The sequence below is a fragment of the Tachypleus tridentatus genome, chromosome 7 (assembly GCF_004210375.1).
Source record: "Tachypleus tridentatus isolate NWPU-2018 chromosome 7, ASM421037v1, whole genome shotgun sequence".
NCBI classification, from domain to species: Eukaryota; Metazoa; Arthropoda; class Merostomata; order Xiphosura; family Limulidae; genus Tachypleus; species Tachypleus tridentatus.
The window spans coordinates 59,183,117-59,305,012 of NC_134831.1; the positions used below are offsets into that span (position 1 = coordinate 59,183,117).

General features: G+C 33.6%; 1 protein-coding gene across 1 annotated transcript; it reads left to right on the forward strand.

Moving 5' to 3' along the window:
• Positions 1-29,156: 29,156 nt before the first annotated feature.
• On the forward strand, positions 29,157-117,551 carry LOC143255755 (uncharacterized). Its single transcript, XM_076511928.1, has 2 exons — positions 29,157-31,600; positions 115,312-117,551. Exon 1 carries the CDS (start codon positions 29,353-29,355, stop codon positions 31,162-31,164), a length of 1,812 nt encoding a protein of 603 aa, XP_076368043.1. The 5' UTR covers positions 29,157-29,352; the 3' UTR covers positions 31,165-31,600; positions 115,312-117,551.
• Positions 117,552-121,896: the final 4,345 nt, after the last annotated feature.

Below are 121,896 nucleotides of genomic sequence, written 5' to 3' on the forward strand. Positions count from 1 at the left end.
AGCGCTCTGTTCATACACTGCATCATACACGAGCAAGCACTCTGTAGAAAAGACTTAGATATTTCTTGCGTACTGAAACAAGTCATTTCTGCAGTGAATTTCATTCGGGGTCTTGCACTTAATCATCGCCAGTTCAAGGTGTTTCTTGAAGAAATTGATTCGGATTTATGTGACTTGCCTTATCACACGGCAGTGAGGTGGCTCAGCCGCGGTAAAGTCTTGTCTCGTTTTTATAAGCTGAAAAGAGAAATATATATTTTTTTATCGAGAAATATAGAGCCGATCCACTTCTGTCGGATCCAACTTGGTTGTCAATTTTGGTGACATCACATCCCACATGAATGAATTGAACTTGAAACTTCAGGAGGAGAATAACTTTGTCTGTGATCTCTATAGAATCATTAAAGGATTTCGGAGAAAGCTGTCATTGTTTGAAGCACATTTGGAAGGAGAAAACCTCTCTCATTTTCAGTGTTTCAATGAGTTTCATGCTGGAATCACAGAAGATGTTAACCTGAAGTTTCAGAAAAAGATTATTGGTGATTTAAATAAGCATTTTTAGAGAGATTTTCGGATCTCGACAGAATCGAAAGTGACATTCTCCTTTTTCAAAATCCTTTTGATTGTGTCATTGATGACGTGCCAATGGAACTTCAGCTGGAGGTCATCGATTTGCAAGGAAATGACGTGTTGAAAGCAAAGCACAGAGAGAGACAACTTTTTGTATTTTACATCTGCACACCTGAAGATGATTTTCCAAAGCTGAAGCAGTTCGAATCTGGTATGACATCAATGTGCGGAATAACTTATATCTGTGAACAAGCATTTTCAAAAATGAAGTGTGTGAAGTCGGTACTTGGATCAAGGTTGACTGATGAACATTTGAAAGCAATTCTAATGATTAGATATAGCAATTCAGAACCGAAAATTGAAGATATTTTGAAAGCCAAACGCCAATTTTATAAATCTCACTAACTTTTTTGCGGCTTAGTGAAATTCAGATGTGTACTCACTATGTGCGATGTGACAATTGCTTTTGCTAATGCCACCTTCTTTGACAACCTTTTGGCAAATAAAAATGTTGGTTGTATTTCTGTTTGTTTCTAGCTCAGGGGTCTCCAAACTTTTTTCACAGGGGAAAGATTTCTTGGGGAATAAGAAGCGCAAGCCGCATGATCATTATATTCAATACTCACAAACAAAAACGAAAACGCTCTGTAAAAGACTTAACACAAAGTTTAGGATACCACATTAACCACGTGGGAGTCGCATGCAATACACACATATAATAAATACAAACAGAAATACAACCAACATTTTTGACTCGAACAAAATAATTATGACACACCTACACTCCCGGCAACAGGCCTAGTTACAAGGCAATAAAAAGTTAAACGAAAGAGGTCGGAGAAGGCGTAGCTACACATTAATCAAAATATGTTGTTTTTAAAAACGAAATATTACATTTTCTCTTCTCTTTTAATCTTCGGTAAAACGTTCCTGATTTCCTTATGAAAAAACAGAGTTATACGGCAGTGATTATACTTTTAAAATTTATTGTAGAAATATTTGTATACACAAACTTGAGAGTACGCATACAATATTCACGTGCTTGAGTAAAACGTATATTTACAATAATACACATTACGACGTTTGCTCACGTTTGTTGTAAAAAGTTTCTAATACAAAACGCCCGTTAAAATCACCAGTAATTGTTCTGAAAGACACTACAATATGATTGTTTCTGCTATAACACAGGTTGAGCTCTAAAAGACACTCTTTTGTTGATATTATTTGTTGGAGTGTATTAAGAATAATTATACTGTTCTAGACGTTAAACTAAACAGTATTGAGTGTTGGTTCGTTTTTGAATTTCGCGTAAAGTTACTCGAAGATCCCTAATTTAGCAGTGTAAGACTAGAGGGAAGGCAGCTAGTCATCATCACCCACCGCCAACTCTTTTACCAACAAATACTGACCGTTACATTTTAACGCCCCCACGGCTGAAAGGGCGAGCATGTTTGGCGCGACGGGGATGCGAAACCGCGACCCTCAGATTACACGTCGCACGCCTTAACACGCTTGTTGAGTGTTACGAGAGTTAATTCAAGGGAGTGACATTGGTTATAAACCTGTGGGGCGTGGAGATCATAATTATTGCTGTAGTCTTCAACAAAACAACTTGTCCCAACCGAAAGTTAGTCTGGGTTTTTCTACACAATATCTTTTATGATCACGTTAAACTTCAACTTCTCATACAGAAATGAAACGGCGGTACGAAGCAGAAATCGTTGAGACAGTTTTAAATTTGACCTAATCTCGAAAAGGAAATCTTTACTGTGACGCCACCTTTCTCGAATGTCATGTTGACCTGATATAGTTTTATCTTTGACCCAATTTCTGATAGAAAATCTTTATTGTGGAGCCACTTTCTCGAATGTAGTGTTGACCCGAAATATTTTATCTTTGACCCAATCTCTAATAGGTAATCTGTATCACCGCACCACCTTTTTGGAATGTAGTGTTGACCTGAAACAGTTTGATCTTTGACCCAATTTCTGATAGAAAATCTTTATTGTGGCGCCACTTTCTCGAATGTAATGCTGTCCACATTAACTCCATTATAGAAATAAAGTACTCTGATTCTTATATTAGATTTCGCGATCGTGCCAAATGGTCAAGATGCGGTTAGATTTTTGATAAATGTTTCTAAAGTTCGTCAAAAAAACAACAAACAAACAAACCAAAAACGAATTATAGAAATAGCCGACTTTTCCCAGTGTTGTCAAATAAACATACACCTAAATTTCTTTAAGCTTTTGTAATTAAACAGAAGATAAACATCTTCTGCGAAATAAAATGCGCATGTCCGAGGTTGTGTCGTGCGTGTACAACCACTGTTATTGATATTGAAACTCTTTTGAGCTATCGTGGTTTCTCGGCAGACAATCAATTCACTTTTTCGGTCATTTTCTTCTTGACGAATAACTTTCTCCTGTACGTAACTAAACATCCTTTCTTGTCCTTTAGAGCAAGAACTGTGAATAACGTCATCCGTGACCGAAGCAATTTTCAATATAATTTCACATTCTAAATATTGCTCTTTAAACAGTAGCGTGAGACGTGTGAAACACACATATTGCACATAAACCATTAAAATAACGCCTCCACGACTGAAAGGGCGAGCATGTTTTGTTTGACGGGAATTCGAATCCACGACCCTCAGATTACGAGTCGAGTGCCTTAACCACCTGGATACTGAAAGGAAGTTGAATGACTCGTGTTTTTGAAAAGCTGTAAATTTTGTAAATGGAATATTTATTGTAATGAAAAACATTCATTCTGAGAAAAGTAAAATGTTTTAAAACCAAAGACCTTTAAATGATGATTCATTAACGTCTGCGCAATACTGTAAATTTGGTACAGCACTCTCTTCTGTTTGTTCTGTTTTAACTGTGACAAATGGATATATGCTTACTGTCCATATATTTATTTGTATATTCATATAAAAAGCAGTAACTACCCTGTTCACTTAATTATATATTTTTACAGGAGTTACTATGAAAGCGGATGAAGACATATTCTGTAAGTATAAGGTTAGTAAGGAGCAAGTTTTTCTAATTACATTCATCATGAATATGCACCATACTTCAGTTGAAGGTTCGTATGCTTACTTGTGAACTTTGTTATAGCTCTACAGGCTGCTACGCCTATGTTCCTATGTTGCTACTTGTATGTTCACATTGCCGTCCAATCCGCGTAAACTTCTATATATTGATTTAAATATAATTTCTGAATAGCAAAATTAAAGGCGTAAACAGTTATGTGTTATTGAAGTTTTAAGATTAAGTTAGGCACGTGGAAAAAAAGTCTTTTCTTACTACTAAATTCTGATGTGATAATAATTAATTGATTGAAGAAACAGACTACAGGTGGCAGTTTGAAGATCTTCGTTTTTTATATATAACAGTCAAACAGTTAAAAAAACGTGAACGGACCACTTAAAAACCCTTTAACAGATTTTTCTTGCTAGTCGCTAGACAATTTTATTCGACAGAGGGAATCTTCTTGATTTAATAACGTTTTTAATCAATATTCCAAAAGTATTTGAATAAAGAAAATTGACAAACAATTCATCCACGATATCTGTGTTTTATAGAAAAACGAACGATATTTTTGTACTTATATAACATTTTGTTACACAAAAAGTATTCATTAAAAAGCCTAAATGTTCATTTTTGAATTAAATAATTAAGTATACATATATATTTTTATGTTTTGTATAATGTTTTGATAGATCAGACTTTTTTGTTTGCTTTTGGCTATCTCTGAAATAATATATTTTATCTCATTTACCTTCTTTATTGTGTTTTTTTTAAACTAAATTGCTGTCCTTTAAGCACTTATGACATATTTATCCTTCGTTTGCCAAATATTCAACTACTCACAATACTTCGCAAAGTCACAAAAACTGGATCGATAAATCTGAAAGCAAATAATCACGTCCATCACCTCTTGATTTTCTTTAATTGCTATCTATGATGTTTACCGTGTAGATTGATGTTTAACATACTTGTTCAAGTTTTACTGGTTTCAAAACTTTCAAATAAAATAAGAAGCTCTTAATTTCTGGCACAATAAAAACGTGTGGTAAAAGACTTAATTTAAAAGATTTTTCTGATTTGTTCAGTTCTTTCGGGGATTTTTGTTAGTTAAATGAACAAAACGAATTACAAAAATATTTCCAAAATAAAATTTGTAACCCAATCATCATTCTGCATAAAATATATTGTAATTACACTTTTATTAAACGTTGTTGTTTTTAATCAAACAAAAAGATACAGAAAAGGCTATCTGTGGTCTGCCAATCACAGATAGTTTCTAGTGGTATAAGTCTGCAGACATACCGCTATGCAACTGAGGAGAAAGAGGTCGGTTTATTAAACATTTTTAATAAGAAAAAGTAGAAAAATGGCAACAACAAAAATCGATATAAAATAGAAGTAAAATTAATTTCAAGTCTATTTTATATTGGTCTTCGACTATTAAATTTATTACTATTGTTAACTAACTATGGAAAATGTCCATATATTTAACGGAATTCAGTTAAATGACATAAAATCTTCGTTGCATTCCTGAGTTTTTGAAAACAATCTTTTAGAACAATCAAAATATCAAAGGACAAAATACTAAAAGTGTCGATCTTTTGCTATTACATAAAAGAAAACAAAGTATCTATAAAGATAAATTATTTTCATATTAATTTAACTTTTAAATCAATATATGTATATATATGTGTATGTGTATTTTATATATTTTTTTAATGAAAAATATATATATTAATGTGAGGAAACTTGCCTGAACAATTTTTTTAAAAGTCAAAGTCCAACATGGTTGATTGACTGAATGAAATGGGAAACAAACTTAAGATGTTCGCGAAATACGATAACAATTTATGCTGAAAATCATAGTCAATGGAACAAAATGATGGGGCTGCTAAGTTATGTTATATCATAAAATTCTACTGATAAGTGAAGCTACCGTTGTCAGAATTTGTTCAGTTTAATTCTGGTCATTAAGTACACTCCGACAGAAAACTATATTATTAGCGTTTCCATTCTCACAATTTATGAAACTAGTTTTATCATTTGCAGTTTTGGTACAAGAAGTAAAGATAAAGTTTAGAAGTTACTGTGCAAACAAGAAATACTACATCGTTAAACGTTAAGTGCTAGTTTAATGCAGTTTTCGGTGAACACAATAACCATGTTAACTGCTTTAATGGCAGATGAGGCAATTTTTTTATTTTTTTATTACTTATGTCTTCGATCTGCTGTTACTTGGTTCGTCAGCAGAGTACTGAAATATCTAGGAGCTCCAGATAGTTGTTATATGAAAACAGTTAAGACTATTATCATCTTAAGTGGACTTGCAAAAGCCAAATGCTATACGAAGATTCATCAATTAAATTTTGCTCAAAGGTGAAATTTACTTTATTTTCAAACAGAAAACGAAACCAGAATAGACCAACGGTTTAAATAGTGGTTTCAGGATTGAAGAAATATCTTTATCTTGTAACTACCATCTTCCACGTTCTGTGTGGGATCTCACAGAGTGTTCGCTGTGGTACTCTCTACGGAGTTTGATTACTTTCGAACTAAGCTCCTCTCTTTGGACTAAAAATCTAGACAATTTGATTTATTACGTTTTCAATCGTAGTAAAAAAATTCTCAGTTTCGGTCGGTAATATATAATCTACATACAATAATCTTGGCGTTGATTTTCTTAAATAATATTAATATAAAATAGGGCATGCAATAACTTACATTATACCCTAATTACATTTCCAATATCACTATTGAATTATATTTTTATTGTAAACAACTTAAGGAGAAAAATGGTATAACTTACAACGTGCAACTGTGTTGTGTTTTATTGCAATAGTCTTCTAAACGGTGTATAATATATTGTAAACCAGTCGTGTTACAAATTAACACATACTGCTATAATATAACAACATAAAGTGTGTTCCCGAGCAGAGACATTTTAAAATTATATAAAACAACTGATTATTTTATTATAACAATATGAAACCACAAGTTTTTGTTTTTTCGTACTACTCTAATTATGTTTATCTAAATACAATGATGTAAAGTCACATTATTATGTTTATCTAAATACAATGATGTAAAGCCACATTATTATGATTATGTTTTGAGCCATTCAAGAGCACATCGTTCTTCATCTAATGTAAATTTTAAACATTTTTTACACAGCATTTGTGTTATAAAGCGTCTTAATTTATGTAGATGGTATAAAATTCAACGTAAAGTTCATGTCATCCAACACATTTTTGTTTTGTGTTGTTATCCCAAAATGACTGGGTTGTTTTTACCCAAACATGTGTTGTAGAAATTTAAACATCAGACGTGTATTTTACAGAAAGTAAATTACACTGATTTTAACGAGGTTTATTCGGTTGCATCAGGTCATCCCTTAAGTAATGTCCGATTTTAGGCACGGAAAAAGTAAAAGGATTTCAAATGCTTCTAATGTTATTTAATTAATAATATATGTTCCATTATTATTAATTAGTTCCTGCCAACGATTCACAAGCTTCTGAATGTCACTTCTATAAAATTCTTGGGGTTTGGTGGAAAGGAATGTAGAGAGGATAGTTTGAACATCCTCATGTGTTCCAAGCTCTTTTCCATCAAGATACTTCTGCAAACTTCGGAATAGATGATAATCTGATGGGGCAAGGTCTGGAAAATAAGGAAGATGTGGAAGTTTTTCCCAATCTAGCTCTTCAATCTTTACAGATGTGGTACTTGATGTATGGGGTCGTGCATTATCCTGGTGTAATACAACACCTTTACCATTGATCAAAACAGGCCACATTTTGTCAATGCAACTTTCAAGCGCTCTAACTGTTGACAATAGAAGCCTGATGAAATCGTTACATTGAATGGCAGCAACTCAAAGTGGATCACACCAACTATATCCCACCAAACGCTTAACAAGGCTTTCCTAGGGTGGAGGACAATTTTTGGCTTACTTTAGCCAGTTTACCTGCATTGAGTCATTGTCTGTGGAACTTAACATTTTTATAAGATACAACTTTTTCATCTCCTGTCCACAAAAGGTGAGTTACATTTACGAGAGCGCAGAGAAGTGCAATTGTCCACTCTTGCTTTAAGGTTGGCTTTCCAAGTTCTGACACCTTTCCAAGCTGTTGCAGATGAGAGGGAACTGTTGAATGGGTTGGATTAAGCTTCTGAGCTAGTCCTTCAACTGTTACAGCACAATCTTCATCAAGCGCAGCCAGCAGCAAGTCATCATTACACTCAACAGGACAACCTGTACGCGGCGCATCACTTTAACTGTATTCACCTGATCTGAACTTCTGAAACCACCTTCAACATTTTCTTTCATTGAGAGACTCCGCACCGTAAACACCTTGAATGTTTCGTGTAGTTTTTGCTGCACTATTGCCTTCTTTAGGCTCATAAAACATTATATGTTTAATGTGCTCCTCAGACACATCCAACTTCATAAGGGATTATCTGTAAAAGTGGAGTTGGGTTAGTTTCTGTTATTTTTCTGAACATTTTTATACACGTCCTATTACATATTTTAGTCATTAAAGCCTTCTATAAATACGGAAAAGATGATGTACTTTTTGTATTAAATTTTCGGATATTACTTATGGGATGACTTGACATATTAGGCCCGGCAGAGCCACGTGGCTAGAGCGCTCGACTCGTAATCTGAAGGTTGCAGGTTCGAATCCTCGCCACACGAAATATGATCGCCCTTTTAGCCGTGGGGCGTTATATTGTGAATGTCAATCCCACCATTAGTTGGTAAAAGAGCTAGCGGTGAGCTTTGATAACTACCTCCTTTTCTCTAGTCTTACAGTGCTAAATTATCGCAAATGGCCCTCGTGTAGCTTTGCGCAAAACTCGAAAAACAGACAAACTTGATGTTATATGTCACTTACAACATTAAGTTTACTGTATTATATATAATTATAATGTAAACTGATATAATATAATGTTGTTTCTAATACCAGGAAAATACACAAATATTTAATATTTTCGGATTATAGATAGGACAAATATCGTAAAATAACCAAAATCGTTCACTACTGAAATAACATTTAATAATAAAAGTTAATTGTGATTATTCTTTCAATTTGATGCCTTACATATGACGTGCACTTAATATTAACTTCATTTATAGGATTCTATGTGTTTATTCGTTTACAAATTCACCATCTCTTACAGAAGAATGTATACTCAGCGAAACGTAACATACAAAATCAGTTTGAAGCTCAAATTCTCAAAATTGGCAAACACAATCATTTTCTACAAATAAAATACATCTTTCAATGTGCTTATGAATATTATCACAACCATTAAAACTATCCCAGAAGTGCTTGAACATACTCTGTAGTTTTATGATTTGTTGTTTCACCTAAGAAATCAACGCGTTGTGACACGTTTTGTCATATGTTTGCTATTACTTTGTTCTTTTTTGAAACAGCACGTTTATATTCAGCTTATACTGAAACTTAATCAGTTATTTCTTAGATTTTAGAGAAAAACAATACGTGAACGAATAAATGAATAAATAATTCTGATAAGAATAAAGTTCGTTGAGGGAATTCTGTTTATGTTTGTTCAGTCTAGTGGTGTCTGAAGAAGTGGCAAACTAAGACTAAAGCTCATTGGTTCAAACTAGGCAGGCATATAAGGAGGTGTTTGTAATGTTTACATATAAGGAGGTGTTTGTAATGTTTACATATAAGGAGGTGTTTGTAATGTTTACATATAAGGAGGTGTTTGTAATGTTTACTTAAACACTTATCGTTTTTATTTGCATTTCAGTTAAATGTACCTTGTAGAAGAGTCCTTTCCTTACTAATTATGTAGCTTTAATCCTCCATTAAAGTCCTTAAGCTCCAACAAACAGACCGTTCTAAGGATGTTAAGCCTACAATTTACGAAACAAAAAAAAAAAAGTGAATTACTTCATTCATCTCATTAAGAACAAAAATCACAATAAATTTTATTACAGTAGAAGAAAACCTGGCAATGGATTTGAACATTAAAGTCAAGATTCCTTGTTCTTGCAGAAATAACTGACGGATTTACTTAATAACTTTAAATGTTATAACTTTTATATGACAAAGTTTGAACCTTCAAGACTCATTACATAAAATTCACATTCATCTATAACTCTAATATGGACATTAATATAAAGATGTAATACATTATGAGGTGCTGCTCAGATGTAATACATTATGAGGTGCTGCTCTAAAAGAAACAGTAACGAGTTTATTGAGCTGTAAAAAGATAAAAAATATACCGTGAAAGTTTGTTTAACGGGCAAAAGCAATCATTAATATTTGCATAGTGCTTAGGCATATTTTGCTTTTCTCAGCATATTTAAAGACTATGAATTATATCTTTGTTATTTAAATTTTAAGCTTATAAACCTATTGTTTGAGACAGTAACCAACGTGTTTAGTTTTATAATAATTAAAACTTAACCCCTATTCAGGTTTCTTCCCTCAAAGACATTAATTTTTTTTAATTATATGACTGGTTTTTCTTTTTTGCAATAAATGAATCTTATTAATAAATCTTATAATTTCTACTCTAGCATATCTTTACTTTTACACACTGTTTTAAATTAGTCACATTCTGACTTCTTCAAACAATACATTATCAGCTAATGGGATACCTCCGCTTTGATATCTGTTGGCTGCTAATTTCAATAAATTATAACTGGATAATGCACTCAGGTACTCTTTTACTGATGTCTAATTCTCAAGTTAATAGTATATTTTAATAACGTTTACAGATTTTTGTCTAATAATAAATTGTTATACGAATCTTTTTCAGGGATAAATATCTATAAAAAGAGAAATTTTCGCACAACGGTCAAATAAATCTTGATTTTAAAATAAAATCCAACTTAATAGGTACTATATTCTGATTTAAACTTCCTATAATTTTCTAGTGATTGGAACATTTAGCATTTTATTTTATAGCAAGAAGGTAGTTCATCGCTAGTAAGTTTAATGTTCCTGTTTCCTCATAAAGTTTCTACTAAATTAAGTCTATTTTCATTATTAGTGCAATGCAAAAATAGTTTGACGACACAAGTTTTCTCTCCTTCTCTCTATATTTTTATTAACTAATTCTTATCAGACGAAATTTGTATCCAGAATAAAACAACCAGCTTAAAAAGATTCAATGGCGCAAATCCACTGAGAACTAAAATATTATTTACGTGACGGTAAAACTACTGGTTTCGAATAACATACGTTCGCATTGTTTTAGTTTGATGAACTCCATTACATACATAATTTGATATATTTCATGTTTTGTGACCATAATAAACTCTGGTTGTCTTGCACTAGATAAAGATGTATGATACAAACGACGCACTAAATTTTATACGACACACCCAGACACTGACAGAGATTGTACAAACTGGATATTCTGACTTACTATGTTCATTTCCAAAAGTGTAAGCGTGTCTTGTCAAAAAAAGAAATGCACATTGAATTCCACAGAATGTTTTAATGTTATTGCTTTCAGCGACAGAAGGTTTGCTCATGGGTCACAGTCTCAAAGTGCGCAAAGATTTTGTAAAATTATATAGTGAACCATGCTCTAGTTTAAATAACCAACATATTTCATGGGTTTGTTTAACAGTTTATGATTATATGAAAATCTTACCCTTATGAGTTACAATACAGATTGTGTCTTGTAATATTTTATTACCTGGAACTAACTGTATGAGAAAATGTTGGTAAGTTTGTAACTAACTAACTAAATACTTGAGAAAAAGAATTCAAAGCTTCTATTCAAGCGCTTTACTGTTAATCTTAGTCATAATATTGTTTCTATAGTAAATAGTTATTGATTTTATTTTGGAATATTTAAACGGTGTGAATTTCTTAAGCTCAGTTATTTGATATTACATATGTTTTAACTACCAGGCAGTTCTCGCAATACATGGATTTACAGGGATAAAACAAGAGGTTCGATTCCCCTCAATGGACACAACAGATGGCCTGATGTGGCTTTGCTATAAGTAAAATACACAGTTCCTTTGAACACATTTGTTCAGTAGAATAATAATATTCTGAACCCAATAAGAGCATGTATGTATATTTACGAATGTATAGATTATTAATAGTCAACAGTCAAGTAAAACAAAATAAAGTCAGAAGGAAGGATTTCGTTAAAAAATTAGGAGAGCGAGATGTGGGTGCTCATGCCCCAACGTTTCACATCTATATCACCACTCACTGCCTGTAGACAGTTGTTGAAGGTGACTGTTCTCCAAAGTAAAAAAAACAAGAAAAAGAAAGAGAAGAAAATAATAACATACTTCCACTTGGGAGTCACTTGGGAGTAAGTTACTTCCTGAGGTTGACACTCCAGATTTTCAAACCTGCTTTTGTGTTAATTACTTAATAGTTTAATTATTAAAGTGCACAGTTTTTAAGTTGTTTATTTTTATCCAAAATAGGTTTGAACAAAAATTGGGTTGATTCGTTTGGAATTTCGCGCAAAACTAGACAAAGACTATCTGCGCTAGCCATCCCCAATTTAGTAGTGTAAGACTAGAGGGAAGGTATCTCCAACTATTGGGCTACTCTTTGATCAACGAACAGTGGGATTGACCGTCCAATTACAACGTCCCACAGCTGAAATGGAGAGCATGTTTCGAACCCGCGACCCTCAGATTGCGAGTCAAATGTTCTAACCACCTGGGCATGTCTGACACGCTAAAAACTGCTTCCTAAAAACGATTCTAATTATTAAACTGTTATTACAATTTTTACGATAGTAATTACTCCCACAGTGGCACATAGACATGTCTGAGGACTAGTATTGCTAGAAACCGGGTTTCGATACCTATGGTAGGAAGAGCACATGTAAACTATTGTGCTACTTGGTGCCTAATTTCCTTCAAACGATAGTACTTGACAATGTTATTTTAACATCACTTGTAATATCCAAGGGTTAGTATTTAATGTGGAGGCGATAAAAATGATAGTTCAGATGCCTCTGTTTCTAAACAAAAATATTTAGTTATTGTCTAGTGTGTACCTCATATATTTAGACATACGCACCGTATTTTACCACTTGTTTTGTTTTCTGTAGCTGTTAGCCTGTTTTATTCACAGGCTAGTGTATAGCAATCAACAGTTTGATTCAATATTTCTTAGAATATTTTAACACATAATATTTATCCTATAACTCGTGTATGCATTTTACAAACTGAAACTATAATTCGGGCCTTGCTCTACGAGTCAGACTCAATTTAGGTTTCCCAATCTGTAGTTGTGTGCTAAAACAAACATTTAAGTAAGTTGTTAGTTAGTAATGCAATGGGAACAATGTAAATAAATTTTCACTATGTGCAAATGAAACCTGTGGTGAAAAGAAAACTGATTTCTTTAATTAGCTATTAGTTAAAAGAATTTTAAAACATACAACTCTATCATCTTGAAAAAAAATTGTTTATTTGTAGAGAATATTACGTCATGGCTACGTCAGAAATACAAAACAAAATTATCAATAGATTTTCTTTTTTGTTTTTAACTTTTTTTAACCAAGAACGATCAGTTAACAGCCTTGGTTAACGGGTTCGGATGTTGATCTTTTACTATAATCGAAGCTGGGTGTTCATGAACAATGTAACCAAAACAGGTCAGAGACATTTTCAAACAAAATTTTCACATTTCTCTTTTTTTAAAGCCAATAGTGTCTGAATCTTTACTTACTTCGCATTGTATTTTCTGAAACTCTATCTAGAAAAACAAATAGATTAGCACTACTTAAGTTCCGGTAATATAATATATTATCTTTCTAACTAAAGAAATCTTTTAACGCCTTGTTTTTCAAAACCATAGATAATTCAAGGAAAACGTCAGAAATTAGATTTCGCATCATTGGAAGTATCACTTAATCCAATTTTAAGCCATTTTAGAAGTCAGAATTTTAATGAAAAAGATTTATTAAACAACCGTTTATAAGCTTGATTACAAACAAATGACATTATTACTGTTTGGCAGAATTTTATATTTTGGATGAATCACGTTTTGTCAAATTACTGATTCTCGAGTTTCAAGTTATATTTTATTAAAAAGCTTGAGTATCTTTTTTTAGGCTTGGTATTTGTTTTTATTTTCTCTCAACTATTCAAGTTTTTCATTTGTGAAGTTTAATTATTAAAACAGTAACAGCAAAGCTGTTTAAGCTAAAACAACGTTTGATATTTTACTTTAAAACTTGTCGTCTAAAAATATCACTTTTATCTTAATTCAAAATAATTTTTCTCTGTTATAAGCTAACTGATGAATACACTTAGACCCAGCATACCAGGGTGATTAGGATCTTCAATTCGCAAGCTGCGGGTCGCGAGTTGGAATCCTTATCGCACCAAACATGTTTGCTCTTTCAGCCGTGAAGGCGTTATAATGAGACGGTCAATTCCACTATTCTTTGGTAAAAGAATAGTCCAAGAATTGGCAGTGACTGGTGTTGACTAGTTGCTTTCCCTCTAGTCTTACACTAATAAATTAGGGACGGCTAGCGCAGATAGTCTCCGTATAGCTTTGTGCAAAATTCAAAAGAAACAAACAAATCAAAGGACAAACAAACAATACACTTATTTAAAATTAGTCAAAAATTTATCAATATTTATTGCCCTCTAACTTTCGTATTTTGATCATTTACGTGTACAGATTAGTTAATGATACATTATCAATTGATACAAGATAAGTGATATTTTGCTGATACTTTAAATGAATTTTAATTGTGCAAGTAAGAAAATCCTTTATCTGTTAATATTGTATAAAGAGTTGTTAGATGAACAATACCCTAATAATATTTGACGTACAGAACACTTTGGTTACTGTAACTTGTCTTGTTTTTTTAGAACACTATGATCTATAGAGTAAAACGTGTTTTAGATAAAACGAAAAAAACCCTCCTTTCCCCAAAACATTATCATACGTTTAATACATCTCAGGAGAGATGTATTCAAATTATCTTATATTTTAGGCTATGTATTCAAAGTATCTTATGTTGTAAGCTATTTGTGACGTATTCATATGTATATAACATCTGGTACATACATAAATTGTATTTAATATCTAGTGCATATATATGTATCTTTATATTGTTTGATTACTTTAAATGAAAGATACTCTATAACTATGTCAAACCATATTAGGTTGGCATTTCAAAAACTAGTAAACACATTTATTTATAATTCCATCTCAAAATATGAGAGAATTCTAGAAATTTACAACAATTTTCTCCAGCGGTGTTTTTACGTAATGTGATTTGTAAAACTTTCAAGTACATGTGATAAAATTACGAAGCAAATATGTTTATTGTACTTTAAATTGCTACCTACTTGGAAGATCCTGACGTCTGAGTAGAAATATTAGAGCGGAATACATTATAGCTTTTATGTCTTTAGAGTAAGATATATGAAGTTAAATGTTTCACATATTCTGTATATACGGTTTTATAAAATAAGGCAAGATGATTAATTAAATTAAATACATTTTCCAATATTTTAATATTTTTTTAAATTTCAGTCACATTTCAAAACTGTTGCACGTTCTTTTGCTGACATTTTACGAAAGATTACTTAAGCGTTTTTATGTTTTTATGTTCCTTTTTTATTAATATAACAAATAAATGTAAATTACGTTTGCAAAATGTTTCAGTAGTTTCTAACAATATATCACCTTATAGAATTGTACTCATTTCATTTTATCAATCTCATAAAATTTCCCTGTTTTTACAGAACTGTTAGCATAACCTAACTTCTGATAATACGTTACTGGAATTTCACTTTCTGCAATAAAATATATTGTTTATTATGTAACACATTCTGTAATAATTTACAAAAAAAAAAGGTTTACTTGTTTGTTTATTTCGAATATTTATGCATAGTTATCCAAGAACTAACAGCTCCAGCAGTCCGTAATTTTGAACTGATAGACTAGAGGGATGGCAGCTAGTCAACAACACATACTGGTAACACTTAAGGTACTTTACTTGGATAGTGGGATTTAGCCATCACTGTTATAACTCACCACTTCCCCAAAATCCGAAGTACGTTTTGGTGGCAACAGTACGAGAACCATAGATCCTCGGAAATACGATTCGGTACACTAACCAATAGGCCATGACCACGCCTAAAACTCAGGGGTAGAGTGCTTGAGCAAAGGCCTCTCTTTATGCTCAAAGATCGCTACCGAAGTTTCACACTAAAGAATACAAAACACTTTATGTTTTTGTTATTACCATAACGTGATAAAGATATCATTCTCAGAAAGAATTAATTAATTTTACTCAGTCTTCACTTACAGGTAACTCAGAAATCTAAAAAAATTACATAAAAAGGCTACGGCATAACAAAATACATTATTAAACAAATTGAGAGATTTGTTGTTTGTATTAGAGAAAAACCACGTTAAGCCATCTGCCGTGTTCACTGAAGGGAATCGAACTGCGGATTTTGATAACAAATTCGTCTTAAGGGTATTGTAAAAACATGTTAGTTGTTACTTTCTCTTGTGCTAGATAAATCACATTTGGAACCTTTTGGGAAAAAAAATCGAAAGGAAGGTTGTATAACGAAATAGTGTTACAACGACTTTATTTTTAAAATAAAATATATAATTGAAATTCAGGAAAAGTTCTGAAAGAGAAAAAATAATTTTAAATTAATATATTATGAAAGTACAATGATTAAAATAGAAGATAAATGATAATTTATTTTATTTACTTTTTTCACCTTCCTTTATCTTACATATAATATGCATCAAAATGCATCCTTGTATACGATACTATGAAGAATCTAGGAAAATATTAGAAATTAGACTCATAAAGTTTAACGCTCTGTTATGGATGTATCTCTATAAAGTTTTGTTTTTTGTTTTGTTTTTTAAATTTCGCACAAAGCTACTCGAAGGCTATCTGTGCTAGCCATCCCTAATTTAGTAGTGTAAGACTAGAGGGAAGGCAGCTAGTTATCCCCACCCACTGCCAACTCTTGGGCTACTTTTTTACCAATGAATAATGGGATTGACCGTCACATTATAACGCCCCCACGGCTGAAAGGGCGAGCATGTTTGACGTGATGGGGATGCGAACCCGCAACCCTCACATTACAAGTCGCACGCCTTAACACGCTTGGCTATGCCGAGCCATCCGTATAAAGAAGGATAGATCATGAAGTATACACTGTTTAGAAATAAGTAAAGACATGATAACGTCAATTCACTACATATACACACATTATATATGTATATACACATATTAGGAAGTCTGAAAATAAATGAAACCAAAATTTGTAGTGTATTAAAAAACACATAAAAAACAATCATTTTGATGTTGAATTTGGGTTTTAGCAAGCAAGTTTAGGCCAAAATGAAAATAATAAAGAAATACGATAAACAAAATAGTAGGATGGAAGAGAAAAACATGTCACAGAGAATTGGTTTAAATAAATCAACAAGTATTTACAAGGGAACTTTAATAACACTAAAACTGATAAAGCAGTGTGAGACAGCAATAAACTTAGTTTTAAGTCGTATACGGGTGTTTATTTTTAACTCAACATGTCTAGGTGACAAATGATTATAGTAATTAAGAAACGACGTAATATAACTAAAGTGAGGCTAGTTTTCTAATTTTCTTAAAACCTAAAGCAGCGGGAACTAAGAACGTAACAAGTGCTCTAAATCATATGATGTGAATGGCGATATTATGTATCACTTTTGATCTTTCTTTAATACTGTCCTGAACAAACATTGTCTCTTAGGTTATCAAGTAGTCTAGCGATAAACAAATTAATGCCTCAGTGAACCCTTGCGATAGTAACTTACTTCAAGTCAACAATACAGTAAAACAAAAAAATTATAAACAGTAAGGAGAGAATTGTAACTGTTCCCCAACAGATGAAACTAGAGTAAACAACTAACAAGAAAACAGAAAAATTGCGAACTTCGACAGAACATAAACCTTGAATATTAGAGATTTTCAAACCTCTGGTTGTAAGAGGCAATTAGCAAAAAATCGGCGAATTCTCTGCTTATTTTATTCACACATAATATCTTTATTTGTACAAACTCAAAACAGTTGAAGTTTATGGTGACATCAATTACTAAATGTTAAATAATGGGTAAAAATATTTGAGGTGAAAGATTATAATGTGATCTTGAGATGTAGATTTATCTAATAAAGAATAAATCGTAAGCTTTTAAAATGAATACTGAGTACGGCATTGTCAGAATAAGTACAAACTCTGAAGAAGTTATAACCGTTATGACAAATAATGGTAGATAATATTACATGTTCAAGAGTAACAGACGAAATGTTCAGGTTAGACCAACAATTACAGGTGTTCTACAAAGTATTTAACTTTCAGAACTGTCATTCATGAACAGATAGTTACTATTAAAACTTTAAAACTGTTAGGATTTTTAGGTCTGTTCTGCAAAATTAATGTTGTTGTTTTTGTGGCAGAACAATTCTCAAAGTTGTTTATATGAAAGCCTAGTTATAAAAACGTTTCCAGAGTTATTTTCCCTAAATTAAGCACGTCTTAGTAATCTTCCATGTTTATAAAAAGTAGGCTACGGATATATTATTAGAAATCGATACAAGTGATGTTAAGAGTTTTAACTTGGTAAATACAGTTTTGAAAAGAATTGGTTTATTCGTGAGATAAAGAATGTTGCAACTCAGTTTTCCAGAAGGCTACAATTCCCAATTCTTGAAAGAACACAACTTTTCATCAGAAGAGTATTAACATTTGCATCTCTAAGGAAGAAGTCACAAATGAAACTATAAAGAAATGTCAAAAGGATTGTTAAACATTTTATAAAAACTGCACGTTCTTGGAGTTTAAGGTCATGTAAACTCACTTATATTGTGAGACTGTGTTTGAGTATACGAAAAGGTTAAATGAATTTCTCCGCCAAGTTCTCTATATCATCTCACGGTAAGTCGATTCTGTTAAAAATTGTAGTTTTCAACTTATAAAAACACGATTTTTAATCTTTAATGAAATGTTCTTTGGTCAGTCAACAAATGTTAAAATAAGATACTCTATTCTCCGTGGCGTATGGCGCTCGCATAGCATGTTCCTTTTTGGCCTTGAGTTAAAGCAAATCACTTACAGACTATACTTCTAATATAATGTTGTATTTTTTAATAACTAAAATGGAAAAAATACTGTCCATTAAACAAATGAAAAATACGTTAGTGATAGCGTAACCTCAGTGTATAGAAGTAAAATGTGTGATAAGAGTGTTTATTTTTTTTACAAACAATATGTGAAATCAGGTCCGGATTAAGGGAGGGCAAATCAGTTCTATTCCCCTTCCCCGATAGAAGAGCTCACTAACTGAGAAAAAATATGAAAATATAATAAATAATTGGATGTTTCATGACGAAGAGAAACCCACTTGAAGTAAAAATGTATTTTCAAGACGGCTGGCATTGTTATAAAACTTTAACTAAAATAAAGAAGAGAACACCATTTCGATCCTCTTAGATCACCTTCAGGCTGTAAATTCTCTTTGTTAACTTGAAGATGATCAAAGATGATCAAAACGTTGTTCTGCACTTTATTTTAATTAAAGTACTAATACTCATACCAGTCGTCTTAATAATTAGTTGTTTCGTTTGTGTCACTATTGCAACAACTATTTTATTCATTCCATACAAACCTATTGTTTTATAATTGTTCATTCGTCTGTTTCTTTGTTTGAAGTTAAGCACAAAGCAACACAATGGGCTACCTTTACTCTGCACACCACGAGTATCGAAACCCGATTTCTAGCAGTATAAGTACACGGACATATCGTTGAGCTACTGGGGGAGCTTATTAACATAAATATTTCGTTAACTAGTTACCAAAATAAAATCGTCGTTGTTACTTCACATTTATTCTGAATAATATAATTAACATTTTTTGTGTTATCTATTTGTCGCCTATGTTTGTGTTATGCTCAAACTGTAGTTAATAAATAATATTAAATTGTATTTCACTGATTTATTTACTTTAGGACTTCCACAAAATTTGTCGCGGGCCCCTTAAGTTTTTAGTCTTGCTCTGTGTGTACGAGATAAAGTAACATCGTGATACATATTTTCATATACATGTGAAATAAGGTAATATTAACGTGTTACAAGTGTATTTTATCTTCTACGTATAACACGTAAGATAAAGTAGTTTAATATACTATTCTTATTTATAACAATTATAATACATTGTTTCATCAGTGAGGCACCCTTATTGTTAACTATCTTTTTGGCCGTAAACCCAATAATATTTCAAATGGTTAAGCTAGCTTAAGAACTTTGGCTTAGTCCTGAATCAACTTTCTAAGCTTTCTCTATTAAAGAAAATAGTCCAACAATAACAAAATAAAAAAGAATAATAATATACGATTTATTAAACATTCTAGCCAATAATGTTAATGAAAGTAGCACTAAAGAAAGAACAAGTATACCTTACTTACCTGAATTATTTATCATGGGATGAATGAATTTCTTTCAAACAAACTTCCTACAGCTTGGACTCAGAGAATGAGTAAAAATGCTTTCTTAGTTTCAAGAATTCTATAAGATTATTTAGAAATTCACTGAACAAGTAATTAGTAGATCACTAAATAAGGTTTTACCTAAAGGTGGTAAAAAGAAATCTTACATGCAATCTTACTTAGAAAATAATTAAGCAGAGACCAAGACAAAATGCGTTCACATCTAACGCATTTAAAACAATTAAATGTTAACAACACCGAGCATAATGAGTGTCAAAGAAGTTACTGAGCGTGTAGATGACTTGTATTATACATACGTCACCACTCCTTCTGATAGCGTATCTAATGGCTTTTTTTTTCTATTTGTAAAATTTTAAAACAATTATTTTTGTTTGTTTTGAATTTTCACGCAAAGCTACACGAGGGCTATCTGCGCTAACCGTCCTTAATTTAGCGGTGTAAGACTAGAGGAAAGGCAGCTAGTCATCACCACCCACCGCCAATTCTTGGGCTACTCTTTTTACCAACAAGTAGTTGGACTGACCATTACTTTATAAAGCCCCCACGACTGAAAGGGCGAGCATGTTTGGTGCGACCGGGATTCGTACCCGCAACCCTCGGATTACGAGTCGAACGCCTTAACCCACCTCGTTGGTAAAAGAGTAGCCCAAGAGTTGGTGGTGATGACTAGCTGCCTTCCCTCTAGTCTTACACTGTTAAATTAGGGACGGCTAGCGCAGATAGCCCTCGAGTAGCTTTGCGCGAAATTCAAAAAACAACAACAAACAACATGTATCTGCATTTCCTTTCCACCTTGTAGTGTTGTTGCTCTAAATCAGCCATCTTTAATCCGAATGATAAAAACTAAAAACGATTTAATTTTATTCTTAGGTGAAGTTGAGTAAAAATGTTAAACTAACAGCTCATGTAATTTTTTTGCGTATGCGTGCCCAGACATTATTGTCAATTTTAGCGGTTTTTGTTGAATGCCTTTGCACACCAAGCGAGACTTCTAATTGTGAGTTAAAAAGATCTATCACAAAAGTTAAGTTTGTTTTTCTATCAAATCAAATTTCCAAACTTTTGGTGCAAAGAAAGAGAAAGAAACGTAATAAAAATTGGAGTAGTTATATCTCAGGTATCTCTTGATGGATTGCCTTAGAATTAGGTATTTGAAATAAAGGTCCAATAGAATACATCCACTAAAAATATGTGATAGCTTGGATTACCACAGTCCAAAAAACATATGGTATAAAATCCCTATATTATCCCACGTGTTAATAACACACAGTGTGTCCTGCATCAGGTGTCCCCCGATGGCACAGTAGTATGTCCGCAGACTTATACTAATAGAAATCAGGTTTTGTTGCTTGTAGTGGGCAGAACACACATAGCTCCTTGTGTAGCATTTTGTTTATTAACGAACAAACAAACTGCAGCTGATTTTTTTGGCCACATGACACATTACTATGTGTCTTGATCCACCCAAAAACGCCTGATTGAAAATAAGCAATTGACCAGGGATACAACTATGGTTTCTTTCTTATATTTCACAACAGGTATAAAAGTTCCTGTCGATCATAATACAACCCATTCAATTAACCTGACACTAAAAAGTGTGCAGCGAGGTGCACTAACGAAATGTTCTTAAATTAAAAAATGCAGTGTCGAGGCAGCCCTCTTCATAGTGCATGATATCCACACAGGGCCTTGTTTACAGTTGCTGTGTAAGCAACGTAGACACATAATCAACACCTGCTGAAACTATCACTGAGATCAGTCATTCAAAGATAGAACAAGTCAGTATAAGTACATATAGATGCATCATTGCACATTATATCATTCAATGACTGGATTTGCTCAATTATAGCGCTTGTAAGACTTTTTTGGTAAATTTTACGAATGTTTCCTTACAAGCTGTATCATGTTTCAGCACTGAAGGAGATAGGTTTAACCCTATATGTTGATTTTTCATTACAGGTCTTAACATGGTTTGTTAATATCTTATGGACTGATGAAGCACACTTTATCCTTTCTGGAAGTATTAACATGTACGACTAGATTATTTGGTCGAAAATTAATTTAAATTTAACATTTTCTACACGCTTCCGTTCCGTTTTACAGCTGACTATGTTATTGGACCACCGTTTTTTACAGAATCATTCAGCACATTGATTCGAAACTTACCTATCAAATACTGCATCATTCAGCACATTGATTCTAAACTTACCTATCGAATACTGCATCATTCAGCACATTGATTCTAAACTTACCTATCGAATACTGCATCATTCAGCACATTGATTCTAAACTTACCTATCGAATACTGCATCATTCAGCACATTGATTCTAAACTTACCTATCGAATACTGCATGGTGCCATGCAGTACTTACCAGCAAGGCTGCAGTAACAAAACGTGATAGACACTGCTGTGATCATGCAGGATGGTGTCTCTTATGAATATTTCTAACCAGGTGAAATACCCTTTGTTGGGGGCACTTTCAGGATAGTATCATTTCATGTCACTATCGTTGTGAATGGACACTTCGTTAATAAAACCTGATTTTTGGTCGTGGGGGGAAGTTGAAACCACACATATACTGTGGGAAGCCTCACTTAATTCCAAACCTCAAGATTGTAACTGTACAGAGAATGGCAAGCAATCTAGATAAGATATATTATGTTCTTAAAGTGTCCGGTGTCACACGGATGCAGTTCATTCTGGATGATGGCGGAGCACATTTTGAACAGCTTTTTGTGGCAAATGAAACATAAAACTACGGTGCCGCTCCTAGTGGCAACATTTGACAACTTTAGCATTTGCATCCAAATGAAATCTTTAACACCAACATCAATTGCAATTTCCTGTCTCATACTATTTTTGAGATATGACGCGCTAAGCTACAAAAATGTCTTCATAATAGCTCTGTACAACTAAAAAAAAAGTGTATCTAACTGCCTCAGCTAAAAAGACGCAGGTTAAATTCATTTATGCATGCCTGTAGCACTAGAATGAATACATATCATAAAATTTCCCAGTGAAAAAGTAAGGATCTGATGGCCGTGGTCGATAGGGATTGATGTTGGAAGTGTTCAGTTCAATATGTTTGTTTCCTCTTAGCCTTTTTTATTTTGGCTATACAATTACAGTTTTTTTATATTATCTATATATATCTGCGACATAGCATTACTTCATTGGTTAACGTTAGTTTTTGGCAAATTGCTTTGTGCTATTAGGTTTATTTTTCGGCTGTCAGAAAAGATTTCACTATTTATTACGTCATGTCGTCTGATTGATGTCATTTTTAAGTGACAGAACCTATTTTGATCCTAATCAGTTATGTTAGGTACATCTTGTTTAATATATTGCTTTTATTTTTCTTTCATTTATTATTTTTATACTTTAACTAACATAAACTAGTTATTTATTGTACAATAAATAAATTACTTTAATTTCTTATTCCTTGTTATTTAAATGTTTCGTATATTCATAAACATTAGTTTTTGGTCATACTATTTGACTTGTCCTACTACTTGACTCCACACACCTAAACGGTATCACGTCTCCTAGGAATTATTCTCAAATATCAATATCTTTTAAAGTTAAACTATGAAAGTTGTTCAATGAATTTTTAGTGACTACAGAATGCCTATTTGTAGAATTGTTTGAGTTTTGCTTATACACAGTCATACGGGTGTTACATTTTTTATTCTTTTAGTTTTGGTCGACGTAGTAAGTTGATTTGATCAGATATGAATATTAATGCAAAAAAAGGTACGAAGGTGTTACAACTGTGTTGAAAAAAGAATAAAAATAGGTTGTAGGTATAGTAGATTTATCAGTTTGATGTTATTAGTGCCAAAGCATACAGATTTTACCGCAAATAGACCTAAAACATAGATATGTTGTTGTGTTTAAACTGGTTAGTTGAGTGTGTTTAACCTAATTTCACAAGCAACCATAATGACGAATAAATATAGTATTACCTTACAGCATTAGGGGTGGAACGGCACGGACGATATGTCATATTTATAAACAGTTTATTAAAATCGAACACCCTTTGTCGGTTTCTAAAGATTACATTTGTCTCTCTCAACTGTTAAAATACAAAAATTTTGAATTCTTGACACGGATAAGATACACTAAATATTCGTACTTGTGTATCTTTAACGTTTAAATACAGTGTTTTTGAAATGAATGAATACATCTACTACTATATAAGTATTCCTGATGAAATTGTTAAGATTTATACACATTTAATATTGTTTTATGAAGTCAAAGTTGTATGTAATTTCAGTTTTCATATAGTTTATCAGGTTTCTGAAACACAGCTCTCAAAAACCATATAGAGTTTTTGTTTTTACTTTTTTTTGTTGATGTGTTAAACAAAGCACTGCATATGGGAGCTTTCTATTTGATTTTTAAGCACCAGCAGGAAACGAAAGAAAAACCTATTATTTTCAGAAATATTAATGAGTTGAAAAAGAAATCTTAACAGATACATATATAAGTTTTAGTAATTCATAACAACTTATTTCTTATGGAAATATGAGTGGAAAAGCTTAACACTGTTTCTTATAAGTGTTGATATAGGTCCATCAACAAAATTGCTTTGCTGACAGACTGGCATAGCTGTTTGGGAAGACAGATGATAAAGAAAGATTGTTGAATCAGCAAACAGTACGCCGACGACTGAAGGCTAACAGTTTTTATGTATTTTAAATATCTCAAGGAAATCAACATAAAATAATTAACACAATTTATAAAACTTTATTTTCATAAAATATAGTATCGTTATAATAGCATGTATTGTCATATTATTTTAATGCCGAATTTTATTATAATAAAAACACTGTATTTTATTTAACTAAAAAACACATATCAACGATGAATATGTTAGGCATCTTTATACAATACTATCAATATGTTACTTTTTAACATAGCACTGTTGGCAAAATATGAATTATATGAATTAAACTTAGTAGAAAAGCGCAATTACCATCTCTAGAAGTGGCTGCGAAGGCGATTTCTCAACGAAAATGTTTATAATCACCATGGAGTGATGACAATTCAACATGTTTCCATTATATAAAGAATGACTGTTACAATAACTATTGCTACAAAATATTGTTACCCAGTAGTGAGTGTGTTTTTACACATATGTCATATAATTGTGATTACTGAGGTAGAGAACCAATTATTAAAGTTAATGTTTATAAAATTATCACAATGATTATTACTACAAAATATTGTTACTTCTAGTGTGAGTGTTTTTATACATATGTCATATAATAGTGATTACTGAGGTAAAGAACCAACATGAAGTTGGTGTAAGTCTCTTCATTAAAAACATAATGGAAGGTTGATTATTATTAATAATAAGGGGTGTAATGGAATTATCGTCTCTAAGAATGCGCACAAGATCGACCGCTATCACCAGCAGGGGGTATACATAGGATTATCGCCGCTAACACTAGGCACACAGTTGAAATAGATATGACGGTCACGCTCTCATCACGAAGGAGTGAATGTTAGAGTATTTAACATTGTTAAAGAGTGTATATAACTCATTCCTCAACAAGGAGATAGTGGGTGATCGTTAAGCTTAAAGAATAGATATAAGGATAATTCTAATAACTAAAAGAGAATATAACATTGTTTAAAGGTTAGCGTCATTACAAAGGAACAGATATGGAGTAATCATTTGTGATTATGAACTCTAAAGAGTGTGTAATGGGAAATGTCGTTATTACTTGTTAGAATGGGGATTCTTGTCTTATTGATATGAATATAATATATTAACTACTTTAAGAATAAGAACCGGAGTCTTTTATTAAGAATAGAGAAAGGAACTGAGAATGCTGTTTATTATAAATAAAAATGAGTATTTGAAATAAAGAAACTTTTTTATATAAATTATAGCAATAATACTTTTAACAATTAGTAGGAGACTGGTTCTCATTATTAAGAACATGAAAAAAGTTTGAGAGTTGTTAAAGAGATTCAAAATGGTATGGAAACAATTCATCCTAGGAAAAATAATGTAAAAAAGGCTTAAAGGCTATAAAATACGTTCTATGTAATATAGTATATGTGAAGGGAAATATTTTATCATTGTTTAAAATAATATATACTTTCGTATGCTTGTTGTGTGTCGTTCATGATTATTTTTATTTGTTTTCAAGACTTATGATTTTAGACATATAAGATATTAATAATAATGAACATTAATACCAGTAACCAATGTTTCCTTTTTCTTTAATTTACAGCATCTCTCTCCAATCGGCCCGCCATGGCCAGGTGGGTTAAGGCACACGACTCGTAATCCGAGGATCGAGGGCTCGAATCCCCGTCACACCAAACATGCTCGCCCTTTCGCCCGTGGGGGCGTTAAAATGTGACGGTCAATCCCACTATTCGTTGGTAAAAGAGTAGCTCAAGAGTTGGCAATAGATAGTGATGAGTAGGTGCCTCCCTCTAGTCCTACACCACCAAATTAGGGTCAGGCAGCGCAGATAGCCCTTGTGTAGCTTTGCGCGAAATTCAAATAAAAAATAAACTTTGTGGTAAATGTATGTAAAGCTACTATATAATATTTAATTTTTCATATATTGTCTTCCTTAGTCTTTTGTTTTTAACAGTATTTAGTTAAAAAAAATTTTCACATATCACTTATACTCTCACTTCTCCTTAATAATGATGGTGATGACCGATCCCGTTTTTAATTACTGAAGGTGTTCATTACAATCAAAATATATGTTTAATAATAAGGACTACCAGCTCCGATCTTTATTAAATGTAATCTTTAATATTTTCAGTTATTGATGGTGATAAATACATTCATAATCCAGTCGCTGCTAATAATATTTACAATCATAATTCAACCGCTAATGATAAGGTTTACAATAAGTTCCAGTCTTTAATGATGGTGAATATGTAATATTCACGTTTTTTCTCATTAACGGCAAAACTTTCCATTCTCTGTAAACCTCATTGATAACAGCAAATACCAAAAAGAAAGTTGAATAACTTTTTATTATTTGAAATAACAACAAAATTTAAAACAGAATATCTTCTAAGGCGCGTGAGTTTAATTAAACCAATATACTTTTAGATGTTTTTCATTTGTTTGTTTTTTAATTTCGCGCAAAGATACATGAGGGATATCTGTGCTAGCCCTCCCTAATTTAGCTGTATACGACTGGAGGGAAGACAGCTAGTCATTACCACCCACTGCCAACTCCTTTACTAACGAATAGTGGGGTTGACCGTTACATTATAGTGCCCCACAGCTGAAATGTTTTGTTTGTTTGTTTGTTTGCTTTGGAATTTTGCACAAAGCTACTCGAGGGCTATCTGTGCTAGCCGTCCCTAATTTAGCAGTGTAAGACTAGAGGGAAGGCAGCTAGTCATCACCACCCACTGTCAACTCTTGGACTACTCTTTTACCAACGAATAGTGGGATTAACCGTCACATTATAACGCCCCCACGACTGAAAGGGCGAGCATGTTTGGCGCGATGGGGATGCGAACCCGCGACCCTCAGATTACGAGTCGCACGCCTTAACACGCTTGGCCATGCAGAGCCCGGCTGAAATGACAAGCATGTTTGGTATGACGAGGATTCGAACCCGCGACTCTCAGATTACGAGTCGAGCTCCTTAATCACTTGGACACGCCGGGCCATTTGGTTGTTGTTGTTTTTTCATTAGCTATAACCAACCTAATTCTGCATTCAAATCCTAAGAACACACTTTTAAACACAGTTTTAGGATTGAATAAGAAGTTTCCGTTTCTCAAGATTCCTTTTTTTATGGTCGATTTTTGCTTTCAGAAAGCTCCAAGGATAAAAATTCAGAAATGGTTAAATCGGAGAAACTCTTCGGGATTTGGCGTTTTACTCGAAAACAAATCAGTTTTAAAATCTGAAATAAAACACATTCGAAAAAAAAATAATAATCAACTTTAATAAAACTTATAAGCCTTTATAAGATGATTTACTTTGAGTTTTATTGTTTTCTCAAATAATAAATAGTTATTTAATTTTATTTATGATATGTTTATTTTGGGACACCCTGTATTAAATTGACACAACTTTTTTTCCTGTCTTTTAATATATTTTTATCAAATAGAATGTTACAAGAAATAAACGTAATCAAACTACCGTCTATTAAAACATTGTCTAAAAGAAAACTTTTATCAGATGCTTCAGCAGCTAGTTTTACAATGTCGTAAAATATTTTTAAAGTATTTTAATCAAAGCTTTAACAATAAGTTTTATAGTGTTTGTAAAATATTCTCGTAAAGTGCTCCTTTAGTTGATACTTTAACAATAAGTTTTACAGTACTATAAAATTTAAATGTCAAAGTAATTTGATTTTAAAATATAACATTATTTGACCAGCAGTGTTAAACCCTAAGCACTCTAGCAAACCTTCTGATGTCACAAGCGAAACTAAAATTGCGAAAAACCAAATAATTTTTAATAAGCACGTTTATGTCAAAAACAATAGATTTATGAGTGGGTGTCAATGATATTGTTAAGATGTAATGCACTATGTTCGTTAAGTTGCTGTATATACACATACAACACAAGTCCTTGTCAAATTTATCTAATTAATGGTCTACCTTTCCCTCAGTACCCTTATATATGGCACTAATTTAGAAACTAATAATTTCCGATTATAACAACGTCGAAAACTATAAGCACTAGGAATTGTTCCTATTTTCCTCTATGTCTTTATAAAATACTGTATCGACCAGCATTTTACACTTAGCGAAACAGATTGCAAGGTCTGAGAAGAAGTTGTACTCTGGGGTCTGATTCACAGTTTATAGACGCCATTTTTCATGTTCTCACTGCTCTTCTGTATAGCAAACAGCTGATCTGGTCATCTCCGCGTGGCTCTCTGTAGCTGTGTACGTGCTTCATTCTCGCCGTACACTGCAGATTTGAGGTTTCAACTTGCACGCATGCTCTCACTAAGCGAGCAAGTCTGACTGCAACGGTGTGTGAACACGGCGAGTCAGTCACTCTCGGGCGGGAGTATCTGGTCGAGCTCGTGCTACGAGATGACATGAATTGCGGAGTATGCTCTGACCGGTTGCCTCCACGTGAGAACCTCCATCATAACTGTACACGCCATTCAATCTTTTCTGTGAAGGTAAGGTAATGCTTGCCAGGGCTGCTTTCCAAGCTGCCCCTGGGCGAGCTCACTAAACCTACAACCCACAGTGGCGAGGATGAACAGCGCTGCAGTAATCGGACGTCAGCTACGTCAACATAACACCAACAGGATATCTGGGCCTGTTGTGCCCCCTACTCCATTAAACAGGACTCGAGCAAAGAATCAGTCTCACCAACCTCTTTACCCACTTCTCAATTATCCCCCTGGACAACAAGGTAAATCTTCCGAGGAAGAGAAGAAACCCAAGGGACTTGCTGCGTTAAAAAGCAAACTGTCTTGGGGGTGTTGTTGGAGGGCTGTTAAGTCCTTTAGTGGGGGAGTTTTGCTAATCATGGTGGGTATTGCCATGTCCGTCGTGGGATTCTATGCTGGCCCACTTTCCCTTCACGAGGAGCATCGAAGCAATGAGACAGTGAAAATAATTAATAAACAGCGTCAATTCCATTTGCACAACTTGACTTACGTAGGGCCCGCTATAATGGGAATTGGTGGCATTGTCTTAGTTGCTGCCTCTGTTATGTTTGAGAGTAAAGACACAAGTGCAAAAGTTGTCCCGTCTGACCAACGACCAGGCGACACTGAAGCTATGTTATCTGAATACGTGTTGGATGGACAGATTTCGTTAAAAGACTCTTCCACCATTACTACTCGATTCGGAAATTACTTAACTGTTCCAAACTCTTCTCCTTTCTTCCCTACACGAAAACAGTCGGTGATTTCTATTTTATCAGAACGAAAAATGTCTCACGTTCCTCAAGCACCTTCCAAGCCTCCAAGTCCTTTGAAAGTTCAGAAATGTCGGCCCACTCTTACCCTTCCTATGAAACCATGGCCACTTACACCCAGTATACAAAGTCCCCAAGTAGAAGATGAGTTTGTTCCATCTCCTCAAGATATTGAACTGCCTGATCCAGATGGTTGTGAAACCCCCATCCGCTGTTCTTTAGATTCAATGGATCTGGAGTTGTATGCCACAGACTGTCCTTTGACTGTAAGTGTCCAGTTGGAAACACAGTACTTGACGTCTCAGGAAAATGATGATCTTTTAGATAAAGAAGTGTCAGATTTAGATCAGTCAAGCTTTGATCACTTATCTGATTTAGATAAAGATGAAGCTAAAGAGCCACTTCTAAATAACAAACCATTTCCATCAAAAGGAGTAGAAGATCTCCTCTTAAGTACTAAATTAAAACTGTCAGAAGATCCTGGGCAAGCTTCAATAGGAGTTAAAATAAATTCATCTAAGAATTTGGAAGATAATTACTTAAGTAACAAAGAAAAAGGATCAGAGGATACAGAGGCTCAGTTTTTAGATACAGAGTCTTGGTCTTCCCAAGAATCAAAAAAAGGTCTCTTAGGTCTTCAGATGGCGTTATCCATAGATTTAGATAATCCTTACGTTTGTATTAATCCTCAGTCAGCAGGAATTTCAAATGATACTTTCGTACATCAAAGGCACAGTGTAAAAGGCTTTCCCAGTAACATGAGAGACGAACCTCCAGAACTTCTAGGAAATGATGAGGAGGAGGAGGAAAATGAAGATGAACAAGAAGAACAAATTCCTTTGATTAAGAATAATAAAATCGAAAGTATCTCATCGGGAGAACACAAAGGTCAAGCTCATCAGTTGGATGGCTTCATACAAATGGAAGACAGTACACCCATTGTGACTTCAAGGAAACCATTTTTATATTATCCTTCTTCCAATGATAACTTTGTGCAGATGAATGCAGGATCCAATCCTCAACAAGCTTTGACAGATTTCAAGGAAAAGGTTGTCGGCCCTATTTTTAAAATGGAAGACAGCTGTGCTGACAAGGTAAAACAGTCTCTAACAAATGGAAGGAAGTGTGGAATATCCAGTTAGCAATAACTCATTCCTTGTCTCTAAAAATCTCTTGAGAGCTTACGAATAGAGGAAAATAAGTATCCTCATCATCATCAAATTTACATAAGGATAACAAATAAAAGCTGCCATGGATCAGCATATTTATTATGTAACACGAGTAAAAGTCACGCTGCTTATTTCCCACTAAACCCTTTATGACTGACTCGAATGAGCAGGAGATGTTGTGCCTTGTGTGATGCTTCTAACCAGTGTCGTTTCCTGGTTGTATTTCGTCACATTTATCAGTATATGCTTGCTCATGCTTTTTGTCCTTGTAGTAGTCTCCTGATTCTCATTCTGAAGAAACTTAAACTTTTATATCTTGAACAGGTGACCAGAAATATATGAATGAACTACACAAGGAAATAACAGAAATCCATCTTGTTAATTCTACGAGAAAACTTGACTATGCCTGGTAAGTGAAACTAGACCATTTACATTTGAATTAATATGGTTTTGTATATTTTGATTTCGTAAAAAGTATTTTATTTCTATTTTAAATGTATACTCTTTAATATTAACTACATTCTTAGATATTTTTTTTATTTACATAATATTAAAAAAATGATTGGTAGATGTCGTTCCGAGAAAATAAGAGCAGATATGTTAAGTGGTAAGCGAAAATGAAATATAAAGTAAGCAATATAAATAACATAGAATTCTTATCATTCAGACAAAGTTTAATCAAGCAATAATTTGATTTGAAATATTACTAGTCGGAAGAATAAGTACTCCTTCCTTAAAGCTAACAAAATATTTTAAAAGAGCAAAATGAATCCAACACGTTAAAAAGCAAATAAAAATTAAAGATCTGATCATAAATAAAACAATGTATTCATTATAATTACCAACTTCGTACCGCATGAAATTATATTTATGACGGATGGAAGAAATGTTGATTCGTACAGAGGGCCTTCATTTGTAACTTCCCCACTGCCATTTGTTTCTTTATTTCCCAAAACTACGACTTAACACACCTTTGATTAATATTTTCGAATATGTTAGTTTTCTATAGCAAACGTTACCGAATGTTATTCACTTTCAGTGATAAAACAGTAACGTTGATAATACTGCACTTTCTCCTGTCATTCATGCTGTTTATCCAATGAAATGCATTTAGCCTATTTTTATTTTTCTCCCTCTATTGATCATATAAACATCTGTGAATCGTTTGATATTTAACACTTAAACTACTTCCTTCAAATGATTTTTCATTTTCATTCATCTTATAAATCTACTCCTATCGACACCTTTTTAATTACTTTGCAACTTACAAACTTGTTATCAGTTATTTTTCAATTTACCTGTGTTGGTTTTACTGTACCAATACACTCAGTACTGGTTTTCTTTGGGAATGACATAATATCCTTAATACCTGCTTGAGTCCAAAATCCAAATACGGTTCTTTGCTTTGCAGTTTCGTATAGTTATTTATTTGTTTTCAGACGTCGCTTATCTTCTAATAATTATAAGAACTATACGGAAGTACAGAAATATCCATACCAACGATCTTAAGATATTAAACACTTAAAAAGTATTTTACGAATTCATAGATAATGCGGATTCAACTTAGATAAATAATAAAGTCATTATGTAGATAAATATATGGCACTAAATTATCTATTAATATTAATTTTTACTACAAATCAATGAATTCAAAAGTTAAAGTTTGTTCGCTTGTCATTCTTATGATATTATACACTCTCAATTAGTCTGTTATGATAACACGTACTCCCACTTAGTCTGTTATGATATCATATACTCTAGCTAGTCTGTTATTATATCATATACTTCTAGTTCTGTTATGATATCATATACTTCTAGCTATTTAGTCTGTTATGACATCATAAACTCCTAGTTTATCCATTCTGCTAAGTTAGCTACATTATTTCTTAAGATATTTGTTTTAATTATGATCTGTATAGCTAAACCACTTTGACCAGACGTTAATGATAGCTTCTGTGACTCAATACAGCGAAGTAGAGCAATCGAGAAAAGTTTATCGTATATTCTGGATCTAAATCATTTGAATTTCAATTATAAAACCAGCCTTAAACAAAACATCGTTGTAGTGCTCATTAAATCAGATGTAACTATTTCTATGATACACAACTTGTTACAAGTTCAATATGTATTTTTACGTAGTTACAGTAATTTGAAAATGATTTATAATTCGGTGTAATATAGTTTTATTATATTAGTATGGGCTGTTCCTTAATATGACGTGTCTGAGGTATTTTCTGATATTTGCCAGTCAACTTAGACTCAAAACGTTCTAAAGATATTCTCAAACGACGACATTTATGGACTCATTTCTACGAACCTTACGCGTTTTGTGTTTCCTGTAGGAGTTGAAAAAAAATCACTGATTTTACAAAGACGTGACAGAATAACCCATATATCATCGATTCGTGTCTACAGAACTTGAATAAAGTGCATACTACTCTAGGCTAAAAGAATTATGTTGTATGTCTTTCGTACTATTGAAATAAGATTACAGCTAGACATTGTGATGTCGTCATTGGCACCACCCATCTAATCTCTCTTTACTTTGCCAAGAACTTACAAATTCCTAGAAAGAAACTTAAACGGACTGAAACTTTGGAGTTCCCATACATTTTAATTAAGTTTTGTAGAAAATATTTATACTTGTTCGCAGATTAAATTTCCTTGTATTTAATAATTTGTATCATTTCTCTTTAACCCTACTACTTTGTATGATTTATCTTTAACCCTACTACTTTGTATGATTTATCTTTAACCCTACTACTTTGTATAATTTATCTTTAACCCTACTGCTTTGTATGATTTATCTTTAACCCTACTGCTTTGTATCACTTATCTTTAACCCTACTACTTTGTATCATACATTTAATATTTTAATGATTTACACAATTTCCTTTCAATCATAATATTTGTTTTCTATTTTGTCCCATACAAATACATTTAATAAATCTATTACGTTATTGTAACTTACTAAAGGGTTTATTTTATAAATATATTCTCTGTAATTAGAGTTGTTGTTTCTCATTTTAATTTCCTTACCTCCGAACAGCATGTTTTATTTTGCTATCCTTCTGTTTATATATAAACTCTCATACATCTTTCTGTTCATACAAGATTTTTTTCACATCTTATTATACGTAAAAAACTTAGTATATATATGTATGTATGTATGTACATTCACTCACTTCTTCTATTGGTATGCACTTTCTTTCATGTCTTACTATTTGGTAAGTTCTTTCATCACATCCTACTGTTTGTACAGGATTTTCTTAAAATCTTATTGTTTGTACCAAACTTTTGTCACATCCTACTTAGTATATACATGTACATTCACTCACTTCTATTCGTATGTACTTTATCTCATGTTCTACTGTTTGGTTTGGTTTGTTTTGAATTTCCCGCAAAGCTACACGAGGTCTATCTGCGCTAGCCATCCCTAATTTAGCAATATAAGACTAGATAGAAGGCGGCTATTCATCACCATTCACTGCCAACTCTTGGGCTACTCTTTTACCAACAAATAGTGAGATTAACCATGAGATTATAATGCCCCCACGCTTGAAAGGTCGAGTATGTTTGGTGTTCCGGGGTAAGAATTTGCATTACATTTTACTGTTTGTGCGTTATTTCCACTTACATTTTAAAATGTGTACTCGACTTATCTCACGTGGTCTTATTTGTGTATTTTACTTTTATAACTTACTTGATTGCACATGGCATTCTTCAGGTAGTACTTATTATGTATCTCTATTCATTCTTTTGATGTGCGCTTTTTCTCGTATCGTGAATTTCTGTAGAACTTCCCTCACATTTCACAATTTCTGCACAATGATCTACACATCTTATTCCTTAAACATAAGTTCTCCAATATCTTATTTAGTATGTACTGCCACTCACAACTTTTTATTTGTGTGCGCTTTCCATTGCATCCAATTGTTTGCATAAATATTTCTTTACGTTTCACTGTTTTGCACTACTTTCTTTAATAATAATTATTATTTGGATAAAACATTCCTTTGTCACACTTTTACATAAATATTCATTGTATTCTCTTTTTTAGAGTATAGTTTCCTAAAATATTTATAGTTCAATATAAATCTTACACATCGTATATTTTGTGAATACTTTCCTTCACTCTTTCTATGTGACTCCTTCAATTTAAAATTAATGTATATTTCCTAAAGTTCATATGCACACTTAATGTTTCTGTGTGACTTCTACAATATCAAACTATATAAATTTCTTGATGTTTTTTGCGTAGTATACTCACATAATAATGCTTATACAATGGTTTTCTCACATCTTAGTTTGTATATGTGACTACTGTAATATTAAATTAATATATGTTTCTTAGCGTTCTTACGTAACGTTGTCACACACTTCTAATCGTATTTAATTATCCTCAGCTAATAATGTTCGTACGTAACTTCCCTCGCATCTTACCATTCCTCACTTGTATATTTCGACACACCTACCTTCACTTACTATTTTTTGGTATGTAATTTTCCTGACACATCTTACTGCTCGTATATAACTTCCCCCACATTTTATCTTTTCCTACGTCATAGTTTTTGTTTATTACCTCTCCCATATTTCACTGTTTTGTACGATGTTTATGCTCTGCTTTATGATGTAGACGCTATCTGTTTTATTCCCTACAACATCTGTGTTCATTCTTTTACACAAGCTCGTATTACTTCTTACTTGTATGCTATACGTTATTGCGCTTATAACATCCACTTTCACTGTTTAAGTAGCGATTTTCTTTTGAAGTCATTTCTTTTATAAGTGTGGTTTTATATGCGATATAAGGTAAGGTCACCTTAGCTACTACTTTGAGTACATACATAAGTAGAGTTTGGCATTACTTTGTTGTTAAAGATCTTGACAACCATCCTGCTTGTCGCGGGATCAAACCCCTGTCACCCCTCTGCTCTCCCTTTAAGCCGAGCGGTAGTTACAAAGTAACAGTCGATCCCACTATTCGTTGATAAAAATTAGTCCAAACATTTGCGGTGAGTGATGTTGACTAGTCATCTTCCATCTGGTCTATAATTTTAAACTGAAGGCGGCTGGTGCAGATATTATATATATAATAATGAGTATATATATATATTCATTCATTAAACATTTGGTCCGCTGTATAATTAGGTGTAATGTCATAATGTTATTCGCATACCTAAATTAATTTATGTTATTGTATGGAGGATATAAAAGGTCTCACAACTCCCATAAATTTCACTGTATTGTTCCTGTACTACTTTCCATCTATTACGTTCCTTCTCTGATGTTCACATTACTTACATTACACATTAGTATTTCAAGTGATTTTTTATTACATCACCTTATCCTGCTTAGAACATGTGGCTTTCTGACACGATGCTGTGGTTCTGTTGTTTTTTTCTAGATTGAGATACCATTTTATCTGTCGTTAAAACCTTCCATATGTCACTATTATCGTGAGAGTAAATACCGTGTAACTCTTTATTAACATGATTAAAGTTGGCTTCTCGAGATTCTAGTTTTGACTTTCTTCATAAAGTATTCATTATAGTTTTTGTTGTATACATATATATATTTGTATTATGTTCTAACATTTTTAAATATTTTTAATTGCCTTAAAATTTAAATGGTATTTACATAAATTGTTGTTAGATATTTCTTCTCGTAGGCTAAGGAAAGTACTAAAAAGATATAACGAAGATAAAGTTTCTAATATATAAGCGAAATTCTGTAGTTTATTTAGTGCTATATTGAATGGATAATTGAGAACTATTAACAAATGGATGATCTTATTATATTCGTTTGTTTATAATTGATTGTTAAAACTAGTTATATCAAACAACCTTTTTTATTGAGACAGACCAATCACTTGTATATTTGTTTAGAAAAAATGAAACTTTTAGCCTGTTTATATGATTGTTCATTTCCATACTGTCTTTCATATTTCCAAAATACATCATAAGTTCATGGCTCATTAACCAAGAGAATATATATGATATCTTAAATACACTAGTTTACGTTCTTACAACAGAAATAATTTAACTCAAATTGTAGTAATAACTGAGTCATTTGAAAAACACAGAATTAAACTTTTATAGCTGCTGAACGTGTGGATGATTTTCTCTTACGCCATTTTACGTTGATCTTAATCAAGTAACAATATTATTAAGAAATAATTTTGACATTAAAAGTTCATATTTAAAATGCACCATAACAGATTCATAGAAAATTCCTTATACACACCTGAAACAGGATTATAAAATTATTATGTTTTTGCAAAAATCACCTGATAAAGAATTATATATATTCATTTAATATTTAATAATTGTTTACATGCGAACAAAGGCTAGTCTAAGTTATTGAGTATTAATTACCTTTCACTATTTTTTTTTTATTATTATGTTAATTGAAGAAGCACTGATGGATTTATTCGGTCGTATTTACAATGTGATTGATGTAATCGTGACTAACGGTTAGGAAAAGCTACAACTACCAACGTTTATCACCCAAACAATTAATTTTAAACATTCAACCAAAATCTCTTTATCAAGTACACGGTGTATTTAATATACAATTGTAAAACAGTGTTGCATTGTATTATAGCGAAGAGAAAACATATTTTTATGAATCAAAAGTGAATATAAATTACCATGTTTCTTACAGCGAACAATGAATAATATCCTTTATCAATAACTTAAATATTATAAGTAATAATACATTCTGTAATTTTTAGAAATAAGTAGTCTAAGCTTTGTAAATGTAAATAACTATTACTTAAATTTTTTCCTAAGTAGTTATTTTAATGGATGTTTAAGTAGTTTAGGATAAAACAAAGGGGGATTCTCAATAACTGAGACTTGAAATTCTCTTAAACAGGATTAGAATAAATAAATCTATCGGAACTTTTTTCCCTTTTTATTAGCATGGGGCGCGTTCACTCGATTCGATTTTATTACTCAATAGGATCTCTACCAGCTTAATCTCAAATTGAAATTATTTTAGGCAGTGTTAGAGTAAATTAATCTATGAGATCTAGAGAATGGTCAAATACTTCAATCGAAAGGGTTCTACCTCCTTAATACAGTATTATAATTAGATTTTAAATTGGTCAAGAGATGACGGAGTTATGAGCTTAATATTTATTCTAGAAAAAAAAAAAAAGTCTAAGAGCCGTTCTCTGAGCCGATATGCCGCCGCTGAAAATAGAAGAATAATCAACTGACAGATTTTTTTATATTATTCGTTAATTTTCGTAAAAGGTTTAAGAAGTAAGTTCATATACATTATGGCAAAATCATAATCAAGAGGAGTCTGTGTGTAATAAGTAGATATATCAAACTGCGCACAAAGAACATTATTAAAAGACAGTATAGTTTTACCTCTAGACATTGATACACACGAGTCGCAAAACTTAATATTGGCAGGCAATCGTATACAAAAAACGAGAAGTCATTTGTTGTTACTAATTATTAAAACATTGAAAATAATCTAAATATGCTTAGACTCCAAAATTACTTACAGTAAATACAGTTTCAAATAAGGTGATAAAAATACTACAAGTAAGAAGTCGTTTATTGCCATTTCTAAGGCGTGTAAACACATGAAGCGATAAATTATATACAATCAAGTTTATAGAACACAATTTGTAATAAACTCTACATTAGACTGTTGTTAAGAGCTATACTATATAAAAGGGTATTGAAATCCGGGCTGGAGCAGTATAAATTCTCAGACACACGACTGTGCCACTGCACTAGACTGATAATCACATCAAATGTAAAAAAGTGTATGAATTTAAAGTTTAAGATAGACATTATATGAACGTTTACTTACAACGAATTTAATGCCAAGTTATTCATTTAAAAAACCCGAAAGTAGAACATAATTAATGATATTTAGATAGTCTTAAACATTTTGACAGCATAATGAGCAATAAGCTTTATGAACGCATCCACTGACATAATTTCAAGTTCCACTCGTACTTAGTTAATAAGATTCAAATCTCGACGTAAGATGTAACTGGTTTCCATGTTTGTTTGTTTTTAATTTTGCGCAAAGCTGCACGAGGGCTATCTGCGCTAGGAGTTCATAATTTAGTAAAGAAAGACTATAGGGAAAGTAGGTAGTCGTCACCACAAACCGTTACATCTTTTACCAACGAATAATGGAATTGATCATGAATTATAATGCCCAACAGCTGAAAGGGTGAACATGTTTGATGGAATGGGGATTCGAACCCGCGACCGTCAGATTACAGTGTAACTGGACTTGTGAAATTCGATGACATTTTGAAAACACGTTTTGTAGTAAATGCTAAATAAAAAAATTGTTAACAAGTATCCTCAAAAGAATTTTCGCCAAAAATATCGCCTTTCTTTTTAAAACAGGCGAGGCCTTGTTGTTGGCGTGTTGTGTATAGATCCAATAGTCCAAGATCTCTCTTCGTAATTTGAAATTATACGTGTGGTGTAAGAATAATGGTCAAAGAGCTGAAACTGGGAGCTGTTGATAAACTGCCTTCCCTCAAATTTAGGAAATGCGAGCGCAAATAATCATCTTGTTTGACTTTTCGCGAATATCCGAATCACACTTTGAAAGCTTTCTAGTTCTGATTTAGCAGTTTAGGATGTCACATTTTTAACATATCCATTATGGTAAAGCCTTTGTCCAATTATTACCTTCTTGTGACTCAAAATGATGTTGCCCATCCACATTACTTTAAAACACGTAAGATGTATATCACTTGGCGAAACATGAGGAGTTATTAGATTTACAGTCAAAAATCACCATTAGCAGCGTATTTATTTAATTATTTACGAAAATAGGACTTATTAGATTTACAGTCAAATATCGCCATTAACAGCCAAACTATTAAACTATTTATAAACTTTGGGTTTTTTGAAATAGAAAGTGAGCTGTTAAATATTAATTATACACTAAATTGACAAGTGTTTCATACTGTTCTCATCTATAGTCACTATATTGTTAAGCAAACCAACCTACAGAAGTTGCAATATTTGTTTTGTTTAATGGCGCTAGGATATATTAAGGTTTGGTTTGTTTTGAATTTCGCGCAAAGCTACACAAGTACTATTTGCGCTAGCCGTCCCTAATTTAGCATTGTAAGACTAGAGGGAAGGCAGTTAATCATCATCACCCACCGCCAACTGTTGGGCTACTCTTTTTCCAAAGAATAGTGGGATTGACCGCACATTATAACTCCCCCAGCCTGGCTGAAAGGTCGAGCATGTTTGGTGTGACGGGAATTCGAATCTGCGACCCTCGGATTACGAGTCGAGTGCCTTATCTACCTTGCCTTGCCAGGCCTAATATATATTTAGGTTTAGTATATGATGAAACTTGTATTTGTGTAGTTTTTAATGCATAGTAACGATCAGCAGTTTGATTGTATTACACATTAGACAAACAATAGGCAATGCTATCTATTTCTTATGTATCCAATAAAAAGAAAACAAATTCACAAAGACTATTGGATTTTATAAGAATAACAAAAAAAATTACCTTAGCTAGAAGTAGTGAAGGGCTTCATGAATACCCTATAATATGTGTAGATTTGATACTGCTGGTAAAACTGGTGGTTTTTGTATTGCTAAGCCTTTCCCAGGATTACTGCTTGAACGACATGCTTGTATACATTATTAATCTTGAGTTATTAATTTGATTAAAAATACATTAATTTTGTTTCCTTTGGTTCGGAGTAGTTTAATAATTTCACGGTATGATTACTTATCTTAGAAAAGAGCAACTCGTATCAGCGTAGTCAATGATCAGGTTTTAGCTGGCATTTTACAAGCTCGGTTGGCGTAATTTTCGTTTTCGTATATGGGACAGATTCTTGTCTCTCACAGTATGTAGGTGGAGCATCAAACCAACATTCAATTCACCAAGAAACGATATGTAATTTATATGGGTTTCCAAAAATAAATGTAACCCAATAAAGTGAATTGACAATAAGACATTAAACGTCACTGTTTGGCTGACGTTATGGTTTGTTTGTTTTTTTTTTTTAATTTCGCGCAAAGCTACTCGAAGGCTATCTGCGATAGCCGTCCCTAATTTAGCAGTGGAAGACTAGAGGAAGGAAGCTAGTCATCGCCACCCACCGCCAACTCTTGGGCGACTCTTTTACCAACGAATCGTGGAATTGACCGTCACTTTATAACACCCCCATAGCTGAAAAGGCGAGTATGTTTGGTGCGACGAAGATGCGAACCCGCTACCCTCAGATTACGAGTTGATCGCCTTAACGCGCCTGGCCATGCCAAACCCGCTGATATTAACTGACTGGATGTAAAGAGCAGTGGTGTTATTAATTAAATGGAAAATGAAGGGTTAATTGAAGTATCATATTTATCGGTGAAGTAAAGTGAGGTGATTTTATTAACCTTAGGATTATCTACGGTAACCCAACGGTTTTTTTTCAACATATTTAAACTAGTTATGCACCATATAACAAAAACATCATCAGTGGTACAATAAATTATTAAAAATTAGTGGTTTTACACAATTTTTGTTCAATTCTTTGCACGTATTGCACCATCATGTAAAAACAAAATATTACATATTGCAATGTAAGATGTAAAACCCACCAGTAGTGAATGACACAAAACCAGGTTTAGAACTTTGAGAGTCGATTGGTTAAACATGAAATGAAGGTTACATGTATGGTTTCAAATTTTTTAACCAATCTCTACCCCACTATTTGTTGGTAAAAAGAGTAGCCCAAGAGTTGGCGGTGGGTGGTGATGACTAGCTGCTTTCCCTCTCGTCTTACACTGCTAAATTAGGGACGGCTAGCGCAGATAGTCTTCGTGTAGCTTTGCGTGAAATTCAAAACAAACTAAAAACAATCTCTACTACAAGCATAGCTACGTTACAGAATGCTAATACCTCTAGAAACTGGTAAACAAATGCGTATTAAACATGTAAATATATTACACGCTACGATGTAATATTTATTTTTTAACGATACGTTACCTAAGGTCTTCTAGTATATAACATGGTACAGTGAGGTAATTATTTTTCTTATTATACTTTACGTTAGCTAATGCCTACTAATGTATTAACAAGCTACAATTACTATGTACTTTTTCTATACGTTTTCTTACCTGATGTCTGCGAATATATCAGAAGCTACAATGTGGTATAGTTGTTTCTTATTTATATACTGTACACAACCAAACGTGTGCTTCTATATAACAAGCTACAGTAGTATTCACATTGCTTTCTATACTTTGCACTATCTCGTGTGTGCCATTATATTACCAGCTACAGTAATATTTATTTCTCTTTTTATACGTTAAGTTATTAATGTTTAAGTTAGCACAAGTTACAGTACATTATAAACTATTTGTGTCTATAATTATATCACCAAATATTTAACATATTGGAAGACAGTGTATTGTTATATTCATTTTGTCATTCTATACCTTGAGTGTCCTAATGTCGGCTAACATTTTACATATAACAGTGTAATACGTATGTTTTGTTTCGTTACATTACATTATTTAATATCTTATAATACATAACGAGGTAAAGTTTGGTAATTATTTTTCTTTGTTTTTGTTACGTTACCTAATTTCTGCTAAGTTATTACAGGCTGCAGTTGTTGTCTTTCTCTACCTTACGTTAACTAATTTCTATTAATTTATTACACGTTATGCGTACTATTTAATTTGTCTTTCTTTACGCTACGTTACTAATGTCTACTTAATATGTTGTAAGATATAATGTGGTATGTTACTTTTTGTTTCTACTCCTCATGTTTCGTAACGACTGCTAACATATAACAAGATATACTGCAGTGTATATGTTTTTCATTACGTTATCTCATACCTTCTAATACATTACAAGACACATTGTGATAATTATATTTCTTTACGTAACTCAGTCTTTCCTAATGTTTTACTAGTTATAGTGTAGCGTTTATTTTTCTTTCCATGCAAATGTATTAGAAGATATGGTGCATTATATATTTTTTCTTCCATTACACTGCGTTACTTAATGTCTACTACGTATCTCAGAACAGCTGGTATGGGTATTAACACCTACTAATAAATAGAGAACAACGTTTCGACCTTCTTAGGTCATCTTCAGGCTAAAAACCTTGTTAATACCCATACCAGCCGTTCTGAGATACATTTTTATTTCAAGTGGGTTTCTCGTCATCAAGAATTAATGTCTACTAATATATTAAAATCTACAATGTTGTAAATATTTCTCTTTTTATGCGTTACGTTACCTAACTTTTCAATTCAGTACAAGTTACAATATAGTAAATATTTTGTTTCTGTACTTACGTTATCTGATCTACGTTAATATATTACAATTTACAGTATGGTTACACCTATTTTCCCTTTCTTTGCGTTATGCTAGCTAATTTCTACTCATTTATTATAAGCTACAAATGTTATTTTTATTTGTCTACCTTATGTTACCTACTAGATATTTTAAAAGCTACCGCATTTTTTTTCTATACGTTATCTAGTGTTTCTTTATTTATCCCTAGTTTCAGTGTAGCGTTAAAGTAAAAGTAGCAAACATTAGGTCACATAAGTAGATGAAAAAACATATTACATTAGCTTGTAATAGATTAGAACCCACTAGGTAACATAAATTACAGAAAGAACAAAAAATGAAACACTGTGTTTTGTAAATATCAGGAGATATCAGGTATAATATATTATAAAACACACTGTGTTTCATTTCTTTGTAGGCCCGGGATAGCCAAGCGTGTTAAGGCGTGCGACTCGTTATCTGAGGGTCGCGGATTCGCATTTCCGTGGCGTCAAACATACTCGCCCTTCCAGCCGGGAGGGCGTTATAATGTTATGATCAATGCCACTATTCGTTGGTAAAAGAGTAGCCCAAGAGTTGGCGGTGGGTGGTGATGACTAGCTGCCTTCCCTTTAGTCTTACACTGCTAAATTAGGGACGGCTAGCACAGATAGCCCTCGTGTAGCTTTGTGCGAAATTCAAAAACAAACAATCATTTCTTTGTTCTTTCATCCATTTATGTGACCTAACGTTTGCTACAATCTGCTATATTTATCTTTCTACACCTCAGGCTTCTTTACAAGTGTTAACATATTTCAAGCTCCACTTTAGCATGTATTTTTTCTTTCATTACGTTGCGTTACCTAATTTTTAATGTCGTGTGGTACGTTTATTTTTTTATCTGTATATCGTATGTTATCTAATGTCTACTAAATGTATCACAAGCTACAGAATAGTATATATATATTTTTCTTTTATTATGTTACTTGATCTGTCTGCTACTATATTACCAGCTACAATACATTGTGTTTTTTTCTATTTCTCATGTCACCTAATGTTATACAAGATACAGTGTAGCGCATCTATTTTTTTGTTTTTTTCATTATGTTACGTTGCTTGGTTTTAGCTAGTATATTACAAGTTACCGTGAGGTATGCTAATTTTATTTTTATTTTTTATGTCACCTAATGTCTGTTAGTAGATTACAAGGTAGTAATATAGTAGTTATCATAATTACAGCAGTTCTTCTTGTAAAAATGGATTAGATGTAAAATATTTTAATAAATTAAAATCTCAAATACGCTGCAAATAGCGCGTAAACAAACATTTATATGTACTTTACACACAATGTCAGAAAAGTAAAAGTTAAAAAACGCACAAATTTGACAATATGACTATCTGACTGACTGAATAACATTGTTGGGAAGGCATAGCTCTCCTTCTTCACCTTATGCAAATCTAAATGTATATAATTGAATTACACTATCTCAACTAAAGGTGTTTTTTCTCTTAATTTTACTTTATAATTTTGGTAATAACAGTAACCATTTTACAACGATACTAAGGAGCTAACAATGCACTAGTAGTCATATTCTATTATTACGAGCACACTCTGTAAGTTGCCAAGTAACGACCCGTCTTCATATCATGTGTGGGTTCAGGATTACTTATGCTCACGCGCTTCGTGATCAACTTGCAACTATCAGCTAAATAAAAGAAAATCAAAAAAACATGGACAATGTAGGTTCTAACTATAATATAATATTTGAAAACAAAGTTCTCAGTTCTATACATCTCATGGTTCTTTATTGGACAAAGAAATTCAGTCTTAGGTCGGTGCCTAAGACATGAATTTCTTACTTGAGGATAAACACTGTCACTGCCGAAGCCTGACACAGCTTTGCTCGAGCACTCTGAACTAGAAAAAGGAAAGATATGTCGTATAATTTACCTTTGCATTGTTTTCTAACTGAGTGTGACCTTTTAGCGTATAAGGTTGTACTTGAAACAGTGCGATTGTTAAAATGCCTTTCAAGGAAACAAACAGAGAAAAAGAAGGAAACGTTATGTTGATTACTTTGAAAAACTTTGTCCTAGGAAAGAGAACATTACTGCAAGAATAGAGATAAGATTAGAAGCAGTAACGGTAAATACGTGAAACAAGCCTTAGCCATTAATCCAACCAAAGAAAAGTCAGCCACCCTTCCTGAGATGAAAAAATAAACACTATTGCAAAGATATCAGTAAAAGCTGATATAGTTCTATAGGGATAGTTCTAAGAAAAGCTAAGAGAAGGCTTAAAGCCCAGCCACTTTTGAGATTTTGTATTAAAAAACTTTGAGACAAATGTAAAAACATTTTAAGTAAAAAATCAGGAAGTAGGAATGGAAGTACTAAAAAGTAAGGAAATAAAATAGGAAGAGGTGGGGTCTCATTACAACACTTGGTGTTTTTTGACTTGGTACAACCTTAAAATGGGTGTGGCTATCATTCCACTCATTCTCATTGGAAATATTTTTGGTTGTCTCCTTTGATGGTCGTTGGCAAGGTTACAGGATTACAACGCTAAAATTTAAGGTCTGTTCCCCGCGATAGACAGAGTCTGTTACGTTGCTTTACGCTTGAAAAACAGACTAACAATATGCATACATCAGTAAAAGTAAGCAGGCGTATTATTTGGCTAGAAGATGATGTTTCTAGGTTTATTTCTCAATTAAATTAGCTAGATTCCTAAATAAGAATGTATTAACGATATATACAAGTCAACAGCTGTATACGAATGTTTTGTTAATTAGCTGGAAAGTAATGGTTCGAAAGGAATAGTTTACACCAGAATGAAAGGTCTGAAGAATTGTGTCTTAAAAGAAAAAAAAACACAGTAGGGTTTTGAAGATTATAGTGTCTGTGTTATATTAAGGTTTTGTCGCACATTCTTTTCTCCTTTGAAAGTACTCTGGTCTTGACAGTTTCTTGGTGTTGGGTCAGCCTTCGCTGCGGTACGGTACCGCCTAACACTTGTCTGAATAGATGTGAGACCTGCGAGACCACATGCAGGCAGAACAACATCGCATCTTTAAATGAGATGTCGAGAGACAGCGTCCAATGGTTGTCTATTTCTCAGTTATCTTGCTCAGTCACAGAAAACGTTTTCAAATAAAAACATCTAAAAATTACACATTGCAAAGTTATGTCTTTTGTTGCTACAACAGATGTAATCATGATCATAAAACAGGTTTCAAATGAGTTGTATAATCTGAAAATTTATAACAAGTTAATTTTGTGTACGAATTTAAGTATTATATTTGTTCTAATAGAAAATAAGGTAAGAACTCCATTTAAAAGCTACAAACCTATTAGGAGACTACAGAGATAAGAATAAGCAATATTAAAACTTGACAAAAATAATTACGAGATATGCTGTAAGTTCACTAATTTGCATAATTTATAATCACCTTATAATTTCTGAAACTATTTACCATATTTCAAGACTTCAAGATCTTGATATGAATGTAGAACGCAAATAATTAATATACAACGGCCCAGCATGGCCAGGTGGTTAAGGCACTTGACTTATAATCTGAGGGTCACGGGTTCGAATCCCACTCACACCAAACATGCTCGCCTTTTTAGCCTTGGAAGCGTTATAATGTGACAGTCAGTCCCACTATTCGTTGGTAAAAGAGTAGCCCAAGGGTTGGCAGTAGGTGGTGATGACAAGCTGTCTTCCTTCGAGTCTTACATTGTTAAATTAGGAACAGTGAGCCCGGTTTGACCTCGTGTACCGTTGCGCGAAAATAAAAACAAACGAATAAACAAATTTTTTTCTCGTTTTCAAACAACTTTTGTTTTATGATTTGACATTTTTTATCTTTTTTTTTTGGCGGAGGGTAATCAATATGCTTATTTCTTGGAGAATGTGCTGTGTGGTGAGATTATGTTTTCTTCGGAAAAGCTCCCAAGGATGTTGTTGTTGTTTTGAAGTTAAAGACAAAGCTACACAATGGACTACCTGGGCTTTGCCCGTCACGGATATCGAAACCCAGATTTTAGCGTTGTAAGTTCACAGACATACAGCTGTGCAACTAGGGGGCGTCCCAAAGGATCAAACGTTTGTGCGAACTAGAACTTATTAAAGGTTGTTTTCTTATATGGAAGTAAGAACCCACCTGTCTGTTTTTATTTTAAGCATAATAAAATTTTTATGTTTTCTGTCAGAGATATCAAAACCCGACCACAAATTGACTCTCAAAACAACACCTCTAAATGACACTTTAAATCATAAATATAACTTGGTAGTACGAAGCTGCTGACTTACTTCATTTATTGTCATTAACTAACCTGTATACTAACATCACTAACAATAAGCATAGCTTAGGAAGACATAAAAATCTTACTTTTAAAACCGGCATTAGAAATTGTGAGAAAAACAAATGGCGACCATGTAGTACTTACACTACCCTTCTCGTTGTTCATGAATGTTTTTTGCGCATTTATAACGAACTATTATTTCTTGCACGAATAAATGATTAACCTTAAAGCTAGCTTCTGTCTTAAATACTGGTTTTTCTTTCACTATAAAACGGTATAATTTGTCTCTATAGGAAGTAGAATGACATAAAGCATTCCATGCTGTCTCAAATTTAAAAATTAAACTGACTTTATATTCTCTGTGTCCTAGTTTCCTTAAATCTTTAAGACTTCGGAATAAATTGAAACGACGTTGATTAAATAAAAACGGAAAACATTGACGGCAAGATAAAATGAAGAAAAACCCAAGCGTCGAGCAAGATTTTAAATCCTTCATTAAATCACAAAATCATTTATAAGGTTCTTAACTGGAATGCCTTAACTATAAGCACGAAGTTCTCATTTGTATATATTTTTTTGTAAAAAACAAAGAGTAAAATCAGCTAGAAAACCAATCAGAAAAAATACCAATCATATAAAGTTAATTATACTTCAATGTAAGAATTATTGAAAACGCCAAATAAACATTTTTCTCTGCAAAACAATGTTATATAGAAATACGTAATAAAATATGATAATTACTTAATTGTGCTTTTTCGGCTCTTTGATATCATTGAAAATTAATTCAAGGTTTCTCACGACATCGAAATACCAATAATCACATTCGTGTAATGCATGTTAAACTGTTTACTTTTCCATTTGATTCCCATAATATTCGTATTTATTTAAGCTACAAATATATCTTAAAGTTATCAAAGACACCAAGTGTATCTCATTAAAGCTCTGTCAATGCGTGGGAAACTCCATATGTATGTGCAACTGTTGGTAAAACGTTAAACTTGAGGTAAAACGTAATCAATATTGAAACAAATGTGCGTCAGTAAAATATAGGGTAAAAGTTAGAAACCCACTTAGCTGTATGCTGTTAGAATTTTAACACCTCAATTAAAATTTTGTGTAAGCACGTTTATTTCATCATCAAATGAAACGACTTCGGTATATAGTATTAAAAATGTGCGATTACAAAAAAAAATCGCCTAATATTTGTTATAAAAATAATTTTAAACTGTAAATGTTGTTATATATGTTTTTTCTAACATTTTTTCTTAACTTGTCTATTACATATTTTGGCCCGGCATGGCCAAGTGTGTTAAGACGTTCGACTCGTAATCCGAGGGTCGCGGGTTCGAATCCCGATCGCACCAAACATGCTCGCCCTTCCAGCCATGTGGGCGTTATAATGTGACGGTTAATCCAACTATTCGTTGGTAAAAGAGTAGCCCAAGAGTTGGCGGTGGGTAGTGATGACTAGCTGCCTTACCTCTAGTCTTACACTGCTAAATTAGGGACGGCTAGTGCAGATAGCCATTGAGTAGCTTTGCCCGAAATTCAAAAATTCAAAAGAAACTACTACATATTTCAAATTACAGATACGTAAAAATTAAGTTTAAGGTTTCTCTTTTGCTTCCTATCATATCATAAACTGTTAAATTGGTCAAAGTTTACTTGAAACGCTACATATAAAAACAAAAAAGAATTACAATTGCAATTTTTAGCGTCTGAATCTGGTTAAGCCTATTCCAGCCAATCAACCGTCCTTACACGTTTTAGTATAAATCAGATTTGGCTACATATTTTCTTTTTTTACATTGATCTTAAACTTGTTCCTCACGGTTTTCAAACGCAGATATATGCAAATTATGCCTATTGTATTACAATAGAAATTACACATTTTTTATTTAGAATCAAACCATTAATCATAATTATTTTTATTCCGTGCAGTTTTGCGGTTTAAAAATATTATATGTTATTGGAAGGACTTATCCAGATTAAATAAAACTATCGCTAGAATCAGTAAAGAGTGCGTGTGCAAATATCTGGAGTAGATTGAACCTTTTTTTGGTTGTATTTTTGTTCAGGAATTTGCAGCAAAATTCAATAAGAAATATTTCTACATTACTTTCTGTAATTTTAAACTATAAGACTAGAGGAAAGCGTCTAGTTTATGACACCCAGAGACGATTGTTGGGCTAATTCTTATCTGACTGGGCCAGGCATGGCTAAGTGGGTTAAGGCGTTCGACTCGTAATCTGAGGGTCGAGGGTTCGAATCCCGGTCGCACCAAACATGCTCGCCCTTTCAGCCGTGAGGGCGTTATAAAGTTGCGGTCAATCCCACTATTCGTTGGTAAAAGAGTAGCCCAAGAGTGGGTGGTGATGGCTAGCTGCCTTCCCTTCCTTACGCGAAATTCAACAAACAAAAAAACAAACTTACCTGACTGAATAGTGGAACTGACAGTCACCAATATAGAACATCAAGGCATGAAAGTAAAAAAACATATGTTGTGGAAACAGAGTGTGAACCATTAATCCTCAGATTCATAGTTTTATCAGATTGACCAGTGGGTCAAGCCGACAGCGTTTTTAGAATGGTTAAAGTATTGTTTGTTTATTTGTTTTTTGAATTTCGCACAAATCTACTCGAGGGCTATCTGTGCTAGCCGTCCCTAATTTAGTAGTGTAAGACTAGAGAGAAGGCTACTAGTCATCACCACCCACCGCCAACTCTTGGGCTACTCTTTTACCAACGAATAGTGAGATTGACCTCACATTATAACGCCACCATGGCTGAAAGGGCAAGCATGTTTGGCGCGACGAGGATGCGAACCCGCAACCCTCAGATTACGAGTCGCACGCCTTAACACGCTTGACCATGCCGGGCCCGTGGTTAAAGTAATTATAATGTTTTGTATATCACAAACGACATTATTATATGACTGACGAGGCACAGCAACAAAGTCATGTTTGATTCCTTATTCAAAAATATTCTCATATGATACAATGACTTTTAAAATCTATAATTTCCCTCTTAAGACGCTTGGAAGAGCCGAGGTTCGAATCTTTGTCCCATCAAATATGCTCACTCTTTTAGCTTGGCAAGTTTTTAATGTAACTGTTAATCGTTGGTAAAAGAGTAGCTCAAGAGTTGGTGGTATGTGATGACCAGCTGCCTTCGCTCTAGCCTTATGGTACTAAATTAGGGACGACTAACGCAGATAGCCCTCGCGTAGCTTTGCAAAAAATTCAAAATAAACCAAACTCTCTTAAGCCAAGAAGTTAGCAAGAAGAATATTCTGGTATTCGAAGATATCATTTTTATTTTACAGCTATTATCATTACACATTTTAGTCTTTAATTTACAATATATGACTCAAGCCACGCTTAGAATATAGACTTAATTTAAAAACTTAGGCCTTTCTTCTTCATTATAGTATATGTTATAAAACTAAAAACCAACTCATACGTTAGTAATTTAATTTTTTTCGTATACGTGATTCAGGTAAGTCATAATGGCGTACTTAGTAAATGACTAATAATTTCACTTTACAGTTGGCTGAATAGGTTCGTAGTGTTTACATGGACGCTAGAAACCTGTGTAAAATACTTACCAAAAAGTTTCACTGAAAATAGTATAACTCACGATTTTACTCTAAGTTTCCAATACAGTTATGCTGTTGGTAATCATTAATTTGATATATTTTAAGTTTCGTGATTGCGATACTATATATCATTAACAATTAGTTTTAATAAGAAACCATCCATTGAGGATAAACTAAGAAACCAGATAATCTTGGGAAGGCAGAAGTTCCTTTATATTTTTGTAACTATGAGGAAAATTTTTACATCAGCACACGAACCAAATAGTGATTTCATAACGATAATTTGTAACCTCCCAACAGTTCAAATTCTAATAGAAAATATTAATTTTATATCATCCCTTTAATCTCACAAAACTGAAGTAGATATGGATTAGACGTCTGGTAATCTACTTGAAGAAGATATGAACACAACTAATGTATTGCGTGGCAGGGAGGAACAGGAGAGCTTTCAGATTAAAGAGGCGGACAAGAGCTGAACGTGGTAGCACAACGATAAGTTACAGATACGCCCTCTAGAGGAGAAAAAGATAAATCAGAGTTATAGTTTCCAGAGTAAAACAACACTGTGTCTGTAATAAAATGTTGTTAATGATATACGAAATGATATATTCAACTTTGTGTAAATAGGTTTGTAACATAAGGAGAAACTTCCTCAAAGAGTTATTATATTCCTCAGTAGCACAGTGGTATGTCTGCGGACTCACAAACTGCGTTTCAATACCCGTAGGGGATAGAGCATAGATAGCTCAAAGTGTAGTTTGTTTACTTACAAAAAAAACTGGTCATACTAAAATTAATGTACATTAATTTTATGTAAGTAATACAACTGTAAACGGAGAAGAAAAATTTAACACGCCATAACAAAATGTGAAAAGACTTAAAGCCATTTCGTGCTGGAGTTTTGTTGTTGTTTTTTTTTTAATTTTCTACATATTACTCTGCGCATGCATTTTCTGCTTGCTAAACCAGTAGTAATAAGAAACTTTAACTTCTAGATATGCCCTATTTCAGATAATGTTCTACATAATCTATAACTTAAAAACTGAAACAACTTTTTAACTTAACAAACCACTATTTACAAAGCACGTCTTAAAAATTTTATTCTAAACGCTGACATCGGCCCGACATGGCAAAGCGCGTAAGGCGTGCAACTCGTAATCCGATGGTCGCGGGTTCGCGCCTGCGTCGCGCCAAACATGCTCGCCCTCCCAGCCGTGGAGGCGTTATAATGTGACGGTCAATCCCATTATTCGTTGGTAAAAGAGTAGCCCAAGAATTGGCGGTGGGTGGTGATGACTAGCTACCTTCCCTCTAGTCTAACACTACTAAATTAGGGACGGCTCGGTGCAGTGGGCTAACAACCTACTCACTTAAATACCTGTTGAAGAATCCGCAAGCGATTGCGGCCCTATGTTCCTTGATGGAATCGAGTGGTGAATGAATGAATGAAACGCTGACATACTGCATAATATTATTTATTTAAAACATAAGTATTATAATATTGTTTAAAGTGAAACAATAAAGAAATATTAATTAATATATTGTGTGGGAATTGATATTTTATGAACTAGGTGTTCAAATCATTCTCAGGTGCTTATATTTGTAAATCATTTATATATATATTAGAATCTTGTAAAATGTGTAAATACTTAACTATTTATTATTTATTTGTATGTTGTTGCACGATTCCTTTTTGGCTCAGAAGTAAAACTGATGACTTATAACGCTTCATTCGGGGTTCGATCCTGTGGTAGATAGAACTCATTCAACCCATTATGCAATATTGAGTTGAAACACACGAACTCATATGTATATCCTAATATCTGGAAGTGTAATTTTAATATTGGCTTCTGATATTTGTATTTTTGATACTTTTATATCCTAGAAATTTTTGCATATAAGAACTGGATTTTTTATTTGCTACTGAAGTATGATTTCATGTCACTGTAAGTTTCTAAGGCAAGATAGCTCACATAAATTACCGAGAAACGTATTATAACTTACTATTTTTATTTACCAAAAACGTAGCTTTGTAATTAAAAATGTTTTGTTTAAAAGAGGCACACACACACACATTAGCACAGGCCCGGCACGGCCAGGTGGTTAGGGCTCTCGAATCGTAATCTGAAGGTCGCGGGTTCGAACCTCCGTCACACGAAACGTGCTCGCCATTTCAGCTGTGGGGTGTGAAAGTGTGACAGTAAATTCCCCTATTCGCTGGTAAAAGAGTAGCTCAAGAGTTGGCTGTGGGTGGTGATGACTAGCTGTCTTCCCTCTAGTCTTATACAGCTAAATCAGGGATGGCTAGCGCAGAAAACCCTCGTGTAGCTTTACGAAAAAATTGAAAACAAACAAACATAATATCACTCCATTCTTTGCTGCAGAAAATATAATAGATATTTAAAATGTTATAATTTAAAGACTATTTTGACTGTATAATTATATGACAAATAATATGGACAATTATATAGTAAATACCAATAGTTGCTTTATTATATGTTGCAGAATATAATTAAATAATTGTAATTACTATATTCAGAACCCTCACTCGTTTGATTTCTAGACGCAAAATAAATTCTGTTCACATTGTCACGCAAGCAAAAAAGATTCAGTGATTTACAAAGTTCACTTTTTAAACCAACTACTATATTGATCTGTCTATTTGTTTGTACTAGAGCAAAGCACATTGGGTTACTTGATGTGTTTATCCCGGGGAATCGAACCCAAAATTTTGATGTTTCAAATCCGTAAAGGTACTGCTGTCCCTTTGAGAGATCGGGACTAGTACAGCGGTAAGTTAGTCTAGGGATTTACAACGCTCAAATCAGGGCTTCGGTTCCTCTCGGTGGGCTCACATACAACCACTGGAAGATTATTATATTGATAAAGGGATTAAGAAACTAATAAGCATTATAGCTACAGTTTCTTATATATATATATATATACTCTTCAAAAAAATAAACGCAAAAGGCAAAATATGAGACAAATTGTTAACAAGTTTATTCCAGGTAGTTCTGTATGACATGTGTGAACATTGCACGTTCACTGCTGAACATCCAAAGTCTGCAAAGGCAAAGTCCACGCTCACTAGTTGAAGTTTAACGTCACTCAACGTCAATAACGAGTATGCCCCCCGTGAACATCAATAACTGCTTGGCATCTCCTGCCCATGGAAGCAATAAGATGACGAATCACATCCTGTGGAATGGCTGTCCACTCAGCCTGCAAAGCTGCTGCAAGCTGAGGTAGAGTCTACGGTTGAGGTTGTCGCCGTCGCAGACGTCGGTCCAACTCGTCCCAAAGATGTTCGATGGGGTTTAAATCTGGTGATCTGGAGGGCCAGGGAAGAATGTTGATGTTGTGGTGTCTCAAGAAGACAGTGGTGAGTCGGGCTATGTGAGGACGGGCGTTGTCATGTTGAGAAACGTCGTTGACGTTCACCATGATGGGTTGCACATGAGGCCTAAGAATCTCGTCGATGTATCGTTGAGCCGTAAGATTCCCTCGAATGTGCAAAAGGTCTGTTCTGGCATTGTAGGCGATGGCAGCCCACATCATGACGCTTCCACCACCAAATCTGTCAACATCCTGCACACAGTTTGTTGCAAAACGTTCACCTCGGCGACGGTAAACACGGGTCCTTCCATCCTGCCTACGAAGCATAAGACGTGATTCATCGCTGAATCAAACATGTCTCCATCGTCGATGAGGCCATACCCGATGTGCTCGAGTTCACTGCAGCCGTGCTTGACGATGTTGCTGGGTGAGAATGACGCCTCTGACTGGACGTCGAGGTCGGATTCCTGCATCTCGTAGACGGTTGCGTACGGTCTGATCGAAAATCCTACGCAGCCCTGGTATGGTTGAGGCAGTAGACGTCGCAGTGGTGGTCCTATCCCAAAGGTTACGTAACCGGATGTTGCGACCTTGTGCGGGCGTGGTCACACGAGGTCTGCCAGATCGTGGACGGTCACGAGTTGATCCATGTTGTTGGTGACGATTCCATAGCCTTGTGATGGTACTTGGGTGGACATTCACAGCTCTGGCAACATCTGATCGAGATTCGCCTGCTTCCATGCGACCAATGGCGTTGTTGCACTGTGCTTCAGTCAGTCTTGCCGTAACTGTATTGCGTGTCGGTGGCTTAACACTGAGCTATAGAAACCGAGAACCCGTCACTTTTATAGGGATTTTGCACATGCTGCACTTGCAGAACATGCAGATCTCTCAAACAAATTTATTGAACACGCATGCGTTTTGGCGAAAAATCCGATGTTTTACTCCGTTTTCAAAGTGCACAACTTTTATTGTCATTTTGGTCTGACAATCAGTGCCTTAACACGTGTAACATCACATACTCTGAGCTTGTAACGTTATTACATATATTTCTCTTTAAAATAACAAATATATTCCTTTTGCGTTTCTTGTTTTGAAGAGTATATTTGACCTAGTTGCATTTTGACCATTTCTCAGTGCTGACTACGTACAAAACGAATGAAGTGGGTTTAGAGCATTACAGGTTCTGTAAAGTTTTTATAGCATGACCAGCATGTCGTTGATATATCTGACGCTGAAAGTAACACGACCAGAATATCATTGAATATATTTCACATTTAATGTAAGAAAAAAAAACAATTTTATTAGTTGTTACAAGTCTTATATTAGTTGAAAGCCAGTTTGATAATTTGATAAAGTCACATTAATCTAAGCAATGTGTTATTACCTGGATACAATTATCATAGAGTAAGTTTTACACTAGTATAATTTATCTAACACATGCTCATATATATACAGTATAGGTATTAATTACGGCAACATCGAATAAAATGGGTATAAGCACAGGCTTTATGAATTTTCCTCTTGTTATATAAAAGCAACCCGCACCGGAATACAGTCACGTACTACTAGTCTACTTTATGATTGTTGTAACCGAATCAGTCAGAAAGTGCCAAACAAGCTCAATATACAGGCAGTCGTATTATGTCCAACACAAATGTGAAGAATGCATATATATATGGCTCCCGGAACAAAATCTCTCATGAGAAACGCATATAAAGTTTTAGTTTGGGAAGTTCACTCAATGTAACACATTGAGGTATAGTGTAACGTTTCAGTAGAAACTTTGTGGAAACTATGAAGAGGGTACGTGAAACTAGTACTGTAGGTAATAGGAAAGGTCAGAGTAGTATCTCAATCCGGTGTTAATAGTATGTTTGTTCTTTTTACTATAAATAACGATTTAGTAGAAATATTACGGATGACATAGATTTAAATATTTATGTTAAGGTTACCTCCAAAGCCTACAGATGCACGAAACGGTCTCAATGGATGTGTAGCTAGCTACTCCAAAATCACTGCTTGAGAAAGAGAACCAAAACATAAGGTTGAGATGAGCATCAGGCTTCACAATAAAACATGCTAGAGAACAATACAAGTGCAAGCTCGTTTCAGCTATTGTTGTTGACAACAACCTAACAGCTGACAGGTAAAACAGTTTCTTATCCGTCATGGAAATTTTCTTAGTAACAACAGAGACTGACGACACACTCGCAACCGTGATTTGGTATACACAAAAATTCATAAAGAAGTATTTTATGAGCTGTATAAGCTGATACAGAAATTGAGAAATTACTAAACGGTAAACAAATAATTTACTGTATTATGAGTTATTTGTTTTAGAGCAAAGTCACTTTGGTATATCTACTGTGTCCAACGTAAGGAATCAAACCCAGGAGTTTAGCGTTGTAAGCCCATCGACTTACCGCTGTCTCACCAGGGTACAATCACTTTAAGTTTTCTACTGCAGTTGCTGCAGGGATTCGAGCTCAGTATTTTAGCATTAGATAGGCGAAAATTTACCTCTCTCTTCTATCGGGGAATAATTTACTGTGTAAATCTAACCCCGTATCTTAGCGTTGTAGGCTCGTATACTTACTGCTGCTCCTGTTCCCCGCTGGTACAGCGGTAAGTCTTCGGATTTACAACACTTAAAAGAGGGGGGTCGATTACCCTCGGTGGACTCAGCAAATATCTCAAATGTAGCTTTGCTATAAGAAAAACACGCACATACATACTGCTGCACCAGCGGGGGACAACTACATCAAGATATCTACTGTGTCCATTGCAGGGAGTCGAACTCTGGATTTTAGCATTATAAGTGCGTAAAATTGCCCCTATCACCTCGAGGGACAATTGATAAAAACAGAGAGTACTGATATATTAAAATAAATACAAAATATTAGTGTATTGTGCAACTCACTTGCTTTGTTTTTCATTTTGTGTAACAATGTACTGTATTAAAAATGAGTTAATAATTTAGTTGCAATTAATCTTTAATGTGGCTCCTATGTGCCTGTCACTTGTGCATTTATTATTTCCTTTATATGTAAATATAAGCTTTTTTACCGCATTCAAACCTAGAATACTTCAATTCTTTAATGAAATAATGTAGTTTCGTTAACGCGAAGATGATTCAGTAAACGTTTTCAATTTATTTCCATGCAGTTTATTTCTTTATGCATTGTAATTGTTTTGTTGCAAAAACTAATGATCATAGACAATTGTGAGCTCTCATACAAGTGCTGTGAAAAAGCCTGTTAGATATAATTGTGATATTCATCGTTTAAATTGTAAGTAACTCATAATTTGAATCTAAGACAGAGTGAAAAATGAACAAGTAATAGTCTCTTTAAGCGGATCTTAAACACGTGTATACAGCGAGAACAGAAGGAGAAGCAATCTCTTTCTTAAAGAATATGTAATAACAAACAAACTGGTGTGAATAAAAACATCGATATAGTATAGCTCAGTGATGCTCTTGTCCCGAAATGGGACAGCAGTAAATTAATGGATTTAAAACACAAAAATCAGGATTTGATTCCTCACCGTTAGACATAACAGATAGTCCAGTGTTGGTTTATTTTAAAGAATAAACAAACGAATGAAACGTACTGTTTCAATTATATGACTCAATACTTCGAACATTTTTTTATAAAATTATCTAGTTTTTTAAGTTAAACTGTATTTATGCATTGATTTAATAATATTTTTCTTTTTTGGAGGAGCAAAGTTAATTTGTGAATTAACTTATCTTCTAGGATGGTGTCCTTAGATAACACTTTTCTTCTTAAAGAACGTCCTTTCAAGAAATTGTTCTTCGAGTATTTTCTCCATTTGAGATTCATGTAGGATGTCTCTTTTTTAATCATTTTTCAAGAGAACATCCTTGCAGGACACTGTCCTCCTGGAGTTTGAAGAACTCTAGATGAAACTATTGGCCAGAGAGATATATGTTTTTCAATTACCTTCTAAAAGGAAATATTTTGAGAACACTGCCCTCCTGGAGTTTGAAGAACTCTAGATGACACTATTGGCCTGAAGGATGATTTCTTTTAAATTATCTTACAAGAAAAAGTCCCTTAAGAACACTGTCCTACTAGAGGTTGAAAAGCTCTAGATGAAAATGTTAGCTTCTAAGACATCTTATTTTAATTATCTTCTAATTTCTTGAATAAAAAATATATTATTAATGAGCAACTGTTTGCTATTATTATTTTAGCGATATCTTCAAATATACTTTACTGAAATATCCAACTTCTTATGGTCAATCAAATGTTTCGTTGTATTTATATTTTTAAAAAAATGCAAAACTGCTTTGTGTATATAAACTCTTTCTTTCTCATTTTTTAACTTGGAAACTGTCAAAGGATTTTTTTTTTGTTTTGGAATTTCGCACAAAGCTACTCAAGGGCTATCTGTGCTAGCCGTCCCTAATTAAGCAGTGTAAGACTAGAGGGAAGGCAGCTAGTCATCACCACCCACCGCCAACTCTTGGGCTACTCTTTTACCATCGAATAGTGGGATTGACCGTCACATTATAACGCCCCCACGGCTGAAAGGGCCATCATATTTGGCGCGACCGGGATGCGAACCCGCGACCCTCAGATTACGAGTCGCACGCCTTAACACGCTTGGCTATGCCGGGCCAACTGTCAAAGGACTCTCTTTTCAACGCCATTATCCAAATGCTAATATGTCATGGTTCGAGGGTGCTTCCTGTTCATATGAAATCATATGCCGATTGATTTAAATTTGAAGTAAACATATGTAAACACGATTTTAGCAGTAGCATAATTTAATCACATTACCTTATAAATATTTTCAAAAATAGCTATGCATATTCTGAAATAAGAAGTTGTACTCTTAAAATACAATATATCTAGATTTTCTATGATTTACATAATATAAGGTGAACCTGTTTTTTAATGATTTATGCAGAAACCCTAAATCAGAATTGATGTAACGTGTTAATTTTCATATTAACAAGTTAATATGTAAACGTTTGTTGTCTTTCAATTATGTCAACTAGGCAAGATTCATCATGATGCCAACAGTTTCTACGAGTTTTAGATTTTGCTTTTTGTATTGTTGAGAGGTTGCCATTGTTCAGCAATAAATTGTGTATTTTACTTTAAAAAATATTTTTAAGTGTTTTAAAAAATATTAACATAATTTAAATGTACGTTTAAAGGATCATTCGTGAGATTAAGTGAGAGTTCCGAGAATCTTTACAGCTCATTATGCATAATGGAAATCTTTAATTCAAAGACTAAACAGAAATGGCATGATCTGCTGGTAATGTGTTTTCTAAGTTTTGTAACTAAAACATGTAAAATACAACGAAATTTACAAACACTAGTTTAATATTCAGGCTTTGGCTGAAAAACTGTATACTTCTCACTGAACCTATGGCTGTATTGATAGTTATTTAATATAGGTAAACTTGAATATAATTAATATTTTTGTTTCTTTTGTGTTTTGGCCCGGCATGGCCGAGCGCGTAAGGCGTGCGACTCGTAATCCGAGGGTCGCGGGTTCGCGCACGCGTCGCGCTAAACATGCTCGCCCTCCCAGCCGTGGGGGTGTATAATGTGACGGTCAATCCCACTATTCGTTGGTAAAAGAGTAGCCCAAGAGTTGGCGGTGGGTGGTGATGACTAGCTGCCTTCCCTCTAGTCTTACACTGCTAAATTAGGGACGGCTAGCACAGATAGCCCTCGAGTAGCTTTGTGCGAAATTCCAAAAAACAAACAAACAATCTTTTGTGTTTTAGTATTTAAATAAACCAAACACTTGTCGTGACCTCCAGATGTAATCCTCCAGTGACTTATAATTCTAAAAACCTGGTTTCGATGCCTGTGGTGGGTACAGCACAAATAACCCACTGTGTACCATTTTGAGCTTAATAACAAATAAAGCAAACCTTTAAATCATACTGTAATAGAACTCTTGCTTGAATGATATTGGAAAAACGGTTTTATTATGTGATGTCCAACACCAAACTTCGCAAAATTTTTGTCTTATGTACACGTAGATTTGCAATAGAAGTCACGATTTGCCCTTTCACCTCCGTTTCCTGTCACAGAGAACTTTATTTTCTCCATTCTCAGGGTGCAGATATAACGTTGTGAATGCATTGCATGCAGATCTAATGCATTGGTGCTATCTGTATAAATATAATGATACTGCCTATTGTATGTCCATGTAAATACTTCGCAGGGTGAGGATGGATCTTCATCAAAATTGGTATAAAGGTTCATTAGGTCCACGTGAAAATACACACATATTTTTAACTTTGTATTTTGCAGTTTTTATAAGTGTTTTTGCGGGTTTTTTTAGCACTACTTTACCCCTGTTGATGGATCTTCACTAAATTTGGTCTGAAAGTTTATTGGATCCGTGAGAAGATACATGAAATTTATGGCTTCACGTTTTTTGTTTTGCTGTATTTATGAACATTTTGATTGTTGTTGTTTTTTAATTATATATAAAGAAAACAAATTTTCATGTCCTAAGATAACCTTTCATTAATCAAGAATTTACATAACTTCCGCACCGGGTACGGGTTTCACAGCTAGTGTAAGTAATGATCAAATATCAGTTCTTTCCTTTTGATAAATTATGGTCAGTTATCAATTATTTTAATATAAGTGATTAGTTTCTTAAAGGATATAACAGAAAAGTTGAATTATTTGTTAAGTGTTGTAGCGGAATCACTTTATAAGAAAAACTGGTTTGGTTTGTTTTGAATTTCGCGTAAAGCTACACGAGGGCTATCTGCGCTAGCCGTCCCTAATTTAGCAGTGTAAGACTAGACGTAAGGCAGCTAGCTATCACCATCCGCCGCCAACTCTTGTGCTACTCTTTTATAAACAAATAGTGGGATTGACCGTCGCATTATAACGCCCCCACTCCTGAAAGGACAAGCATGTTTGGTGTGATAGAGATTCGAACCCGTGACTCTTGGATTATTCGTCGAGTGTCTTAACCACTTGGCTATGCCGAGTTAAGAAAAACTGACTTCATAAAATTGAGATATGTTGTACTCTCTTTAAGACTTGTAGTTAGTTTCTATAATCCCCATGCTGTGTAAGTTAAAAGCTTAAAATGTGTGGTATTTTGTTTAGTAGGTAAGCTGTACGTCTATGGTCTTCTAACACTAGTATATGGGGGATCGATTCTCCATGGTGGACAAAACACAAGTAATTGTGTTTTTGTTACACTCTATTCTTGTAACGGAAAAGAGCCAATCCTAAAGACAGTCAGTTGAGATAATTTAGGCCCGGCATGACCAGGTAATTAAGGCACTAGACTCGTAATTTTATGGTCGTGGGCTCGAATCCCCTTTGCACCAAACATGCTCGCTCTTTCAGCCATGGGAACGTTATAATGTTACAGTCAATCCCACTATTAGTTGATAAGAGAGTACCCCAAGAGTTGGTGGTGGGTGGTGATGACTAGCTGCCTTCCATCTGGTCTTACACTGCTAAATTAGGGACGGTTAGCGCAGATAGCCCTCGTGTAGCTTTGCGCAAAATTCAAACACACAAAAAGATATTTTTTTGTTAAATACTCAGAAGAAGTCAGGTTAATAAAAATAAACTCAAAACCTGGAGATTCAAAGAAGTGATGAAATATAGAAGTTGCAAGAATGAATAGTTCAGAAAAAATGAAAAATAATTTCTTGTAATCTAACGTATTTTACTGAGTAGTCCAGACTCTATTCACGAAAACAACAAATACATTTAAATTTAATATTAACGTTTTTTTTCGTCTGCTTATTGTGTGAAAATTCGTGATAAGGTTGATTAATAGGAATTAACCACAAAGCTACAAAATGGGCTATCATTACTCTGCCCATCATGGGTATCGAAAGCTGGTTTCTAACGGTGTGAATCCGCAGATATACCGCTGTGCCGATAGAGGGGGGGGAGGCTCGTGATAAGGATAACATGTTTAGGTATAAAAAATAATTTTACATCAAGTCGTCTACTTAAAGAATGGAATGATTAATTTTTTCATATTATTCTTATTCTTAACGTTAGAAAAGGCTTATGTGTATTTTTACCATTGGTACAATATTTAAGAAATTCTAATTTCAAATATAAGTTATCAATAATAATTTCATTAATAACAATATAATTCATCGTCATTTCTTTGAAGGTGTAATTAAAACTTAAATTATTATAAGCTTGTGTAAAAGCCTTAAATGGTGCGAATGTTGACCGCATGTGCAAAGTATTTACATCTTTTATTCACATGAAATTTAATGTAATGTTCTACAGTTTAAAGTATGTCGATTAAGGACTATTTAATAATAAAGATTCTTCCTTCATTTTTTTTTTCATGCCAGCAATGTGATATATCATTTACGGCACAGCTCTAATTCAAAACTTTAGATCTCAGAATCTATATTCTAGTTAATCTTTCATAGATTATTAGATATAGAAAGAGAAATAAATTGATTTACACTCTGGGCTGTGCCATTGCATATTTAAAAAGCTATAGAACATTTTACTCATTTTATACGGTAATGTCAGCATTAAAAGACATTTAAGACATTATACTTTTCAATGAACCAGAATGTGGTGCTTCTTCTGCTCTGACATCTTCGCTATGAATTCATACCATTTTAAACAATTCACACATACAGTCAGTTTTTTGTTTGTTTGTTCGTTACTTAAGCCTATATCCTTTCTTCGTCCAGTGGCTTGGAAAGCTTCATAAGAACTACAAAGTGCTTTTGGTGCATCCAATGTTCGCCTTCACGTGGAATAATCGAGAAATTGGATATCACATGGTGAAAAAAATTAATCAGTTATAAAGGTTCTGGCGTGTAATCTTATTCATTTGTAAAAATAAAATAAAAGAAAAAGCTATATCTTCTTTTCTCCTGATAACCAATGTTTGTAGCACATGAGTTTCCTACACATTCTGGCATTGGATCACTTTATGTCACTTACTTAATGCCTACAATCATTAAGGCGTATTTATTCTAGGAATACTATTGAAACAAAACTTCTGTCCATTAATACGCAAACATTTGTAAAAGTCACTTCAGTACGCGTCTTGCACTTTAACTGGATCTTTCATCACATCAGTCATGACTAGCGTCCAGTTTTTCTTTCTCGTTTCTTATAAATTTATATTAGCGCGTTACATTAAATTAAAATTGTGTGTTTCTGTTTAATGAGTTGATCTAATTTTAAAAACTAGTGAACTAATGGGCAACTCCAATCATAAAAATTCCACACTTTTTTTTCCGATCTGACGTTTCTAAAACATGTAATTATTATCACATGAATGTCGAAACGCGAAAAACTTGATATTAAATGATTTTGTTGAATCAATGCTATAAATAGTGCAGTTGAATATTTTCATAACGATCGTAACATTCAGACAAACGAATGTTGGTGACTACGCTTAGGAAGATTATTCTAAAATACTATTATAATTAAATATGTCTGTAAGAAGTCTGGATGTCGAATCAAAACTGTGTTCTATAGTTTTTAAGTTAAAAATAAGACCGTACTTTTGTCGACGTTAAAATGTATCCGTAAATAACATTTTATCGTCAGAATTTCTTTACCATGTCTATATATTATGTTATATCTCAAAGAATGTTGATATAGTCTTTGTGTGTTGCGACTTAAGCTAATTTCGCTGTAAAAGAACTCAAGTGTATTATAGATAAAAATACGTCATCAAACATTTTATGAATATAGATTCATTTACTAATACGTAACTTCCAGTATAATTGTGTTTTTGTACTACCATCACGATTTTCATTTGTTAAAGTTATATCTACATACACTGCTCATCTGTATATTTTAGAACCTGTTTCTTTCTCGCTCTGATAACTTAAACTAATTTTTTCCAAAGTCCTCCTAGACTTGTTTATATGATATCGCAAGTTGTTATGATTCGGTAACATATAAATCACAAACAAATTCTTTGTATTTTCCTGAATACACAGCATATGGCATTTTGATAAACAATAAAAAAGTAGTAAAACTTACTAGATTTCTGCATGTTATGGAATACTATCCCGAAATCAGTCAAACCCAGTTTCCAAATTCTCATAAAACTTATTTGGCTTTTTGACTAACAATTCATGAAATTATATACAAATATTTTGTTCATATAAGTGCATATGTTAATACAAACCTTGTAAGCATTATTGTCATTTTGTAATCTGAACAGATAGATATTATATTGACTGGAATGGCAACCTCAAGATATTTAAAAGTAAAAATAAGTAAAAACTTATCATCACTCTCGCACGACTGCAGCAACCTGTTTTAGTTTTATAATCCTGTTTCATTAGGGTCAAATAGCTGCAGATTATGAGTGAAATTTTAAGTATGTGACGTATAGATTTTAACATACGTATTTACTCATTTTTTTACATCTGAAGCTTACGAAACGGCGTTTCTCTACCGCTATGTGCGTCCTACGTCGTGAGATACTTTTCTTACGAAGGTATCTCGTTTTTACTCTTCAAAGTTTGTAGTTTTATTTGTGATGTTTTTTTTCTTCTGTTTGGACAAATTGTCTACTAGTTTTTTTTAAATGCACGCTCTTTTACCATTTTTTTCTTCTTGGATATTAACATCAATTTCTTGTTATGTAACCTTTTCAAATTTTAATAGCTACTGTACAACCATAACCAATGGGAGCTTTAACAAAATCTGACTCTTCTTTTTCGTGCTTTCCTCTGTCACCCTACCGCCCCCCCCCAAAAAAAAGAAATAACAATAACAAGAAAAAAAACTAGTAAAATAATAAATAAAAGTTTTTACATATTGTTCTATACTAGAAACTTGTCTGTTCGTTTGTTTTTTGAATTTTGCACAAAGCTACTCGAGGGCTATCTGTGCCAGCCGTCCCTAATTTTGCAGTGTAAGACTAGAGGGAAGGCAACTAGTCATCACCACCCACCGCCAACTCTTGGGCTATTCTTTTAACCAACGAATAGTGGGATTGACCGTCACATTATAACGCCCCCACGGCTGAAAGGGCGAGCATGTTTGACGCGATGGGGATGCGAACCCGCGACCCTTAGATTACGAGTCGCACGCCTTAACACGCTTGGCTATGCCGGGCCCGCAACTCGTCCTTTGGTTTTATATCTGATATTTCCAACATAATTTAGGATTTCAGCAACGTTTCAAAGACAAACGAGACATTAAAATTTACTCTTCAGCTTATCTTACTGATAAATATTACACCTTATTTCCTGAGAACGTATTGCAATAAATCTTATGCGAACGTCTGTTATTTGAGCTGGTATTTATCAGTAACTTCCACAAATGTAGGACACCATTAACGTCTTTGCGAGTTGTCGAGCTGGATAAAAACTGTCTGAAGGCAAATATCGATTTTCATCTGACATTTTGTACAATACTACGAAATTCCACTTAAGAAAAGTTTAGATTTTTATTGATAAAAGCCTAGCTATTACATCCAGTCTTTCGGCAGCTAGAAGAAACTGCATCGCTAAAATTACGATGAATAGCGGTTCCATAAGGCCAAAGAGTCTTATCAACATGGTTGAGAAGTGTAATAAATAAATCAAACAGAAGAAAATTAATTTTCGTTTTAGATTGAGTTATGAGACTTTACAAACAAATGATAATCTATAACCTTTTTTAAGCACATAATTTACAATGATTAGAAGTTTATCAAGACGTTTCTGCCTAAAATAAACTTATCAACAAATGTTAGAAGCCAACTAAATTACCACAATGCTCACATAAATAGACGAAGAGTGCATAGTATAGATAGAGATAAATTGACGTGCGTGCTGTTATCAGTCATTTGTATGTAATGGTAATCTATAAATTATAAGCTATCTTAACTTCGTCAACGCTGCTCTCAAGAGCAAACTCAGCGCATACTTTGCAATTTAATATTTTTACACCTAACATTATGCTGTTTGTGTCCTTTTAAAACTTGAAAAGCTTAAACCATTACAAAGAAATATAGCAAGTTATGGAAGTTTATCAAATTAACTGTTTCTTAGTTTATTTAATAATAGTGTTAAATGTTAATCTCGTAAAGTAGATTCTAAATAAATGAAAATTGGTAGATGTATTTTATCAATTTTAATTTACTACTACTTTCTATACGAATTTCCTTTTTATTTTTCATTAAGTAAGCTTATAATGAACTTGACTTTATATTTCCTAATAATCTTTATCGCACAAAAAGAAATCCATCTCAGGCTGTCTTCATTCGAAAACCTCACATATATTATTTATTATCTTCTACAGACTAGAAACATATTTTAAATTAAAAAAATTAATAATGCAAACAGCAAATGAACGTTAATTTTGAGAAAATGTGTAATATATAAATAATATATATCTAATAGTTGTTTTTAATACAATAAGTTGAATTACATTATTGTATTATTAATTAAATTTGTTGTTCACAGTGTGGTGTCAATCATAAAATACAAGTATTTACGTAGGTTTTTTTATCTTAAGACCAGAATAATTGAATTAAATTACGTTGACTTGGTGTATATAGAGAACTGAGTATGTTATGCAAAAATTATTTTGAATATGCAAATCTTTAAGATACGTGACAACTAACTACAGCCGAAATAAAGTCGAAGTTCAATGGATTGTATCACATATACATTTTGGCATTTCTTGTTTTTCATACGTGAAAACTGATCGCTTTTAGAAAGGCTAAGTAACACCCTTTACGACGCCAATTATCCATGTAATACTATCGCAAGAAATCGTTCAGCTCAGAAACTTGCTATTTCTCAAACGGAGACATCCCTTGTAATTAATGGCATTTGAAAACTAAGAAATTTGGATCAGCCTGAAGTACCAACATCATCTAGAAAGAGACTTGCATTAAGTCGTGCCTAAACAATGGTAAGTGAAATGCAAAGTTTTATAACAAATAAGAAACTACAACCACAGAGGTCAGTTGTAAATATTACCCCCGTACCAAAGCAACAATACGTAACATAATAAAGAAGAATCTCTGCTTGGAAAAGTAACAAATTATGTGCATACAAGTTGCTTCCACATATAACCGTTCAAACTTTCCATACCTCAAGAAGCTATATTTAAAATAGATATTCATATATTTAACACGAAAATTACTAGACAAGTCGTCATACTCAGCTTATTCTTATGAATCATTCTGAAACCAATTGTTGAAACTGATGCTGGGAAACCGTCGTCCTCGTCCACTAGGCATATTATGGAAAACCAAAAAAGTGAAAAAGTAAGCTTTGGGTGTGACAACCTTATGAAAGAGCCTTTTTTGATGGAAAATACGCTGCAGAGTTATTGTTAGGAAGCACGGTCGTCAGATGGAGAAAGACCGGACTTGGTAAGCCTCTTTAATCGTTTTAGTATAACGTTCTCAACCTTTGTGTTAGTCTCCAGAAATAAAAAAAAAAAATGTATACGTTCGGGGTAAGTTCTAATATTCTGGAAATGTGTATATTAATCTTACACTAATAATACTTAGAGAAATCTTTATGTAGCTGTCAAATACGGAGTACCAACCTCCTCTCCAATTTCCTATTAAGTGAGATCATGCATTATCGGTAATTGAAAAAATAGAGCTACAATAATTTATTATTATATTAAATAACTGAGTTATTTTTAAGTTGTTGTTAATATATTATTGTGATTTATTATATTATATGGCATAAGACTTTGCTGCTCTTTGTTTTGTTTCTTCCAATTTATTACTGACTTTTGAAAGGTAAGATAGATTTTATACGTAAAATGCTGAGGCCTTCAACAGCATAATAAATCATTCCCTATAAATAGAAAAAAAAATATTCAAACTAGAAGGTTTTATTTGTTTTTTCTTGAGTTTTCGTACAAATCTACTCGCGATTCTCTGCAACTCCCCCAGTGGCACAGCGACATGTCTGCAGATTCACATCGCGAAAAACCGAGTTTCTATGACCGTGGTGGGCAGAGCACTGATAGCCCATTATGTAGTTTCGTGTTTAATTACAAACAAACATTCTCTGCAACTATTTATCTCACTTTTGAAGCGAAAGACTAAAGGAAAGGTTGTTAGTCAATACCATCCATCACCAACTCTTGGGTGATTCTTTATCAACGGTTAGCAAAATTAACCATCTCGTAAAACTCCCATAGCTGAAAGGACAAGGATTTTCGACGAAGGATTTCGAACGCAGATTTGAAGGCAAATGCGCTAAAACAAGAAAGAATGTGGAAAAAGTCCTTTTAAATATACTTAAATTGCTTCTCAGAACTTTGTAGCTGAAATGTAATTAATTTTTATTGCTTTTAATTTCGGAGACTGGCGTTTTTATTTTCCAAGAGTAAGGAAGTTTGGAGAACATAAACAGCGAAATCTGCTGTTACAGATGACATATAGTCACAATTATAGCTACTACTTTGGAAACCGCTGACAAAGTTTCCAATAAGGTTTCGACAATATAATGCCAGTTTGTTCCTGAGTATAAGTTAAAACAAACCTTAAAATACTTTAACATTAATTTTACTGCAGAAAGAAAGAAATTAAATACTTCTATTCAGTAGCTTTCACAAGCTTACAATAAAGTATTATAAAATCTATAAAGGTACGCTTTATTGTTTTTACATTAAGAAAATACTTTCATACTAACTACTTCGTCTTTTTAAAAATGTTAATGATTCTTTCTGAAGTGGTGAATATCGAGAAGTTGAGTAAAGATAAATAATTTATCGTATCTGTCATATTAGTATTAGGCCTTGTATATTTTTAAACACAACATTATTTAGGTAGTTCTTTGAGGATTGTCAAAAATTAAAAGGATATATTTTCATATATTTCATATCCATTTTCAACGACACATTTCGCTCAATCCAGAGCTTTTGAGGCAGGCTGGAGTACATCAAACACATTCGTGGTTGGAACATTATTTATAGAAGTCATTTGTTACAAAGACAACTGTTACAGGGTGAATGTCTTTTTTTTTAATTTTGAAAATTCCTAAGACACTAGATAAAGAAAGTAGTGCTTAAAAATCTAATATGCCTAGTATTTATGTTTCACGTCAAATATACTAAATAACACACATACTTCACCAGTTTGTAAAAGGGCTTCAGGTCATAATAGCTTTGTAACAAATGTTTTAGACCCGTAATGGCCAAGCGTGTTAAGGCGTTCGACTCGTAATCCGAGGGTTGAGGGTTCGAATCCCGGTCGCAACAAACATGCTCGTCCTTTCAGCCGTGGGAGCGTATAATGTGACGGTCAATTCCACTATTCGTTGGTAAAAGAGCAGCCCAAGAGTTGGCGGTGGGTGGTGATGAGTAGCTGCTTTCCCTCTAGTCTTACACTGCTAAATAAGGGACGGCTAGCGCAGATAGTCGTCGAGTAGCTTTGCGCGAAATTTAAAACAAACAAAGAAATATTTTACGTTTTTGTGTTCCAACCAAGTTTAAGAGCTCTGAATTTAACGAAATGCGTTATAGGCAATGGAGATGGCAAGTACAGTTTGGTTGAAATATTATTATTAAACACTTTTGCAATTCTTAAAAACCTCAATAAATAAAAAATGCAGTTTAAAAGAATGCTAGGCCTAACACTAATGTTTTATGATAAGTGTAAGTGATTATAATAATGCTTCTTCACCTCACAAAATTAGATTGCACCATAAAAGATAATTTTTTCTACAGATATTAATTTCATTATATCACTTCTTAGCATAATCACAGCTTTAATTATTAAAAAGTATTACGTGAGTACTGTTACAATAGTTTGCAGTTTATATGGTAGATTAAGTTTAATTATTAATTAGTATTTTTAATGCTTACTTAGTAATTACCGGGCCCGGCATGGCCAAGCGTGTTAAGTCTTACACTGCTAAATTAGGGACGGCTAGCACAGATAGCCCTCGTGTAGCTTTGTGCGAAATTCAAAAACAAAACAAACAGTAATTACTGATTATTTTTATCTTAAATTTAGTTTGCGAATCTGCTACCATTTTCAGAAACATCCTAAAAAGGATAATTGTATGTGTTGGTAATGACTGGGATTCGATGCGTTGTCTCCATTTTAGAAATTCTAAATCGCCAACTTCAATACATCTTCATGACCTCATCAACTGAATATATGACATTAAAAACTGTCTTCCTTTGATTTTGCCAGAAAAATAAAATTAATTTTCAATATCATCACATTACCTATACAGTCCCCGCTAGTACAGCGGCAAGTTTACGGATTTACAACGCTAAAATCAGGGATTCGATTTCCCTTGGTGGACTTAGCAGATAGCCCGATATGGCTTTGCTATAAGAAAACACATACGCACACGTACCTATAAAGTCAAACAATGCAAAATGTAACTACTGTACAAGTCATACCATTGTGACTTTATAGCGGCTGTGGCTGTCACGTAAGTTGCTGATTTTTCATGTGAAAAGTCGTTTTAATAAAACTTAATCTTCTGTAGAAAACAATATGAAAAACAAAAATTGATAGCTTAATATCTTGCATTTTAATTAGTATTTTGTGTATAATAATTTACGCTAATATTTTCAGTTATACTTATATTTTACCTCAGCTCTCAAAGAAGTAAAAATTTATTAATTTATAATGTTAACTTAGCTTTTTCATTACGGTGTCTCCTACATGTGATTGTTGATTCTTCTCGGGCCCCCCAGTGGCTCAGCGGTATGTCTGCGGACTTGCACACTAAAATCCGGGTTTCGATACCCGTGGTGGGCAGAGTACAGATAGCCCATTGTGTAGCTTTGTGCTTAATTCTAAACAACAACAACAAACAACAATGATTCCTCTCGGTGTCTCTCAAAGGTAAATAACTAGCGTTAAGCAATAGCCTCCATTAGTCACAAACTGTCCGTTAATTAGCTTTTATTTCTTCCGTACGATACATTGATATTTTGTACTTAACAAACAACCAGAAACTATAGTCTAAATAAAACATAAATTTTTTCAGGTAATTGTAAATCGAGGGTCTCGTGATACCAATAGTTTTATTCTAAATTTAAAATATAAAATCGATTCCGCCTGATATTTTATTCTAAATTTAAACTAGAAGTTACTGTTTACAGAACCGATTTTACTTGACGTAACTGTGATCGTATGACATTAAAAGGCATTTAGAACTAGTTGTAGGCCTTCTTGCTCATTCATGCTCTTGGTAAAAGGCATTTTCTTATCTTCTTTTTCAGCTTCAAATACTAAGTTGTTTTCTGTCATAGTTTATCGGTCAAGTCAACCATCTATCGATCGATATTTTCTATCTGGAGACAAAATAATTTTCTGTAACATAAATAAAAGATATATCGTTTGTTTTAAAAAATAATTTTATTCCATAACTTATATTCCACTTTTTATGTGTATAGATCGTTACTTTTGTTATGTATTTCAGGATTTTATTTACAACATGCAAAGATCTGCCGTCCTTAATTAAGATCTGATAAATTGGAGGCAAGGTAGTTACTCAAAAAACACACACAAACAACTGTTTCAGACCAAGTATTGGAATTTGGCCATCAGTATTATAATACTTCCACCGACCCAGTCTGAGTACGGTTACTACTATACCACGCCCGGTTTTTTCTGTATAAAACTCCTCAAATTTCTGAATAGGTTAAAAGCCATTCTTATATTTCTGGTATAACAAAATTGCAGAAAACTGGATTTTTTTAACTTTTATAATCTTCAAAGACTAAAATGTGCGTTTTTTTTTACATCTAAATGCGTGTAGGCCAAAGAATTTCAGGTTATTTTAACTGAAATATTTTGACATTTAGTGTTCTTGTATTCTGTGTCTTTAGTCTCTTTTGTCTTTCGAAGAGATCTAATTTCACTAGACGTGGACTCCAGTAATCTCTCATATTGCATGTAATATGGTTTGTTTCGTCCTTTCAGGTTAAAATCAGAGTTCTTGTTTTGTGTTTTCGTCCATCAATCAATTGCTTCTTTCACTCCATGAAATTTTTTCTACGTGTAATTCGAAAATAAAATCCTTCAACAAAGCATTATTATTACTTTTTGTTAAATCTCTTTCTTCACTACCGGAAATGCTCCCAAAGGATGAATAGAAAATGAAATCATTTAATAAATAATAGGCTTAACATTTGTATTAATAATGACTTAAATGTCTGTTTTTCTTGCATTCCTCTTAATTTATCAATTTCAGTCAAGTTCTGGTTTCGTACAAATTGTTGTATGGTTCCATTCAAGATTTGCTGCCTGATTATGCTATCTAGTATTTTATTTTAAAAAATTGTAAAAGCATTTATTGTTTATCTGTAATAAACGTTATTTAGTTTGAAAAGTTCTTCTTATAATTTACCCAAATGGCCCGGCATGGCCAAGCGGGTTAAGGCGTTCGACTCGTAATCCGAGAGTCGAGGGTTCAAATCCCGGTCGCACCAAACATGCTCGCCCTTTCAGCCGTGGGAGCGTTATAATGTGACGATCAATCCCACTATTCGTTGGTAAAAGAGTAGCCCAAGAGTTGGCGGTGGGTGGTAATGATGAGCTGCCTTCCATCTAGTCTTACACTGTTAAATTAAGGACGGTTAGCACAGATAGCTCTCGAGCAGCTTTGTGCGAAATTCAAAACAAACAAACAATTTATCTAAAAAACAGTTACAAATAAATATGTCACTTTTCTTGAGAGACAATGACAATGGAAATTATAATGGACATCAGATTCTTTTACAAGAATAGAAAGTTTTTCAACACTTTAAGAAAATATGTTCATTTTGAACGCACGAAAAATCATCGCAGTACAAATAATCTGAGAAAGAATAAAAAAACATTAAAATGCAGTAAAACCATCAGAAACTGTCTTTTGATCATCATGCTAGAATTATCCAATGCATATTAAGATAGGTTCTTATTTTCAGTAATATACTTAAATTTACGAATCGAAATAAACAAATATATTCAGTTCGTAATAAGACCCAAGAAACGCTAGGATTAAACGTCATTAAATTTTTTAACATTGCTTCTTATGACCTTGTTTATTTGTTGTTATGCACAAAGAAACATACTAAACTATCTGTGTTCTGAACCCACGAGGGTATCGAACCCTTATTTTTAGTATTAAAAGCCCACAGACTCATCACTGAGCAGCTACACCTCTTAGTTGCGTAGTGATGAAAACAAGTTATTTCAATAAACCTGCTCAGGCTCCCAAGTTTAATTATTCTATGTTCATTTTTCAATGTTAAGTTCATAGCTTTTCAGCAATAATTTTATAATGGTAGACACAAGAACAAAAAACAGCATTACAGACGTGTTTTCAAATAGCAATGTCACTAATATAAACTTGGCTTATCTATCCGTGGTTAACTAAGAGCACCTTCAAATATTCTTAAGGTCTTAGAGATAAAACACACAAAGTATATATATATATATATATTATAACAATATAAGATGTAAGAGCATTTTTATAGATATTTTTAGGACATATACTGTTAGTGTTCATGGTACACTGGTCTTTCCTCTCATGGTACATTAAAGTTTGTCTTTACCCATGTTTATTTCACTTTAAAAAAAGGTTACATTAATACTCGATTTTCGCAAACAGGTTCTATGGTTATGTTTTATATTTATATAAATCCCAGAGTTGTCAAATATAGTTATTTAATGTCTGTTGCAACAGCTCTGCCGAGCAAAGAATCTATATGAAATCTTGACATTGGCTTTTTTGCGAACTGAGACGCGAGTTACTAGGCACGTAAGACTTATCGACGTTTCTGCTAATGACTGATGTTTCGGTTTGAGAACTTTCAGTCGAAAGGTCCTTCAGGGAAATAAGAGATGTAGAGTGCAGCAGTTCTACAATCTATAAATGCGCATAAGTCACATTCAAAGTGAGGACCTGCCTACTTGAACATCCTTGTTAAGGCGGAGTTAGTGTGATCTGTCGCGACTGTCTGCGTGATTACAAACGTGTTTGACATATTTCAACTAGTATTTGCGTAATTATTGGAACGAATTTATTAGCACATTGTTTTAATAAATGAAACCTTGCACTTCTTTATGTAATACTCGTTCAGCATTTTGCGAGCTAATTATCACAGAAGTTCTCCCTCGTAAGTGTCGTTTTTCGTTTGGTCGATACTGTTTGAACAAATATAAGATAATATTTTCTATTTTTACATCGCAATAATTAAAATAATCAAGACGTGTATGATTCTCGTGCTGTCGTTTCGCAAACATGTTAAAATGTGTAAACTCCGTTGAAGTTTCGGTACGTCATGGAGACGTTAGAAGCAAGCAGACTTTATTAGCTAATCTCTTTATAAGGATATCTAAAATTTTTATATTGCATTAATATGTTTCAACACAATTAATATAATGAAAGCATGTAAATTCTTTGATTAGGAATGCTTTGTTCAAATGTTAGCTGCTATAAGATTTAATAGTACTTAAGACTTAAGTAGTGTTGGTTCATTAGGATAATGACATTATTTTAAGGTGTAACAATATTCAGGCTGTACATGGTATTGTTATATTATAATTTCCTAAGGATATTCGTAATGGATAAACCTCGTTAGTGTTATCAAACTCAATACCTATCTTAATAGTACACACATCCACAAATGCAGATGTGCATAACTTACCGTTCAACTGCACTCTATACACAATTCAATATAATAAAAACACAAGTTTCTCTCATAATAACAAATTTATGAATAACATCCTTGCACATTTGATGTCCACTACTACACAACATCTTTTAGTATTTAAAGCTTATTATAATAGTCACTGAAATTGCGCAAATTCTTTGAGTACTGTCATAATGGACAACCTTATTTTTCACACAGTCAAACGTTTACTACTAATTCTTGGTACACATAGGATGATTTTGTTTGTTTTGAATTTCGCGCAAACCTGCACGAGAGCTATCTGCGTTAGCCATTCCTAATTTAACAACGTAAAACTGGAGGGAAGGCAGTTAGATATCTTTTCCCAACGACAAGTAGGATTGACCGTCACATTATAACGCCCCACGCCTGAAAGGGTGAGTATATTGTGGACAATGGTGATTTGAACCTGCGCCCCTCAGATTACGAATCGAGTGCCTTAACCATCTGGCTAAAGATATTATGAAAGCTTGTCCACTTGAAATGTATGCCAATTTCTTAAGTACAGAGGGATTGCATTAACTTGTACTACATAAGAATTATTTACATTTTCAAATCAAAAAGTAAGTGACATTATTTAAAATGTTTTACTTGTATTTTATTCTTTAGTTTCGGAGTATGATTTTCACCATTTTTCGATTTTTAGAAGAATACTACTTTACAGCCTAAACTAACATTAGAGGCAAAGTTTGCGAGAAACAAAAGACTTATGTAACTAACAGAATTACGCATTTGTGATACCAGTCTCATAATATTATTTTGAAATGTTTGACTTCTATCGGTTTTTGTTTTGTTTTCTCGAATTTTGCGCAAAGCTACTCGAGGGCTATCTGCTCTAGCCGTCCCTAATTTAACAGTGTAAGACTAGAGGGAAGGCAGATAGTCATCACCACCCCCCGCCAACTCTTGGTCTACTCTTTTACCAACGAATAGTGGGATTGACCGTAACATTATAACGCTCCCACGGCTGGGAAAGAGAACATGTTTGGTGCGAGCGGGATTCGAACCCGCGACCCTCGGATTACGAGTCGAACGCCTTAACACGCTTAGCTGTTAATCGGATATCGATTAATATTTTACGATAGAGTTATTTTAAAATGGGTCGGTGAAATTAATAATGTATTTATATATTTTATCATAGTTTTCACTCTTTTTCGCTGTTTTGTTTATGGTCTAAATTGTTTAAGACTGAAATAAAAAAAATAAATAACTTAAAATAAATATGCAGTTACAAAAAATGTCAAATATGTTTTCAGTGTGTTTTTTAAATTAATTTAGGTAAATAGGGTAGCTTAAAAAATGAAATACCTAAGCCAACGCAGAATACATATTTATATGTTTTATTTGAAAGATTTCGACTTTTACAAATCTTCTCGTCAGGCCAGGTTGAGTGTTTATAAGGCAGACAGCTTTCTTGGGTGATCGGAACTCCAATATGGTCGATTGGTATGTGTGTCGCAAATGCTTCTTCGGAACTCCAATACTTGGCTGCTTGTGTCACGAGAGTTTTCATCGAGCTTCATTTACGAAGGTTCATGTCACGCTCTCTTGTCAGTTGCTTGCATTTGTTAGACTAACGTGAGAGTCGCGAAAGGCATTCGACGCAAACTCACAAGATATTAGCTTCCTCGACGAAATGCAAGGATTACATGGCGTACTTTGAAGAAAAACAACTCTGTTTGTATCTCCCTATAGCACACAAAGAGGAAGAAAATTAGTTTGCCTAGAGCTAAAGAAACATTTTTTCCTGAAGGAAAAAAACAATAACGTTTAACAATATTCTGTTCTGTTGATTTTAAGCAAAATTGTGAAGACTAAAAACCTTGAGTCTAATTTCCACTAATTTCGAGCAGGAAAAGGAATGAAATGTAGTCTAGTTTCTAACACTAATAAAAAATTTAGAACAATATTTTAATTTCACTATCCGCTATCTCTCCAAATCTAGAAAGTTTGTGTGATCTAGTTAGATATACTTAATACTTAGTTTTATTGAAGCACTTTTTATATATATTATATAAAAGTAGTGTAGATCAAAGTGGTTAGTTATGACTATGTCCCACCAAACTCTAATTTTAAATTACTATTTTAATTGATATAATTTACTACTGTAGCTGATATTGTTTAAAACTATATCCGCGTGCTAATTAAACTGGTTTTGTTTACCTACTAATTAAACAGCTATTGCTTACATACTAGTTAAATGACATTGTTTGCATATTAGTCGAGCTATTGTTGTGTTGCTTGAATGTGAGTTAAAGCAATGTTTTTCGCATTGTTACGTATTATGATTTATTTCTGATGAGTCTCCGATTTATTACGTTACTTTAAATAACCGGAATTTTATTTTGATGCTATTTACCAACAAGACTGATTCACACAAATCTATTTTAATACACAAACATGAAAACAATACAGTTTATAATAACGAGTTATTGCTAATAGGTATTACAAATGATGGTTTGTATACAACAGTTTTACAACTTACGAACTACATTGAGTATTATATACGATCTAGAGCTGAATATTTTATCGATAGTCTAGGTCCACGACGAGCAAATTAATTCTGAGTTGATATTGTCACGTCTCGCCTAAGCTAACGCTGTCTTTTTCTTGGCTGGTCTTACACTGGGTACAAGCTGACTCCTTCAAGCAAAAATATTTAATGTTCTCGTAGAAATAATAACGTGTAACTGAGGTTGAATGGTTTATAATATACGAAATCTATAAAGTTCCTGGCCTAATTCTATAGTTTACACGTTAATCACAATAATAGCTTCCTATGCTTTATAGCAAACTGACTGTAGTCGTCCAATAATATTCTCTTCCGTCTCTTGGCTAGCCGTTTTTTATAAGAATCACGCGAGTTTGTAGAAATTTCGACAATATTCTCTTGTGCTTTTGTCAAAAAAGTATTATTGATTTTTATACACACGAACGTTCTACAATTTTCGAAAACAAACAGTGTTGCGCAATTCACAGTTAAGAACATACGCCACATGCGAGAAAGAAAACTATATAGAAACAAGCCTAAGCACTAATATAAACGTACAACAATAAATCCCTTACGACATACTATATTTATATGTGTTGTTTATGAAATAGTGAAGCACGTGTTAGTTGGATGATAACAGATTTATATTGTTTTTTTCAAGCTAAGGTAATCCTTTTTACATACTAGTTAAACAAGCACTATTTACATGGTAATAAAATTAAGTTTGTTTACCTGTTAGACAAACAAGAATTGTTTACAAGATAATTAAAATAACATTATTCACATCCTAGTCAAGTTATTATTAGTTTATAATTTATAATTTATAATTTAGTTAAACTAAAATTGTATATGTATATATATATACATCCTAGTTAAATTGATAAACATCGCTAGCTAAACAGGTATTGTTTAAACGCTAGTTTAACAAATATTGTTTACCTACTAGTTAAGCTTATATTGTTTACATGCTAGCTAAACAAGTTTCGTTAACGTGACAGTTAAACTATTTTTGTTTATCTGGTAGTTAACCTCATATTGTACGTGTGCTAGTTAAACTGATACATGACACTTGATTACCCAGTATTGCTTAAACGCTACTTTAACAGACAATGTTTACATGCTAGTTAACCTGGTATTGTTTGTACGTTAACAAATCCGGTTTTGTGTAAATACTAGTTAATCCGATAATGTTTATAAGTTAACTAAGCCAGTATAGTTTATAACTTAATTAACCTGATATTGTGCATGCGCTATTCAAATTAGTAATGTATGTAATTCAGTTAAATCGTAATTTTTAATGCTTTTTAAAATGTTACATTCGTATTAAGAAAAGTATGCATTCTGCTTTAGTTTGTAACACAACTGGCATAGAAACAGTAATTAGAAACAAACACCTAGATTCCCATCGCTGTAACTTAAGGATTAATTTTATTGTATAAAATACGTTATATAAAACACAACTGAAACTAATACGCTACAGATACGGGTAATTTTAGCATATCCAACTAATAAAACAAACGTAAAATTAAATAACGTAAAGGGAGACTTAAAGTTGGCAAAAGATTTTAATCAGAAAACATCGGTTTATGTTTCTGCATTTCTTCAGATAGGAGTGAATATCTTTGACAGGACAAAGATTTAATTTTTTGCTATAGTTCTGAATGGTACTTGAGATTTTGTCGTTTTTTCTTGTATGTGATTAGTATCATGATTTAATGTAGGTTTTTAGCATAATTGTGTAATATGAATGATATAAGCCACTTGACACTAGATACTATATCCCGTTACACGTATTTTTTCTACTAGTTGTATTTTTCAATTTATAATTCATAAGTGTAGAACACTATAGATGTATATATAAGGTTCGTGCAAAGTTATTCAAACATCAAATGTAACTATGTTTGTGATTTATTTTTGTATAAAAAGCAAAAGAGGTAGAAATTTATACAGAGATATAAAAAAACTGTAGGTTTTAGAGAAAAGGTTTCAAAGAACAATTTTCGGAAGAACTTGAAATGTTTTCTAAATAATTAACAAATATCATAAATATATTTTATAATAACTTAACAACATTTCCTTTCGACAGCTTATGTTCCTATTATTCCTTCAAGATGTTTCTAATGTTTGATTTATATCTCAACTTATTTCTTCAGATTTGTTTGTTTCTTTTTTAATTTTGCGCAAAGCTACACGAGGCCTACTTGCGCTAGCCGTCCCTAATTTAGCAGTGTAAGGCTAGAGGGAAGGCAGCTAGTCATCATCACCCATTGCCAACTCTTGGGCTACTCTTTTACCAACGAATAGTGGGATTTACTGTCCCATTATAACGCCCCTACGGCTGAGAGGGCGAGAATGTTTGGTGCGATAGGAATTCCAACCCGAGACCCTCATATTACGAGTCGAACGCCCTGCGCCCTACCCACCTGGTCCTGCTGGGCCCATTTTTGAGAAAGTACGTTTATACACCGTATTCAAGTAAGCTCTCATCAACTACTGACCACTGAAGTACGCAAAGCTTTCAGTAGTCAGAACGTAAAATAAAATAATACTTTTAAGGTGATCCAGGAACAAAGTAAATAATTCATCAAACAGTCGTTCAAAGACAATTGGTTCTGAAGTCTCGAGGTGATATCGTATGTGCAGTTACGTCATTAAAGAATGGTAAAACTAAAATGATAACAACTATTTATTAATTATACATATATACAAAACTCAACTTGTATTCATCTAAATGTGCGAAAACTTTACGCAGGAATGGAAGTTAACCTTAACTATTACAATGTAAGAATTTCTTTGTCGTTGTGAGCACTTATGAACTTGATAACAAATTCAAAAATAACAATTGTGGTATTGTGTACATATACCGAAATAACATTTCAGTGAAACGTTTAATACGGATGTCAAATTACATGTCAAACTGAATTTTGTCGTGATGATCACTCAATTTGATCTTATTATTACTCATCATTACAATGAAACTATTGAATGATTAGCATATTACGATAAAGTTGTAGTTTAAAAAAGTGCACTGATTATTAAAATTTACGAAGAATGAACCTAATTGGTCCACAGTTCAGTATTGGGACTACTAAGACCCATAAGAAACTCTTTATAGATGCTACTAATAAATCTGGGACTTCTAAAAAACTGTGACTAGTTTTTAAATCTAAACTGAGCATTTAGATGTAGTATCACTGTGACTCCTCTGCTTAAAACAGTGCTCGTATAGTGACTAGTCTGTAGTGTGACAACCACGATAATTACTGTTTAGTTGTTAATAGATAATGCCAAGAGTCGATGGAGGTTATAAATAAGTTCAGCATAAGTTAAAGAAGATTTGTATTTCAATATTTTAAAGTTATTACTCAACGAAGAACGAAAACTGTGAGGTGTGTAATTCTGAGTATGTTGAGGCAGAGCTGTTAACAATGATATAGTTTCTTGTGTGGTGATAGTTCATCATTGTCTTAACCCCGGCTTTAATTTGATGCAATAAATTGTTTGAGCGTCACATGGATTTGGCTTTAGAGAAACGAGCTTTGGTTATTAGTAAAACTTCTTTATTTACTTAATGTTTAACTAAGTTATATAAAATATAGAAAGAGCATATGAATCATAGATCTCTATACTATTAACGAAAGAAAAGGAATGCAGTAACAATTATAATTATTATAATAACAATAAATTACACGTTGATCAATATAACTTCATTGTGGACAAACTCAATATGTGTTGGATCAAGGTAGGAATCCGAAAGGAGCTCACACATGTATAATAAGTTGATCGATAACTACCATGGTAACTTTAATACACTACTTTCTATAGCTTGTCTCTACTCAGATGATTTGAGGGCGTAACCAATCTTATGACAACCTCCTACGGAGCTATGGATTTTCTATGTGTATACCAATCAAATTAAAATGCTATCGTCTGGGATAAATACCAGGTTAACCCTACTTTATTCGTTAGTTTTCCTGGCCTGTTACCTTGGTTTCAACACATCTTCAGTTTTCGATTTCTAAGCAACCGATTGATATTTCTTCATACTTTCTTTCACCCGTGTTCTTAAGTACCTACATTATCCTGTTTCTTCCATAAAACTTGTTCTACAAGAAACAAAAGTGAATCTCCATGCTTATTTAATAATTTCATTCTTGCAGAGTGTGTGCTCCCTGTGGTTAATGTGACGAAGGTTAAATCTGGAGAATCATGTTTCGCGTTTTCATGTCGGAATAAAAAAATCGCGTTACTCATTTTAGGGCTGTGTGCGCGTTATAATAATGAACGGCCAGTGTCCGTTATTCGATTAGAGTAGCCCAGGAGTATATGGTGGTTTCTGTTGGCTATCAGCCTTTCCTTTAGCCTAGCGCTTCAAAATTAGGGACAGCTGGTGCAAACAGTTCTTGTGTGTCTTTGACAAAAATATTCAAAACAAACAAACCTTTATTATAAAAGAAATTTTGTGAGAAAATCATTTATCAATCTCTTTTCACCCTGCAATTTTAATACTTTTTTTTCCAGGTTTTGATCATTCTTTTATGATATTTCACTTACAAATATTAGCTTTTAAGATTTGGTTGATTTCTATGTCTTTGTTTAGAAATTATATAGCTTCCGCTTTTGGTGATCCTATGTAATGACTTAAAGATTAGCACTGGTTGTAAATTGTATAATGACTGTATTGGGATCCACAAACACACATGCTCTGAATATAATATATCCTTTTAAAAGGATCAAAGGCCTCAGCTGTACTTACACTAATGTATCCCACACCATTACACTTTCTTCAGTAGCAAACACTATCGAAAAGAATTCATACAGAATCAACTGCCTTATGGAATCTTCTTTGAAACCTTAACTTAAGGCCAGTACTGATAAGAGTGACATGTGATCATGGCCTATGCATTCAGTTAATTAAGAAAATATTTGACGTACAAGCCTACCCAATCGTATTTTTTCTTCAGTTTATCCTCTGTGGTTGGAAGCCACAACTTTCCTGTTGGTAGACGCATTCTCTAACGATTTTCATTCTTGGTACATTCTGATTTGGAACGTTCTTAAACAAGCAGTCAATGAAATAATTCTTATAACGACGTTTCGGATAGACCAGTTTCTTCTGTAAGGCGTTATTTAGTTTTAAGAAATAAATGCGTTTTGTTACGAATTTATGAAAGGAAAGCAATAGTATTTCTTCTTTGTAGAATAAATGCCATTGTTTATCGAACTTTGGAAAAGAAAGCAGTAGCTATTTTGTCTTAAGGGTAAATGCGATTGGTTATTGAACTGGAAAAAACGAAAGAGTGTCGATTTTTCTTATGATATGAATGTTTGGTTTAAAAACTTTTAAAAGGAAAATTATCTTTTTTTTGGGGGGGGAGTGGATAAATGCGCTTAGTTATCAACTTTTTGAAGAAAATAAAAGCATTGGCAATTTCCTCTTGGGGAATAATTACAATTGATCAGTGAACTTTTAAAGAGAAGTGATAACCCGTTTCTTATTTAGAAATGGATGAGACAGCTTAAAAATTCTAAGAGAAAAGTGACTGGCTATCACATTATTTATAAGAAGACAGTACAAAATATCTAATAGGACGAAAAACAACAAGTTTCTGGAAATATTCGTTAATCTTAATTAGTAAACTCTACAAAATAAATTCTTATCAGAATATATGTAATTTCAGTAATACTGATATTGGCTTCAGGTATCTTGTATTCAAAGCATCATTGATTTTCAAAACATTACAGTATCTAAAATAGTTATGCCAAAGACAGAAATGAATTGAATACGTTATTTGGTCTAAAAACGTACCAAGAACGTAAAAGTGATTTAAATATAAAAAGTATCAAATATGAAATTTCTGAACACACCGTAATCTGAGAGTCACGGATTCGATTTCCCGTCACACCAAACATGCTCTCCCTTTCAGCCGTGGGGGTGCTATAATGTGACGGTAAATTCCACTATTATTTGGGAAAAGAGTAACCCAAAGGGTGGTTATGGGTGGTGATGACTAGCTGCCTTCCCTCTAGTTTTACACTGATAAACTAGGGACGGCTAGCGCAGATGTCACTCTTGTAGTTTTGTGCAAAATTCAAAACAAACCAAATTAAACCTAAACACAGTTTTATACCATTCGTTTATCACCAAATCTCAAGTGAAGTTGGTAGAAGACGTGTTACAAAAACTGTAAAACGTTGGTACTTTATTGTTAACGTAAAAATGCTGGTATTACTAATCAAAGGAAAAAAGGAGCACGAAAGTGTATTTGAATTATTTGATTCTTGAACAGAAGCTGTACATATAACAGATTACTTCAATTTAAGAGGTTAAAAAAATGAAAAATACACAAAATTTAAAATGTTCATCGTTTTATGTTTAATTATATATCTAGTTTATACGAATATTCTCTATCAGTTAAAATTCCATATATTTTTGTTAGCTTAGCAATCAAGGATTTAGCTGAAGTTGCCCCAATGTAATCATAACATCTATATGAGTTCCTTCTGATAACGTAAATTATTGTATTTCATTGTTGTTGTTGTTTTTCAACGATAATCCAATGATGTGACGTTACTAATCATTATGTAAATTAATTTTGAGCCATATTTGTCTGTAATTGTGTGTTCGTTTATGCCTGGCGAATTGTAAAAGCGATTGTCATGAAACCAGACATGTTCCCTTAGGGACCCTTGGGAAGCGATACGTGGGGGAATGTTCGGCGTTCGAATCATTTGAACTCTCTTTCTGTTACTCTCTGGGAGCCCTCTGTCTTCCCATGCAGTGAACGGTTACGTGATAATAATTGTTGTAATATTCCTATATATTTAACTCGTTGTTTTATCGACATTGGTAATTCAGCGTCTAAGATTGGAGGCGTAGCCCCGCTAGTACAGCGGTATGTCTACGGATTTAGAACGCTAAAATCAGGGGTTCGATTCCCCTCGGTGGGCTATGCTGGACGAAAACACACACACATTAGAGGCGTAATGATTGCCATACTGTGTTAGCAAGAAGAAGAACATAGCTTGTATAACTCGTTGTTGTTTTTTGTTTTGAATATCGCGCAAAGCTACTCAAGGGCTATCTGCGCTAGCCATCCCTAATTTAGCAGTGTAAGACTAGAGGAAAGGCAGCTAGTCACCACCACCCATCGCCAACTCTTGGGCTACTTTTCACCAACAAATAATAGTATTGGCCGTAACATTATAGCGCCCCCACGGCTGAAAGGACGAGTATATTTGGTGTGACAGGGACACATTATATAAGAGATATTTTCAACGAGATATATTGGACAAAACTTCTGAACAATCTTATTTACACATGTGGTTCTGAAAAATCTGATAGATAACGTTTATATATTAGGTACGTCGAATTTGTTTATCATTCTAACACGATAACAACCAGACTAATCACTCTATGTACAGTAAACTCTGGAGGAACGAAGCATAAACGTTAGAGAAACCGTCTTGTTAAATGTTTTGACGATGAAAGTATAAATGGCCGGTGTCATGGAGAGGCACCATAAAGATATTTCATTTTTACTTTCAACACAAATTTTCATAAAAAGAATGTTATAAAGCTTAACTGTCTGATCTTACTCGAGTTTCAAACAGTAAGTATAACATACTAGAGATTCATTATCAAAATAATGTGTATCAGCGCAAAGATAATGAAACGTTAACACATTTTTTTAATTTAATATTGAAATATGATAAACATACTATAAGGTTTAACAACTATCACTGTCGTGTTATTAATACTAATATTATGCGAGTAGCATAACAAAAATACTTTGTCCCATGTAATTTATCATACGTGTGTTTTTCTTATAACAAAGCTTCTGTGTCTCCTGAGGGGAATCAGACCGTTGATTTTTGGCGTTGTAAATCGTAGACTTACTGCTGTCCCAGCAAGGGCAGTTTACTGTGAAATTTCTAATGTGTTTATTAATTAGAACTTGATTTCCCTAAATAATATTTTTACGTATTTTGCCTTTTCTTATCCTACAAACATAGAGATTATGTCTATTTTACCACTGTTTTCAAAAACAAATAGCATACGTGTGTTATTGTTAAAAAAATAAATGATGAAGAAGCTGAAATATGACGGGAATTCTAAACAATATTATATTACAACATGGAAGATATTATTAGGTTGTCCAGAAATAAACGTCGAGATTGCGATGACTTTTAGAAGCTGAATATTGAGTAGCTTATCGTTGGTTGGTTGCTTTAATCCAACGTTTGTCACTTACAAGGTGTCTTAATTGTCTTTATTTTTTAACTCTACTCAGAGTAAGTTTCAAAATCACCAAAGCAGCATGGACAAGGACTTTCGTCTTATTTTTCTCTACGACTTTAAACTTGGACGAAAAGCTACCAAAACCACACGGAACATCAACCAGACATTCGGCCATGAATCTGTTACTGAACGTACAGTTCAGCGTTGGTTCCAAAGAATTCGACGTGGAGATGAAAAACTTGAAGACCACGAAGTTCGTGGAAGGAAGCAGTTGAGACAGACTCTCACACAACAGTACGTGAGTTTGCAGAAAAGCTAGGCACAAGCAAATCAAGCATTGCCAACCACCTAAATGCGATTGGAAAGACGAAAAATTTGGATAAGTGGGTTCCGCATGAGCTATCAAAACAAAATTGGCGTTATGAGACCTGTCAAGGATGACGCTCCAAAAACTGAACAAATTGGAAATCGAGGTTCTGCTTCATCCAACTTATTTCCCCAAACGTTTCCCCTACGGATTTTCGATTTTTTTAAGCACTTTGACAATTTTTTGAACATTAAACGCTTTCAAAACCACGCAGCTGCAAAGGAAACTTTCAGAGAGTTCATTGACCTTATGAACTCTGATTTCTACAGAAAGGGCATAAACAGCTTCGTTACACGTTGCAAAAGTGTGTTGAAACAAATGGGGCTTATTTTGATTAAAGCATTTTTTTACAACACTGATTTATATTTTTCCAAACTCCGCAGTTCAAAAACGACATTTATTTCTGGACAACATAATAGAAATTTTGTTGATTTAATTTACAAGCTAAACACTAAGTAATTCAATCTGTTATATCGTTACAAAAACATCAACTAATCACATGAATGATGTAAGGTAGCGAAAACTGCCTCCTCATGTTGTACTCTTAAAATATACGCATATATAATTTTATGTGCATAAGCACTGAATTACCCAAAGTCTTAAGACAACACAGAGCTAAAAATTAAAACCACCCTAATTTGATGTTCTGAAAATGCTAAAATGCAATGCTGCCAGTTGTAGGAAAAATGCCAGAAGAAAAACGTCTCAGAGACATTCAAGAAGAAATATTATTTGTTGTCTGTCTGGTGTTTTTAATGTCCAAAACAATTCAGCTTACCAACTCATAGCGTAATTCACTGTGAGTAATGTGCTGAAGAACTGATTATTCACTAGAAATTATAGTTTGTAACACCAACTTCTCACTCGAAATTAATCCCTCCTGGATCCACGTACGCTTGAAAATTGTAATAAAACGAAATCAAACACCTGGTTTTAACTACAAGTGCAGTTGTTTTCCACAATGCATGACGGCCTACTTCATCAGACATTTACCAATCTGCCCCCCAGTGGCTCAGCGGTATGTCTGCGGACTTACTTACATTTATTAAATGTAAAAAGATGAAGCAATGAAATATGTTTGAAATGTTCTAGATGTATTTGTGAATGTGATGGTTTAAGTGTTGCGAATGAGGGAAGAAAGGCAGCATACCAGTTGAATCGGAGATTCGTCATTTGATTACTCCATTGAGAGTGAAACATAAAAAACGGACACAGTAGCATCGTTATCTTCAAAAGAGAGATTGAAGTTATATATAAGACATCATTAGTTTCAATATTTGCGAAACTAACGGGTCAGTAAAGTCCAAAGATGCAGTTGAAGTTGAAGCAGATGTACAATGCATTACGACGTGAATTTCCCCAGCAATTCTAAAACTTAAGATGTCATTTGTGCAACGAAGAGTAAATATAAGGATGGTATAATGTGTACTATGATACCATCATAATATAATCTATATAGATATCATTATATTATATTTTCATTGTTGTTTTGTTTGTTTTGTTTTAAAAGTTGTGCCGAGCTTAAAGCATCAAGATGTATTGAGATAACCCTAACTAACGGGCTTAGTATAGCCAAGTGGTTAAGGCACTCGACTCGTAATCCGACGGTCGCGGGTTCGAATCCCCATCACACCAAACATACTTGCCCTTTCAGTCGTGGGGGCGTTATATACTAAAGGTCAATCGCAGTATTCGTTGGTAAAAGAGTAGCCCAAGAGCTAGCGGTGGGTGGTAATGACTAGCTGTCTTCCCTCCAGTCTTACATCCCTAAATTAGGGACAGCCAGCGCAGATAGCCCTCAAGTAGCTTTGCGCGAAATTCAAAAGAAACCCAACTCTAAATCACCGTTTTTGGTAATGACACCCCTGTTGACCATGTTAGGCTCAGTACTCTGTTGGATCATGTGGCAGGTGTTAAATAAACAGAATAAGTCCATGCATTGTAAATCTAATAATTCGCTTTAATTAATACAGTTTAACAACTTACGTAACGTAACATAAATAGATTTTTTTATTATGCTCAATATGTTTGTGCATGAAAATAATTATATGAAATTATTAGCTTAATATAGTTTTGCTGTCACCCGTTATGGTAAAATATGTTCGATTCCCTATCAGTCTAATATAAAAAAACAGTGTTTTAAAACTAGTGTATACATATATATATATATTATTCACATTAACAGATCAGTAATGATTAAAGCCTTAATGAGTGTTTCTCTTACCATGAATGTTTTATGAGATTGCTGTATAAATAATTCAACGCAAGAATATGGCTGTAAGGCCCCATGTAAAAATGTCAGTATATATATGATTTAAGCATTATCTAACAAGAGCTTTCAATGCATTTTTCGTCAACGTAGTTTTAACTCTATTCTGCTTTCTCATTTGGCTTGTTGTTTCAAAATGACTAGTCATATATTTTCAAATCTCATTCTATATTTCGTCAGTCATATCTTCACAGACAGTCGGGTAATAATACTGCAGAAATGCATAGGAAGATAAACGTGAATAGACATATGACGACGTTTTTATTGATACATACAAATCAAAATACAGACTAAAGCTGTAGATATTATCGTATGAAGCAATTTTATAGTAGTCAGGCCATTGTTACAGCTAAACAACGTGAGACACGGTGAGGATAAGACAAGCCATTTCTAGTGAAATCTGAGATCATGCCCTCCAGAAAATGTTTAAAATTTTAATGTTATGAGATTGAATCTTAAACAATTTTAGTTACAACTACTGCATACACAGAACGTCATGTATTGAATTAAAAGAAGTAGGTTTTAATACGTAAGTTCCAGCTACATGTCATGAAAAAGTAGTCAGACCATGGCCTGATTGACCTTGCCGTTTCCTACGGCCTTGGTAAATAAATACAACGTGTCACAAAACTGAAGAAGACAGATAGTAAATATGCAGGAATTACAAAAACATTTGATTTACATGGTAAATGAGAAATAACAACATGTGTTCCTCTTGATAAACATAACTTCTTAACAAAGAAAGTTTTGTAAAACGTATTAATTTGCATGTGAATTTATACAAAAAAAAACAATTTATAGAGTTCGTGATAAGAACATAGACATCATCTACCTACGCCGTCTGGATGGTTAGAATTTCATCTTGATTTAAAAAATGAGATTTTATCTTTTAAACGTTATTCCCACTCAACTGAAGTAATGGTGTGATGTTTTCAATATATAACGTTGCAAATCGTGAATAGAGACAACAAGGACAATGAACTTCTTTAAAGACATGCTATTAACATTAATGGATATTATGCAAGAGAAAGCAGTGTGTTCTCTGCATAAGCCTAAATACGGAGCTTTTTCAACATGTCATTTCAGATCACAATGTCATAATGTATAGCAACTGAACTGCATTTGTAATATGTCATTCAAAAAAAATCTCTAGTTGGTCATTAGGTAATAACTATCATACATCATTCTTTAAGTTTCTGATTGGTCATTGGAGAACAACAACTGTTAATAGGATTAAGTATAATCTGTAGAGAAGAAAGCAAGGAATTTGGAAAACAGATTATCTGTACGTATAAGTTCAATCTTTAAACCGTAAGGGTATCAAATATCAACGACTCCTTCTGACCCTTTGATAATCTGAAGGGACTGTAGAATTTTGGAAGACTTAGATGGTCTATACACGCAGGTTCAATCTTTAAGGGTAAGAGTATCAAGTATTAATAATCCTTCTGATTCTTTGTTAATCTGAATATTATTAGCAAGTTAGTCATCAATTTTCATCAAACTCACTTCTTCATTTCAAAGGAAACTATCCTGAAACCGTTGAAAAACATCATTGATGGCACACTTACAACTCATTTATTCATACAGAGAACCACTACACTCGTTAATTGCAATAGTTTTAATTCATCCAGTAGAAACTGTGACAAGCGGTAACCCCTCAAAAAGGACATTAGATTACATATTAATACCCTTAGGTTAGTCTACTTCACAAGTCCTCTTAGTAAATTAACTTAGATTAACATTATCTTTGGTTGGTAAGCTCGTATAATAACAAGCTTCAAAAAATTCCACGCTAGATCTCTTACATTTGAATATATTTCTCAATTACCGCGAGAGATGTTTGAACTTAAGCAATGTTAAACAGAAATCACAAAAGTACAACTAGACCGGTATTTCATTAATATCCACGCGGTACATTAAATAAAAGCTGATATTTATAATTTATATACTCAACCATATTTGTATTCATGTCTATAAATATAAAACGCTGTTTTAACGATTGGTTGCCTATAGCAACTCTTACTACGGCAATTTTGCGATATATTTGATCATTGAGTTCGATATATCATTACACCTCGGTTTTGAGATTCATCAAGAAAAATTAGAAGTCGGTGACTTCTGCGATTATTTAGTTTAATAATAAATTATTCAGTTAATGTTCACCAGAATGGTTTATACAAGCTTATCGTCAGAGTCGAAATCTCCTTAAATTTAACCAGTTTAAGAGTATTTCATATCTATAAAAGTAATTATATCAGTAAAATATTTATGTGATTAACATTGGATACTTTTTAAAAACAGAAGTCAGAGAAACAAAAGGTAGAGATATCACCAGATACATTACCTTTAATGGTACTATAAGTATCACTGTGTGTAATAACTATAAGAAATCTTTCAAAAAAGACAAAAATAACAAAATATAGAATAAGTACAAAGGTGATAAATTCTACAGTATTAAAAAACACTGCAAAACAATAGCAGAAATATTATATGCAAAAAGTCCAAAACCCAGTGAAATGAAAGTCTAAGCATTCTCTGATAGTTCAAACCAGGCTTAGCCTAAAGTTTAATATGTTAAGCTACATATCTTAAAGCGACACTGTAGAACGAGCCTAATCTCTTTAGTTAGCCTGAAGATGACCTAAGAAGGTCAAAATGTTGTTCTCTGTTTTATTAATAAGTGTTAATACCCATACCAGCCGTCCTAAGATACACTTTTACTTCAAGTGGGTTTCTCGTCAACACGAATGCGTTAAAAAGGTGACAGTTATTCCATCATTCATTCAAAGCCAGACAAAGCCCTAGTGACGACGGATATATACTACTGATTAGTTTGTTGTTTTCATTTGTTCAGTAGTGAAAAAAGTAAAAAAATATATCTGGAACCTAAGAATCTTAAACCTGACCATTGGATCCACGTGCACATATAGTGCCGCTCAGGTGGAAAATTCCAGTCCTTTTAATAGTTCAACTTGTGGTGACTTTTCACAGGAGTGTTGATGCTTAATAAAACTACAAAATTTGAATCGTGTTTTTTAACAAAAATAAAAATCTATGTTATGGGTTTTGTTCTGATCTTTATGGCACATAAAAATACAAATCTTCCGTTTAATAACGACGAATGTTTTTCTTCTTTTTTCTTTGTTTATTTATATACACAGTGCAGTCAACAAATACAAGTATTCACGTTAGAAGCTAAATTTGTCTTAAATGTTATAGTTATTGTTACATATTTTTAATGGATAATGTATCCGCTTAAACCCCAACTAAAGTGTTCGATTAATATAACTCATAACATTGGAAACTGACATTATGTTGTTTGAAGAAAACAAGATCATTCACCATGTCCAACTCTGTTCAAACAACCATGTTGTACTTGTCATTTAATGAGTGACCAGTAAGCATTGCGCTGATTTCGGCTGATATGGTTTAATTCTTCCTGTTGTTATATATGTGTTCTGTCCTGCTAAAACAGTGCTCTGTGAATTATTTTCTGAGGATTACGATATGTTTTAAAAAGTTCTGTCATTCTAATTGTTGACCATGAAAAACCAAAGATCGTTACACATTGTGATGATATTAAATTTAAATCACTGTAATTTATCAATTTTTTGAACAGACAGATTTAAAGAAACTGGTACATCCCTGGGTTTGCAGGTTTATTTAATTTTTTTTCCACAGAAGTTTTACAACACTGTTTATTTCCTCTTTAGGAAGGAAATTCAAAGACGAATTTTATTTTTGTCATTTCTTAAGCTCATTTCTTTGTCTAATGCTTCGGAAAATTGCTTTGACACGTTTAATCAAGCTATGCATAACATATCTGGCGTTTACGAAAGTTATGTTTTACAGTGACTGCTAACCTAATCGCTCCCTGTCGACTTGCTGCGAAGGCAAGATAGGTTCGTTTCAACTGAATATTTTATACTGAAACCACAGAAGCTTTCTAAAATAGCCACTAGATGCTAGTAAAAACGCTAATAAACACGGAGCTCCTTCACGCAAAAGCCTTTAAAAAACACAACGATAGTTGCTCTTATTGAAGCCGTCACCGAAATAAACTTTATTGGCATATTAAGTCAGTAGAACAGCAACATGATGATCTGAGAGAGCTAAGGAAAGAATAACCGCTCATCACCTTGGACCTACATCAAAATGAAAACAGCGATATACGCTAATGTTATCCACTACTACTGCTTACAATAAACATTCTTATAGCCTTTTGTTCTTTGAGTGATGTATCTGTAGGTTTCTGATACTGTGGTTTTCCGAATAGTCGATTAGTGAGGCCTTATAATGTTACGGTCAATCGCACTATTCATTGGTAAAGGAGTAGCTCAAGAGTTGGCGGTGGGTGATGATAATTAGCTACCTTCTCTCTAGTTTTACACTACTAAGTTAGGGATGGTTAGCGCAGCAAGCCTTAGTGTAACTTTGCGCTAAATTCTAAAATAGACAAACATATTATCTTAACCCGCGTTCTGTGGTTTAGCTTTTGTTAAAGATTGTTGTTGTTTTGAATTAAGCACAAAGCTACACAATGAACTATCTGTGCTCTGCCCACCACGGGTATCGAAAACCGGTTTTTAGCGTTGTAAGTCCGCAGACATACCACTGAGCCTCTGGTGGGCTTTTTGTTAAGGAATATTTCAAACTCACAAGATAAATATTCAATTGCTGCTGTTGTTCATTTCAGTCTTAATATTTTTGTTTGTTTGGAAATTTCGCACAAAGCTACTCGAGGGCTATCTGTGCTAGCCGTCCCTAATTTAGCATTGTAAGACTAGAGGGAAGGCAGCTAGTCATCACCACCCACCGCCAACTCTTGGGCTACTCTTTACCAACGAGTAGTGGGATTGACCGTCACATTATACACCCCCCACGGCTGGGAGGGCGAGCATGTTTAGCGCGACGCGGGCGCGAACCCGCGACCCTCGGATTACGAGTCGCACGCCTTACGCGCTAGGCCATGCCGGGCCATTCCGTCTTAATAATTACAATATTCACATAAACTTTATATCTCTTAAGCAACAAATATTAATACAAAAAAACTAACCGATACAAATAAGTATGCTTCCCAGTCACTCAGCGGTAAGTTTGAAGACTTATTATGATACAAACCGGGGTTTGACAATCATGGTAGGCGTTATTGTATGGTTTTGTGCTTAAGGACAAACAAGTAAAACTAATCAATATGCTGGCATAAAGTTTCAGTCTTGTTCTTGTAATTACTATGGTTAGTTTTGAGATTTACCAACTCATTCAGCTATGTTTGTTTGTTTTTTGTTTTGTTTTTAATTTCGCGCAAAGCTACATGAGGATTATCTACATTAGCCGTCCCTAAGTTAGTAGTGTAAGACTAGAGGGAAGGCAGCCAGTCATCAGCACCACCCGCCAACTCTTGAGCTTCTATTTTACCAACGAATAGTGGGATTTACCGTGACATTATAACGCCAAATTGCGAGCTATTACGGGCCCATTAAGCTAAACCTTAATACTTTTCCTTTTTTTATGGAACAATATTGGTGTCATAAACATAATTATAAAGTTTTCATTATGAATATAAAAGAAAGAAAATTATATTCATCCTGTAGTATTAACTTGAGGACTATTCCTATGGCATAACAGTTAAAAACTGGTGTTGCAACGGGTTGATTATGCTTATAATATGATAGTTTGAGCTCGGTTATGCAACAGTATAATTACGCATTACACTGCTGGCCAAAATCTTAAGGCCAATGAACATGAAGAAAAATATGCATTTTGCATTGTTAGACTCAACCACTTGTTTGAGTGAACCTTTGAAAGATGAAAATAAGAAAAGGGAAAATAAAAAACAACTTTTTTAGCATTTAATAGGGAAAATGTAAACATTATGAATGTGGCCTAAATACTAGCTAGTTAAAAGTTTAAGACCATACTGAAACAAAACGTTAATCAGTGAACACGTAACGAAATTTAGTCATTTATATTCAAGCATTAGCGTTGTCAACATCTCCCACTGAAATCTCCTGTGTTACATTAGGTAAAAACTTGGCAAAGGCTAAAACGTTGACAAAGTTTAAACGTGGCAGAACTGTCGAGCTGCAAAAGGATGGTCTCTCTGTCATCACTAGTGAGATTGAACGTAGTAAAACTGTTGTTGCAAATTTCTTACAAGACCCTGAGAAATACGGAACGAGAACTTCAAGTTGTCGGCCCGAGAAAATATCGCTGGCGTTGAGCAGAAGGATTCGACGGGTTGTCCGGCAAGACACCAGCAGATCTTCGAACCAAATTAAGGCCCTTACGGACACAGAATGCAGCTCAAGAACAATAAGACATCTACGAGAGAAAGGCTTTAAAAACCGTAAACGTCTTCAAAAACCACGCCTCCTTCCACACCACGAAAGAGTTCTGTTAAACTTTGCTGAGAAGCACCAAACATGGGACGTAGAAAAGTGGAAGAAGTTTTCTTCTCTGATGAGAGAAAAATTAACCTGGATGGTCCAGGTGGCTTCCAACATTACTGGCATGATAAGGATATCTCACCAAAGACATTTTCCACACGACAGAGTGGAGGAGGTTCCATCGTGATTTGGGGTGCTTTCTCCTTCTAAGGAACAATGAAGCTTCAAGTTATAGAGGAGCGTCAAACAGCAGCTGGCCACATTGGCATGTTGGAGAGAGCATCCTTATTGACTGAGGGCTCTCACTTGTGTGGAAATGACTGGATCTTTCAGCAGGACAACGCTGTAATCCACGATGCCCACAGGACAAAGAACTTTTTCATGGCGAATAACGTGATTCTTTTGGACCATCCAGCGTGTTTGAACGAAATTTACCCCATTGAAAATGTTTGGGGGTGGATGGCAACGGAAGTCTATAGAAATTGACGTCAATTCCAAATAGTACATGATCTTCGTGAAGCCATCTTCACCACTTGGAATAACATTCTAGCCAGCCTTCTACAAACGCTCATGCCAAAGCAAATGTTTAAATTTATTCGCAATGACGGCAGTGCAACTCACTACTGAGACCTCTTGTTGGGCATTTCCTACCCTGTTAGGACCAGCTAGTATTTCGGCTAATTTCATAGTGTTCACATTTTACCTATTAAATGTTAAAAAAGTTTTTTATATTTATTTTACCTTTTCTCATTTTCATCTTTCAAAGCTCTACTCAAATAAGTGGTTGAGTCTAAGAACGCAACATGCATATTTTTTCTTTATGTTCATTGGCCTTAAGGTTTTGGCCAGCAGTGTAAACGTTACTGCAGTGGAATCATAATTATTACAGCTAGTGGATTGAAATCTGTATTACATCCAAACCAGACAAAATATCTGAAAATTTACCCTGAATGATAAATACTCAGAAATTTGTTTCTTCTTGATACTTAATTCAGTACTGTATCAAATGTAGTTTCATTAAAGTAATAAATAGATAGATAGAAGGTTTTAGTCTATTATAGTAAGACAATAGTAGAAAAAACCAAACATTTAATCTCATTAAAACTTTAAAATTGGCCCTGTACAATAAATTACGTCCAATATATCATCTATTCATCCAAACAGTAAGCATAAGAAAAAAAATACAAATTGGCAAAAATATCCATGTCAAGCTACGTAACAAACCAAACATCTGAATACGTCACTCATTAAAATCCAGGCCTAAAAGAATAAAAAAAACACACACACGCAATTCTTGCAAATAGAAGTAATCTTAAGTAATCATCTTGATGGCAGCGTGTGTGTTTATGCATGAGATTTAGTCTGTTTATTTGTATCAAAGGCTTCACCTATTTAATACACATCTTACGTAAAATACTGGTAATGTCATTCATCTACTACCGTTAGTAAGATGTTCCAATCCCTTTAACCATATTACAGAAATATAAAGCTTTGAAAATTGTTTTATTTTTTTTTGTAATTATGTTATGAGATCATACTTGAAATCAACAATTACATCCAATAAGCGTAAAAATAAAAACAAAAAAAATATGTAGCTATAGAGGACTACAGTTTGAAGCAATGTCATTTCTCAGCATACAGCCCATCCGACGATAAAGACAGCCACTCAGTAGAGCTTTATACGGTTTTAATGTGGGAAATAACGTAATGTAGATTTCACTTCTTTCAATTCCTATCCCAACATGGCCACGTGGTTAAGGCACTCGACTCGTAATCTGAGGGTCGCGGCTTGAATCCCCATCACACCAAACATGCTTGCATTTTCAGCAGTGTGATGCATTATAATGTTACGGTCAATCCCACTACTCGCTGGTAATATAGTAGCCCAAGGGTTGGCGGTGAGTGTTGATGACTGGCTGCCTTCGCCATAGCCTTACACTGCTAAATTATGGACGGCTAGCGCAGATAGCCTCGTGTAGCTTTGCGCGAAATTCAAAACTTTTAATTTCGATCTCTTTTCATACTGATCACTCATGTTTTCCTTACGGGAACAGAGGATAAAGAAACAGGAATTTGGGGCTTCAAAGAATTTTATAGAGATTAATCACACAGTTTTACTTCGTATACCAGCAGAGAGAACGGATAAATATTTGAGTCTGTTCAGAGCTCTACTCACATTGATCACTCAAGTTTGCTTCGTATATGGATAGAACGAATTGGCAACATTTTGAATATATTAGAATTTCCATCCAGATTAATAACTGAGGATTTTTTTTCGGATATTAACAAGCAGAACTTTAACAATTTGAGTCTGTTAGGAGCTATATCCAGATTAATCACTTGAGTTTACTTCGTATATTAGTCTACAGTAGTTTTGATCAGTTTTAGCTCTCTCTTCTATACAGCTGTTTCTGATAGTATTAACAGTCAAATTGAATTTAATACGATATGTAAAAATAAATCCATTCGTAAAGACTATAAACTTATAAATGTTTAATGTACCAACGAGAACAATTTACTGTCAGTTCTTTCAGAACCTACACTGTCATATCTCATTTTAATTTCTGGTATTTCAGTACCTACACTGTCATATCTCATTTTAATTTCTGGTATTTCAGTACCTACACTGTCATATCTCATTTTAATTTCTGGTATTTCAGTACCTACACTGTCATATCTCATTTTAATTTCTGGTATTTCAGTACCTACACTGTCATATCACATTTTACTTTCTGGTATTTCAGTACCTACACTGTCATATCTCATTTTACTTTCTGGTATTTCAGTACCTACACTGTCATATCACATTTTACTTTCTGGTATTTCAGTACCTACACTGTCATATCTCATTTTAATTTCTGGTATTTTAGTACCTACACTGTCATATCTCATTTTAATTTCTGGTATTTCAGTTTGTTCCGTTACACGTGTAGTTTGTTACTTATTCTATTTAACATAGCTGCTAAATGCAACTTACATCACAACCTTTCACATATTATAGCATTTGACCATTTGTTAGAACTACTTTTTTTTAATACAACAGCATTTTAACACACAGTAAAACAATTTTTGTTATATCTTCGTTTAACCTTTTATTTATCACATGAAGTGTAGTGTTGGCTATTTATATGTCACTTCTTTTATCCTTTCATGGCCGGGTGGTTATGGCGCTCGACCCCTAATTGGAGGGTCGTGGGTTCGAATCCCATTCCATCAAACATGCTCGTCCTTTCAGCAGTGGGGACATTATAATATGACAGTCTATCTCATTATTCGTTCGTAAAAGAGTAGCCCAAGAGTTGATTGTGGGTCGTGATAACTAGCTGCTTTTTCTGAAATCAATCAAAGCTCAGTTAGGGGCGGCTAGAGCAGATAGCCCTCGTGTAGCTTTGCACGAAATTCAAAACAAACAAATAAACTTTTCTCCTTTTTGATACATGCGATATCATTGGTAAATGTCTCTCTAGACACTTGTAGCTAAGTGTTTCATACTTGTACTTTAAGTATATATAAATACATACATTGTCGTGTCAATCATCATTGTGGTCTCTATCTCCTCCCATGGAAACACCAAAAGATGCGTTGTTGCTCTTACAATATCATCCTTTTTGTTTGTTTGTTTGGGAATTTCGCACAAAGCTACTCGAGGGCTATCTGTGCTAGCCGTCCCTAATTTAGCAGTGTAAGACTAGAGGGAAGGTAGCTAGTCATCACCACCCACCGCCAACTATTGGGCTACTCTTTACCAACGAATAGTGGGATTGACCGTCACATTATACACCCCCACGGCTGGGAGGGCGAGCATGTCTAGCGCGACGCGGGCGCGAACCCGCGACCCTTGGATTACGAGTCGCACGCCTTACGCGCTAGGCCATGCCGGGCCCAATATCATCCTATTATTTGTTTCTCCGTCTTCCGTTATTTGCAGTATTATTCAATTCTTTGTTATCACGGGCTTTGTTGCTTACAATATGGGTATGCCTTAGTTACTCCATTTCTTTCACATAGAAAGTAATACACATTAAAAACAAAACTACACACTTTACTAGACGCTTTTTGATCAAATGTGATTGTCTTGGCGGTTTGTGAAATTTTAAAAGCGTATTGTACTTTCAAGCAGTTTATAAAATTCTTAGTATTCCAGTACTAAGCTATACAATATCAGCTTGTAAATACACTCCGCTGTCCTCCTGCCAACCAAACTGACATCTATCTTCCACATTTTCTCTCTGGTATTGAGGTACTTATTCTAGACGCCACCAGATGTCAAGAAAAGTAATTAATGAGTCTAAAAGTAAGGGCGAACATAGTATAGTTTCCATTAATTTTAGCTGACTTCATCTTAAGATGAGTGGTTGTAGCTATATGTCTCTCGCACTAAGTGCCTGTAGCATGATAAATCCTAATCAGATAGTGTTCCTTTTTTTAAATGAGCATTAATTTGAGAATAATGAATAATATGAATGGTTAACAATTATATTTAGTGATGAATTATCTGAGAATAACCGTCATTTGTCAATAACACATAAATATGGCATATGGAAACTACGAAAAGTTCTTGCTAGTTCTTGGCAAAACTGATAGCATTATAAATTTCAGTTAGTTTCAACGTCACTGATAATAGCAAGATAAAGTGATACTAATTACAACAATTCATTCACATCCTAAAGAAGATGTAGAAGTAAAAGTATATTTAAATAAATATATATATGTCTTAGAGAGCAAAGGTTAAAAAATAAATTATTATTTATTGTGAACTTCATTTATAAGTGTGAGTTAAGCAGTATACAATGAGCAGAAGCTAGTAACGTGTACCTATTACAACCAATTTTATTACTCCATTCTATTCTTATGGGTGTCCCCCTCTGGTACAGCGGTAAGCCTATGGATTTACAACGCTAAAATCAGGGGTTCGTTTCCCCTTGGTGGACTCAGCAGATAGCTCAATGTGACTTTGCTATAAGAAAAACATTCCATTCTTATGGAAAATTATTCAATTAAAAAGAACTAAAACTTTTGCTAGAAGTTCCCTGCTTATATTTACATTGTTAAAAAAATACGATGAAAAGAAAGCCTTACTAAGTGTTACTGCCTGCTTTGGACTCATAGTGTAGGAAATTTTAACACTAACGTCTTCTATTTGAAACAACGTCTTTCTTATAACTTTTAGCCTAACAACTCAGTTACAATGTCATCAGTACAGACTAACTTCCATACCGCCAAAACCAGTTTTACTACAATGATATTAATAGAGGCTAATCTCACCACTAACACAACTACTTTGCCACAATGACATCATTATCGGCTAACTTCATCACTATCAAAATATACAACGACATCAGTACTAGCTAGTTTCATCACAACCCAAATCAGTTTACTACAATGACATTAGTACCAGTTAGCTTTCAGATTACAAAATCTACTTTGCCATAATGACATTAGTATCAGCTAACCCCCCAATACCAAAATTATTTTGTTACAATAACACTAGCAACAGTTAACCTCGCCATTAGCTATGTTATTCTGATACAGTAGTATTAATATCAAATAGTTTCCACACAACTATATCATGTTGTTCGTGTACAATAAATACCATCCAGATTCCTCAATACCAGTAACAGTTAATTATAATGTCATAAATATCAACTATCTTTCTCCACTACCAAAATTAAAGAAAAACTATCCATATCAACCAAATACCACACCAATACCAGCTATTTTATACACTTTAAAGGTCAAGTCATTATAATACCAATACCAATCCCGAACGCTTACTACACATATCGCTATCAGGATCCATTAACAAGGTATCTCAACTTTACATGTATCATGCTTATTTTAATTTAAGTAGTTGTTATGTCCACGTTTAACTTCTTTTTTTCCATTACTAAAACATTGTATCTGTACGTTATGATTTGTAATTTTCTAGCTCGGTGCTAATAGATATCGTTAAACAAATTGACATATCTTTAAATTATAACTTTCTTGCGTTTTTATGAGTGAGAGTTCAGTTCAGTGATAGCAAAATGCAATCAAAATTAATGTCTTAAATCTTTAGAAAACTCTAAAGCTGTTCCACTTTTAGTGAGATAATAAGCAAACGAACTTCCGTTCTTACTGCCATCAACACCTTACACTATAAATACCTATCTTTAGTGCACATTTCCATATGCTCACACAATAACATTTATTGTATTATCCATAAACTGATCGTTTCAGTTCGGTCTTTATTCATTCTCAATACATTGAAACTTTCCGATGAATGACGTCTTGAGAACAAAGACGAATACATGCTTTTATTTTTCGCATTTAATGAAGTACACTTTTATCTCAATTAAATATAAAAGTACAGAATATTAATTAACTTTGAGGTAATTAATTTTCATAGTTGATGGTTAAGTATTATAGAAAACTCAGTTCATATATGCTAATAGATATGTTTAAGTAACATAACAGAAAGGGGTTGTATTAATATATAAAGGGCCTGGCATAGCCTAGCGCGTTAAGGCGTGCGCTTCGTAATCTGAGGGTCGCGGGTTCGCGCCCGAGTCGCGCCAAACATGCTCGACCTCCCAGCCGTGGGGGCGTTATAATGTAACGGTTAATCCCACTATTCGTTGTTAAAAGAGTAGCCCAAGAGTTGGCGGTGGGTGGTGATGACTAGCTGCCTTCCCTCTAGTCTTACACTGCTAAATTAGGGACGGCTAGCACAGATAGCCCTCGAGTAGCTTTGTGCGAAATTCCAAACAATTAATATATAATATATAACAGAAAGGGGTTGTTGGGGGGTGTTACACTTTTGAATATTTGGCTTATATAACAACTATAAATTATATTATTGTGTTTATTTTCTGAGGATCATGACCCCAGATCCACCTTAATTGAGTCTGAGGATCATGATCCCAGATCTACCTTGATTGAGTTCTCTTTCACAGCTCTTTACGTTTCCAATCTTTCCCTGTAAAATCTGCGTGTCAAGCCAAGCACGCCCACTTCACAACTTTTCCCGACACCACTGGAAAGCGAGTTACGCTTCTAAATTATATGATGATTTCGAAGTAATATTATGTTTCCACTTATCTTCAAGTATTTTACTTGGATACCATTATGCTTTTAATAAGTTCAGAAAATGGAAATGCTTAATTATTTTGTTTGTTTGTTTAGAATTAAGCACAAAACTACAAATTGGGCTATCCGTGCTCTGCCCATCACGGGTATCAAAACCTTGTTTCTAGCGGTATGAATCCAGAGTCATACCGCTGTACCACTGGGGGCCTCAATTATTTAAATTAATATTATTTAAAGCTAGAAATGTGGTATATCAGAAAGTACTTTTATCACAGAAAAGCTGATTTAAACAATACTGTACCACAGCGTTCTTTCCATAATAACGTACCTTAATTACCTATTTACATAAATTGCCAGAGTTGAATCGTATTACAAACATTTTATTAATTTATACTATCGTCTCGTCTGATAATCTCTCAGATTTTTTTTCTAACACACAGCCGATAATTTTTTGATTTGGTTTGGTTTGTTTTGAATTTTGCGCAAAGTTACTCGATGGCTATCTGTGCTAGCCGTCCCTAATTTAGCAGTGTAAGCTAGTCATCAAGATCCATCGCCAACTCTTGAGCTATTCTTTTACCAACGAACAGTGAGATTGACCGTAACATTATAACGCCCTTACGGCTGAAGGGGGTGAGCATGTTTGGTGTGACGGGATTTCAAACCCACGACCTCCGAATAACCAGTCGAGTGCCTCGACCACCTAGCCATGCTAGGCCAGAGCCGATCGATAGGAAGCAGATGAAACTACATAAAAGAAAACTTATTGCCGACGTACATGTTGAAAAAAAAATGTTTTGCCAATAACTTACCGGAAGTGAGATGAAACAGTTGATCCCAATTTCCCATGTTTATTTTTCTGCCTGACCGTCATTTATGAAATTAGTGAACCTGACCAATAACATCAAAAATTGCTTTTGTCGAAAGACGTCGTAAGATCAATCGATATATAAAACTACAAAAACTGATTGTATATCTACAAGGCTTAAAATGTTGAAGCATTTTTATTCTCATTTCCTGCCTAAAATTTTCATGAGGAATATCATAGATATCTAAACTTATATTTTAGTTTGGCAAGAAAGCATCGAGAGAAAAAGCAAACGAGAAAATAAATGAATTAGTAAATTAAAGTGTCCGCTCTTAAAACCGAGCCCCCTAGTGGCTCAGCGGTATGTCTGCGGACTTACAATATCAACAACTTAAAAACTAAACACCTGCCATTTTTATCCCTAAATTCGCCCAGAAGAAGTTTTGTTGATCGAAGTATTTTTCTAAGAACTAAATCAAACGAAAATACGTTCGTGGTTTTTTTTTTTAAAAAAAGTTTGTTTCAAAAGTGTTTTATGTATTTTATACGCTGTTAATCTCTCTGTTTCGTAATTAAATAATTGTTGCTTTATTAATTCAAATTAATAGTGTCACAAGTTGTTCTAAATAAGTAAAAATTACTTTCACGTAACGAAATTCTAAAAAATGTTGTTGTTTTTTCGGTTATCTTATCAATCATAGTACTGTTGCCTGAAGAATATTTACTTTTTTAAAAAAAAATCATTTTCAGAAATCCAGTCATTATAAGCTTTTCAAAGTTATAAAATAATTTCGTTTATTTACTGACCACATGGCCTGGCATGGCCAGGTGAGTTAAGAAGTCCGATTTTTAATCTAAGGATAGCAGGTTCGAATCCCTATCACACCAAACACGCTCGCCCTTTCAGCCGTGGGGGCATTATAATGTAACGGTCAATCCCACTGTTCGTTGGTAAAAAAGTAGCCCAAGAGTTGGCGGTGGGTGGTGATGGCTAGCTGCCTTCCCTTTAGTCTTATATTGCTAAATTAGGATCGGCTAACGCAGATAGCCCTCCAGTAGCTTTGTGCGAAACTAAAAAAAAAATCCTGGACACATTATTAGAGAGGCGCAGATAGCCTAGTTGCTTTGCACCATAAAACGCCAAACAACCAACCAACCATTACTAGAACTTTCTTCCACCTCCATACTTGTAGAACGTTCCTTTTATTGTTATATGCATAATATGTTCATTATGTTAGAAATCATCTGAGACTGCTAAATGAAGCGATTTTTATATGTCATGGATACATTTAAAAAAAGAAAAAAACAATAAGAGAAGGATTTTTCCTAATTTGGAAAATATATATTAATAGGTGGCTATCAAGAACAGTTATTCAAAGACTGATTTCTTCGTCAATAGTCAGAATCCTACAACCATACCGTGTAAATAACATTATAATACGACAGCAATAAATAGTGTGTGAAAAACTGCTTATCTCAAGTGTAAGCAAGGAACCGTAAGTTAGGGACGTTTAGAGCACGAACTATGAACAATTATGACATTGAAATGTGTAATGTGTTCTTATGGATCTTTCATTACACTTTCTTACACTGATGATAAAGGAAAAAGCGCGTAAAAGTGTCAAAACCCAGACAAGGAACAAAATCTTCTACAAAGTGTTGTGATAGTGTAAGCTATGGGAGACGACACAGTGGGTGCCCGGCATGGCCAGACGGTTAAGGCACTCGATTCGTAATCTGAGGATCGCAGGTTCGAATCCCTGTCACACCAAACACGCTTGCCCTTTCAGCCATGGGGGCGTTATAATGTTACGATCATCCCACTATTCGTTGGTAAAAGAGTAGCCGAAGAGTTGGTGGTGGGTGGTGATGACTAGTTGCTTCCCTCTAGTCTTATACTGCTAAATTAGGGACGGCTTTGCGCGAAATTTGAAAACAAATAACTTTCTTCATCTTTTAGAAGTATTAAATAAACTAAAAATGAGCCTGACTACCTTAAAATACTATAATTCTACCCTAATTAACGGTTCTAACACAATGATGTAACAATAATATCCACCGTATAATGTTATAATTCTGCCCTGAAAGACAGTTCTTTTAACACAATTGTTGCATAATCATGTCCACCTTATAACGTTATAACTATATCCTGATTGATAGTTCTTTCAACACGATAACGGAAATATCATGTCCACCTATAAGGTTATAATTATACCCTGATTGATAGTTCTTCCAACACGATAATGTAACTATCATGTCACCAACAGTTACGACAGAAAGTGTTTGTACCCCTGCGTTGTGTGTAGTTTTTTCCTCATAACTTAAAAAAGTATCACGATTAGGGTAATGAAAATATAGTGTATTATAAATATCATATTAACACGTATCTACGTAAATTTTTACGTAAATTGAACGACAAATAAACTGTTTATAAACAAATAACCAAACATTGGAGGGGCAGAAAGCGTTTGTGCGTCTACTTTAATGGTCAGTTGTGTAGTCTTTCAGGTGAATTACTTGGCGCAATCTCTCCTTATAGCCCTCCATGATCGTTTGACAGTACTCGACTAGTATTTTCTTCCATTCTTCTTTACAGAAGGCCTCCAACTCTTGCAAGTTATTTGGATGATGTTGATGAACCCTGGTCTTCAACTCATGCCAAACGTTATCAATTGGGTTGAGATCGGGTGACTGCGATGTCCACTCAAGAACGCTTATACGGTTCCTCTGCAACCAGAATTGCACATATTTCGATGTGTGCTTAGGGTCATTGTTGTGCTGGAAGATCCAACGACGCCCAAACAGCAAGTTCCGAGCATCATTCTTGATATAAGTGCCTAATATATCAATGTACTCTTCTTTTTTCATGATTCCGTTGACGCGGTGAAGGCTTCCTACACCAGAAGAGCTGAAGGAACCCCATAACATGATCGAGCCACCTCCGTGTTTAACTGTAGGGACGGTGTTCTTTGGAAGATTTCGGTCCCCCTTTTTACGAAAAATATATCGAATATCATTGTGGCCGAAAAGCTCGATTTTAGTCTCGTCTGACCAAAGAATACTCTTCCAATAGGTAAAGGGTTTATCTACATGCTTTCTTGCATACCTCAATCGTGCTTCTAAATGAACAAGCTTTAAATATGGAGTTCTACGAGGACGGCATGCTTTGAACCCAGAAGAGCATAACATGTTCGTAACTGTAGAGGTGCTTACTTCAACCCCAGTTTCCCTTACCAGTTTCTGTATGTCATTACGTGTTAAACGAGGGTCCCTGCTAACTTCTCTGAGAACCTTCCTCTTGGTTCTCTCTGGAATTTTGGTGGGGCGTCCGGAACGAGGGAGGTTAGGAGTTGATCCTGTAATCTTAAACTTGGCAATTATGCTTTGAACAGTAGATTTCGGCACATTAAGTTGTGTAGCAATACCGGAAAGAGACACACGAGACTTGTATTTTACAATAACTCGGTTTTTTTAAATCACTGGACAGTTGTTTCCTGTTCGCCATGATGACCAAACAGATAATGACGGAGACGGCGCTAAATTGCCGGAAGTAAATTTTTTTTCTGGCTAAATCTCAATAATTATGAATCCAGTGTCTAGTTCCGGAATGGTATAATGTAGTTTATTCGCCAAATTAAACACAAATTTTACGGGAATATCAGCTTTTCACACTTCTGAAATGTACGAACACTTTCTGCTTCTCCTATTTTTGGTTATTTCTTTTAAAACAGTTTATTTGTCGTTTAATTTACATAAAACTATATGTAAATGTGTGTTAGCATAATATTTATAATATAATATATGTCTATTAGCCTAATCGTGATACTTTTTTTAAGTTATGAGCAAAAAACTACTCGGGACGCAGGGGTACGAACACTTTCTGTCGTAACTGAGACAGCCATGTCCACCTCATAATGTTATAATTCTTCTCTGACTGAAAGCTGTTTCAATACAAAATGAAACAGTTATGTCCTCCGTAAAATGTCATAATTATACCATGATTGAGATTTGTTTCAGAACAATAATCTAACAGTAAGGTTCGCCTTATAATGCTATAATTATTTCCTGATCGACATTTCTTTCAACTCAATAACGTAACAATCTACTCCGCAAGTAACGTCCGAAAGCAACTCAAAGAGCGCGACAGCGATTTCAATTATCTTTATTTACCAACACTATTGAGCATTTTATAGAGGGAGTTAAAAAATCACATAAGCTATCAAAAACTTTTTCAGAGTTTTGTGAACCAATTATGTACACATTATTCTATGGTCAAACTTCATCTTTTGAAGACACCCAAAATCCAGTCTAATATTATGTTGGAATCCTAGTAAAAAGGCTAAACAGTGTATTAATTTTGTTTTTGTTTTAATTATTTCTAAACGTTTTGGAAATCAAAGAAATGTAAATAGCTCTGTTTGTTTCTTTGTTCAATTTTTCTTAATTCTGAAGAGGCAGAAAAGGGAGAAGAGACAGCTAGTAAGCACAACCCACTGCAGATTCTTGGGCTACCATTTTTCAAAAAATAGTAAAATTTACGTCATGTTATAACGTTGCTATGGATGAAAGGGAGCGTTTATTGGTGATGAGTTTCAATCGAGTACTTTAACTATCAGGTAAAGCGAGGCTTACTGTAATAACTTTAATTGTATTTTATTTTAGTTTATTACTAGTAGAGAACAGCAAAAGATTTGCGGTCAAATTAATATCTATGTTGCAGCAGTATTTCTTTAGGTACAAGATTTCTAGAATAATATAAAAAAAAATTAATCGCAGACACCGAAATCTGTAAGTTCACTTGTCGTTGACCTAACATAAGAGAAGCCTATATTAAGTTTGGCATAAAGTCGATAAAAGAAACAAATTAACACTGTAGTTTGTTTACGTTTTTCGCTTTATTTTAGTTAGGACTAAACATTACTGCACTTAATACTATAAATAAACAAACGTATTCTACAATCTAACGTTAAACTTTCTTTTTACAATTGTTGATAAAATTTTAATATGTTGTAGGAAATATACACTAAAGTTTATTTTCATTCGCCTTTTGTTTACCTCCGTTTAAGTGTGCGTGCATTTTCAAGAAAGACAGAAACTGATTATTATTTTAATAAATTAGTTTACTACATTTAATGGATATTCAATTTTTGCGACTCAAGGATTATCTGCAAAAGCTGTGCCTAATTTTGAACATATATATTAAAACGACAGCACTTGATTAGTGGTGCCCACCGCCAACTCTTGGGCTAGTCACCCGTATTACGTCCTAAGGACCAGAGCGTAATTTTTCTTTTTTATTGACTGAAAGAAAATATTGGATGAACAAATTCGTAGTCCAAAACAATCAATGGGCCACACACAGATATTCTTATATGTATCCTACTAATTTAATTGTGACAGTTTTTTTTTCTGTTAATTTGCATACGAAGTGAAAACTGTAAAATCTCGCTGCTCTCTCAAATTCAAACTTTAGTAATATAACACTTACCATATTCCATATTACGTTTTTGTATATCATTAAAAATGTTCTTTTCGGAGGAACGTTGACATATTCAGTATGTTTATCAGTGGCTCTTCTCTCCGGTTCTCCTAAAGATCATACACAAACAACCTAACGCTGATTTATGAACAAATCAGAATGACTCTATGCACACGCGATCAAAAATGACATATTATTATGTCTCCACCCATAAAACTTGAGACTATGGTTGATCCTCATGTTGTTGTCTCTATCCGTCTTTAATGACGTCAAAAATCACTGCAAGCCAGCTCTCTTTCACATGACTAGAGATAGCAGGGGGAGATGAAAATTTGACCTTTCCGGAAAGAGCAGTGTGAGTTGCTTCTGCTTCACAATAAGAGCCCTTTGAGCTTGACGGCTGTTGTCTCGTGCAGCTGAAATATCGTTTCAATGCTTTGCAGTGACATTTTCATTTTAAACACTATTGACGTGGTCAGTCAAATTTTGTGTAGATTTGATTAATTAGGTGTATTTTTCCTTAGTTATTATGTTAATAGAAATAATATATAACCCGCATAACTACCATATTTAAGATTATTGTAAGGGCTAATGATTATTCTGCCTTTTACACTTAACTTCAAATTGTGAATTATAATTGATGGGAATAAGTGATTACGGGAAAGAGATATGGCTCTGGTCTATTATATATAAAGATCACGTTCATTAATTTACGACAAAGTAACTACTGTTAATTTAATTACTTGATTTATAAAGTTATGCTAATTCTTTTTCGTGTCCTTTCCAACGTGTAGTTTATAATATCCATATCTCTTTATGACATTTTGTCTTTTTTGAGTTAATTAATGTCCACAGGGTTTATAAACTAGAATTATTTTAAAAAATTGTTGATTGTGGACGAAATGGCATCTGTATTTACTGTTGTATCTTTAGTTGTAATTTTAATGTGAACCATATGTAGTTTTACTCTGTTGTTATTGTAATACATAAATATCTCCGTAATTTCAATGAAAATATTCTAATATATCAGGTGTTTTTAAAACCGCTGGTGCAATATCATTTGAAATGGAAAAGTCAGTCATTTTTAGGAACAGAGAAGATAGCTATTAATATAACACGTGTCTAACCTGATCTCCCAAGTGGCATAGCGGTATGTCTGCGGACTTACAATGCTAAAAACCAGCTTTCAAAACCCATGGTAGGCATAGTACGTATAGTTCAATGTGTAGATTTGAGCTTACTTACAAACAAACCTGTTTAACATTTCATACATACCATATTACAAGGAATCTAAAGAGATTTTAACAATATTGTTTTAAGTTTCACTTTGTTTTTCGTAAAAAATTTCGGATTAAAACTAGTAAGAAGATCGGCTAACATGAAAGCTGGAAACACCCTTTCTTTCTCTGCTTCTTTTGTCTTTATTCTTATAATTTGATCTAAGTATATTGTCACAAGAACATTTGTACTGAATCTACGCCTATATTAGAGTTACCATAAATGATAAAACAATGTAATAAGTTAATGCTATTAGCCATATAATGAATAATTCAGAACAGTAAGCCACATCTGTTACTATAAGTATTAGTTTCCTCTAACACGAACACGCTTTTTTCTTGCCTCAAAATTTAAAAACAGTAAAAATATTTAACTACAGATCGTTGTCGAAAGGCGAATCAATGAAAGTTGATTTACATTAGTAAAACTAAAATTTGCCTTATTTTTGTATTTTAAGTTTAAATCTCTTTGTTTTATTATTTATATGAGTTGCTGTAAATTCTGAATGCAAGATTAATTTCCACACACAGTGTAATACATTTCATACGTATAGATGCGGTAATATGTTTACAGGTTTGTATGTGTTGTATGTAGATCAATCTTACCTTTAGACCGAACATGATCCAATAGGTAATGGGTAGCATACTGGACTGTGTATTTGAGGTTCAGTGGTTAGCATCTCTTTGTCACAAAATTATAAAATAAAATGTTCTTAAAATGTGTATTATAGGAGTGACGGTCAAGTCCATTTATTTGATCTGACATGTGTAACTAGATAATTAGCAGTAGATAATGTTTGCCTTCCTTTTAATTTATCACTTCAAAATTAAGGACGGATATCGCAACTAGCTTTCAAGTAGCTTTGATTGAAATTCAAACGAGTATGTGCTTTTGTTTATCCAAATGTTAACTGTTCAGAAAAAAAAAAGGTCCACAGATAAGCATTTCTAACTTTAAAGATAAATTTAAAAATAAACTCCAGTAAAGATATGTTAATAGAGACAGCTCCTAGTAAGTTAACACTTCTTTTATTATTGATCTAGTTGCAGAAATCTGTGTTATTAGAAACAAATAAAAATGCAAACACATATGAAATATTCAACTGTTTGTCTTAAAAATTACATTTAGGGGAATTAATTCTTTCACCAAATGTAAAAATTCCCAGCACTCCCAAAGCAGTGTATGAAATAAGAAACTACATAACAAACTTTTTAGCATAATATACACTTTGCATATTCCAAACATTCGAAAGTACTCGCATTCGTAGAAGGCAAAAATTACTGACATCACAAGTAATAGAACTGCACGTGTGACCAAACTGCATCTGGTAAAATCAGTGTGAATGTGCTTTAAAGATAATCACTGGCTTTTTTTTTTTTTTTTACAGTTCGAGAACATGAATATTTGTCACGCGATAACAGCACTTTCCAGTTGACGTCCTAAACGTTTCATAAATTTGCAAGTTTCTAAATGTTTCATACACGTTAGGTGGAGCTTTACTTATTGTCTTACTGCTCTTCCAACAACTTCTTTTCTCTCTTCTTTTGAATTAGTATAACTCCCGATGATTTGGTAACTTCATGTGTATGTGGCAATCCTACTAATCTGTTCTGTGGTGTGTCCTGGTATTTGCACTTTGAGAATTTCCGTGTAGAGCTTGGTAGGTGAACGATATTGAATGTTCAAGAAGTGCCCGCATGATAGTAATTTTCTGTGCACATTTTTAAATATTCCATTAAGTATTCTGTTTTCAGATGTAAACATGTTATTGTACATAAGATAAAAATCTGTGCGTCATTAAGTATTCAAAGCCATAGAATGTTTAGAAACGAAAGTAAATACCGTTTAAGATCAAATGGTTAAGTATTAGTCATTCTAATCTGAGCTGTAAAAACGCACTGCACTATTTTAATGAATTATAGTAGTGGATTAACTTACCATTTAATGCCATAGAAATAAGTCTAATCAAGATGGAATCCTCAGTAGCCGTGGCTGTAATTAGATCTCAAATCAGTCAAGAGATTTATTTATAAGCTAAAGGTTAGTACTTATAAAAACAAACAAAGTCATTCCCTGAGCCGATGTTCTGCAGTTGAAAAAGGTATTGTTCGTTTGATGCATTATGGGATATGTTTTGAAAGTATCCTTTGTAGTTTTAAGTGTTTTGTGAGGTTAATGTCCGTAGTGGTTTAATCACTTTAGTTGATTCGCAGCTGTAACTTTAATAGTAGGGACGGCTATGTGCAGTTAGCCTTCGCGTAACGTTACGCGAAATTCGGAAGCAATGATAATCCTGGAATTTGTTTTATGTTTGGGATCGTATCAACATAAACTAAGTTCATTAAGAATATTTTTAGTTTCTTATTGATGTATCCAAAAGTGTAATATTTCTAATGAATTTTGGCAACTTATTTGTAATAGGTATTCCGGATAGTTTTGATTTGTGGTTATGGTTCAGTTGCTTCTAACATTAGGTGTGACTTTTCACAATATTACTCGACTCTTGTTTTATTCAGAATGTAAATCTATCTGCGTCCAATGATAATTCTGTGTTGTTTCTATTTGTTGGAAATATTAAAACGTGACTAGAACAGATTACAATAAAAACGAACTAATAATTAATATTTTGTCAAAGAAAAGAAAACGAAGTGCGTAACTGAAAAATCAACAGTATGGTAGAAACAAAACGTTGGGTTTCGTACGAGAGAGGTAAGTGTTGTTATTGCTTTAGCTTCGTGCTGTAGTCAGCTTTCTTACGGGCAAACCCTTCTTAAAATAAATCATGCAAAGTAGTGTTGTCTGAAATCCGTTGATAGTCGAGTCTTGTGAGGAAAATAAGACCTAAGAAGTAAGTTCAACTAATGTATTTCAGATCTTCTAGCAAATCTACAGAATGGGCTACCTGTCTTCTGTCCACCGCGGGTATCGAAACCTGGATTTTAGCGTTGTAAGTCCACAGATATACCGCTGTGCCACAAGGAGGGTGAACTAAAAGAGAAGGCAGCTAATCAACAGCGCCGACTATTGAACTACTTCAGTCGAACTGTGGTAGTTGATGGTCTCTCATATAGCACATCCACGCCCAATAAATGCAGAGTGTGCATGTGCGGCAGCGAGACGCAAATATAGACCCTCGAATTTACAGTCCGATATGCTAACTGCTATGTCATGCCCGGCCTAAGTTCAAATAAAAGGCTTAGAGTAGTGTATCCTTTTTACTTACTTCTTAATGTAATAAATAAGTTCGAGCAATGCACATTTTTACGAAACCTGAAACGTAAGAGATAAGTGAATAGAAAGTTGCATTTACTCTATACGTCTCGTTGTCTGTTTCGGAAATAAACCTACTTCGTTTATAGGTTTGCAAGTTACATCTGTCTGAACGTTTAACACACAATATCACTTAGCCGTACACATCTGTAAACAGCAAAAGCAAGCACATTGAAGCATGAATTAGCAAACCACTATCTGAGTATCGTGTCTTTCTATTGCTGTGGACACAAATATTGTATTTCTCTTACAAAAGGCATCTTACTTACGTATCAGATACGGTTGGAATATTGTTTTGTCAAATAGACTATAAACATGCTTGTCTATGTTTTTGTCACTTAGTAAACAGAGGGGTAACTCTACATCGATTCATAAAGTAATTTTAATAACACATAGTTGTTTCTTTATTTTTAAATAATCGTTAATTCTTGGAAATATTTCACTTATATAGAATGTACTAAACGAGGAATAAAATTTTTATTACAAGAAACAAATTGCTTTGTAGATAAAATAACAGATTTCGTGAGGTCGTTTTAGAGGTAATTCAACTTGAATTGCCTATATTGTGAAAGGAAACAAGTGTATTACGAATTTACTGTATACAACTTAACAACTTTAATAATGCTTAAGTCTATCACTTTGGCACGAACTGGGACGGATAAATAAGAATCTATGCAGCAAGTATTGTATTATTATTGTAGTGAAAGGGAAATAAATAAATATTACACTTCACTTAGACTCTTTTTCATGTAAGTAATCTTACATCTACTTATGTAAATGAGTAACAAAATGAAATCGTAGCACAAACTCAGTCAATTAAACCGATTCATTTTATAACCTACGCATTTATTTAGTTGAATTTGTATGGGTTTCTATATACATCAGATGAGTAACATCGAAGTTTTGCGAGCAAAACAAAAATACCAATTTGGTGTTAAGTTAAAAAATAAAATTTTTCCTCATATCGTAGAAAGTTTAAAGAAAACGTTTTAACAGGTTTGAGGTAAATCCAAAACTAACTTTAGAAGTTAATAGCGTAAGACTGTGAATTTGTAACTAAAAATCGGATTTCGATATTATAAAAGGCACAGTACAGATATCCCATCGCATATCTTTGTGCTTAGCTACAAAAATAAAAATGTATTCTCTTCAGAACTCAATATTTCTTTTATTATTCATCGTGTCATCGTATCGTTAAGAAAACTGAATATTTTACTCTGTTTTTTTTTTTTTTTATTTTGGGAAAACTCGTGTCTCATGGTAGCTCAGCGATAAGCATGAAGATTTAGAAAGTCAATTTCCAAGTTTCGATCCCTGCTATTAACGTATCTCAGTGTGTAACTTTTTGTTATAAACAAACTCATGATATATGATATTCTTGTACACAATTGTCAAGAAAATGTATAAAAGTTGTTTGTTAGAGAACTTTAGTTTGATATTGTTTAAATTCTGAGTTTTTCGACAACTATAGTTTCATTCTTTTCTACTCCCTTAGTGATCTAAACATGGCGCTGAAATACTCTTAAAAACATTCTGTTCTTATCAGTTGTAATTATTGGTATAAATACTTAAAAACTTGGCATTATTACTATAAATAATAATTCTAGTCTAATTCTACAGTCATTTGAATAACTCTATTTTTTTTGTACCGTAGAAGACCATCATCACTATCAACTCGTAATCGACGCCTAAATTTATTTACAAAAATTAGAGACAAACACCCATGTAACATCTGAGACTAAATAAAAATGTGTTTTAAAATCTTCTTGACAATACGCACGATTTCTATCCACACTATTTTCATAAAATTCAAACAGTGTAATCACACAAAATGAGAATCCAGATACAATACTAATTATAATTTGCCATCTTGTAACCAACTAAACAATATTAAAACACCACTTAAAGTATAAATGAATTTAAATTTCAAGCATGGAAATGTGTACTTATTCATACAAAACGTTGAACATTTCGTTGGATTTTATTCAGTTGCCTGAAAGCATAATAATGTGATAGAGAATTTTTAACAAAACGTTTATTTTTTCTGCAAATAGTTAATTACAATGGAAGTGTAAAATTACAAAATAGTTTAAATGAGCATTGAAAGAAACTTTCGTACAAATGTACTACGTTTCGACAAGCTTATGTCATCAAGAGAAACGTATTTGGGTTGCTTATAGTGCCTTTCTGTAGAGTTTTTTTTTCAACATTAATTCAAAGAAACCTTATATGATCTAGTTGTGTTTGGCAATGGTAACGTTGTTTTTTCTTTGTCCAGGTACAGAGACTGAATTAGACCCATCATTGGAAACATCTGCATGAGGGGTGTCGTCAACTTTTCCTAATTTACGTAAGATCTACAAACAAAATGTATACTTATTTTTTAAGAAACGAAATAATATAAATATGTTATTTGGTGATTCTTTCTTTATACAAACAAGAAGGTTTTTATCTTACACTTAAGCGTTTTATCCATTTCTTATTTGAACGACTTGGTTTTAATTTAAAAAGAGACGCCTAGCAATAACAAAATATTAACAACTTGACGTATAGACGAAACGTTTATTAATAAAAGTAGGGCTACAAATTGTGTTCGCGTTTGGTTGAAACTTCTTGAAGTTAATTTATTTCGAAAAGCGAAGGAGACAAGTGATATACATTGAGAAAATGCTTTTATTAAGAAAGAAAACCTTCACTAAATTACAGAAAGAATATCAGACAGTAGAATTAATCTTCTCGTTGGTTTATCTAATGAAAAATGTAAAACTTCAATGTTACAGTGTTTGTACGGATTTGATTTCCACCTGCTAATGTGTGCTTGATACACACATAAACACACATCAATGTTTATTGAAGCATTAATTTAATACATATATATATATATTTCTATGTATACATGTTTGTATACATATACAATTAGTACTCTTTCAATAAGTGAGCAGCCTATTGATATTATATATATATCATATATCTTTTCGCTGATCATCGTGATTGTCTTATACGCGTTAGAATGTTTTCGATTGCTTTATCGAAAACAATAAATGATAACTGAGTCAATTAACTGAAGTTGTCAAAACTATTTATGTGGCTTGTGCTCAGTCTTTACGCGGCTTGTCTCTGCATTCTTGTACGAAGGCCTTTTCATTTTGTGGAATGACTATTTTTATAAGTTAAATACTATGACATTTTATACTATAACAAGTATATTTATGTACATTTGATTTTTTTAAACGTTAATTAAACAACGGAAGTATCAAATAAGGATAAGTGAGTTTAGTCCACCATCTAACACCTCAAATGTTTTTGTTTTTTTTTGTGTGTTTTTTGTTTGATTTTTTTGCTATTAATGAGAATTTGAACTTTTGTCTTGAGAATTTTATATATGAAGTTTTGTTTATTTGAAATGCAGTCTAAAACATGCGTTCTGCAATATTAGAAGGAAGAAAACAGACTAAAAAGTTACGAAAGTGAGACACTTGAAACATTTCAGAAACTTATGAATGATTCATTTAAAGCGTACCTCTTCGGTTACTACTTCAGTATTATGAGCCTAACTCCAAAATAACTAAAAACTGGCTTATTTTCCCACTAAACCTTTGTTATCTTGCGTAAATAAAATGGTTGCACTTTCTCTAATTAATTTTGATTATCGTGCAAAATCCTGTTAAATTTGTTGTTAGATTTTTAAACGAGTTTTGTGCAAGTTTCTGCCTATATAATAACGAAAATATATATTGTCCTTACTTATCATATCGTTACTATGGCAACCACAGGGTCTGTGTTCACTGCTATCATGTTACCATGGTAACAGTTTATTAGTGTGTGGGCACTACTATTTTCTGCCTAATATCCAAGGTTGTAAAAACTCCCGTATATTAAAAACCTTGTCTTCAAGAAATATTCTATAGGGGAACTAAACGAGTGACCTGTGAGTAAAACACATGTATGAGAAATTATCAGAGAAACAATGATTTATTGTACTTCTAATTATTGAGCTTACGAGATATAACTGTGAACTGATCATTACTGATAAAATATCAAGTATGTGTTAGATTAATATCACAAATATGCTGTTTTAATTGTAAATGGTTCAATGGACATTACTGAATCGTATCTGCGTGTGTGTATGTGTGTGTGTATATATATATACATTTAATATAGTTGAATCAACGTATGAAATCTACCACGAAAAGAGACAATACGTCGTTTTCTTGTGTATAATGAACTAAGTATGTTACTTGTGAATTCATCTGCTTTATGTGATTGAAGTTCATGCCGTAATGAATAGTATGATCAGTGTACTGTGAGAGGGTGTTCTCAATTAAAAGAAAATTTTTCATGTGTTCTTTATTTAACAAACTACTTGGACATGTTGTATGTTAACAAATAAAATGTCCTCTCGGCAATATTTTCTTATTAAGTTTTTCTTTCTTTTTATTTGCTGGAACACAAACAAATATATGTATCTATACAACGCTTTCTTAAGTTCTTGCCTGTGAACAGTATTTTGTAAAACAATGAAGTCTGATGTTTGCTAAATAAAGTAGAATTACAAAATTGAAAATATTATCTACCTCTGATTTTTATTCTCGATACGCTTCACTCCAGTTCATTTGTTACGGTATAAAAATACTGAAAGTTTTCTCCATTATCTTTAATATTACATGAAATAAAATACAGTTTTTGACAACGAAAAATATTCGTTTTTTCCAAAAATGAATGTCATAATTATAACTTGTTTGAAGCTAGTAATATCTCAATTTTTCTACAAGTTTCTAGACGTTATTTCTTCTTTCTTTCTTTTAAATTTAGGCCCGGCATGGCCAGTTTAAGGCACTCGACTCGTAATATGAAGGTCGCGGGTTCGAATCTCGGTCCCATCAAAACATGCTCGCCTTTTCAGCCATGGGGGCATTATTAAGTGACGGTCAATCCCACTGTTCGTTTGTAAAAGAGTAGCCCAAGACTTGGCGGTGGGTGGTGATGACTACAACTGCCTTTTCTCCAGTCTTACGCTGCTAAATTAGTGACGGCTAGTGCAGATAGCCCTCGAGTAGCTTTGCTCGAAATTCAAAACAAACAAACCTCTTCTTTCTGATTATACAGTTTTTATTTCTACCTCTTCTTTGTAATTTTACAGTTTTTATATCTACCTCTCCTTTGTGATTATACAGTTTTTATCTCTGCCTCTCCTTTGTGATTATACACCTATTATCTCTACCTCTCCTTTGTGATTATACACCAATTATCTCTACCTCTCCTTTGTGATTATACAGTTTTATCTCTACCTCTCCTTTGTGATTATACAGTTTTATCTCTACCTCTCCTTTGTGATTATACACTTTGTATCTCTACCTCTTCTTTGTGATTATACACTTTTTATCTCTACATCTCCTCTGTGATTATACAGTGTTTATCTTTACTTCTCCTTTGTGATTATACACTTTTTATCTCTACCTCTCCTTTGTGACTATACACTTTTTATCTCTACCTCTCCTTTGTGATTATACAGTTTTTACAGCGTGATATTTCTTGACAAGCTAAATTCACTTAAGTTTATCCTAAGAAACTGTTCTTACGAATCACCGGACATATTCAATACTTTAAAACGAATTAAATTAAGTAAATAAATAAATAAATCAAGGAGATAAATATATATGCATGTGATAGTTATACACTCACAGAAGTTACAGACAATAAGTGATTGTAATTAAATGGTCAGTCCCATTAATGCGATACATTTTTAGAGAAAATACAAAAATCTAGCAAATTCAACAATGCACTATAATTTTTGCTTTAAACAGAGCAGAAGATAAACTGACATGAGATGACCACTTTAACTGTAAATTCAGCTGTTAATAGTTGAGACGAATATCATAAATAAGAAAAACGTTTTAAAATAAGTCCTGTTTTATTACTCACGTCGTTTCTAATTAACATAAAGATTGATATAAGCCTTTTTAGAGCTTGAAGAAATGCAATTTTCTTAACTCATATCAAATACAGTTTAAAGTGCTACATTAACAACTGTATTTAAATCATCTACTTTAAAGTTATCTGCGAACAATTACGGAAAAGAACGTGAATAATTGTTTGTTTGGTTTTTAATTTCGCGCAAAGCTACTCGAGGCCTATCTGCGCTAGCCGTCCTTAATTTAGCAGTGTAAGACGAGAAGGTAGACAGTTAGTCATCACCACCCACCGCCAACTCTTGGGCTACTCTTTTACCAACGAATAGTGGGATTGACCGTAACATTATAACGCCCCCACGGCTGAAAGGGCGAGCATATTTGGTGCGACTGGGATTCGAACCTGCGACCCTCAGATTACGAGTCGAACGCCTTAACCCACCTGGCCATGCCGGGCCTAGAACGTGAATATTAAACAAGAATAGAAATGTATATGGATAACAGTGTTGAATAATATTGCCCTATACTAGTAATCACACGTTATAAAAAATCAGTGAAGTTGAACTGCGTTATTCTTAAGACATAATTCAGCTGTCTCTGATACCTCATTGTATAAATCCAGAATAATGCAATTTCCTGAAATATCTATCTTAGAACCATAAAAAAACAATTTAAAGTGCTTACTTTTGGTCAAAGTTGTTCAAAATCACAAAACTGAAGTCATGCTGTGATCATTCAAACTCGTGCTTGTCCCCCAATATTTCATGCGCACAATCACATGAATAACAGTTAAATATAATTCACTCAGACGGAAACACATCATAACTGATGATATATAAGAGTGGCCATTTTACCATTTGAAACGTCCTACCTAGTTTAACGTTATGATAAGTTTATCATTACGTATTATTGTGAAACGTTGCTCTAACTGTCCTGTATTACTCCCCACTATTAAGCAAAGTTCTCTGGTTTCCATTTAACCTTCTTTGGCGCCATTTAAGCCCATATATCATTTTATAACTCATGCAAGTAATGGATATTTCCTCAGTAGACAGAATAGTTTTGTGTAATGTTATCTTCAATACAAATGTAATTATTGAGTAAAATGCGAGCTCAAGGAGACAATAGTTTACAATAATCTTAAATACTTGTCGTTATGGCATGTTTACGTTATTTAATAATAGATTTAAATCTCTTGAAAATTCAAAATGAACTGGAATGTTACAGCAACAAGACAGTGAATCCTCGATGCTGTTAACAATGGGGAGATGTATTGTAGGGGTTAACAGTGCCCACCAGAGGCGCAGCGGTATGTCCGCGGACTTACAAAACTAAAATCCGGGTTTCGATAGCCACAGACGGCAGAGCACAGATAGCCAGCCCATTGTGGAGCTTGGTGCTTAATTACAAACATCAACGTTAATGGTTGTTTGTGACAGATACTTTTGTTCTAGTTGCTTATGTACAGGAAATGAGCCCCAAGTTGCTAATTTTAGCAGTATATGAACCGAAACTTACTGCTGAGCCACTACTGCTAAAATTTAAATTCGATTCCTACGTTGCGTACAAAACAAATGACCAATAAATTGTGAAGAAGTTCTGTAAAGATATAGATACAGTGGTTTTTGTACGACAAAAAGGGTAAACTTGTGCCAGTGATAAAGTGCAGATCTTTTTTTGTAATATCAAAATAATAATAATTTTAAATAAATACAGTACTTCACGTTTACACTGTGAATGTAAATAACGTGATTAAGACCTATCAGGATTAAATGTCATGAAAACAAAGAAAGAATAGCGGAAAAAAATGAACAGCCAACGGAAACGTACTATGATCTTCCTATTGATCTTGTGATAATAATCAAATAAATATTTTTGTATGTATGCAAACAATGAAAAAAAAATCAACATAAGTTATATATTTGAGTTATAACCAAAGAAGTAATATTTTTATATGGCTTATCTTTTGGTCGAGCTCTCTTTATCTTATAACACTTCGGGATAACTACTGAGTCCACGATGGGAATCGAACGCCTGATTTTAGTGTTGTAAATCCATAGACTTAGCGCTGTACTAGAAGAGGACTGAGTGATGTCTAACAACATTTTATTATTTTTATTTTAGAGTTCTTATAACAATAAGAGTGTTATCGAACTAACAAGGAAAAAAGTTCAAATATCTGTTGTTGTTTTCTTATTTCTTTCTGGAATTCAAACATAAATGTGGGTCTTATAATGGGATAAAAAAGCGGCTACAATAAGACATTAATGACTTTCCTTTTTAACTTTATACATCCGAAACTAAAAATGATTCTATAGTTGTTGTGCAGCGCTAGTGAAAGTTTGGTTTGGTTTGAATTTCGCGAAGAGTTACACGAGGGCTGTTTGCGTTAGCCTTCTCTAATTTTACAGTGTAAGACTAGAGGGAAGTCAGCTACTCAGCACCACCCACCGCCAACTCTTGGGCTACTCTTTTACCAACGAATAGTGGGATTGACCGTAACTTTATAACGCACTCACGGCTGAAAGGGCGAACATGTTTGGAGCTATGGGGATTCGAACCCGAGACCCTCAGATTACGAGTCGAGTGCCAGGCCTAGCTAGTGAAGGTAATGCTTCAAAAATAATATGAGGGATAAAAGTATGTTGCATTAACATGATGTTCTTTCATTGTGTAAACATTGAATTGTCGAACATTTTACACAATGTTTGAAAGAGACAAATGAACTGAGACATTTTCTCAAATCTCATTAAAATTTACGTATTGTGCTCTAATGATAATAATGAAACATTATCATTAAAAACTTTTTATGTTCTAAGTTTTTGTCTAGAGCATTGTTACCTGATGCCTTCTTTTTTGTAAACCCGCGTCAATATGAAATATATACGTATATTATAAAATTCAAACAAAGTTTTCTGAACAATATACTATGAATGAGCTAATTACTGAATGAT

What these genes read in the sequence shown, in the direction of transcription:
- LOC143255755 (XM_076511928.1), top strand. Translation starts at nt 29,353, where the DNA reads ATGAACAGCGCTGCAGTAATCGGACGTCAGCTACGTCAACATAACACC.